The sequence below is a fragment of the Phycodurus eques genome, chromosome 4, assembly GCF_024500275.1.
Source record: "Phycodurus eques isolate BA_2022a chromosome 4, UOR_Pequ_1.1, whole genome shotgun sequence".
NCBI lineage: Eukaryota > Metazoa > Chordata > Actinopteri > Syngnathiformes > Syngnathidae > Phycodurus > Phycodurus eques.
The window spans coordinates 17,613,849-17,758,027 of NC_084528.1; the positions used below are offsets into that span (position 1 = coordinate 17,613,849).

At 41.8% G+C, this 144,179-nt stretch overlaps 3 protein-coding genes across 5 annotated transcripts; 1 reads left to right on the forward strand and 2 right to left on the reverse strand.

Annotated features, from left to right (window-relative positions):
* Positions 1 to 5,630: 5,630 nt before the first annotated feature.
* gsk3ab (glycogen synthase kinase 3 alpha b) lies at positions 5,631 to 32,869 on the reverse strand. Its single transcript, XM_061675632.1, has 11 exons — positions 32,788 to 32,869; positions 32,498 to 32,683; positions 23,722 to 23,909; positions 23,502 to 23,585; positions 13,628 to 13,738; positions 11,119 to 11,249; positions 10,500 to 10,704; positions 10,284 to 10,379; positions 8,580 to 8,766; positions 8,404 to 8,481; positions 5,631 to 7,251 (listed from the first exon to the last, which is right to left on the reverse strand). The coding sequence occupies exons 2-11, from the start codon at positions 32,670 to 32,672 to the stop codon at positions 7,184 to 7,186; spliced, it is 1,323 nt and encodes a 440-aa protein (XP_061531616.1). The 5' UTR covers positions 32,673 to 32,683; positions 32,788 to 32,869; the 3' UTR covers positions 5,631 to 7,183.
* A 4,287-nt stretch (positions 32,870 to 37,156) lies between these two features.
* znf526 (zinc finger protein 526) lies at positions 37,157 to 50,742 on the forward strand. Of its 2 annotated transcripts, none has more exons than XM_061674333.1 (8): positions 37,157 to 37,329; positions 42,279 to 42,622; positions 43,201 to 43,364; positions 43,448 to 43,549; positions 44,213 to 44,973; positions 45,052 to 45,190; positions 47,884 to 49,317; positions 50,161 to 50,742. In XM_061674333.1, exons 2-8 carry the CDS (start codon positions 42,334 to 42,336, stop codon positions 50,305 to 50,307), a joined length of 3,036 nt encoding a protein of 1,011 aa, XP_061530317.1. In that variant the 5' UTR covers positions 37,157 to 37,329; positions 42,279 to 42,333; the 3' UTR covers positions 50,308 to 50,742. The 2 variants fall into 2 exon arrangements, with proteins under 2 accessions (XP_061530317.1, XP_061530318.1); XM_061674334.1 differs by having other exon boundaries at positions 43,454 to 43,549.
* cicb (capicua transcriptional repressor b) lies at positions 50,470 to 119,021 on the reverse strand. 2 transcript variants are annotated; one of them, XM_061674332.1, is made up of 21 exons: positions 118,796 to 119,021; positions 103,307 to 107,103; positions 77,153 to 77,302; positions 76,892 to 77,060; positions 75,601 to 75,712; positions 73,114 to 73,296; positions 72,358 to 72,490; positions 72,098 to 72,282; positions 71,309 to 71,447; positions 70,590 to 70,687; positions 65,929 to 66,787; positions 63,054 to 63,193; positions 62,813 to 62,976; positions 60,041 to 60,240; positions 58,350 to 58,757; positions 56,108 to 56,400; positions 55,876 to 56,033; positions 55,636 to 55,787; positions 54,810 to 54,944; positions 53,665 to 53,799; positions 50,470 to 52,496 (listed from the first exon to the last, which is right to left on the reverse strand). In XM_061674332.1, exons 2-21 carry the CDS (start codon positions 107,010 to 107,012, stop codon positions 52,237 to 52,239), a joined length of 7,779 nt encoding a protein of 2,592 aa, XP_061530316.1. In that variant the 5' UTR covers positions 107,013 to 107,103; positions 118,796 to 119,021; the 3' UTR covers positions 50,470 to 52,236. The 2 variants fall into 2 exon arrangements, with proteins under 2 accessions (XP_061530316.1, XP_061530314.1); XM_061674330.1 differs by having other exon boundaries at positions 55,636 to 55,794; positions 55,874 to 56,033.
* Positions 119,022 to 144,179: the final 25,158 nt, after the last annotated feature.

Sequence of the window (144,179 nt, forward strand, 5' to 3'; positions counted from 1 at the left end):
TTCCTTGTGATTGGACAAGGGTGTACCCCACCTCTTGTCGAAAGTCAACCAGGTGAGGTCACCTTTGAGGCTAATGAGGACAAGCAGTATAGAAAATTTATATGGATTAAAGATAAGGTGGCATGGTGGTGTATTTGACGTCACGCGGCTGTGTGGACTTTTTTGGGGTTTTCTCCATGTTCCTCCCAGATTACAAAAACATGCATGTTAGGTTCACTGAAGACTAAATTGTCCATAGGTTTGAATGTAAGTGTAAATAGTTATGTGCCCTGCGATTGACTGGCAACCAGTCCAGGGGTGTATCCCTCCCCCCCCCCTCACCCCAGTCAACAAAACTTTCTTGTTCCCTCTCCAGGGCCAGTCAGGTCAGGTGTCTTCAAGAGTAGTTTCACTTTATTTTAGTTTCTTGATACAGTGGTTTGCTTTCAAATAGCCCAGAAGACTTTGCGCAAGGGGGTGTTTACAAAATGCGGGAGCTAACTCCACACTGAGATGTTTGAAATGGGTTCAAACCCAGGTCTACTAAGTGTGACGTAGAGATACCAACCAGTTGTACACTGTGCTGCTCTGCAAGAATGTGATTTTTGCCAAAATGTATGCACTTATCCAGATTAAAAAAACAAATAAACCTCAGTGCGTGCAGCTGAGGATCAGGAAAATGAAATGATTCATTGGCAGGTAATAAAAAAAAATGGTTCCACATCATTTCAAGACCTTCAGTGGTAGTCGTGAGCTTTCTGGGCACTGAATTCACACATTCCATTACTAATAGATAGTCTTGGGGAAAAAAAGAGCACAACAGATAGAAAAGAGGAAGTAGGAGCAAGACATGAAAATGGCCCCTCCTGGGGCTTCATCACGTTAATGTTTTTCATTCAAGGTTATTCCACTATAGGCTATTGCCTATGTATGGTGGCAGATCCAAAGAGTGGCTGTGGCCCATCTGGCCACGAGCCAGCTCTTTAATACCCATTTGTCGTCTGGTTCAGCAGTCTGGTAGGAGTTGCTCATCCTCCAGTAGATCAGCAGGGCATCTGGGGGCACGCTGCAATTGTAATATATAATAGTTAATGCAGCACAATGGAGGCTGGCCGTGCTCGCTCCCAGCACCAATTTGTTAAGTGTTGGGCTGGTTGATAAACAGTAGTGGGAGAGTGAATAAAACCACCGGGAATATATAAAGTGTTGGTAAAGTCACAAGGGACAGTCAATATTGTACTGTTGGGCAAAAAGAAAAATCACATCAGCAACTTGGAAGAAGTGCAACAAAAAAGTGTGAAGTCAGCACCTTTTCAAACATTTTTGCTGATCATAAAAGTAAATGTTTGACTGTGTACCTAATGGAGGGGTTGGTTTGCCTTTTTGTGTAGGTATCAGCCAAAGGTTTTCATCACATAATCCTTAATATTTGAATCCATCCATAAAACCAAATTTGACTACTTATCCTGTTCAGGACTGCAGACAACCTGGACTATATTCTGGCTGACCTTGGGCGAAAGGTAGTCTACCCTGGATTGATCGGCATTCAATCACAGGACACAGACTGACAATCATTCATACAGACTGTCACTGGGGCGGGAATCAATCTCACACTTAACGAACTGGAGGGATATTTTCTTTGTGTGACTTGAGCTGAGTAAATTTAAGTACAGGGTCCCCAGTCACCCCAAGACCCCGACCAGAGGAGAATTCCAACAGAAATCTGCCCTCAGGTGCATGCTCTTGGGGAATCAGTCCACTTTCCCTTAGGCGCAGGTCTCATTAAGCAGACCTAAACATCTTTCTTTAGGTGTAGACTCTGGAAGGATTCGATCATCCAGTCCAGTCTCCAGGTTTCCATTAGACTAGGTTACCCTTAGGTGCAGATCTAAGGAAGTATATCTAGACTGGGGCTATATCTCGAAGATTCAGTCCACTTCCCCTCAGGTGCTATTTTCCAGTGGCGATTCTACCAGTTCGACCTGAGGTGCAAGTCTCAAGAAGGATGGCCTTAGACTGCGTTCCTCAAGTGGGGTCTCAGGGAGGATTTGATTATTCCTCCTACCCCCCAGTGAAGTCTCTCCTGGAGGGATTCCATCAGACTACCTCCATTAAGTGAAGTTTCTGGGAGAAGCGGTCCGCTTCTCTCTCAGATGCAGGTCTTGGGAAGGATACCAAGATTACACTCCTCAGGTGTGTCCTTTTTTGATAATTTCATAATTATGCGTACACACAGGTGGGATAACATCAGATTACTGCTCTTAGGTGTACTTTCCAGGTGCGATTAATCGGACTGCCCCGCAGCTGCACTCTCCTGGAGTGAAATTCAACAGCCTACCCATCTAAGGGGCAGTCTCAATGGGAATCAGTCCGCTTGCCCCGAGGTGCAATCTCCCATGAGGGACTAGACCAATCTGTTCCCCCAAACACACTGTAAAATCTCCAGGAGGATTTCATCAGTGTTCCCACATCAAGTGTAGTCCTCAGGAGGGATACCATCATTCTACCTCTTCTCAGGCGCATTTCTAAGAGAATTCTATCACTTAGGGTATGGAGGCAGTCTATGTAGGTTGCGTCGCTCAGAGGATTCAAGCAGTCTGCACCGCTTGGGTACAGTCTCCAGGAGGGATTCCATAAATTGGCCTGGCCTCAGGTGCAGTTTTGGGCAGGATTCAGTCAGTCTCCCACGAGGAGGGATTTAATTTTTCCACTTCCCCTCAGGTGCAATCTCTAGACTGATTCCATCGGTCCAAATCCCATGCATAAACCTGACAGACTCCCCCACAAGTGCAATCTCCAGGAAGACTTGTCTACCCACCAGCATTCGGTCTCAGAGGATTCCCTCACTGTTTCGCGCTTCGGAAGGAATCTCACTCCGCCAGCCCGCATGTGAAATGTTGTGATCGATTCCATCCATTCTCAGTGATGACTAAGTTAGTTTCCCCCCATAAAGTGCAATCTCCAAGAGCATTCCATTTGTCAACCTGCCTGAGGTGCAGTCACTGTTGAATTGCAACCCTTAGGTAAAATCTCTCTGAGGATTACATTTCTCTTCACACTTTGGTTGTGGTTTGTATCAGGTGGTGTATTTTATTATTTGAGCTCGTGGTGTATTTTATTATTTCAGCTGTTCTCAGGTTTGCTGGTTGCTCACTTAAGTCATGAGCTGATATGAGTCAATGTGAGATTGCAGCTGCTCTTGCATCTCTTAAAATAAACTCCAAGCGCATTCATGCCCAACCTCTGTATCTCTTCACCTATGTGACTTCAATTGAATTTTAAGAATAAGACCCAAAGAATTAGCCAGGGCCTGGAGGGACAAAGTATAGTCAGCGCTGAAAAGTACTAAATAATTTTTTTTTAAAAAAAATAAATAAATAAAAAAAAAACTCAAGGACTGTGCCAATGCCTATAAATATTCTATAACAAGGATGTAAAATGTTCCTGCACACCCGCAGACTTCATTAAAACCTACTACACTTTTACAGAAGGGTCTTGTGTGAAGGAAAAATTATCGCCTTGAGACAGTGTGTAAGAAGGTTTGGGCCTAGTTAAATATCCATGTACCCTGAAGCCTCACTGTCCATGACTCAATTATTTAGGTGTACTTGCGCAAAGCACTGTGTGTCTAAAATTCGAAGACGCTGAGTTTTGATTGACAGGGAATTTCAGACAGCAGTGTAGATAGGTGGTTGTGTCCTCTCTTGTGCAGCTAATGAGATATAATTAACGTCACTAGCTTCAACCTCAAACACGCCGAAAGTGGTACAATTTGTAGTTTAAAGACTTCAGTTTAGGGAATATCTAAGTCCATTTTAGTGTGTTTGACTTTTTCTTGGGCGTTTTGGGGTTGATGAGCAGGACAATGTGATGATAACCATATACATTTTCAGCATGATATATTGAATAATAAGTGTTTAAATAGTGCATTTCAAGGGCTTCAAGGATGCTAAACAACATGGGGGAAATTAAAGTATATAGAGATGCAGGCCAATCAATTAGAATCCATCCATCCATTTTCTGAGCCGCTTCTCCTCACTAGGGTCGCGGGCGTGCTGGAGCCTATCCCATCTATCATCAGGCAGGAGGCGGGGTACACCCTGAACTGGTTGCCAGCCAATCGCAGGGCACACACACACATACACACACAAACACAAACAACCATTCGCACTCACATTCACACCGACGGGCAATTTAGAGACTTCAATTAACCTACCATGCATGTTTTTGGGATTTGGGAGGAAACCGGAGTGCCCGGAGAAAACCCACGTAGGCGGGGCCGGGGATTGAACCCGATACTCAGAACTGTGAGGCAGACGCTCTAACCAGTTCCCTCCGTGCCAAAATTAGAATATTATGGAAAACTATTTCAATTCCTCAACTCAACTCATACATTCCATAGATTAACTAAACAGTGAAATATTTAATTCATTTATTTTTTTCTAATTTTGATGATTCTAGCTAATGAAAACCCAAAATACTACATCAAAATTATTCTTAATGTAGAAATTAGGTAAGAATTGGGCATTTCATGAAATAGTATGAGTTTCACTTTTTGAATTGAACTACGAAAATACAACTTTTGTATGATACTAATTATTGACAACTATATAGATACGTTCTATTATCTATGTATATCAAAAGGTATGGTTGTTATAAAAGGTTGTACGATTTGACATTTTTTATCTTCGCTATCAAATACACATTAATTTTGCCAGTCAGATTGTAAAGTAAATACATTACATATCACCAGTGATTCCCAACAATAGTGTTTCAGCACATTGTGCCGTGGGAAATCATCCAATATCACTAAATGTATTAACTACAAATGTATCTTTGTTCAGTTGTGCAGTGACCTATATTGGCAGGCAGAACAAATTACTGAAACGCTCTTCCATTAGATGGCAGAAGGTACATAATAAAGCCATGTACCCACTTTTTGTGACATTTCTGTGTGTGGTGTTCGTATTTAAAAAGACGTGCATTGGCTCAATGAAGGTTGGGAAACACTGCTTACATCCAGCAATACCTAGAAAAGGCCACTGGGCGACAGTACCGCTATGTAAACTTTTCTCACCATTACGCGACCTTCTTCAACGACTAAGTAGTTTTATTGCATTTTTGTTTCATTACAAATGGGGGATAACTTTCAGAGGGTGACTAGTTTTACAGTTTCAGTTTCACGACACAGTGGTCAACTTTGAAGAGGTGAGTAGTTTTATAACATTTTAGTTTATACGGTGGTTAACGTATCATTGTACTGCACATGCAAGACATTTAAGGATATTAAATTGTCATCACTGTGTCATTTGAACCTTAATTCACTACAATAGTGCATGAGGATTAGGGTTGCGGCCGAGCTTGAGCATGCCCCAGCTAAATTTATAGCGAGGCAGGTTATGCTTTATACTTGTACGACTGCCAAGAATGTTAAAATGTTACTTTAAAATTGTCAGTACAGTTAATACAAGTTGAGCCTGAAACAAATTGACTTAACATATTTTGGGACATTCCCTTTGTCCCCGCCAGCGTGAAATGATTAACATACAGGCACCGATCACGTCACCCTGTTCCCAAGCCGATTGGGGAGACGTGGTGACAAGATCGGAGCCTCGATTAACGCGGCGCAATTAAAACATGTGGAGGCACCAACCTTTTCATCACTTTAATGAGTTTAATTATTTTAGCGACAAACAAAATACGGTCTCTCTCTCTCCATCCATCCCTCCTTCATCTCCTCTATCCGAACATTTCGCTGGTCTCTCCACAAACGACGAGGGCGGTAAAGAGCATGGGGGGTCCGAACGAATTTTTAAAAAACGAAAAGAAAAAAAACTTACATTAAAAGAGCACGGCGTACAACAGTGGAGTGGAATCAGGAGACAGTCGGACACAGGAGACGGTCAATGGAAGATTCTGTTTTCACCCCCTTTTACTACACACACTCACTCTCACACACACAAACGAGCAACAAATCCTTGTAACATTCTGTTCACATTGAATCTCAATGGAAACAACAAGCGTTCCACCAAACGGCTCGAGGTCCGAGTCGATGTACAGTATCTTGGATGTGACAGTTTTCTGCCCTACTACTACTACTACTACACATTTTTAAAAATAATATACAAAAAAAAACAATACAATAAATAAGACAGTTAAGACAACTACGGGCGGGAGGGAAGTCAAGACGGGAGAAATGGAAGGAGAGAGAATAAGAAGTGATACTTTTTAGTTTTTTTTTTTTTTTTTTTGCGCCCTCCGGTACCAGGGATCGGGAGAAAAAAAAAAAAGTAATACAGTATTTACAGACTGCGACACAGAATAAAACAGTCTTGTCGCTAGGACGCGCCATCTACTGGAGGAAGAAAAAAATAATTACAAGAACAAGAATAGAATAATGATTTTAAAAAAAATAAAAGCTAGTTGATATTTACAGATTAGCTGTGTTGTGGTGGAGGAGGAACGAGGGGGGGAGGATGAAAGTTCAAGATCTGCGACAGGAAGTTGAGGGCTCCTTCGGAGGAAGTAGCTCTTGGCCAAGATGATGATGATGGTGATGTTTTTGGACCCATCCATTTAGCCTCCTGAAACACTATCCAGCTTACATGACCAATCAAGACAGATTTCATACGCCAAATATTTGTACAGAAACTCCCCACTCGCACATTAAAAAGGCAAGTTAAAGGAGGAAAAAGAAAGGCTGCTGCAGTGTGCTTCATTTGTCACAAAACTTTTAAAATCACCTCTCATCTAAAAACGACAATTAGCTGATGCTCTACCCGTTTAAAAAAACTAAATGGAGTTGGGTTTTTTAGGGTACAAAGTGACACTCTGGAGGAGCAGAGAGGGTTTTTGTACCATTTTTTTTTAGGAGCGGTGTGTGTGATTGTCATTCTCCAAAAGCAAAATGGCTGCTGCACATAAAATGAGCTACATAAAAACAAACATAAAAAAAGGGGATAAAATGTCCATAAAACAGAGAATGCATGTACAACCCCAAACATCCCACATTACCTGGACTTATAAAGTCAGCTTATATATATATATGAAGCCTATCATGGGGGAAACAGCAATGCATGACGTGTGTGCACGTGTATATAGTCTTTCTAAGTGTTGAGAGGAAGAAGAGCAGAATGGGAAGATAAAAACAATAAAAGCATGGCAGGGTGGTGTTGGTAGGGGTGTGTATAATGGCGTTGGCTGCTCAGGTACTGTTGTTGATGGAGCCTGGCGCCGAGCCGGGCTGGGCGGTACTGTCTGACACACTGCCATCTGCAGAGCAACAAAGGTATTACATTTGTCAGTCAAATACACAAATGTAAAATAATACATGCATTTAATATTCCACATAAAGGCTTATGCACATAATAGCATTGCATGACCAATAACAAATCAAATACAATATCTCAAAAATGTGTATCCTAAAACCCGAAAAAAAAAAACCATTTAGCTGCGATGGGTTTCCTGCCATCCTACAAACTATTAAATTGTATTTTTTAGTTTGACAAGTCATTAAAATAATGTCCATAAATCCTTTGAATTTAAAATAAAGGAAAAAAAAGAAGAACATGTTGATTTACAATTTGTCAATGGAGAAAAAAAAACAATTCAGTATAATTTGTATTTTTTTACTTTGAATATTCATTGAAATGTCCTTTAAATTAAAAATTTAATTTAGAAAAAAAATCTCTGTTTAAGGAAAGTTGTTTTACAATAAATACAGAAATAAAAAACCCTCAAATTTACACTTGAGAAGCTATTTTTCAAATTCAAACGAATTAGATAAAAACAATTTGTTTTTAACAAATTTTATTTTTCATGCTATTCAAACAAATGTTTTTTTAAATGCATTTGTTTGAATTAAAGTTTAGAAAAACTGAAAAATATCTGAAAAAGTAACAAACAAAATGACATTTTTATAATCAAAATGAAGTAGAGAAAAATAAATTCAGATGTTTGAAAGAAAAAGGGTGAAAACAATGTAAATCCATTAAAAGATGAAAATTATTCCGGCTTAAAAAAAGCCTTGAGCCACATTTCGCCAGTTGTTGTCACTTGGTACTGTGCACATCTGCCTCACAGTTATGAGGACCCGTGTTTAAATCGGGCCTCATTTGTGGCGTTTGCATGTTCTCCCCTTGATGACTCTAAATTGCCCATAGGCGTGCATGCAAGTGTGAATGACTGTCTGTATGTGCCCTATGATTGGCTGGCGACCAATTCAGGGTGCACCCGGCCTCTCGCCCAGTCAGCTGAGCTAGGCGCCAGCACGCCCGTGACCCTAGTGAGGATAAGCAGTACGGAAAATGTATGACAAAATTGACTGCGTATATGTTCAATAGGGCTAGTGAAAAAAATGACTACAAACAAAACGTTTGCAATGTTATGCATAAGGGTGTGTGAGTGTTTGTGTCTTCTACATACCATGTGAGGCAGGTGTTGTCTGTGCACGAGCGTGAGGAGGAATGAGTGTTGAATTCAACTGGGGCTGGATAGACAGCTCTAAAGAGAAACAGCAGAAGGCACATAGAAAAAAACCAATCAGGTTTCACTCCCCATCAATTTTTTCACATAACTGATGAGTGTGTACGGAAACAGACCGACGGGACTGAAGTTGAAGAGGAGAGGCAGTTCCCGCCCGCTAGGCAGGCGGGTGTTGGGCTGGCGTAGCTCATCGAAGAAGGCATGTGCGCAGGCCTCTAGCGGAGACAGACGGGTGACTGGCGTGTATTCCAGCAGTCGAGAGCAGAGAGCGATGGCCTCCGCCGGCGTGCGGGGCTTAAACACCTGGTTGGGAAGGCATCACAGTTATTTTTTTTTATTTTTTATTTTTTTTACCTCCGCCAAGGAGATTTGTTTTATACTGCTGTTGGACAAAACTAGGGGGGGAAGGAGAAAAAAAAAAAAAAAAAAAAAAAAAAAAAAAAAAAAAACACCAGGAGCAAATTCCGTAAGAGGTAAATGGAAAAACCAAATTAATAAATAAATAGTTGCGAAAGCTACGGTCCAAATGAGGGTTTTAAAAGAATATTTGTTTTGAACACTAAAATAAAATAAATTAACAGATTCCAAATTCTAGCTTGTTTTTTCTAAATGAACAATAAAAATGAGAAAAAAAATAGAGCCTTTCAAAATAATTTGAAATTATTATTTTTAAATTTAAAATAAATTGGCAAAGTTTTTAAATTCAAGCTATTACTCTTTAATGGGAAAAAAATGGGGGTGGGGGGCCCTTTGGACCCCTAAGATAAATAAGAGTCCAAATTCTTAAAGAATGTATTTTTCATCAAAATATTAAAATGCACAACTGAGAAAAAAATAAGGCAAGAAAAGAAAACAGGGCTTTTAAAATGTATTTTTAAAATTAAAATGACAAAAAATTGAATTGCCAAAGATTTTAAAATCACACTATTACTTGTTTTTAATAATAATAATAATAATATTAGTGTTATTAATATTAAAGTGTTCCTGAGCCCATGTGGTGATATCCTTTGCACATTGATGTTGGTAATTGATGCAGTGCCACCTGAGGGATCGAAGGTCACGGGCATTCAATGTTGGTTTTCGGCCTTGCCGCTTACATGCAGAGATTTCTCCATATTCTCTGAACCTTTTGATGATATTATGGACCGTAGATGATGAAATCCCTAAATTCCTTTCAATTGTACGTTGAGGAACATTGTCCTTAAACTATTTTCTCACGCACTTGTTCACAAAGAGGTGAACCTCGCCCCATCTTTGCTTGTGAATGACTGAGCAATTCAGGGAAGCCCTTTTTATACCCAATTATGGCACCCACCTGTTCCCAATTAACCTGTTCACCTGTGGGATGCTCCAAACTGGTGTTTGATGAGCATTCCTCAACTTTCTCAGTCTTTTATGCCACCTGTCCCATCTTTTTTGGAACGTGTTGCAGCCATAAAATTCTTAGTTAATGATTATTTGCTAAAAACAATCAAGTTTATCAGTTTGAATATTAAATACCTTGTCTTTGTAGTGTATTCAATTAAATATAGGTTGAACATGATTTGCAAATCATTGCATTCTGTTTTTATTTATGTTTAACACAACGTCCCAACTTCATTGGAATTGGGGTTGTAAAATAAACCCCCCTACCTGCAATCAAGTAAATATATTACTACATGTGTTTGTAACGTTTGTAGGTGGTCCAAATTACAATGCCTCGTCTTGAAAACAGAAGTCTGTACTTTGTAGCAAGCAATCGTCATGTGGCATGAGATCAAACAGATTTGAAGAGAGATATTGATTTGACTCCTGTGAGTCATTCAAAATTAATTAATTACCTTTGTCCAAGGGTGAGCTTTAATCTGTGGGAATTTGAACTCTGTGTAGTTGGGGTTCATCTCTCTGATCTGTTCCCTTGTCGGAGTTCCAAGAACCTGACACAGGATGTTTAAAACACTGGTTAGAATGATGAATTATTATCTTTGTAAAAGGCAGAATTTCCAATACCCTTTTTGTATTGAATCTCATCAGATTCAACTCCCTGATGTATGTACCTTGATTATCTCGACTAACTGGTCCACACCGCTGTCCCCCGGGAAAATGGGCTGGCCCAGTAGGAGCTCGGCCAGCACGCAGCCTGCCGACCAGATGTCGATGTTGGACGTGTAGTCGGTGGCGCCGAAGATGAGTTCTGGGGCGCGGTAGTACCGCGAGCAGATATACGACACGTTGGGCTCGCCCCGGACTAACTGCTTCGCGCTGCGGGTTCAAGCGACAGTGGACAGAAACAATTAGGGAAGGACAGTTGACTAGCATTTTTATTTATATTATAAACTTAGCCCAATTAATCTTTAGGTACTATTGTACCTATTTTATGCCTTCAATGAGTACAATTTAACTGTCAATTCAAACATGATTCCATGTTACAATAAGTTTATCTTTATAAAGGCTATATTAAGTGTTATACCTTTTGTAAATCATTACCAGTAGTAAATGGTAACAGTTTTAAGAGCAAGTGCTGGCCCCTTATTCGGTGAGTTCAAGCTACTACCACACTTTTAATCAATCCATTTGGTTAAACATAAGTGAGCAAACCAAGACATGTAAGAGAGTTGACGCACAGGGCAATGGAAAGAATGTTGAAGACAAACGAGTGTAACGTGTGCTGCTAACCTGCCGAAGTCACAGAGCTTGAGGATGGCTGTCTCTGGGTCCACCAAGAGGTTTTGGGGCTTGATATCTCTATGACACACACCCTGGGAATGGATATAAGCCAGGCTCCTGAATAGCTGGTACATGTACACCTGGTGGGATGGACAAAATGGTTCAATGCATAAAAAGTCCACTGAGATAATTTTTATTCATAGTCTTGCAGTTTTACTATAATTGTAGCCATACGTGCAGTTTTAACTTGCACGTGACCTATACTAAGCTTGAGTCAACCAAGGCTGTGGCTTCCAAATGTGGGTGGTAGTGGCATTAATTGTGACTCACACTGTCTTATAGTTGTGCAACGGCTTTTCGACAGAAATATCAGTTAATCACTCCCTTTTCTCACCAAAGACAGTAATGTATGCGTGGGCTATTCTTCATGTCATAGCGTCATCAAGCATAGGAATGGTGCGTGGTGTCGCATGCAGACCGCAGTGCAATATAACCATTGTGTGATATTCTAAAATTTCAATGAAAAAAGCTAAATTGTACACATACATGCTTAACATTGGGAAGAAATCTTAACATCATGGGGGAAAACTCAAAATTTGGAGATGCATTCTTTTAATCTAGTCGTAAATCACATTTTCCAGAAATGAATGTATGTGTGAATGTACAAAAAGTGTACAATGAATGTACAAAAATGTAATGTGGTTTTTAAGAGATGGGGACTCAAAATTGGAGATAGATGATTTTCATTCGGAGAAAATGCAGTGGTATGAATAAATTTGCAGAACTTAAAGCGTTTCATTGGGGGAAAAAAGTAAAAATATGGCAATACATGGTTTTCATAAAGGGACAAAAAAAATAATAATTGGAGGTACAGTACATGCTTTTCATATTAAAAAAAATATATATTTGGAGATACAAGGTTTTCGTGAGTCAGGGGTTTCCAAAATGTGGAACTGCATGCTTTTCATTTGGGAAACATGTCAAATTTGGCATTCTTTACATTTGGGGGGGGGATCTTTTGAGGAGCCGATCAATGATGTCATTCATTGGCTCGAGGAATTACGAAAAAGCCGATTGGCATAAAATGCTAAATATCGGCTGATACCGATCAGCCCGATAAATATCGGTATAAAGTCTACTTTTCATAGGGGAAAACACCCCAGAAATGTAGAGTTTTTTCCTTCCCCTGGGGGAAGCAATATTTGTAGCTACTGTATGGTGTCTCCTTAGGCTAAAAATTTAGCGGTACAGTATGTTATTTTTTTTTATTTGGCACAACTCATAAAATGTGGCGAGACATGCTTTTCATTGGGGATTAAAGGTCCTGTATTTTGGCAAACCAACTATTTCTAGTGTTTGGGATGTAATATTGTTTCAATGGTGCCTCAATAAAAATCCATCCATCCATTTTCTGTACTCCTCCTCGCTAGGGTCGCGGGCGTGCTGGAGCCTATCCCAGCTATCTTCGGGCGAGTCTCAATAAACGTGAAATATAAATTAAAATCATCCACGCATTCCTAAGTGCCAGACGTTTTCCTGCCGAGAGGCCTGGAATCAGGTCATTCAAATGTCTCAACCTTATCTCCGTCAAAGATCTCCAACCTTCCCTTTCCGCTCCCGAGCCAGCGCTGCCAACATAAACGTGTGCGCTCATAAGTGGGTCTTCTATATGGAGGCAACAAATCAGCGGAAAGGGGCGGTCTTAGCCAAATATGGACAAAGCGGATACAAAACTGGGTCAAATTGAAGTAGCTGTCAGGAGTCTTTTCTGGACATTTGTATGACAAAACCAGTGTTTTTTTAAAAGAAATTGATACTTTTATAGTAAGTCCATTTTAGAGAGGCACTATGAAGGTCTAAATAGCCAAAATATGGGACCTTTAAAATTATATGCGCTTTTCATTAGGGATAAAAACATGAAAAAAGATTCCTGCTTTTCGTAGCGGGAAAATTCACAAAACTTGGGAGATACTGGTTGGTGGCAGAGGGTAGGCATCTCGGCATGACAAAACACCATCATCATTCATTGCAAGCCTCACGATGCATCACAGCGTGATAAAAGACAAAAAGACTAAAATCGGAGCGACATTGCTTGAACAGGCAGAGAAAGTGAGTGAGGAGCTTAAGACATGCTGTGACGGAAATGTAACCCTGGAGGCAGAAGGATGAGTAAGACGTGTCTGAAAGCTTTGAGGAAACTACAGGCTGAATGAAGCAGTGACGTGCCCCATGAGATAATCGGAATGTTCCCTCTGTGCTGCGACACACACAATAAAACACACCCTTTAAAAGCCTTTGAAAAGACTGGGAGCCAAGTGGCTTTCCCTCCTGCGGTGCTACTGTAATCCTTGAAGAGCCAAACAGGAAAACATCCGCTGGGTCATTTACCTTAAGCAAACAACCTTTACTTTCAGTCTATTCCAGAGTGAATTTTGTGTCATTCCACTAGATATTTTGTAAGGATCTCTGTTTAAACTGGCAAGTAGAAGCAAGGATGTGATGAGAATGTGGCGTTTACCTTTACATAAATGATGGGGATGGTTGTTTTGGCCTTATTGAAGTGCCGAGCCACCCTGTACACCGTCTCAGGGACGAAGTCAAGCACCAGATTCAGGTAGACTTCATCTTTCTGCACAAAACAGAGAGAGGGAAACATGGGAGTCGTATACAACTATATAGATGAGATCACTCTTCATACTCATGTCTATAACTACGCAGGTGCAACGTTGCAGATGTAACGGTCAATTCAAAAACACCGTGTGTCACATTTGCCCTTAAAACAAAAAATGCTTTCCCAGCGGTTATGAGGCGAAATCCAGCCGTCCGCCGCACCAAGACATCATACACAATATTGTGTTTTACAATAAAACTTAACTTTCCTCATAATTTAATATTTAAAAGGCAAAGTGTGGAGAATCCAGAATACACAAATGGCGCCAATGAATGTTCCCTCCTTTTGTACAGTGGGTTTAGATACCCTTAAACGTTTTACTCTTTGTTATGTTGCAGCCATTTGCTAAAATCATTTAAGTTCATTTTCCCCCTCAATGTACACACAGCACCCCATATTGACAGAAAAAAAACAGAATTGTTGAAATTTTTGCAGATTTATTAAAAGAAAAACTGAAATATCACACAGCCGTAAGTATTCAGACCCTTCGCTGTGACACTCATCTTGAACTCGGGTGCTGTCCATTTCTTCTGTTCATCCACGATATGGTTCTACACCTTCATTGAAGTCCAGCTGTGGTTGATTATACTGATTGGACATGATTAGGAAAGCCACGCACCTGTCTATATAAGACCTTACAGCTCACAGTGCATGTCAGAGCAAATGAGAATCATGAGGTCAAAGGAACTGCCTGCAGAGCTCAGAGACAGAATTGTGGCAAGGCACAGATCTGGCCAAGGTTACAAAAATATTTCTGCTGCCCTTCAGATTCCTCAGCGCATAGTGGCCGTCATAATCCTTAAATGGAAGACTTTTGGGATGACCAGAACCCTTCTTAGAGCTGGCTGTCCGGCCAAACTGAGCAACCGGTGGAGGTTTGGCGAGAGAGGTAAAGAAGAACCCAAAGATCACTGTGGCTGAGCTCCAGAGATGCAGTCGGAGATGAGAGAAAGTTCTAGAAAGTCAACCACCACTGCAGCCCTCCACCAGTCGGGGCTTTATGGCAGACAGAAGCCTCTCCTCATTGCAAGACACATGAAAGTCCGCTTGGACTTTGCTATATTAAAAAAAAAAAAAAAACATCTGGAGCTGGTTGTTCAAAACTTGGTTATTTTTTAACCACTGATTAAGTAGACTTAACCTTATCATTTCCCACGGCACACAAGAAGAGCTCTCGCGGTACACTAATGTGCCGGTTGGGGATCACTGCGTTAACCAACGACATGACTAACCATGTTTTGAAAAACGCATATTTAACGGTCGGTAAGCTAACGGCGGGTTAAGAATTTATCCGGTGTTTAGGGGTTAACCAGTGGTTAAAATAACCAAGTTTTGAACAACCGGGGCCTGAAGGACTATAAGATGGCGAGAAATAAGATTCTTTATTCTGACGAGACCAAGACAGAACTTTCTGGCCTTAATTCTAAACGGTATGTGTGGAGAAAACTAGGCACTGCTCATCACCGGTTCAAAACAGTCCCAACAGTGAAGCACGCTGGTGGCAGCATCATGCTGTGGGGGTGTTTTTCAGCTGCAGGGACAGGACGACTGGTTGCTATCGAAGGAAAGATGAATGCAGCCAAGTAAAGGGATATGCTGGACAAAAACCTTCTCCAGAGTGCTCAGGACCTCAGACTGGCCCAAAGGTTCACCTTCCAACAAGACCCTAAGCACACAGCTAAAATAATGGAGTGGCTTCAGAACAACGGCGTGACTGTTTTTGAATGGCCCAGCCAGAGCCCTGACTTAAACCCAATTGAGCCTCTCTGGAGAGACCTGAAAATGGCTGTCCACCAACGTTCACCATCCAACCTGACAGAAGTGGAGAGGATCTGCAAGGAGGAATGGCAGAGGATCTCCAAATACAGGTGGGAAAAATGTGTTGCATCATTCCCAAAAAGACTCATGGCCGTATTAGTTCAAAAGGGTGCTTCTACTAAGTACTGAGCAAAGGATCTGAATACTTATGGCTGTGTGATATTTCAGTTTTTCTTTTTTAATGAAGCTGCAAAAATTTCAACAATTCCGTTTTTTCTGTCAATATGGGGTGCTATGTGTACATTAATGAGGGAAAAAATGAACTTAAATTATTTTAGCAAATGGCTGCAATATAACAAAGAGTGAAAAAAGTAAACGGTTGGTTGCACTGATGGTTTTTAGCATTTATTTTAGTTTTAACAACTTAAATCAAAACAAATTTAAAATTAAATTTAACTTATTGTGCTGAAGTTTAGGGAACCACATATAGAAGTACGGATGTCCCGATCCCATTTTTCACTTCCGACGCGATATTGTAGCTTTGAATTTTGTCCGATAACGATATCGGTCTGATCCAATATCAGCAATAATCATACACACTTATTTTGTAGTATGGGATGTTAGAAAATGATTGATCAAGTAATATTACTCAAACAAAGCACAATGATCAGCAACAGTAGGTATGAGAAAAACTGACATCAACCAATGGGCTACATAAAGTAACAAAAAATAATGTACTACAATTGAATAAAATACATACAATTAACATAAGAAAATCCTGAAAAATAACTACAATAAAACCAATAACAAAAAATATACTTAAATTGCAACATAACCACTGCTTAGATTAAACAATCATATTCTACATTTGACTAGATTACATTAAAAAAAATAGAAAACCATTAAAAATAACTTCAATAAATAAATACAAATTATAATTTCAATGTGGAAAATCATTCAAAATAAAAGTTCAATTCAGTTATTCTTATACTGTCAGTACTTTCTCTACGTGCGCCAATACATTTTTTAACTTCTTGATGCCACTGGGTTTAGTTTTACTGACAATGTCGTTGTGGGTGGAATCATGCTAAGGCTCGAGGTGCTTAGCGGGCTGTGTGTGCCTTGTCGGGATCGCTGTTCCTGCTATGCACATCTTGACATCTGAGGGGCAGTGTGATGCAGGCAATGAGATACACGTAGTAACAAAGAAAGTAGATGCCACAATCTAAAATTGTTAATATTACTCATTTTTCAGAGTTTGAAGAATGGATCCCAGAGTGATGTTATATTGTCTGTTTATATGTGATTACACAGTGTTTGTGTACCAATATTCATTATTTAGAGAGATATGTGCCGCGAATTCAATGCGTATTTTCGTTAGCTTGTCAATGGAATTTTTCATTCATCGTGTGTTAGATTTGAGCTAGCAATTTTTGTGAACGAAAATGAACAGACAAACCAAGTTTGTGATGTATTTGAACATTGAATAGGTGTAATTATTTTGTTATGTGACTTTAGTCTTAGAGTGAACTTCAACTGGAGTGTCAAACAATTTTAAGCAAGCAACATGCACTCTTTAGTCCTTTCTACTATGTTAGCACTTGAGCATTCTGTTGTGTTCACGTGGGCTCTGCATGCCATCAGGGCACTGGTGGATACAAGTGCTGGAGCGGAGCATGGAATGGACTGCTTGTATAAGAGTGGTAAAATCGGAAATTGTACATCCAGTCCGACGTAATTCGTTACTTGTTTTTTTTTTGCTGACATCGGACCGATTTCGATTGGATCGGGACAACCTTATATAAAAGCACTCTTCAGATGATATGCACCATGCAAAAATGATCCATTAGAATAGTGCACAATGTCGGGTACTACGAACACACCAGTGAATTTTTTTTAATTTTTTTTAAATCAAGGGCATTGAAATTCAAAGGTCTGGTTGGCAGTGCTGGGAAAGATCACTTTCTACGCGAACTAGTTCAAAGTTCAGTTCACCGTCCCAAAAATGAACTAGTTCATAGTTAAATTTTTTTAAATAAGTTCACCGTTCCAAAAATTAACTAGTTCATAGTTATTTTTGTTTTTCCTCAATATGTTGCTGACGGGCTATTCCCCTTAACTCACTGCCATTGACTGCTATAACAGACAAATATCCATGTTACCTGGGATGGCTGGCAGTGAATGAGTTTGAAAATACTGGCTTTTCATTTTCCCATTGTTGCCACCCATTCATTCCACACTAGTAGCCAGCTGCAGTTTTCACCCTACAATCTCAAAAACATGTTGCTTGAATGGTCTTTTTAAAACGAGGAATTAAAACAACAGCAATTTTGTCCTGAATGTGCAAACAAAAACATGAAACACAGTTTGACAGGAACAATGGTGAAAGGACTTTGATAATTTTGCATTCTTCGCAGCTCTGGCTGACTATATTAAACATTTTTAGCTATTCTTCTATTACAAAACAAAATCCATATCATGACAGTGTACAGTGTTTTAACTAAAGCATTCTGAGACAAATAACTTTCCTAGTAATACATTTTTACAATTATGTTCTCATTCACTCTCATTTATGCAGTGTCCCTAAACCCACCTCACGGTCTCACGCAGCTGCGATGTGCCTGCCATGAATACCAGCCGTGGTCGCACTGAATCATATAAAGTCACGTAAATAGGGACTTGCAGGACAAACCTGTCCGAAAACTCTTAACAAAACTTGTCACTCTTGAATGAAAATGACATTTTGTTCGAAAATCGTGCTTTGATGCCAGAATGAGCACATTCTCAATTACGTTCATCAGGCAGAAATTAGTTCATGAACTTTCGTTATATTGAACTCATTCAGGTAAAACACTTCTGGTAGACTGTAAAAGAGCAGAAATTATGTATAAAGCAAGCCACAACTCCCCTCCAGGAAAAAAAATAAAAAAAAATTTTGAGGCTAGAGAGAGTGGGTACAACCTAAGAGGGAGAGGGAATTTTAAACAACCAAGTGTGCGTAGCACACTTAAAAGTGGGTGCATAACAGTCCATGGAGTGAAAATGTGGAATAATCTACACATAAATTAAGTTGTGTTAAATTGTAAGAAATTAAGGTGTGTGTAATAATGTCAAATGGCACAGGGAAAAAGTATTGAACACGCCAACTGGTATTTATTTAATACTTTGTACAAAATCCTTTGTTTGCAATGACAGCTTCAAGACGCCTCCTGTGTGGAGAAACTAGTCACAAGCATTGATCTGGCATGATTTTGGCTCATTCCTTCACACAAACAGTCTTCAAAGCTTGAATGTTCTGTGGGCTTCTTTTATGGATATGGACCTTGAGTTTCAGTTCTTTCCATAGATTATCAATTGGATTCAAGTCAGATGATTAGCTGGGCCATTCGAGCAGCTTTATTTTTTTTCTTTGAAATCAATTGAGAGTATGTTTTGGATCATTATCCTGCGGAAATGTCACCCTCATTTAATTTTCATCATCCTCATAGATGGCATCAGATTTTTGTCAAGAATGTCTTGGTACATTTGTCTCGGTACATCTTGGCTCCTTCCTTCAATAATGTGAAGTTTACCAGTACCATTTCCTGAAAAGCAGCTCCACCCCATCATGTTCCCACCTCCGAACTTCACTGTTGGTACGGTGTTTTTAGGGTGATGTGCAGTGCCATTTCTCCTCCAAACGTGGTGTGCATTATGGCATCTAAAGAGTTCAATTTTGCTCAAATCAGACCAGACAATATTTTCCCGGTATTTAACTGGCTTGTCCAAATGTTGTTCAGCAAACTTTAAACAAGCTTTGACATGCTTTTTTTTCTGCAATGGGGTCTTGCGTGGTGTGGGTGCATACAGGCCATGGCGGCGGAGTGCATTATGCACCGTTTTCCTTGTAACAACAGAACCTGCTAATTGGAGGTCTTTTTGAAGCTCTCCACAGGTGGTCCTTGGCATTTGGACAACTCTTCTGATTATCATTTGCACTCCTCTGTCACAAATCTTGCGAGGAGCACCTGATCGAGGCAAATTCATGGTGGGATGATTGGCTTTCCGCTTACGTATTATGGCCCCAACCGTGCTCACTGGAACATTCAGAAGCTTAAATATGCGCCTGTAACCAATGCCATCGTTATGTTTTGCAACAATTAGTTTGCGACGGTGTTGAGACAGCTCTCTGCTCTTACCCATCATGAGATGCGCCTTGACTCACACCTTGGCAATGAGACCTTTTTTGTAGGCCATCAATTAGGACTGAACCAGCTGATATTCATTTGCACTGACAAGGGGCTGGGTTGCTTATGATTATTAACAGATTGTCGGTGTTGTCTTGGCTTTCCATGCCATTTTGCACCTCCCTATATGATTCATCAGACAAATTGTGTATATATGTGCACGTATATGCATGTGTGTACGAATGTCTCAATATTTGCTCAATTTGAAGCCTGATTTCACATTTTTTTTTTTTTTATGCATTCAAATTTGGCAGGCTTGTTAAGAAGACATGTGACATCAAAATTACTTTCCTTCTGTGACGTCAAAATTACTTTCCTGAGCCTTTAAATATAAATGCAAACAGGACACAATTGGCTAAAAGCAAAACCTACATATGAAGTAGTTAACTCTTTACACTAATTTGCCAATTAATAATTTATAACAGTCACTATCTGGAGGATCGCGGTGCAGGATTGGACCTAGACCCAGAAGCAGTCCCATATGGACCTACACAATAGCCCAAAAAAGAGGTTATGATTCAAGACATGCATACAGGGTTCAACTTTAACACTGGCCCCGGGCCACTACACAACTGTGTCACGCCACCAAAATTCCTAAATCAGCAAATGTTTTCACCTGCCGAAAATGTCTGAAAACTGCATCTTCAGTGTCGATCTGATTTTTTTTTTTTTTTTTTTTTTTTTAAATCACCAAAACATCCCGTCCAAGGCAGGATGTTGTGATGACGCAAGGAGAAACGGCGACCAGTACCACCTGACTGGCTAAATGAGCACGCATTCAGGTTATCCTCAAGACGATAGCCAAACCGAAGCTAACGCCGCTAGCCTCATTCCGCAGCTCGTACTTTGCAGTCTGTAGAAAGTTATTTTGCAACCCGAGCGTGCTTTCAGCTGTTTACTGACACCCCAGTTGTAGTGTACTTTAAAACTCAGCACACAGCAAAAATAGTTACCCTAATTTTGTATTTAAATACAAGACATCGTTTTAGAAATCGCCAGTTTAATGCTGTCAAAGGAAAATCCTATAAACGGGCTAGCTAATATTAGCATTTGGTCACGGGAGGGATTACTTTCAAATAAAAACGTGTGTAAAATATTAACACACAAACACCGTAGTAACACTTACAGGTAACACAACAATACTCATGGGCATATATTCTTCCTAATCTGTGAAAAACTAGTTAACATATCGCGACTTTCTTCTTCTACTCTTTTTTATCTTACATTAAACGAGTAGCTCCATGCATGCATAGCACCACACTGCCCTTATGATGCACACAGCAGGAATTGCAGAAACAGTCATTGACTGTAAAAAAAGAAACGTTTTTTCTGACTGACATGATATCAGACTAAACTTTTCCTGTTTTAGGTCAATTAGGATTACCCAAATTATTTATTTGCCAAATGCTATAATAATGAGAGGATTATTTTAGACAACTATAATAGACAAATGCAATACAAGTCGAGGCTAAAAGCATTGACACGTTTGTATCCATGAATGTATTTTTTTTTTATTCCCTTATTTTAATATATTATTTTACTTTTGACTAATTTATTTTGTGGTTGTTCTTTTAAGTTATATTTAAGGTTGAGTTTTGCTAGTTTAATGAATAAAGTTTTAAACAAATAAAAACAGAATACAATGATTTGCAAATCATGTTCAACCTATATTTAATTGAATACACTACAAAGACAAGATATTTAATGTTCAAACTGATAAACCTGATTGTTTTTAGCAAATAATCATTAACTAAGAATTTTATGGCTGCAACACATTCCAAAAAAGATGGGACAGGTGGCAAAAAAAGACTGAGAAAGTTGAGGAATGCTCATCAAACACCTGTTTGGTCATCCCACAGGTGAACAGGTTAATTGGATCTGACTAGGATCGTAGGTATGCCAGAGCCTATCCCAGGTAACTGCGGGCAGAAGGCAGGGTACACCCTGAACTGGTTGCTAGCCAATTGCAGGGCACAGACAAACAAACAACCATTTGCACTCACATTCATACCGATGTACAATTTAGAGTCTGTACTTAACCTTCCATGCATGTTTTTGGGATGTGGGAAAAAAAAACCGCAGTACCCGGAGAAAACCCACACAGGCCAGGCGAGAACATGCAAACTCCACACAGGCGAGACCGGATTTGAACCCGGTTCCTCAGAACTGTGAGGCAGGTGTGCTAACCAGTCCTCCACTGTGACGCCGGAAGTTGAGTTAAAGACAGAAGTGCCATTATGAAACAAAAAGGTTTTGAACAAATGTAACCTCTTAAATGGCTCAGTTAAGATTTGTTAAATTGAAATATGTAAAATTGCTTGAGACTTAACTTTTGTGTCAATTATGATGCCTAACAAAAAAGGGGAAACTCAAACTTATTTTTCTGCAGTTAAGCACTTTATTTGAAAACATAACTTTTGCTTTTTATTTACTTGCTCTTATTTTTAAATGCGCAGCTCTACTTTTATTTAGTAAATGAGAGAACACACAATTGTGCTCATATATTTGATTACGCGGGCAGAATTTGTAAAATGTGTACAATTCTTGAAAGAAACCAGGTGACCAGGTGAAACATTTAATTATATTTTAAATAAGATTCAAATTAAACTGTCAGGCATTTCAGTAAAGCACAATCATTAACAAAAAAAAAAAAAAATAAATAAAAATATTTTGTAAAAACACCATGAAGACTATATATATATTTTTTTTCTTTTTTTCACAATTTCTGCAAGGGTGTGTAAATTTATGAGCACAACTGTACATATCAGCAGTCGTACTATTTTTTAGTTCTGTGTTACTTGACTTAATAAATGCCAAAAGGTTTTTGGATTTAACTAAGGTATTGATTACAACCAGGCTACTTAACAACCAGGCTACTTAAACATACATACATACTATATATATATATATATATATATATATATATATATATATATATATAATATATATATATATTATTGATATATATATATATATATATATATATATATATATATATATATATATAATATATATATATATTTATTGTGATATATATATATATATATATATATATATATATATATATATATATATATATATATATATATATATATATATATATATATATATATATATATATATATATATATATATATATATATATATATATATATATATATATATATATATATATCACAATAAATAGACACTAACTGAACTTCCGGACCTTTGCTTCAAGAAATTTTCTCAATCTGGACCTTTTAAAAGTTTAGTTCAGTTAACTTATATGTAGAGGTGCAACAATTAATTGACATCTAAATCGATTATCAAATTAATCGACAGCTATTTAGATAATCGATTAATTGTTTGGAGACATTGCTTAACTTAAAATTGCCCAAATCCTCGGCATTACAGCCTCTCAGTGGTAAATATTCTCTGATTTCTGTCGTCCACACTGATTTTCATTGCGTTTAATCAAAACAAGACATTTGTAAACATCTGCTTTTACTTTGGAAAACAATGATTAATATTTGTACCTATTTTTTGACATGCTATGTCCAGTTTTTGAATAAATAATGGTTTGATTTAAAAATGTTTTATTTTATCTGATTCATCGATTAATCAAAAACATAATCGACAGATTAATCAATTATTAAAATAATTGTTAGCTGCAGCCCTACTTGTATGACTGCTATCTCAAAATGTTACTGTGAACACAGCCTCAAGAAAAAGTTCAAATGATAGCATATACACACCTTTTCACCACTGGAGTAGAAGAAGTAACGTAGCCTCACAATGTTGCAGTGATCCAACTTGCGCATAATTTGCAGCTCTCTATTCTATAAACCGAAAAGAAGGGAAATATGTTCACAAGGATGAATTTCAAAGATGCATGCACTTGAGAGTGAATGTTTTTTGGACCAAGAGTCACACATCAATACAAAATGGAATCCCTACTGAATATGTTACATTTACCTTAAACCGTTTGTCTTGGAGCACTTTCTTGATGGCCACCATCTCTTGGCTGTCGATGAGCCGCGCCTGGTAGACCACACCAAAGGAGCCATTTCCTATGACCTTGATGTCCGTGTAGGACACTTCCTGCGGGCGGTCGGGGCCTTGGCCCGGTGTGGCCACCACGGTAGTCACTTTGCCACTGTCGCCTGTAAAATAAGGGCACATTAAAAACATCAGTGTGGTTAAAAACCTGAATATCCCAAACAGTGTTCAAATAGACCGATATGTTTTTTTCAGGGCCGATACCAATTCCAAATATTAGTAGTCAAGGAGGCCTCTAACCAATATTTGGAGCAAATATTCATTTGCTGTAAAAAGGGACCATAATGTAATAATAACTACAGCTGAGAGCAACTATTAAGGGCCCTCGCACCCCTAGCTGGGTTGGAGTACTGGCACATTGGGTTACAGGCACACTGCAGCTCCATTGAATACAAATGCACAACACTCTTCAGATTTATATTTGCGTAAAATGTAGAAAACTGTATAATTTTTCTTCGACATCACAATTATGTGCTACTTTGTGTTGGTGTGTCACAAAAATGCACCAAAAAAAAAAAAAAAAAAACTTTCGTGATTATAAGGTCATAAAACGTGAGCAGTTGAAACGGTATGAATACGAAGGCACTGTATATACAGCACTATCTTCAAGACGTTTTGATGTGTGTTGCACATTCACCAGTATGTGGCCCTTTTACTACAAATAAATAATTGTTTGTAGATGTCTTCCGGCCGGGACTCTAAGCAAGTGTGTGACATTTTTAAAAGATTTGGGCATTTGTAGTGAAGTGAATACAGCTTTTGTTGTCACGGCAAAACATCAACTTTGTTGTGTCACCATTGCAACAGCGTTTCACAAAATAAAAAGCTTGTAATAATAAGGTTGGTTCGAATCAGGGTATGTTTAGACCCTCAAAAATGCAATCGTTCATGGATAAGAAAAATAATAATGAAAAAGAATAATTCCTACGATTATAAAAGGACCCTTGCAGCGGTCGCTGCTCAGGCCCTAATAATATTTGAATTTTTAAACAAAGATGTCTGTCATTAACAAAAACTACAGAGAGCTCCCAGGCTCAACAGCATGTCTTGTAAAGTTAAATGAAAACTGCCTAAAGTATTCTCCAGTAAATAAAGTTTGCCAAAATTTCAATATAACTGAAACATTATTTCACTTATCTTTGCTTTAAGTTAAAAACTAAGTGGGTCAGCAGCATTTCTTGTTAAGTTTATATATATATATATATAAATCAATCAATACTTCTCTGAAGTTTACCCAGTTTTAAATTGATCTCATATACTGTCAGATTCAGACAAAAAAAAAAAAAAAAAGCTGATGCCGATATGCGTCAAAATGCCAAATATTGGCACCGATAATCTGTCTATCCCTACTCAAATCCCTGTATTGAAAATGTGTCTATTCAGATATGATGCAGTAATTAATGCCTTGTTTGTATAGTTACACATGGATCCCAACCGTACCCAAAGCCTGGACTTGACCATCTTGCTTTAAAACTGTTCTCACTTATTTTCACCGATAAACTCTTAAATAGACACGCAATGTATTTATAGTGCAACCTTGAAATTCAAGTTAACTGAGTTCAATAACAGCCGTTATTGAACTCAGTTAAGACACTGTGTTTTATTGTTTTTTAATATAACAGTGATTAACTTACTTTTAGCAGCACCGTCAACTAGTGGTTAGCAGATCTGCCTTATAGTTCTTAGGTGTGGGAGTTGGAGTCTCAGCTCCTTCTTGTGTGGAATTTGCTTGTTCCTGTGTGGGTAGAATTTCTACAGGTACTCCAGGTACGTCCCACTTTCCAAAAACAAGACTCTAAATTGCCCATAGGTGTGAAATATTTTTTGTCTATATGTGCGCTGGACGACAGGCAAACTCCACATGGGACGGCTGGCGCTGAGATTCGAACTCAGAACCTCAGAACTGTGAGGAAGATGTACTTAACCACTAGTTCACCATACTGCCATAAAACCTGTTTGGAAATCCAAATGAACTGGAGACATTCTCACTTTACAGGTTCCACTTTACAATGTTCGGCCGCTATATCACATTTCTTTAAGCGATAGAAGTATACCCATTGTAATGCTCTTGCATGTGGGAAAGGAGAGGCACAGCCGCCAATGCGCTTTTCAGTTCTTTTACTGAACACTGGGAGAACATTAACACACAGTTTAAGCCCTCGTGCAGAATATGCTCCCGACACAGCTCTTGTCCAGACACCCATGCACAGGTGTCCCGCTAGGGTAAAACTACATGAAACACTTTGGTCTCTCTGTAGCACAGATTTTCACCTACTGTCCACCCGCAATGGATCATATCCCCCAAAATAATTGGGGGATCACTCCATTGTAAAATGCCGATAATGTCCAGCTCAGAAACAGTTCAAATCACCTCAACGTGTCCCCGTTCCACTAAGTGACATGCGGTCCACAGGTTGACTTGGCATAATTCAGGATCAACTTATGCATAACGATGTACAACCCCAATTCCAATTAAGTTGGGACGTGGTGTTAAACATAAATAAAACCAGAACACAATGATTTGCAAATCATGTTTGACCTATATTTAATTGAATACACTACAAAGACAAGATATTTAATGTTCAAACTGATAAACTTTGTTTTTAGCAAATAATCATTAACTTGGAATTTTATGGCTGCAACATGTTCTAAAATAGCTGGGACAGGGTCATGTTTACCACTGTGTTACATCACCTTTTTCTTTTAACAACATTCAATAAACATTTGGGAACTGAGAACACTAATTGTTGAAGCTTTGTAGGTGGAATTCTTTCCCATTCTTGCTTGATGTAGATCTTCAGCTGTTCAACAGTCTGGGGTCTGCGTTGTCGTATTTTACGCTTCATAATGTGCCACACATTTTCAATGGGAGACAGGTCTGGACTGCAGGCAGGCCAGTCAAGTACCCGCACTCTTTTACCACGAAGCCACGCTGTTGTAACACGTGAAGCATGTGGTTTGGCATTGTCTTGCTGAAATAGGCAGGGGCTTGGATGGCAGCATATGTTACTCCAAAACCTGTATGTACCTTTCAGCATTAATGGTGTATGTTACCCATGCCATTGGCAATAACACAGCCCCATACCATCACAGATGCTGGCTTTTGAACTTTACATCCGTAATAGTCCGGATGGTTCTTTTCCTCTTTGGCCCGGAGGACCCGACGTCCCCATTTTCCAAAAACAATTTTGAAATGTGGACTCACCACAGAACACTTTTCCACTTTGCATCAGTACATCTTAGATGAGCTCGGGCCCAGAGAAGCCGGCGGTGTTTCTGGGTGTTGTTGATAAATGGCTTTTGCTTTGCATAGGAGATTTTCAAGTTGCACTTACGGCTGTAGCGCAAAACTGTATTTACTGACATTGGTTTTCTGAAGTGTTCCTGAGCCCATGTGGTGATATCCTTTACACATTGATGTCGGGTTTTGATGCAGTGCCGCCTGAGGGATCGAAGGTCACGGGCATTCAATGTTGGTTTTCGGCCTTGCCGCTTACATGCTTTGATTTCTCCAGATTCTATGAACCTTTTGATGATATTATGGCCCACAGATGAAGAAATCCTTAAATTCCTTGCAATTGTACGTTGAGGAACATTGTCTTTAAATTGTTCGACTATTTTCTCACGCACTTCTTCACAAAGAGGTGAACCTCGCCCCATCTTTGCTTGTGAATGACTGAGCAATTCGGGGAATCCAAATCATGGCACCCACCTGTTCCCAATTAACCTGTTCACCTGTGGGATGCTCCAAACTGGTGTTTGATGAGCATTCCTCAACTTTTTCAGTCTTTTTTGCCACCTGTCCCAGCTTTTTTAGAACGTGTTGCAGCCATAAAATTCTAAGTTAATGATTATTTGCTAAAAACAATAAAGTTTATCAGTTTGAACATTAAATATCTTGTCTTTGTAGTGTATTCAATTAAATATAGGTTGAACATGATTTGCAAATCATTGCATTCTGTTTTTATTTATGTTTAACACAACGTCCCAACTTCATTGGAATTGGGGTTGTATTCTCTCAGCGAGTACAAAGTGTACTTCCTGAAAGTAGTCAAATAGTATCACCGCCGGGCTTATGTTTGACAAAAAAACGGGCGCATGAAATCAAACAGTAACTGAAAGAGCTGGTTCGAGAAGGGCAGGGGGTGGTGGTCCAGTAATGGCGAAGCGGTTCAGGGCGAGAGCGATTTGATGAATCAACAATATGAGCGGTGACATTGGTGAAGGAGAGAGAGGGAACGTGGCAGAGGCCCATCCCCACATCGTTTTTGTCAGAGTACTGTGATTAAAATGGTGTGGACAGTACCACACCCACACGGTGCAACTCCATTTTCCCAGGGCTTGTTCACTTTGCAGGTCTCAGCACGACCCCCCCCCCCCACCCCCCCACCCCCCCAGGATCGCTGCCGTGCCTCTAAATGGAGAAAGACGACACATCATTCTGCACCCGAGAAGACAAACATACCAAAGACAGCGCCGCGTCATCATGCCACTCCTTGCTAAACACTAGAAATACAGAAGTGATTGTATTTATTGATACAGACATATACGGTTGCATCTGAATTCGGGATGCATTAGTACCACTTTTTTCAAAGTGAGCACAAGTACAAGTTGCAGTACTTACATTTAAGTACTCACCGATACCAAGTATCGATACTTGATAATGTCATTACATCTTGCAATCGTGAGGAAAATGTGTTTTATATTAAAATCAAATATTTTTCAGAAACATAATTCACAAACTTTGAGAAAGGCACAATTTCCATTCATGGGAGCATTTTTTTGAGTAAGCGTACAGAAATATACAATTTATACCAATAGTGTAGGTTTGTATTCTTATACCCTAAATTCAAAAAATTTGAATTTAGGAGACGAGGTGGCACGAGTTGTAAGACCAACTCGAGCAATGGATTAATGAGCAAAGAACAGCTGGGAGATGAGTCTCGACAGTCACCATTCAACTGAGTGCAATAACTCAGAGCATGCCATCATTCCGGGAGGCTTGACGAAGGAACTCCAACCGCTGGACATCGGTGTAAACAGGGCATTCAAAGTGAAGTTGCGAGCGGCGTGGGAGCGATGGATGACAGACAGATGGCGAACGCAGCTTTACTAAGACTAGGAGGCAGGGTCGGGCGAGTTACGCCACAATTTGTGAATGGATTGTGGATGCTTGGGCTAACGTGTCTGCTTGCACTGTTGTTCGAACTTTCGTAAAAGTCGGCATCATTTCTGAGACTGACTCCGACAAAGACTAGAGGGAACCTGGTGTGTTTGATGGAAAACTTGCCCAGCTGTTCATTTCGGATACAGAAGCTGAGAACTTTGATGGATTTGTGAATCCAACGGAGTAAAATATTTCCACACGTTTGTGTCGCAGTTGCTAGTTTGCTGTGCCGACCGAACACCTGATGATTTCAGCGAGGTGACCGTGATGTTAATGCCAGAACAAGTGATTGGCTTCAAACTATAATCATCACTCGGCAGTGGTAAAAACGACATGTCCACTCGTCGATTGAAGACCTACAATGTACACAACAACAGTGCACATTCCTTGAAAACTGATTGCATTACCAGATATTTTGAATGGTATTTTTCCACTGGATATTTGTCTGACTATTTTTTGTTTCCCTTATATTCATGTCTTTTGGTTTCTATACAAAATGTGTTTATAAATAAATGGAGACAAGACAAGAAAAAACTGCCATTGATTTCATGTAATTTTAAGGGAAAAAAATACTATATCGGGATATACATCGTCATCAGGAGATCAAATGTTGTCCATATTGCACAACACAAGTAACCATATAGCTGGAAGTGGAACTTTTTGCCATCTATGAAAGCAGTACACGTCTCTGTAAAGGCAGTTCAGTACAATATGGCTAAAGCAACAAGTCAACAATAATTATAGAAGGGGGTGCGGAAAGACTCCCCTCCAAGGCCACTGCACTACTACATCAGTTTTACTACTATAATTATTTCACACTTTTTCCTCCTTCAAAAACTACAAGGGTAAAACATCATCATGCTTGACATAACGAGACTTTAGCCAACCTCACGAGACATTAACTCCTTAACCATGTTTTACTTTTTCTCTGGATTTTTGGTTGTTTTTCTCCAGAAGGTTCGCGGGGACCGCAATGAGGAAAAGTTTGACGACAATCATAGAAACAAACTATCGTGGCTGCTCGGGCAAACTTGAATGTCACTCTACATGTTCCTGAAAGTTAAGGGTGACTAACTACTTTGTTTTTTTAAGTTTTACTATACCTCGGTTATTCTATTTGTACACTCACATGACACTCTGTCACGTTATCTTCAGAAATTATTGTGAAAGTGGAACCTCTAAAGTCGCACAATCCAGAATTTTTTTTGCAATAATAAAAGAACGTACAGATTATGGCAGCGAGAGAGAGTGAGAGAGGGAGAGAAACAGACAGACAGACAGACAGAGTGACGCTTAGTGACCATCTACAGTGAGCCCCGCCCAAAGCAAAATCAATACACAATATTGATTTTTTCAGCATTCCTATTTTATGGGTTTTTACAATATACAGGTAAACTCGAATTTAATGTTGCATGCTTTCAGTGTAGTACCACGTTTTGCCATAATATGCAGGGAGGCACTGAGGTCTACTAGAATAGATGCAGCGTAATTAACAAGTAGAAGAGGCAGAGAAGATCCCAACAGTAATAGATATTTTTTCCACAGAGTAAGCGAATATATGCCTGTTAGTTTGTTGTATTCTGCTTGTTTATAACAAATAAAACAGCTTGAAGAAAGCACACTTTGACTCTTATTTGGAGAACTGTGCAATCGATTGAGTCTTCTTTTCCTTTGTGATTTGATTGGGTCTTCTTTTCCTTCAGTTTCCAAAAAAGTGATGTCTCCCATTTTTTGGCAGCAAGAGAGCGTGAACAGTCACTACGGAATACTTTTAAAAGTGTGTTTTAACATGTTTAAGTGTTTTTTAATGAGTTTAAATGTGTTTTAAGTGTGTGGGAGCGGTACGATTATAGAAGAAAAGTATTTTTCTTATATGGCCTCTGCATTTTGTGGATTTTTAGCTATTCCAGGTTGGTCTGGGACGCTTGCCCTGCGATAAACGGGGGTTCGCTGAAATTTGTTCTTTGCTTGTATTTGTTTTAAAGTGATGCCAAGACAGAAGAGTAACGGTAATGATGGATTGCCATCCACCTTTAAAGTTCCCCAGCATCACTTTTGCTCAAAGTCAAAGAGAAAGGTCTTCCTAAATGGAGCAGCTGTGTCATAGTCAACACTTTCATAATAAATGTAACTAAATATGAGTGGATATGTTTTAGCTTCTGATGCAGCCATGATATTAAGAAACACTGAAGGCTGGGTTTACACTACATGCTTCAAGTAACAATTCTGATTTTTTGGGATGGCATATACATGGTGGTGAAGGAAATGTGGGGGGCACATAATCATATATTTCAGATCAGAACAAGGATTCTTCTAAATGTAAATAGATACATTTGACACAAGTCGGATATAAGACTATGTGAGTGCAGTGTATAGTAGATCATAAAGTCCTGTCAACGCACGCCTGACATTATCGAAATGCACATATCAGTGACAAACAACAGACAGACTATACAGGGGGAACACTGCATATGTATAAAAAATGAGAATAACCATGCAACACCAGGTCAAAAATGTAATAAAATGGCTGATAGGTAAGTATTAATTGGTATTAAGCGGCAGCAATTGCTTACACACCAGCGACCTCCGTGTTCCGGTGCATTTTTTCTAAATCAAATAATCTGTAAACCATTTATTTTAAAGGTAAATTTTGCAAGAGGACTTTGAAATGATATTCAATTGTTTTGGGGTATATTCTGAGATTAAACTGTTAATATAGCCAATTGTCAACATCTTGGGGGAAGTTTATTATTAATGAATTTTTGATGGGATTTTGGAGGGTTGGTTTTACAGACATATACTAAGGGATGTGAGGACATTTAAACTGGGTCACTTTCTACAGAGTGTAGGGGAGTCTTAACATTTTGTACCGTGCAAGATGGGCCATTTCCACTTACAATTAAGGCACCGTGTTGATGCCAACAGAGATACGCCTAGCATGACAACTCAACTCTATCTCAGTTGGTCGAATTGTATGACGAAAATGTTTTTGATAAATTTCAATTCCGTGCCCTGCGACTGACTGGCGACCAGTTCAGGGTGTAGTCCGCCTTTCGCCCGAAGTCAACCGGGATAGGCTCCAGCGCCCCGCGACCCTAACCAGGATAAGCGGTGTTGAAAATGGATGGATGGATGGATGAAGTTCCAATTTCATGACGCTAAAGGATCTGCCACAAATTACAAGCACGGATGCTAACGCTAACTCTTAACCTGGGTGACGTGAGGAGGACGAATTTGAAAATGTCAATGTTAACGTGATAAACAAGGTTTTCGCCCAAAAATAACGACAGTCAATACTGGTGTAAAGAGGTTAAAAGCTTCTCAATGAGGAGGTTTATTATTGGGAGAAAAGCACTGCAAAACCAAGTTAGCCAAGAGCCTGCTAGCTGAGATTAGCTCAGCGACTGTGATCGAGATTATTAAAACAAAATGTCGACAACGCCATCTAATATAACCCACAGGAGGGACGACATTTGTGACAAATGGTCTGGTACGGCGAATGGTCATTTGAAATAGGAGGCTTACGTGGTAGTTTTACGTTCCCAAAGCTCGTCGAGCTGCCTCCGCTGGCTTGAGAAGCCCCCGATTTTCCTGTCGCGCTTCCGCCGGCTATTGCTGATCCGGCGCCGGCTGCAGCGGCTCCGGGAGCTCCGGGAGGCTCGGCGAATGAGCTGGTCCTGGGCCGCCCGCTGCCGCTCATATTTGTGTGAACTAGAGCCAGGGTTAACGGCGAACGTTACTGACAGCCAACCAATTCACACAAGTCAAACGTATGAGCGAAAAAAAAAATCCCATTGAAAAATAACTACACTTACAGCGTTCTTATACAGCTTTTTGCCCCGTCTCCCCCTTTCTTCCTCTGTACTGTAGAACGATGAAGGTGGGGGAATGGGGAGGTGACGTAAAATGACGTCAGAGCCGCAATGCATTTTGGGAAAGATAGTTCTTCTTCTTCTTCTTCTTGTGTTGTTGAATGGCGGTTGACAACAAAAGCGAAGGTGCATTACCGCTAACTACTGTTATAAAGTCTATGTCTGATCTGCCTACTAATTTATTACCCCAAAGAAATTATAAAAACAAATAAACATAACATATTCAACATCTCCCACACCTCCCTCGCTGTCAAACCTCATGACTACATTCACAACTCACAATTCCCGTACTTCCCCCTTCTCATCCTCACGACTCATAGTCTCACTATATGTTCCTAATGAGTCTCTTTTCTTATTTTTCTCTCTCTTTACCAGCTCCCATTTAACCTTATCCTTCTTAAATCCACCCATCCATTTTCTGTACCGCTTATCTCAACCTTACACTTACACGTATAGCGCTTTTCTACGCACGCTTTACAATTTCATGCATTATCATATCACAGTCCTGTTTAACCAGGTCGACAATGCCAGAATCCACCAATAAAAGGTTCAGGATAATGCAACCCTAGGGTGGCACAAGCCGGTGCAAACTGAAGGCCGGTCCCAAGCCCAGATAAATGCATCGGGCTGCGTCAGGAAGGGCATCCGGCTTAAAACATTGCCAAATAAATATGAGCGTGCATCCAAAGAATTCCATACCAAATTAGTCGCTGCCCAGGTTAACAATGTCCACCACTGTTGCCGTTAACCTCGAGGGTGCTGGTGGAAATTCAGCTACTCTGGATCAAACACAAAGGAGAGGTGGAAAGGGGGTTCTTAGGCAGAAAGAGGAGAGGAAAGCACAAAGCCTAAAACTGAATGTGGGGACTATGACTGGAAAAGCTATGGAATTGGTTGACATGATGATTAGGAGAAAGTTAGTTATATAATGTTTCCAGGAGACCAGGTGGAAAGGCAGTACGTCTAGAAGCTTAGGGGCAGGGTTCAAATTATTTTACCACAGTTTAGATGGAAAGAGAAATGGAGTAGGGGTTATAATAAATGAAGAGTTAGCTCAGAATATCTTGGAAGTGAAAAGAGTGTCAGATCGAGGGATGAGACTGAAACTTGAAATTGACGGTGTTATATACAGTATAATGTAATTATTGGCTATGCCCCACAGGTAGGATGTGACCTAGAGGTGAAAAAGAAATTCTGGAAGGAGCTAGAATTGAAATGGACATGTTGCTTCCAGAAGAGGCAGGAACATAGGGTGACCGACAAGAGCGGAGGTAGAAGCATGCAGGTGGATTACATCTTGTGCAGATGTAATCTGAAGGTTACTGACTGTAAGGTAGGGGAGAGTGTGACTAGACAGCATAGGATGGTGGTGTAAAAGATGACTTTGCTGGTGGGGAGGAAGATTAAAAAGACAAAGTCAGAGCAGAGAAATGCGGTGGAAGCTAAAAAAGGAAGAGTGTTGTAAGGGTTTTTGAGAAGAGGTGAGACAGGCTCTTGGTGGACAGGAGGAGCTTCCAGAAGACTGGACCACTACAGCTAACGTGATCAGAGAAACAGGGGAAGTAGACTTGGTGGTGGAATCTCAAATTACAGGAAATCATACAAGGAAAAAGGTTAGCTAAGAAGAAGTGGGACACTGAGAGGACCGAGGAGAGGCAAAAGGAATACATTGAGATGCGACACAGGGCAAAGGTAGAGGTGGCAAAGCAAAGGCCAAACAAGAGGCATATGATGACATGTATGGCAGGTTGGACACTAAAGAAGGAGAAAAGGATCTATACAGGCTGGCCAGACAGAGGGATAGAGATGGGAAGGATGTGCAGCAGGTTAGGGTGATTAAGGATAGAGATGGAAATATGTTGACTGGTGCCAGTAGTGTGCTAGATAGATGGAAAGAATACTTGGAGGAGTTGATGAATGAGGAAAATGAGAGAGAAGGGAGAGGAGAAGAGGCAAGTGTGGTGGACCAGGAAGTGGCAATGATTAGTAAGGGGGAAGTTAGAAAGGCATTTAAGAGGATGAAAAATGGAAAGGCAGTTGGTCCTGATGACATTCCTGTGGAGGTATGGAAGCATCTAGGAGAGGTGGCTGTGGAGTTTTTGACCAGCTTTTTCAACAAAATTCTAGCGCGTGAGAAGATGCCTGAAGAATGGAGGAAAAGTGTGCTGGTGCCCATTTTTAAGAACAAGGGTGATGTGCAGAGCTGTGGGAACTATAGAGGAATAAAGTTGATGAGCCACACAATGAAGTTATGGGAAAGAGTAGTGGAGGCTAGACTCAGGACAGAAGTGAGTATTTGCGAGCAACAATATGGTTTCATGCCTAGAAAGAGTACCACAGATGCATTATTTGCCTTGAGGATGTTGATGGAAAATTACAGAGAAGGTCAGAAGGAGCTACATTGTGTCTTTGTAGATCTAGAGAAACCCTATGACAGAGTACCCAGAGAGGAACTGTGGTACTGCATGCGGAAGTCTGGAGTGGCAGAGAAGTATGTTAGAATAATACAGGACATGTACGAGGGCAGCAGAACAGCAGTGAGGTGTGCTGTAGGTGTGACAGACAAATTTAAGGTGGAGGTGGAACTGCATCAGGGATCAGCCCTGAGCCCCTTCCTTTTTGCAGTGGTGATGGATAGGCTGACAGATGAGGTTAGACTGGAGTCCCCATGGACCATGATGTTTGCAGATGACATTGTGATCTGCAGTGAAAGCAGGGAGCAGCTGGAGGATCAGTTAGAAAGATGGAGGCATGCACTGGAAAGAAGAGGAATGAAGATTAGCCGAAGTAAGAATATATGTGCCTGAATGAGAGGGGTGGTGGGGGAAGAGTGAGGCTACAGGGAGAAGAGATAGCAAGGGTGGAGGACTTTAAATACTTGGGGTCAACCGTCCAGAGCAATGGTGAGTGTGGTCAGGAAGTGAAGAAACGGGTCCAAGCAGGTTGGAACGGGTGGAGGAAGGTGTCAGGTGTGTTATGTGACAGAAGAGTCTCTACTAGGATGTAGCGCAAAGTTTATAAAACAGTGGTGAGGCCAGCCATGATGTACGGATTAGAGACAGTGGCACTTAAGAGACAACAGGAAGCAGAGTTGGAGGTGGCGGAAATTAAGATGTTGAGGTTCACTCTCGGAGTGACCAGGTTGGATAAAATTAGAAATGAGCTCATCAGAGGGACAGCCAAGGTCCGATGTTTTGGAGACAAAGTAAGAGAGAGCAGACTTCGATGGTTTGGACACGTCCAGAGGAGAAATAGTGAGGATATTGGTAGAAGGATGATGAGGATGGAGCTGCCAGGCAAGAGAGCTTGAGGAAGACCAAAGAGAAGGTTGATGGATGTCGTGAGGGAAGACATGATGGCAGTTGGTGTTCAAGAGGAGGATGCAGGAGATAGGCTTACATGGAAAAGATAGATGTTATTTTGTCATTCTGCGTTATTCGCATAACATCAGTATTACCACACTACTGGCCACTTACGTGCTTGACAACGCTGCATCATTTGCACAATTGTCACCGTATCAGTCACACTACAGGTACCCATACACTGCTCAATGTCCTAAATGTATATTTTGTCATAATGGTTTGTTTGCTGTATAGTGGCTCCTACTAGAGGAAACAAATTCCTTGTTTTTATAACATACTTGGCCGATAAAGGGGATTTTGATAAAGGTGATTCTGATTTAAAAAAAAAAAAAAAAAAAAAAGGCGGTTTGACATAGCTTTATGCTAGCTGGAGTACGCTTCACAAGGTCGACAATGCTAAATACCATTATAATAACACAAAAATATTAACAAAACAAACGAAAAGTTATTAAACAATATGAATTATTATTTGACACAATGAGGGATTCCAAAAAAGCAAGTTGTATTTTAAAACAAATGACTGCGAAAATTAGTATGAGATGGCAAAAACTGCAACACCCACCACACAAAGCAAGCCGGTGACTGACAATCAAACCGCCCATTCGCGCGTTCAAGGTTTGAACGACAACCCACTTTGGGCAGGGTTTAGTTTCACCCAAAAATGAAGGGAACGACAGATTATATCTATACAAAGAGGTCGACAAAGATGACAATGCTAGGATAAAATAACGGGAAAAAATATCCCGTAGCACACATAATTGACCAAATCACATACAAAAATCCGCAAAAAAAAAAAAAAGACTTGGTGAAAATCAGTATCGGATGGCTAAAACTACAATACCCACCACGCAAAGCGTGCCCTGTGATTGACAAGAAAGACCTCCAATCACGGTTCGAAGTTTTGAACCGCATATTGGGCGGGGCTCTTAGTTTAACAAAAATGGAGGCAAACGGTATGTTAACGTCTGCTTTCACGCCTTGAAACACAGTTCGTGGCGAGCAGCAATTGACGTTCTATATTTGGCGTTGCCTCGTCGGAGGAGCCTAAGCGGATCTTGTGGAACGTGTGAGTGGCGTGCGGTGATGTCTACGAATGGTGCCGTCTGACGACAGTAAATGAGAGGTAATTATAATAAAAAAAAGAAGGGCCCCTGCCGCCTTTTGCCTGGAGAGCTCCGGCGAAAAGTAGCTAGCGCCGCCTGACGGACCGCCCGGCGAACCGGGCAGCCGACGTCAGGAAATAGCGGTGCCGAGTAGAACAAAAACTGGTCCTCGCTAGCCGAGGGAGCGCCTCCAACCGCCCTCCACACGCTATCACACACTTAATACACAAGCGAAGCTAATAAGAAGCGTTATTGTGGTAGAACACGACCATGGTATCCAGTGGCTGGGACGAAGCTAGCAACTAGGGCCATATATCTTGTTTGCTAACTGCTAAATCGAGACGTCCTTTTTTGCGGCTTTTTGTCAGTGTTGTACTGTAAAATAATTTAGTTTGCGCTACATAATCAACACTTCCATTAGTGGTGCTTTCCACATCAAGATAATGTTGGAAATCTTCACCTTTTGAGGGTTAAACGCGCGTAAACCAACAATCCAATGCAGGTCAAAGCAGTTAAATCAGAATCAGAATCATCTTTATTTGCCAAGTATGTTCAAAACACACAAGGAATTTGTCTCCGGTAGTTGGAGCCGCTCTAGTACAACAGACAGTCACTTTACAGAACACTTTGGAGACATAAAGACATTGACAAAAAACAATTGTGCAAAAAGATGCAGAGTCCTCTAGCATTTAGAGCAGTTCGAACGACTAATATTGCAATAGTCCGGTGCAATGACCATTGTGCAAAGGGCGCTGAGACTTCAAGGAGTGTATGCGGTTTAAAGTGACGAGTAGTGCGATCATCTGGGACAATGTTGGTTGTGCAAATGTTACAGATACTCCTCGATCAGTGTGCACGGCGTGCTAAAAGTACAGTAGTTACACCTTTTAAATTAAATTAAAGAGTTTCAGGCTATAAGGTTGAAGGAAGGCAGAAAATCATGTTTAAATGATGGAAGAAAGCTGGATGAATAAAAAAACAGGTATGATGGAAGAGACAGGAAAGTAGATCTGGGGAAGGAAGGCATAATGTAAAGAATAAAGGAGGTCAGAAAGGAAAGGATGCCCGGAAATAAAGCTGTTCGTGTAATAAAATGGAAAAAAGTGTAAATTGTACTGTATACCTACCTTTGGCCCAACCTGTATGTAAATAATAAACGGTCTTTGTGTTATAGGTGACAAATAAATTAGTTGTTAGTCTGTTTTAATGTCATTACGCTTTGTATCATTTTATATATATATATATATATATATATATATATATATATATATATATTATAGAATATGGCACAATTTAACAAAAGACATACTCAAATGTCCCGTGGGTCAGATTATAAACACTCCTAAATTAGCAATGTAACAAGATTTCCCAAAATGCTTAGTCTGGTTGTTATGGCCACTTCAACCTTACATTTAAAAAAAAAAAAAATCGTTTTTGTTTTTTCTTTTTTTTTTGGCGGTAGGGGGTCTAATCTGCTGTGTATCCCCGCTTATTCAATAATTTTTGGAGTTAAAAAATAGTTGTTTATTTTTTTTCAATCAATTATCTGTGGATTTTCACTATAAGTCGTCCCAACAATGCACCAATAATTTAGAAAATCGAATAATGGGTTCCAGATGATGGATAGGAACGTTTGTGTGATATTGCTTATATGAAATCTGGTAAAAAAAAAAAAAAAGCCTTAAAATTCCAGTAAAACAGTATAACAACATAACTCATTGAACCCTTTCATATTGTCTGCTACTTGGGAAACTCCTTATCTGATTGGCTAAGAGGTTTCCAATAGAAATATCCACCAATAATGATAAGCAGTACGGAAAATGGATGGATGGAAATTGGTATGGGCCGCAATTCTCAGGGGCTCTCCAAGTTGATGCATCAAAATTACTGTGACAATGCAAACATCTTCACTTGCCCTAAAAACTCACCTTAAATTCCCCACCCATCAGAATAATTGTTTTTCTACTGTTTATGCATAACACAGCTCAAAATGAGTCTGTGACTTGGTTTAAGTTTGAAATCTATGCGGTTTGTCGATTAAATGCAAAAGGCAATAAACGGCATAGGGTTTCCAAAACGAGTGAATTTGAAGTCACCGACAGTGTGATGTCAAATAATTATTCAAGTACCTGCCCACTTCGTGGTTGGTACCCACTAGGGGTGCGCTGTATAAACACTATAATTGGTAGACGGTATAAATTTGGTCGAGGGCACAGATTTGGACTCAACCGACCAATCGCGATAACTCTTATTGATTACATGATCATATCTGTCTCAGTTTAAAACAAGGCTCATGCACGTGTGTTCACAGAGCTGCCACCACTGTATTTTTTTTTTTTAAACCAGATCCGAGCTGGTTAAAAGACCAGTGTGTCCACATATATTACTCCCTGCTTTACCAGCTGCTCAGAAAGGACTGTGGGAATGCTCGCTTGTGTTACACCAGCCAGGTAGAGTACGAGCTGCGGCTAGATAGCAGCTAAACACTGTCCTTTCACGGTGCCGAGCTGCTCCGCTGCCGTAACTGTGTGCACATTGCAAGGACGGACAACAGCGAGAGCGGGAAATTAAGAAAAGTTCAGAGGAATATGTTTTTAAAATCCATCCAAAGCACCGCTGTTTGGCACTAGAGGGACATGGGGCACAGTTGTCTGTTGCGAATGTGTACATGTAGCAGATAGAGACTAGATCCCTGCAGGGGCAACGTTGTGCTAGTAGGGTACATTAACATGAATCAAACTGATTTGCACATTTAATTTCCCTTGTTTTGGGTCGTACGCGACTTCATATTGGGGTACTAGGCGTCTTCGGCGGAGAGCAAGGTCCGTGTTACAACGATTACACGTCATGGTGCTCACCTTGCCTTTTAGAATGCTCCCTGAATCAGCACCTCCAAATCTGAAACAATGGTCCTCAGTCGGAAAAGGGTGGTGTGCCCTCTCCAGGTCGGGGATGAGATCCTGCCCCAAGTGGAGGAGTTCAAGTATCTTGGGGTCTTGTTCACGAATGAGGGAAGAATGGAACGGGAGATCGACAGGCGGATCGGTGCAGCGTCTGCAGTGATGCAGACTTTGTATCGATCCGTTGTGGTAAAGAAGGAGAGTAGAGCCGTTGCTCCTCCACAACGAGAGGAGCCAGATGAGGTGGCTGGGGCATCTGATTCAGATACCTCCCGGACGCCTCCCTGGTGTGGTGTGGCGACCCAGGACACGCTGGAGAGACTACCTCCTTCGGCTGGCCTGGGAACGCCTCGGGGTCCCCCCGGAAGAGCTGGATGAAGTGGCTGGGGAGAGGGAAGTCTGGGCATCTCTGCTAAAGCTACTGCCCCCGACATCGGATAAGCGGGAGAAAAGGGATGGATGGATAAATCCTCCCACACTTTCGCCATTTTCTCGTACTCGAAATACCAGAGTCGTTGTTGCAATCCTAAAAATATCCACCTCTCTTTTAATTTTCCGCATCCCCTTTTAGAGCAAGTTCCCTACTAGTGGGCCAACAATCCAACGCTTGGTGAATTGTGCTTTACAAGGATAGAAACGAGGGATGGGGTTTCAGAATACTCTTTATTTGCCAAGTACGTCAAAAACACACGAGGAATTTGTCTCCGGTAGTTGGAGCTGTTCTCGTACAAAAAAGACAGTCAATTGACAGAGAATACTTTTGAGACATAAAAACACAGTCACTAAGCAATAAAAGGTTACCAGTAATGTAGTTAATGCCGATACATTTCCATCCATGCATCCATCCATTTTCTGAGCCGCTTCTCCTCACTAGGGTCGCGGGCAAGCTGGAGCCCATCCCAGGCATCATCGGGCAGGAGGCATGGTACACCCTGAACTGGTTGCCAGCCAATCGCAGGGCACATACAAATAAACAACCATTCACACTCACATTCACACCTATAGGCAATATAGAGCCTCCAATTAATGCATGTTTTTGGGATGTGGGAGGAAAACGGAGTGCCGTGAAAAAACCCACGCAGGCACGGGGAGAACATGGCGCACACAGGCGGGGCCGGGGATTGAACCCCGGTGCTCAGAACTGTGAGGCTGACGCTCTAACCAGTCGTCCACCATGCCGCCGCCGATACATTTCATTTATTTTTTTTGACAATTTTGCAATTGGCTGGCAACCAGTTCAGGGTGTACCCCGCCTCCTGCCCGATGATAGCTGGGATAGGTTCCAGCACGCCCGCGACCCTAGTGAGGAGAAGCGGCTCAGAAAATGGATGGATGCATGGGTGGAAATGTATCGGCATTAACTACATTACTGGTGTAGTTAATGCCATCCATCCAAAATGGATGGATGGATTTTAGTTTCTTTATACGAAGTGTTAACCTTTCCTGCTATGTCACCTGACCGTGGTTGGGAAACGCAGGGGAGACGCCCTCTCCAGTGCCGAGGTTGTCCTCCTCAGGGTTAACTCCCTTCTCGTTGCACAACTGAGCTGGGTGGCGGCAACAATAAAGGCACGATGCACTGATTTGACGCTTTAATGGCTTTATTAGCTCCTCTGCACATTCAACGTCAACAGGTCCTCCGCTAATCGCTACTCTTCCCCAGTCGCCGTCACTACACTTGCCATTGTACACACGCACTCCTTCCTCCTTCACAGTCCGGTCTCACTCACACATCGACGCACAGGCCCACACACACTGAGTTTGCTGTCACAATCACGTGGGACAATACCTGTAACAAAAGTATTTCGACATACATTTTGACTTTAACGATGAAATGCGACTTACGCGGAAATTCGGGTTACGTCGCCAGTGTAGGAACAGAACTCGTTCGTAAATCGAGGATTTCCTGTATGTGGCATATGGACAGCAAAATATTTAGGTTAATTTTACGCTTGACGTTGGTCAGTAACTCTAGAGACATTTATTTTTATACAACACAAACGGTCAAATTAATAATTTTTCCAATTTTTTTTTTTAAGTGACAAATTCTATTTTTATGTTGCTCACAGTTGCAGTATTACCTTGCCCCTGAATCAATTCGATATAGCAAGACCTGTTGACATCATGGAGGCGCAGGGCATCTACATGGAGGTGGAGCAGCCTGAGGAGGACTGCGTGGAACACCAATACATGTGTAGCGAATGCTACCAGCTTTTCAACTCCCTGGAGGATGTGCTGATCCACCAGGAGATTCATACAGGCCAGGAGGGAGAGGAAGGCGAGGTGGGCCAGGTGGTCCACTGCGAGCAGTACCAGTGCCTGGAGTGTGGCTCGGTACTCGTGGACTCCGAGGAGCTGCTGCTGCACCAGGAGATGCACATGCGGGAGGCTGGGATGGAGGCTAAGCAACAAGGTCAGACATTTTGTAGGGTGGAGTCTTTGTTGGAATCATTCACTCATTCCCTAATTTCCTAGTTCGCTAAAAAATATATTAGAAATCTCTTTATAGCAGAGATGGGGGGCATTTGTCATTTAACTTGACTCGAGTTGCAAGTTTTATGACTCGCGACTTGCTTGCCAATACTTACGAAAGACTTGACTTTAAACTTGGTAGCCAAAAGACTTGACTAGACATCTCGCTTATAGTTGTAAATCTGCATTTTAATTAAGACAGTTTGCCTTATTTTATTTTTCATGGAGAAAAAAAAAAAAACGAGATCAACTTGACAAGAAAGTTTTTTAAATTTACGAAAGTTTTAAATGGTACAGAAAAACACCGAAATTTATTTTAGTGGGCAAAAAGTAAAAAAAAAAAAAAAAGTCATAATTTTAACGACGACAGATGTTTTTTCAAGGGGGTAAATTTGTAAAATAAAATAAATAAAGTAGTAATTTCACAACAGCATATTTTTTTCCATATTAATGTGTGTGTGTGTGTGGTGTGGTATGGTGTGGTGTGGTGTGTGGGTGTGTGTGTGATCTCTATTCCAGAGTTGTGTGAGGCTGAGGTTCCCCAAGATTGTGGTTCACAGCCACCCCAACCGGTCCAGTACCAGTGTCTCGACTGTCTTGCTTTGTTTGACTCGCCCAACACGTGGCTGGAACACCGCAAAAGCCACAACAGTAGCACCACAAGCACCTACGCGGAGATGACTGTAAGACAGAGAACGGATAAGAAATGTTGGGTTAATGGTCTCTTTAAAAAAGTCAAGTTAACGAATCAGCCTGTGATTCCCAGCCACAGGAGTACGAGGTCCAAGCGGACGGCACCGTGGCTCCTGTCACCAACATGCAGAACTTTGTGTTGAGTGAGCGGCAGGCCGGGGAGATTTTGGCACAGGTACTTCAATTTATACTTCTTTGACGGAAACGCACAGTATTATCATTGTTTCTCACAGGATTGGATTCTATATTTGCGGTGGTGGGTATCCGTCAGCGCGGCGGAGGAGGGGGGGTTTGAACATTGATGTTTACGACACACAAAATAGGAGTTTGATTTGGATTTTAAAATAATACTTTTTTTGTAATGTCGCGCCGGGAACCAATCACGCGCCTTGTATGAGTGCCGTACAGTACAGGCATGTACAAAGCCTCTGAGTCATCTCATCTCTTTGTTTGGCATGCAGTGAAACCTTCTCTCGCCCGCATCAACATGAAACAACGCAATATGGCTGGCAATATGGCTGTATTTTTAAATATTTTTTATTAATTTATTTTTTTATGAATATTTTGGAAAAACCCGCAAAGCACTGAAGCCGCAAAATGTGAAGCACGAAGTGGTGAGGTAACACTGTTTATGTGTGCGTGTGTATATATATATATATATGTGTATATATATATGTATGTATATATATTATATGTATATATAATTATATGTGCATATGTGTGTGTGTGTGTATAGAGAGAGAGAGAGAGAGAGAGTATGCAAAACTGTTCCAGCACAAAAGTTCCCCTATAAAGGCATCTGAGGATTTGCAACAGGTTTGCCTTGTGTCCGTTGCAGGTGTTTGCGCAGCAGCAGCAAAAGAAGAAAGGCCACCCCATCTCAAAGTCCGCCAGCTGCGCCTCCCTGCTTCCCACAGTGACGCCTACCCCCGGCTCAGCCACCATGCACCTTCAGATCCTGACAGCCCAAGCTCTGGCCGATAGCTCCGGGACGCGCGCTCAACCCAGCAAGATTGCGTCCGTGGCGGGCTGGCAAAAGCGTGGCGCCCTGGAGAACGGCACCGCCCGCCGAGTGGAGCTGATGTTGTCCCCCGTGGGCGTCGCCGACCCCCGGCGGCTGCCGACAGAGATGGTGGTCATCCAACCGTACGAATGCTCTGAATGCGCCCTTCTCTTCCAGACCCCGGAGGACCTCCTCCAACACCAGGGGGAGCACTTCCTGGGTCAGGACAAAGAGAGTTCGGAGGTGGGACTGATGTGCGGCTTCGAGGAAGCCCGGGGGCGCGAGGAAATGGTGGACAAGACGGACAACTCCGTAGGGCAACTGAACCAAGCCATAACAACGGAGAAGAAACCTGCGCTGTTGCCCAAGACCCAGCAGTGCTCACTGTGCAGTCGCAACTTCAGCTCCGTCAACCGGCTCAAAGCTCACCAGCGCGTACACGAGCAGGGCACGCATGAGTGCACTGAGTGCGGCAGGGTTTTCAAGAAAGAGAGCTCACTGCAGGCCCACCTGCGCACCCACTTGGGTGTGAGCAGGTATTTGTGCGTGGACTGCGGCCAAGGCTTCACCACCGAGATGACCCTCATCATGCACAGGTAAGGTAAGCCCTGCGAGGGCGGTGTCCTCTTTGGTCCCACGGTGCCTCATCTTTCACCTTTGTGTGCTTCTTGCAGAAAGTCGCACACGGCAAACCCCCTTCACAAGTGCCAGTTCTGCAACAAGACCTTCACCAACATGACCAAGTACCTTTACCACCGACGGTCACACCTCAGCCTCAACGCCTGTGGCATGCCTGCCTCCAACACCACCACGGTAGTTCAAACCCTCATTCTTACCAGATACAACTGGACAATCACAATTTTGAAAAAATGTTTTGCTTTGTCTTGCCAGCCAACATTTAAGTTGGGGGTATTGATGACAGGGAATACTGGATAGTGTCTGCTTCAACAATAATATGAGGACTTGTGGTGGTCGATTAACAACCTCTTTTGTGTTAAAAGGAATGGTTAGTGTGGTCATAATCACACAAAAAAAGCCCCGTCCATTTAGTGTTTCGCTGAACTGTCTGCTTTCACCCCACAGACACACAACCTTCTATTCTATTCCTCCTTCCACTCGCCTCCACCGCTGACCCACTCTTCCAATCACAAATCACTTTCAGACACCTTCATAGACAGTCGAAACGTATGGAAGTCTCGCAAAAATAGACATACAACTACAAGGTCGCTCCGATACATTATTGCAGAGCATTCGCTCCTCCTATTTAAAACAATGATTTGTAGTTATAGTACTCTCGCGAATGGCGACCCTGCTGTTGTGTTACATTAGTTGGTGTAAGTTCCGACTGTCTGAAAGGCTGTGAAGTTGTTTGAACGTGGTCTGGATGAGCAGGTTGCGGTTTGGGGCAAGTGCAACTGGGGACGGTAGGGAGAGTGAGCTTGTGTTTGGAGGCGGAAGACAAACTGTTGAGCAGACTGCTAGTTGACAACTGAAAAAATATCAATGACATTATCAATTAGTTGACTCGACTGTCATCACCGTAGCGTCGAGGGCCCAAAATATTTTAGCCGTTCCACACCTAGTGTCTACCCCACTTTACGATAGTCGGCCTTGACTGTTTTCCAAGCAGATCACTTTTAACTAGGGATGTAAAAATATTCACAATACTGCGATATCGTGAAATTAAAAGTGCCTTGATATCGTCGAGGCCTTGGTACAAAATAATGAGCTGTTGTGTTTAAAATTTAGTTTTGGGTCATTTATATGCAGCCACGCCGCTTAGCCAGGCTGCTACAGCCAGACTACAGCACTCCACTACCTCGATAAGAGTATAAACGCATCCGATTGGACAAGTAACCCATGTGACCAAGTGGGGTACGTCACAAAAAAATACACTGATTGGCTGCCTGACCCACGTGCGTTGGGAGAGATGCAGAAACAACTCGATGCTCCGAGTCCCTCCCAAGGCTACTGTGTAGCCCCTATGCCATCGCAGTCATTAGGCGAAAGGCGCCTTGTTGTTCGCACCGGCCTCCGTCCCAGCAAACGCAGACCCACAGGCTGGGATCGGCTGCTGATGGACCTCCACTTCACGAAGCCGCATCCTGGCTGCCACCGGGAAGCATTCCGAGCCGGCCCTTCACGGGCCACCACTCCCCGTCAAAGAGATGATTTGCTGAATTATTTAAGCATATTGTAACAGCAGCACTCTTCAGTGGTCTACTAGTGAGTGTTTATCTCAAGTCGAAAGTCGTGGGTGAAAGAACATCACACGGAGTGAGAATAATGATTCCGAAATTTCTCTCCTCCAATACATTACAGTAGTCACAGAAATGAAATAGTTCTATTCCGTCCAAATACAGATATCAGTGCAAAAATAAATTTGACATACTTCCCTCTCTTTAAATGAAATGCCTCCATTTCAAATAAAAACGTATTACCAAGGCTGCTCAGAAAAAAAAAAAAATCCTATAATATCACTAAGTGGAGGAAAAGAAAATATTCTTATGCCTTTAGGAGTGTTCCTGTGTTTATGACCTCACTTGAATTTTCCTAAAAAAATGGTCAAAAGTCAATAGTGCGCATAATGCATGGGTATAGGGGAAAATGGAAAAAAAAAAACTTTCACGTTTTATAAATGTATGCCGCCATCTAGTGGTTATGAAAAAGGTGTACACTTTCATTCCAATATGCCACCGCCACCTGTAGGTTATGAAAAAGATGTAGCCTACACTTTCATTCCAATATAACAGGGGTATATGCATATATGACTGCATACATGGACAGTTGTGCTCATAACGTTACATACACAGGCAGAATTTGTGAAATCTTGTTTTTTTGTTCTAAATACGACTGATGGCTGAACAACAACGATCATTAATTTCTTTGTGGTTATGTTTTGTTTAATGATAATGCTTTTCTGAAATGCTTGACAGTTTAATTTGAATCCCATTAAAATAAAATTAAATGTGTTTTGACTGGTCCTTCATATTTTCTTCAGAGAATTGTATACATCTTACAAATGCTGTTTGGGTAATCAAACATATGAGGACCACTGTGTGTTTTCTCATTTACTAAATAAAAGTAGGACTGTGAATTTCAAAATAAGAGCAAGTAAATAAAAAAAAGTATTATGTGTTCAAATGAAGTGCTGAACTTCAGAATAATTATTTGAAAAACTAACAAATATACTTTGTTTTGATTATATGGGTATAAGCAAAATCATGCATTGTAAAAATGCATTCTACAAGGTTAGAAAAAAGGGTTTTCCAGAATTTTGTGGTAAACTGGGGGTGTGTATTATACATAGGTGCGCATTATACACGAGAAATTATGGTAGATATCGCTACATCCCTACCTTTAACACACACCTCCATCTTTGAGACCTCTGACAACACTGATTAGGCAGTGGTACCAAAAAAAACGACAAACTGATTTGGCAACCATATTATTGGTTACATCACTGACTATGTTAATCTCAATTTGTGGTTTCTGTACCTCTCCAGGTCAACACTGCTCCACAACGAGCCTCTCTCTCCATTCTGGCCATCCTACAGCGAGCCAGGGAGAAGAACACGCGGATGATGGCCCCCCTCTCTGAGGAGGAAATGGAAAACATGGACCAGGACCCTGCGGATCTGAACAAGGTGGACAGGAGTGAGGGTCAAGGAACGGAGAGTGAAGAGCGTCCTGACGACAAATCTGCCGAAGATTTCGCGTCCAGCTCTGCAGGAAGCGCTCCGCCCGCGTCTTCGGAAAAAGGCGGGTTCACTTGTCGCTCTTGTCCGAAGACGTTCCCCTCCCAGCTGCAGCTCCTCCAGCACCGGCGTGCGGCACACGGGCCCGAGCGCAGCTTCCTGTGCGGCGTCTGTGGCAAGGCCTTCAAGAAGCAGATCCACGTACGCAACCACATCCGCACGCACACGGGCGAGCGGCCTTTCCAGTGCGCCGACTGCGGCAAAACATTTTCATCCCTCGCCAACCTCACCCGCCACACGCTGATCCACACTGGCGTGCGGCCGTACCGCTGCGACGTGTGCCAGCGCTCCTTCTCGCAGTCATCCAACCTGCGCCAGCACAGCCTTCTGCACGCGGGGGGCGGAAGCGGGGGCCTGAAGTGTCCCGACTGCCCCGCCGCCTTCCGCTGGTGCACCAAGCTGGCCGCCCATCGCTTCACGCACCACCAGGGATCTCCCGCACCCTTCCCTTGTCCCCACTGCGAGGCTGGCTTCCTCACCAGGAGGCACCTAGATGCCCACTCTTCGGAGCAACATCCCCTCATTCCTCCAGAGTCAGGGGGCAACCCCACCAGCCAATCGGAGCGGTCCCCCTCTACCGCAGAAGATTCCGGCACTCTGGTTCAAGGCGGCTTGGATTGTGACATCTGCGGTAAGAAGCTCAACTCCCCCGCCAATCTGCGGCTACACAAGCTGAGCCACCCCGGTTCCGTGCGGCTGCGCGGCGCACCCGGCAAGCGGGCTAAATCCCACCAGTGCCCCGTGTGCGGCAAACTGTTCGTGTCCAGCTCGGGCGTAGCGCTGCACCAGCGGGTGCACACGGGCGAGCGGCCTTTCCCGTGTCAGATCTGCAGCAAGCGCTTCCGCCAGAGGACGCACCTGCGCGAGCACCTGCGCACGCACTCAGGCTTGCGTCCCTTCTGCTGCGAGATGTGCGGCAAGGGCTTTGTCCAAAGCATGCACCTGGTCGAACACCGCCGCACACACACGGGGGAGCGGCCGCACGTCTGCCCGCACTGCGGAAAGGCCTTCAAGACCTTTTCCAACCTTAGGAACCACAAGAAGACACACAGTTGCCAGCAGAAGAGGGACCGGGACCGTGAGGCTAACGCCAAAGCTGTCTCGGGTGTTGAGGTTTCTGCGGTGGAACTCCCCAATGGGCAGCCTCACTTCATCCAGATCCAATCGTCAGACGTTCAGCAGGTCCGTATATGTCTTGAGCAGGGGTGGGCATAACCGATTATAGCTGATTATTTAATAAAATACAAAATATTTAACATTTGTATTTATTAAAATAAAAAATTTTAATAGATACAAAATTTTAACATTTTATTAATTGGTTATTTTAACTTAATCTATGAAAAACATTTTTGTAAAGTGAACAATTTGCGTGTAAAATGTGTAGGTAGATGGCATAGCTAATTATAATTGTTTAATAAGAAATGTGTAAAATTCATTTTACTAATCTATTTTATTTTCAATACATTTACGATAGCTCAATTTGAATTAAAAATGGTTTAAAATTTGTACGTAAAACATTCAAGTTTGTCTATTTCAATAATAATTATGAAGCAGATTTGTCGGCCACTGGTTTCTAACTATATCATTTATTGTAATTAAACTGTCTAATGAAATATGCACAATTGTTTATATTATTTTATAGTTTATGCAACAAATACAAAGTAAATTAGTACATCAGTTTAGATTAATTTTGGAAAGAACAGTTTTATTTTTGTTTCGATTGTCTATTTCAAACATGTAAGTAACAATAAAATAAAAGCAACAAACAAATCACTAACAAACAAAAGGAAACAATACAAAACTAGAAGGTTAAATAAGAACAAGGTCAGAGCAGAAAAACTTTCAAATGCGCGAAAGGTATTGTGGCAAATATCACAGAACTCTGATCATCTAAATGCTCGGTTGGCCGGATTAAATAATTCAGTGTGCCACACGTGGCCCGCAGGCCGTACTTTGCCCACCCGTGATCTACACTCATCATCCGAAGCATACCGCATCACGTGTCAAATTTTTGTCCCGTCACAGGGCACCAATACCATCATGTGCAACGAGTTCGGGGAGACCATTGCCATCATCGAGAGCAGCGAGGGTGGGGCGCTGCCTCTGGAGCAGGCCTTGGAGATCTTTCAGACGGCCCTGGAGAGCGGCATGGATGGACTGCAGATGCTCTGAACCACAAGAATTACTCACTTTGAAACACGTGTTCTGAAAACCACTCACATATATAATACGTACTGTTCAAAAGTTGGGGGTAATTTAGAAATGTCGTTATTTTAGAAAGAAAAGGTCCCCCCCCCCCCCCCCCAATGAAGTTCAGATGTAATTGATCTGAAATATATTCTAGACTTTGTCTATTTAAAAAAGAAAAAAGAAAAAAATACTCTTTGTTTGAAAACGTGTATAAATGATCAATGTGTTTTAATGGAAAACATGAAATTGTTGAACTGTTAATGAGGAGTCTTAAAATGAACTTTAAAGGGGTTTGAGTGTCCATGTGAATACATGTACCTTATGTGACTTTTTAAATAATTTTTACTATAATTTGTATTTTGATGTGATAGCTGGAGAGCTTGACAAAAAAGGGGTGTAAATAAATCAATAAATGTAGTTTGCTTCCTTTAGAATTCATTCACCACAATATTACTTTTTTTAAATTGACCACCTAGCTTTATTGGCATACTGATACAAATTCTTTACAGATACAAACTTAAAATTATTCATAGAAATGTGTCTCTTGGATACTGGAACAGCCAAACATGAACACAAAAACAAGCCATATAATTGCTTTTTTTTCCCTTCTCCATGTTGTCCATTTTTTGTTCTTTCATATGTCTGTATATGGTAGATGCTTACTGTATATAACCAACCAATTTTGTACAAAGCTCAATTATTCTGTCCCAACAGTTTTGGATTGTGACTGTGTGGAGGGAGGAGAGGCATAAAGTGATAAAAGGCGGCAAAAGGAAAGGATAAAAGGAGAGTGATTGTTGAGGCGGGTCTAGAAATCCATCCATCCATTTTCTGAGCCGCTTCTCCTCACTAGGGTCGCGGGCGCGCTGGAGCCTATCCCAGCTATCATCGGGCAGGAGGCGGGGTACACCCTGAACTGGTTGCCAGCCAATCGCAGGGCACATACAAACAAACAACCATTCGCACTCACAGTCACACCTACGGGCAATTTAGAGTCGTCAATTAACCTACCCTGCATGTTTTTGGGATGTGGGAGGAAACAGGAGTACCCGGAGAAAACCCATGCAGGCACGGGGAGAACATGCAAACTCCACACAGGCGGGGCCGGGGATTGAACCCCGGTCCTCAGAACTGTGAGGCAGACGCTCTAACCAGTCGCCCGCCGGGTCTAGAAATGTGTTAAAAGAAAAAAAAGGAAAGGGAACAGTACATGCCTCCAAAGGAAGAGCATCGAGAGCACTGAGGAATAACAAAAGTCACAGGAGGAGCCAACACAATATTGAAATTTAAAATGCTTAAAAGTCCATAAAACTAAACTGTTGGCAAAAACATAAGTAGTAGAGTAAAATGGCCACCATGGACCAACCTACTTCCTTCATGCGTAACCAATTAGAGGCACGGGAATGTTTGCTTCCTTCTGACTACGATGCAGGGACCAGCGAGAAAGATGGCACAGCCAGAAGTCCACTCACTTTCTGTCAATTCTGCAATCGCTTTTTTAAGAGCGCTCCTGAAGTGGTCTGTTGGTCACAAAACGGTGGAAAAATGCCCACTCGGGTCAGTGGGATGGACAAAAAAAAAAAAAAAAACAATCTTTGAGGGTCCCAGCCCCCCAGAATGTCAGCTAACTGGAAGTGATTCCACATCCAGGGAAAAAATGATGATGCATTTGCCTCTCTAACATTATTCAAAACAAATCAAGAAGAAAGGTTTTCGTCTTTTTAAAGCCGATGGACACATTTGGCCTTTCCGAACATCCGTGGGAGAGTTCCGGAGAATCTAATATTCTGAAATCTTAATACAGTTACCACGGTTTCTCGAACTTTCTTTTTTTTCTCATTTTGGTACTCTTGTTCTAAACAGACATCTCAAAGAGATGGGAATACGAGTCCACGTTGTGGCAAAAAGTCCTCATCTGGAAGAGTCCTGCGAGTCGCCAGGATCCTCCTCGGTCCCGGGTTCGGCGTCCTCGTCTTCTCTTCCCGGCCCGTCCGCTGACTGGGCGCCAGACGGTCCGGGCAACGAGTCAGCGGGGACGGGGAGATAGGCGGCGTCGGCCGGGGTGGCCGTCTGCATGATTTTCTGCCGGACCTCCCTGATCTTAAGCTGCAGACACACCTTGGTGGGGAATATGTCCGAGTACCGAGTCTGGAAGGCAGCCGTGGCTTGAGCTGCAAGCGGAGAACAACGTCAAAATTGCAGCGGCTCAATTCCTGGCTGTGTGTGATGTTCAAATGAAAAAATAAACGCCTTGCTTGTTCTTGTCAGAAATAAGAGGGGAAGTAATCCACCCCGTTCACAGATGCTATTGTTTACACGGAAACGTTAAAAGGATTGAACTTGGTTGCTAACCAAAACAGCAGCACCTACTCTGTATACTGTACTCTCAGATGAATTAAAGTACTGAGTATTTTGTACAGTACAATGAGCCCCCTATTTTTATCCTGTGGGGGATACATTAGAGAGGGCTTCAGCTATTGAATATTTTCAATTGCTATGCCATGGATTAATCGAGTAATCAGATAAAAAACTGATTTTGCATTATTGCCCACCTGGGGTCGCCATCATGGTCTACTGTAGTGTCTGTGACTTTGAGTGTGTATGGCTTTAAAAGGCGGTGCCTGGCCTGCTGAGTGATGTGGGCGACAGTGAATGAGAGTGTAGAGTTGGCTGGCTGTTGAGTTTCTTTGTGTTAAATGACTCGACGTTGCATCGCTGGAGGTGGGGTGGGGGGCGGGGGGTTAGATTGTAATTTATGTAAAGCACTTTGGGTTGCATTGTACAAAATGAAGTTTCGATTGCTTGATTGGCTTACTTTTACACGGAGTGGTGTGCGCGACAGCAGTAACATTAGTCCGTGTAGAAAAATGATCCCTGCGAAGCTTCAAGGCAGCGATTTTGCTTCTACCTTTTATATATCAAAATAGAATCTTTACTGACATCGCACAGTGTAATTTGAGTGATTCAATTAATCGCTGCGTACTTTTTTGTTGATTAAACAGTGTGGGTCTCATTGACCCACGTTCGTAATAAACTAACACAAAGGGAGGGTTCATATTATTATTATTATTATTCCTCGTGTGTGTACTAGGGGTGTAACCCTATATGTATTCCTATTCAGATTATTTTGAAAAGGAACATTTGGAATGGTACAGAGTTGTACGAAACATATTCGGTAAGGGACAGTGAGGACAACTGCCTTGCATTCTGGCTTATCCCTTTTTACGATTGAGTGTGGAATCAATACGACAGCTGAAATATGTCTATGTTGCGAGCGCTGAGATATATTTTGGGGGCCATATTGTCAAGGATGCGGGTAATAAAGTATGTTATGTAAACCTGATGGAAAGAAGCCCTGCTGCTCCTGGAACAGCTGCATCACCAGCGCCCTCCTCTGGTCCAGCGTCCGACGCAGCGACGAGTACGGCACTTTGTCGAACTCCAGTTCAGCCAGGATGTCCTCGCCATCTGTGCCTATGGAAAGAAATACACACACACAAAAAAAAAAAATTATAATTAAAAATAAATAAATAATAAGATCTCTACGGGAAAAAAAAGTTGCGTAGAAAAGAACCTAACTAACAACTACTTGACTTGACTTATTAGTTCAATTTGTTCCATGACCATGCTGAAATGAATGGCAATGGCATTAAAGCCAGCCCCCCAAAAAACACCTCCAAAGTTTTGCAGTTTTTTTACTAAAAAAAAAAAAAAAAATACAAAATAGCACTCTACACCGTTGTACTTTATAAAAATATACATAAATAACAAAATGAAATAGAATGCAAACAATTTCACAGTATGCCTCATGGTTTAATGTATCCATTTTGCAGTAATAGAGACGTACGGATATAGATAGCGAAGAGTTTTGCAACTTACTGACTCAGTAAGGTGCAGTAATAATTTGAGCCCGAACGATTAATTATCATCTGGCTGATACATATTAACACATTACAACATAAGACAATGACATTCAAACAAACATTCCTCCCGCCCAAAACAAATTCTCTCTGTCGTAAAGTTAAACTAATACTAAAGGACAATGACTTGCAAAACAGTCAAATGTTCTGCCTGTAATTCGTATCTTTATTATTGTAAGCGTTAAGAGACAAAAAAAAAAAAAATCTATATCGGTCGGGCCCGAGTAATAATAGTCGTTTTTCAAAGAGGATAAAGATTCTGCCTGTGAGTGTGGGTACATTGTCTGTCGACATGTGTTGCTGCACGGTTTGTGTTCCAATAGCCATCGCTTAAAGGGTTATAACAACCGAAACATCGATGCTAGTTTCATGAGCCTGTCTATGGTTTTGCATTGTGTGTTAACGTTAAGCTAGCTTGTGGCATCTTAAGAGTTATAAAAAGAGCACAAAAAACATGACTAGGTGAGCATAAGTTTCACAGAAAGAAACACGAAGAGGTGAATTTGCAAATATGCGGGGGTTCACTGCGCTGTGCGGAGGTTGGTGTGCGTGTGCAGTAAGTACCTGGTCGGTCGAAAGTGAAGATGTCGCCCTCGCACTTGGCGGCGCTTTTGGGCGTGTTGGGCTCAGAGCTGCAGCTGGAGCGCCGCCGACTCTTCCTCTTTGGAGAGACTTGATCGTCAGTGGCCGAGTCCAAGTCTACAAAACAAGACATGGAAGAGAACAAGATTACAATTGCGTTCTGTATTACTGGTATACAGTGGTACCTTCACTTGGGAGTTGAATTTGGTCAGTGACCAAGCTCGTAACTCAATTTACTTGTATATTATGTGAATTTTCCCAATTAAAAGTAACTGAAAGGCCAATAATCTGTTCCAGCACCCAAAAAAACAGCACCATTTTTTTCCCCCTGTTAAACTAATTCATAAAGTGTAATTGCTATACTTACTGCAGAAAATGAATGTTGGATGTGCCTTGAAGGGGTGTCGCAAGTCGAACAACTTTATGCACCGCACACTCAAGAGCATGGATATGGGCCATTTTCATATAATTTGATCAATAACAGTATAGACATACTCCACTGAATTTCATTATGAAAAGCACTTCATTTTACTTTGAGTGTCCTTATCTCTTGATCGTATTTACTATTATGGCCTAAAATCTTCCATCATCAATATCTTCAAACATGGCTGTTTCAACAGGCGAGACATTTACACATAAAATCAAGACGGTATGAAAAAATTGTTCAATTAGAATTTTGTATTATTTTTTTTCGAACAAGTGTCTTTACCATCATTAATTGAATTACCGTATATGGAAAATGACCCATATATAACACAGTACGTGTATAAAAGCGCTATAGAAAATGAATGAATTGATGAATAGCGACCTGTGGAGTTCTTCCTCTTGCGTCGATAGCTGCCCAGAATGGCGCGGGGCGACGTGGCGAGGCTCTGCAGCGTGGGCGACGGCAGCACCTCCTCGGGCCGAAACTCGGGCAGCTCGGCAAAGCGCTCCTCGAAGTAGACCTCCGACAGCACCCTTCCCGACCAGCACGCACAAAAAACACGCACACGGTATATAGCGCGCCGTCCTGTTGCCCTGAAGGGGTCACGTTGCGAGCACTCACTTGTCCACAGAGTCAAACGTCTTCTTCAGAGGCGGCGGGCGGACTTTGATCTTCTTTGGCACCGGCTCGTCTTTGTCGGTGTGGGGGGGCGGCAGGGTGGGCTCGGTGGCTAATGGAGGCGGTAGAGGAGAGGAAGGGAGGGATTCCTTCCATCCAGCCTAAACAAAACACAACCATCCAAAAAAAATTCACGCGTTTCATTGACGTCCAAGCTGAGTTGTAAGCAAATTACCTCTCTGGTTGTTTCTGCAGTGCCGTCACAGGACGCAGGGTCCTCTGCCGAATGCGAAGCGGGAGATGCCGTTGTGGGTCCTGGCGGTTCCGGGTCGAAGGAGAAGTGACTGTTGGATGCGGCAGTGGCTGCGGTGGCCTCTCTTTCCCTTTCTTTCTCCCGCTCCTTTTCACGGTCCTTACCGCGACCCCCTCCCTCGTAGCTGCCCACCGGGATGCTGGCCAGCGTGGCTTTCACCTTCTGGGGCGGTCTGGTTGGGAGCTGGCTGAGCTTGAGTGTGTTGGGTGTGCTTACTGAAAGAGAGAATATTCAAATCATAATCATTCATAAATATGTAGTTTTGAAACCAAAATAAAAGTACAGTCAAAACACTTTTAGAGACAAAAACCTACATTTAAGAGTATAAAATGATTACCAAATTATTTACCAAATCTATATGACTCAATAGAATACAAATACCATTACGTGGAAAATACTGAGATGGATTATAATTTCATATATGCGGAACAGAAGATGAATGAATGAAAGAATTACATAAAAAGAAAGAAACATTCTGAACCATGCTAATTTGTAATTGGTTTCAAGATATTATAACGAATAATAATGCACCCTTGACAATGCGCATAGAAATGTGTATTTTACTAAGGGTTTTGAAGAATCTTTTACGTTCCCTGAAGTAAACTAGAAAAAACTTCGTTTGCGCATAAGTCAAACAAAACGAATGCGGAACACTTTATTGAAAAGAGGAAACTTTTTGCCCTGCTCTGTGTGTGCATGCCCTGACATGCTATCAAACGGACATGATAGCAACAAATATGATACTGCATCGTAGCAAACTGGTTATGTGTAGGTCTTGTTGCCTGTTGCAGTTGAGGGATTGTGTGAACATGATGTTTCTGTTGCTTAGTGCTGTTATTTTTTTTTTTTTTGAGTGGTTTTGAACGCATCGCACTGCTCAGTGTGCAGGAACAGGGGAGGGAGAAAAGAAGGGAGACGAGGGAGGGAGAGAGAGAGCGAGAGAGAGAGAGAGACTGGCTAACAGTTGTGTTCGGGATGTTTTTGTTTTCTGTTGTTTCTGGCGTCTGCTACATCTCACTTTAGCTTTGTTTGACAATAAGCCACAAGAACGGACTAGCATCTCCCATGGTCATTGAAGACGCTACAATATAATATGGCGGCCCCCTCGAGGATGTCATGAGCAGCGAAATTTATGCTACAGTGTTATATATAAATTAGTAACATTAGACATTACGTGCGGCATGGTGGACGACTGGTTAGAGCGTCTGCCTCACAGTTCTGAGGACCGGGGTTCAATACCCAGCCCCACCTGTGTGGAGTTTGCATGTTCTCCCCCGTGCCTGCGTGGGTTTTCTCCGGGCACTCCGGTTTCCTCCCACATCCCAGAAACATGCATGGTAGGTTAATTGAAGACTCTAAATTTCCCGTAGGCGTGAATGTGAGGGCCAATGGTTATTTCTTTCTATGTGCCCTGCGATTGGCTGGCGACCAGTTCAGGCTGTACCCCGCCTCCTGCCCGATGATAGCTGGCATTGCCTCCAGCGCTCCCGCGACCCTTGTGAGGATAAGCGGCTAAGATAATGGGCGGATGAATGGATGAACATTACGTATTATATTGGAATAAAAGCACACCTTTTAGATAGATACCGGTACACATCTATGTGACAAAAATTGTTCATTACCCTTATACCTATGTATAATACGCATGATCAATTTTGGACGATTTTTAGGGGACTGGGGGGGGGGGGGGGGGGGGTGTATTATACATGACAAATTACAGTGTTATTATATAAATAAAAATTGCAATTTGCAGAAATTGTGTGTAAATGCATTGACATTGACATTGGCAGCACAATATTTTAGATTTAGATTTAAGGAATTGGCCAAATTAGCATTATTTTGTTAGTTAGTTCACAATGTTAGCAAAGCTATGAGATAGCTATGATAGCATAAAAACCTGAATTGATAAAAGGGATGTTTTTTTTTTCGTCGCGCCAAATTATCAAAATGGATATTCTATATAATTTAAAGTAAAAGTTTATTTTGACATTTGTAATGAAGTACATTTTAGCAACTATACTTTCTTACTTTTATTTAAGTTACGGAATTAAACGAGTACATTCTAAGTAAGTTCTACGATACTTCCCCCCCACCCCACTTGTATTTGTACTTTTACTTAAGTACAAACAGTGTGAGTATTTTGTCATAATGTGAACAAGCATACCCGGTGTTTGGATTTGAAGTGCAGGACTGCATGGCCTTGCAGTAACAGTGGGCCCACTGGCACGCGCTGCTGAGCTGCTACTTATGGAGCTCTGCACCTGGCGCTCAGGCTGCATCAACACTTCCATCTGCCTCTCTGCCTGCCTGTCAGCAGCTCTGTCCCCAGGCAGGTGGCGCTCTGGATGTGGCTGCGCGACCGCAATGGCGGTGGGCGCCGTGTGTTTGGCCACGATGTGGCCGGAAGCGCTGGAGGGGCAGGAGACGGCCGCCATGGAGACCACCCCGGCTGCCATAGTGATGCTCTGCGAAGGAGGGTAGATGGCGGTGACGACCTGGCCGCCGGAACCGCAGACGGGGATGGAGCTGGGGGGCTGTGGAGATGGAGCTGTGGCCAGGATAGGCGGTTGACCTGAATGTGGTTTGAAAAGAGGGTTCAAATAGGAGTCTGACAGCCATACAAGTAGACCTAAAATAAAACAACTTCTTAGTTTAAGTGATTCTCATACCACGTGTGGGACCCGTACCACACGTGGTATGTGGGCTCCGTCCACTGCTATGCCAAAGATAACCTGCCAAAGTATGGTTCAGTTATATTTAACTTGTAAATACATTACATCTGCATTTACTGTAATCATTCAGAACTGTTTGTTTTTAAATATTTATTTAGGCACAACTCTTATTTAACTATGTGCCGTACATTTTAATTGAATCATGAAGTCGTTTTTTTTTTTTCTATATTGAAGTGCAGTGTTAAAAGGGGAGTTTACCACCATGCCCGAGGAAGAACAACCTATCAGCGACAGAAGACGGGACCGAAGAGTTGTCAATCATTTGCTGTGGACCGTCACAGCCTCATGCATCTTGCATGAAATTAAAGGCAGACTTTTAGGAATTGTACAACTTCTGGGGCGTTCCAAATTAGTTTGTCCCATAGTTGCTAACTTACTTAACAGTGTTACCTTGACTTATGAGTGCCCCAACATCTGTTTTTTTTTCTTTCTCTCTACTCCCGCACTCGTGCGGGCGACAACGCCCGCATTGCATCACGTGAACGACGCGCACACAGCAAAAATCGTTGCTGCGCGTAGAACGCCGTGGAGATCATCTCTCGTGATTGGTCTGTTGTAGTCACATGCCGTGATGAATTACTCAGAGTGCCCCTTGGTTCTACATATCATCTACGCTGCCGCCTTCTTGATCGATTTTGCAGCATCATTAATCGTATCATCTGGTCATCTGGGTCCATTTGTTCTAGCAGACACTGTTGTTGCTTTGTTCACTGTTACTGAAAGGAAAGTAAAAGCGGCTACCGGAAACGGCCCAAAAAAATGCAGAGGAAACTCCACCCCGTGGTGTCCTAGCCAATACCAGCGAGTATAAAGAAGCCTTTACACTACACTTGCTAAGGCCACACCATTTAAAGGCACAACACACCAACGTACTCCAGTGTGTGCGTGTGAATTTCAGCTTAATTACGTTTCATAAAACCAGTTTAACTTTTTAAATTCCTTTTCATTATGTTTTTATATTTATATTTTACACTATGATACTGTTTGTTTTCATTGAGAGGATGGACTGGAGCGGTACAATGGATTTTTCATTCATTTCAATAGGGAGATTTGACCATCATTGTTTTTAAAATCTTGTTTTTAATACAATAAATGAGGTGATACAAATCTCTGCTGCACTAACCGGCGATTAGTGGCTGAACCAGCGTCTGGCCAGGCGGCGGGATGGTCGTGAAGCCGAGGGTGGCGAGGGAAGGTGGCACGTATGCGGAGCCGGGCAGAGGCAGCGCTTGCTGAGAGGGGCAGGAGGACGAGGGCGCCGCTGCAGTGGACACCATTGGCAGAGAGCATGGCACCCCTGGAGTGGACTGCATGTAGGTGATCCTGCAGAGAGGTGATAGGACTGTTTTAGTGGAAAACGTTACAGAGGTGACTGGGTTTAACAATGTGACAAATACAGGAAGGAAGTATGGTCAGAAGGGGAGAGGAGAAGAAACAGAGAAGTTCTGCAGAGGACGAGTAGTGTTATATGTGTGGGTGTGTAGCTGTGGAGGTGGACGGCAGAGGCAGCGCAGGGGCCACCAGCAGCATGACTAACGCATCCAGAATAGAGCTGCTCTGCCACAGGAGCACCCCTGCTGTACTTCTCCTTTTTTCCCCCCTACACATGCACCGGTTCCAGACACTCCATCATTAAAGCACTCCACAAAGAAGTCACTTATTGGGCTCAACTTGGGAGATACAGTAAACATCAAAATTATACCACTGACAGGCAAACTATGGACCACTTTGACAGCCTTTTTATTGTGCTTAAATAAACACTTCGCCTGCCGGTTGTGTGAACACGTCGTGATTTTGATTGCTTGCTATTGTTGCGAAAAATGCACAGAGTACAGAGGGTCCCTAAAGTTTAGACCACGGGTGTCAAACTGGTGGTCTGGGGACCAGATCCGGCCCACAGCATCATTTTATGTGCCCCGCGAAAGCAAATCCTGTGTGTGTCGACTTCATGTTTCTTGTGAAAATACCAAAATTGGTGTCTTTACTTGTATAATGTTGAGATCAATGTTGAGAAAGCATTTTATGTTACAATGACCTTTTTGGAAAAAAAATTATAATAGATGAACATTTTGTATTGGCTTCTGATTTTAAAACTAGTTATCCATCAATTTGTTGTGTATATGTCATTATATGAGACAATATTTTATATGGGTTCACATTCATAACGGCCCTCCGAGCGAAGCCATAACTACAATGTGGCCCACTACAAAAATGAGTTTGACACCACTGGTTTACACACATCGGTAAAAACGGCATATTTTCAAGAAATTACATTTTCAACAACATTTTATTCAATTTGATTAAAAACATAACATCTTAGATATGACTTCCAACATTTGTAATAATAATATTGATGCAATTTGCAAAATTCACATGAACTAACACCACACTGCCATCAATTTCCATTTGTCCAGACTTTAAGGGACACTGAATTTATTAAAGCACTGTTGCATTATTTTTTAAATTATTTTGATGATTAAAGCTGACAGCTAACAAAAACTCAAATTTCACCAGAGAAGTTGCAATATTACATAAGAAACAACTAAAATGATTTTCAAGATAGAAATTATGTAGGATTTCTAAAAAAGTATATTCCTCTGTGTTTAATTAATCCCTATGATTTATATTACTGAAATTAACTTTTCTACACTATTCAAATCTATTTAGATGCATCGATAATTGTAGGAATATTAATTAATATGTAAGAGTATCTACTAGCCTTTCAGTTCACTTGTTAGCTATTAAAATGTTTCAATAGAATTAAATCAACGACAGTGTTTTTCCAATTTAATTTAATAAGACCTACACTGATGGATAAGATTGTTGGTACCCCTATGTGAATGAAAGAAAAATGCACAATGGTCACAGAAGTAACTTGAATTTGACCAAAGTAATAATAAATAAATATAATAATAAAAATAATAAATAAATGAAATTAAACATCAGACTACTTTTGAATTTTGGTTAAACAGAAAGTTTTGTCTCATCTGTCCATAGGACCTTCTCCCAGAAGCTCTGACAAGCCACAAAGTTTGAAGTCGCGACAAAACATGCCGTCTAGAGAAGCACCCTTCACACCTGAGACAGCTGGAGCAGTTTGCTCATGAAGAGTGGGCCAAAATACCCGCTGAGAGGTGCAAAGTCTCATTGAAGTTACAAAAATCATTTGATTGCAGTGATTATCTCAGAAGGTTCTGCAACAAAATATTAAGGGTACCATCATTTTTGTTTCAGGCCCGTTTCATAGGTTTGTTGAACCTTAGCACAAAAGCAATGTCTGAGGTTCATTGGTTAATTTTTATAATATTCTTTATTTATTATTACTTTTGTCAGATTTAAGTTATTTCTGTGACCACTGTGGGGTTTTCTTTCATTAACAGAGGGGTACCAACAATTGAATCCACGTTTGTAAGTTGAAATAAAAAGGTTAATAAAAAATATAATCAAAAAATATAGTGTAGCAAATCAGTGGAAGAAAAAAGTGGATGGAAAGCATATTTTAATATTTATATATGTGAGGAATGTGATGTGATATGAATGTGAGGCGGTGTGGGCACTGTGATGGTGTAGATAAAGCGCTATATACGTGCAGTCCATTTACCATTTAAACGTAGTTGAATAGACACACAAAAATTCCAACCATAAAATGTTGAGAAAATTCTGAACATATGTTCATGTGTGTGTACATGCATGTGCCTTCAAGAGGCGGGGCCTGATGGGGTATTGTGTGACATCGGAAAATCTGCATATGTATGGACGTGAGCTGTGGCTAACAGCAGCACCTGCAGGAGTATGCTCCGAGTGTGTTTAGAATTCTCCAGCATGAGAAGTGGAAATGTGTTGTAAATATGTCCAAATGGAAACTGTTTGATATTTCTTTATGTCATGGTCATACCTGGTGGTTGGGGGTGGCAACAGAACAGCCTGTGAGGGGGGCGTGGGTCCTGGAGCCACGACGGCAGCCGTGGCCATTGTCACGGGAAAGGGGCTGACGGGATTGACCGCCCCTCCTTGAGGCAGCTGCGACTGGACCACAGGCATGGGTGCAATCTGGATGATCTGGATATATTTTTTTAATGCAATGAGTGCTATGCATAATGAGCTAATTTTCTTAATTATAGTGTGAGGCTGTGAACCTTGCTTCCTGCCTGAGTGCCATTCTGGACAGGAAGAGGCGGGGCCACGATGGGAAACTGCTGGGTGGGAGCCGGCGCAGTGCGTACCATTGCCATGGGGACCACCATTTTACCCTGGAGCACCGGAGACTGTGTTTGCACTGAGTAGAGTAAGAATAAACATTTATTTGATTGTTGCATCATATAACTGACTAGCCATATTAGTCTCAACAGCTAGGAAGTGCGTACCACTTTTCATTGCTAAAGTAGGATACATGCATACCAATTTTTAAAATGTGAGACCCCCCACACATGATAAGGGAAAAAAAACTGATCTGAGTGTGCTTACAGCTCTTATATTGTGTGGTGGACTGTACACCAGAGGCAGTTTCTGATATGGGTGATACGGGCAGCCGCTGGGGTTGGGCATCGTTTGAATTTGAGAGATTCCGGTCCCAATTCCAGCTCCTCATTTCGATTTCGGCTCCAAACGATTCTCGATTCCGATTCTTTTAGGGGGCTGGGTCAAAAAAGTTTAAATAAAGGTTGTCCAAATTATGAACATCCATTTTCTTAGCAGACTGCAGCATAAACTAAAATGAACATTTGATTTGGGGTTCTTTATAACCAGTATCAATAACAAACCTATGAAATAAAAGGCAACGTGTGTGGAACTAACCCAATTGTCTTAATATTCATAAATTATTATTTCCGCTAAAAGTTAAATATAGCATTGTTAAAATAGTGATTTGCGACTGTTTTATCACCTCAAATGGTTTATACAGTATGTGCAAGTTTTAACTTGATTTCCTGTTTTAAGCATGTTCCCTTTTATTTTGAAGGGTTCTCAGCATTTTGGCACGAAAAATCACTTCACACGACACCGATAAAAACAAAAATAAAACAAAAAAGAGTAAAGGCTTCTTTATACTCGCGCGGGCGGGACCAATCACGAGAGATGATCTCCGTTCTACACGCAACAACAATTTTTGCCGTGTGCGCGTCAAGCTGCGTACAGGGCCCGCGCGGGCCAATTCGTCGGTCACGTGATGCAATGGGGGCGTTGTCGGCTGATCAATTTTGGCCTGATCACCTATGTACCCCGCTTAATCGAACTAATTCTTTTATTCCATAACTTCCATTTATATGGAAGGCAACACTTTTATCTTCAATCGTTTTGTGGCGGAGTTACAGTAGGTACGGAAAGTATTCAGAATTCAATTTTTCACTCTTTGTTATATTGCAGCCATTTGTTAAAATCATTTAAGTTCATTTTTTCCTCATTAATTTACACACAGCACCCCATATTGACAGAAAAAAAACTGAATTGTTGACATTTTTGCAGATTTATTAAAACAGAAAAACTGAAATATCACACAGCCATAAGTATTCAGACCCTTTGCTGTGGCACTCATATTTTTAACTTAGGTGCTGTCCATTTCTTCTGATCATCCTTGAGATGGTTGTACACCTTCATTGGAGTCCAGCTGTGTTTGTTTATACTGATTGGACCTGATTAGGAAAGCCACACACTTGTCTATTAGACCTCACAGCTCACAGTGCATTTTAGAGCCAATGAGAATCATGAGGTCAAAGGAACTGCCTGAAGAGTTCAGAGACAGAATTGTGGCAAGGCACAGATCTGGCCGAGGTTACAAAAACAATTCTGCTGAAATTAAGGTTCCTAAGAGCACAGTGGCCTCCATAATCTTTAAATGGAAGACATTTGGGACGACCAGAACCCTTCCTCGAGCTGGCCGTCCGGCCAAACTGAGTAATCAGGGGTGAAGAGCCTTGGTGAGAGAGGTAAAGACGAACCCAAAGATCACTGTGGCTGACCTCCAGAGATGTAGTCGGGAGATGGGAGAAAATTCTAGAAAGTCAACCATCACTCCAGCCCTCTACCAGTCGGGGCTTTATGGCAGAGTAGCTCGACGGAAGCCTCTCCTCAGTTCAAGACACATGAAAGCCCGTATTGCGTTTGCTAAAAAACACCTGAAGGACTCCAAGAAGGTGACAAATAAGATTCTCTGGTCTGATGAGACCAAGATAGAACTTTTTGGCCTTAGTTCTAAGCGGTATGTGTGGAGAAAACCAGGCACTGCTCATCACCTATCCAATACACTCCCAACAGTGAAGCATGGTGGTGGCAGCATCATGCTGTGGGGGTGTTTTTCAGCTGCAGGGACAGGACGACTGGTTGCAATCGAAGGAAAGATGAATGTGGCCAAGTACAGAGATATCCTGGACGGAAACCTTCTCCAGAGTGCTCAGGACCTCAGACTGGGTCGAAGGTCCAACAAGACAATGACCCTAAGCACACAGCTAAAATAACGAAGGAGTGACTTCAGAACAACTCCGTGACTGTTCTTGAATGGCCCAGCCTGACTGAAACCCAATTGAGCATCTCTGGAAAGACCTGAAATTGGCTGTCCACCAACGTTCACCATCCAACCTGACAGAACTGGAGAAGATCTGCAAGGAGGGATGGCACAGGATCCCCAAATCCAGGTGTGAAAAACTTGTTGCATAATTCCCAAAAAGACTCATGGCTGTATTAACTCTAAAGGGTGCTTCTACTAAATACTGACCAAAGGGTCTGAATACTTATGGCTGTGTGATATTTCAGTTTTTCTTTTTGAATAAATCTGCCAAAAACATTTCTGTCAATATGGGGTGCTGTGTGTACATTAATGAGGAAAAAAGATTAACTTAAATTATTTTAGCAAATGGCTGCAATATAAAAAAAGAGTGACAAAAGGGGGTCTGAATAATTTCCGTACCCACTGTACAAAAAATGTTTAAGCAAAATGAAGACAGTGATGCATAATTTTAGAGGTGTATTTTTCCACAAAAAGTCCCACCCCAATTTCCATAAATCCCACTTTGCGCTCACCTCTTGTTCCTGGGCTGGGCGAATAACACACGAGCGAACTATGACCCTGCTGCTTCCCATTGGCCAATGGCGTGTGCGTGGGCGGAGCTGCAGGCAGGTTGAAGATACTGGTCGGCTGACAGAGCTGCTGCGGCGGACTCTTGGGGTTGGCGGGGAGGGTGGGTAGTATGTACTGGACCTGTGCCTTACCCCCCGGAGGCACTAGGGAGGAAGTGGGAAGGAATTGGGGTTGGAGGAGGGGCAGGGGGCCGTTGGAGTGGCTGTTGGAGGACGGGGGCTGAGACTGGGGGGACGGGGTAATGAGCTGCACGGCAGGCTTCCCTGACAGCGCGCCGCCTAGCACTAAATTAGTCACCACCCCGGCACCTACGGGGCTGGGCGACGGAGAGGAGGAGTAGCCACTGGGTGTGGCTGGGGCGCTGCATGCTGGTCCCGAGCCAATCAAAAGTTGTGGCTGCTGAAGGGTCATGGGTTTCCTCTCGGGCGGGTGAGGACTGGAGGAGGCGCCACCATCTCTGGGTTTGCTGACGATGGGGAGCGGCGTGCTGATGACAGGGCGCATCACGTTGGTCAATACAGTGGACGCCACTCGCACGGTGCCAATGCCGAGGTGCGAAGGCGATGAAGAGATAACTGACTGGCCAGAGGAGAGGGAGAGAGGGGAGGCGTGCACCGCTCCAACCTCACCCCCAAAAGACTCCTTGACATCTGCCTCTCCCCTCTTCCTGGGGTCTGAAAAAACCCCTGATCTCCCTTCGTCGTAGCGCTTGCTGGCCGGATAAGAGGACAAGTACACGCTCCTGCTGTGATGCGAGGATGATAAGGATGCCGTGGAGCAGATGACAGGACCGAAGACTCGCTGCGAAGCAAAGCAGACCGACATTGATCGCATCTGTCATCTGCGTGTTGTACAGCAGTACCTTGGTTTATGAACTTCATTCTTTCCAAGACAGAAATGTTCCTGAACCGAAGCAATGTTTTCCGTTGAAATGAATAGAAATACAAGTAACTTTTTCCAGTTTCAGAACGATGTTTACCTTATTTTTAGTAGTGTAGTTAAAAATATAGTACTGTACAACATAAAAATAAGTGAAAACACAATTGTGAATATTCTCATTCATCCCAGTGAATATTCTCATTCATCCAGGTCATTTTTTTCTCAGGGCATTGAATCAATCACAACTGGACTGTTCTGTTTGTCTTAGAAGACGTTTCATCTCTCATCCAAGCAGGCTTCATCAGTTCATGCAACAAGGCCTTTTTAGGATGCACTAACCAGTGCTTGTGTGGAAAACGCAACTATTTATGCTCTAATTTAGTGGCATGCCCCACACCACGTATAGAATCCTTCTTTTTCAATGCAAAAAAGGCGGAGAGCCATTAAGGCATCTGGCCAAGAAGCCATTATCCGTCAGAATTAGGCAGAATCAGTGAGTTTCTTTGGAATGGACGAAAGGACGGCATTGTAAGTAGGAGAACTTTCCGAGCCATCTTTTCAGGTGAAAACACACTTGCAATGTCTTAAACAGACATGCCCAAAGTCCGGCCCCCGGGCCAAATCCGGCCCGTGTTCATATTTCCACTGGCCTGAAGCCTCTGTCATAAAACCAATAATATGTGGCCCGGCAGTACAAAATACACGCACAATTTTATATTTAACCACAGGATGGCAGTAAACTTGTGGCTGAACTCTCGCGGGGCCGTTTTGCGCATGATCTGTTTTTTGCCCATTTCTAAAATGGCAACTGGGAGTAAGAAAAGGAAAGTTGATAGCGAGGGCCGACGTTTCCAGGACAAATGGAAGTCTGAATATTTTTTCACTGAGTTTAGAAACAACTGCGTCTGCCTAATTTGCTGTGTTCAAGGAGCTAAATATAAAGAGGCAACTGGAAGCTGGTTTAACGGCACAGCAACACTTTTTCACAAGAGCCAGTGAGTCGAATGAAAATACAACAAAGGCAAGCTATGAGGTGGCAACGCTGATTGCCAAGCACTGCAAACCTTTTACTGAGGGTGAATTTATTCAAGACTGCGTGATGACAATGGTGGAGAACATTTGTCCTGAGAAAAAGCAACAGTTCGCCAATGTTTTCCTGGCTCGTAGCACTGTGTCACGAAGGATCGAAGAAGTTTCTTCTGATATTAAGAGACAGTTGGACGCAAAAGGAGTGGAGTTTGAATTTTTTTCGTGAGCCTGTGACGAAAGCACGGATGCATTCGACAGCGCTCAGTTACTGATTTTTTTTTTTTTAGAGGATTGGACAGTGAAATGAACGTGCGTGAAGAGCTACTTGACCTCCAGAGCCTTAAGGACCAAACAAGAGGGAAAGATTTATTTGCTTCTGTTTGTTCCGCCGTACATGACATAAAATTACAGTGGAATGAAATCACGGGGATTATTACGGATGGCGAGCACAGTGGATTATCAACCCTAGTGTGTAACAAAGTGAGCGAAGAAGGAGGTAAAGCTATAAAACTCCATTGTATTATTCACCAACAAGTTCTATGTGCCAAACATCTGAAATATGATCACGTTATGAAACCGGTGATGAAGGCTATTAATTATATTCGCTCCAAAGCCCTGTGCCACCGCCAGTTTCAACAATTTCTACTGGATATCCACGCTGAATACGGACCCAACACCACACATTTCCAATCTCTGCAAGAAATAATGACCTGTTTGACCAGCGCACAATATCAGTGCGCAAATGAGGAGGTATGCCGCAAACATCTCATCTCAGACTGAGGAGTTTCAACAGCGTTTCAGGGATTTTGCAACTATTGAAAAGGAGATCACGCTCTTTTCTTCTCCCGTTTCCGTGGATCTCAGTGACGTTCCAGCCCACCTGCAGTTGGAGCTCATTGAGCTGCAGTGTGACACGGAGTGTCGCAGCCGGTACCAACAACTCCCTCTTGTCAACTTTTACCAGCAGCTGGATAAAGACAGGTTCCGAGAGATTCGTACATTTGCTAAAAAAATGTTGCGCTTGTTTGGCTCGACATACTTGTGTGAGAAGACATTCTCAGTCATGAACATGAATAAGAACCGCGTGAGGACAAGACGAAGTGACTCCCACCTGCGTGACATCTTGCGCATTAAAACCACCGCTTTTGAGCCAGACCTGCCCCATTTACTGCAGTCGAGATCTAAGTGTCACCTTTCACATTAATGCAAACATGTTGTTTGTTGACTCTGATGAATAAAGTTTGAGTTTGAGTCAAATTTCATAAAAATACTTTATTTTGCATTTCATTAATTTTTATTTTAACCTTCATTTATCCAGGTCAGGCAGTTATCAGATCTACCTAGCAGCAGACAGCATAGTAAAACAAAGTAAAATAAAAATAAATACAAAAAAGTATTCCCCTCGTCGGTAGCATGTAAAATTAATGCTGGCCCGCATGACAATTTTTTTACGTCAATGTGGCCCCTGAGCCAAAAGGTTTGGGCACCCCTGGTCTTAAAGCTTCTTTATATTCGCATGGGTGGCGACCACGCTGACGTCACTGCGGCTATCCCGCGCGCAGTTTGCCTTTATACTCGAGCACAACCCACACGCGCTGTTTTGAAAATGTGCTGCAGTTCTCCTCCAAGTCAGGGGTGTCACTACGGCTGGTATTGGCTAGGACACCACAGGGTGGAGTTTCCTTTGCATTTTATGGCCAATTCCGGTAGTAGTTTCCACCTTCGCTGGCCCACCAACACCTCTAAACCTACCGCCATGGAAATTTCATGCCAGGAGTTCGCTGACATTTGTGAATCTTTGTAATTTTTAGTCCTAGCATCATAAAGATGCACATATTTGTGCATCTCCTCGCACAGCCTCTCGTCAATCTGTTCCATGTTTTGTATTTTAAAGATGGCGCTATTGAGGAACCAAGGGAAAAGCTGAGTACGTCATCACAGCATGTGACTAAAACGGAACAATTACGAGAGATGATCTCTGTGGCATTCTGCGCGCTGCGACAATTTGTGCCGTGTGTGTGTCAAGTGTTGCATCGGGGCCACACGGCCCAATGCGTCGGTCACGTGATGCAATGTGGGCGCTGTCGCTCGCGTGGGTGTATAAAGAGGCCTTTACTGTTTTCACATACTGTATTACAGCCGCGCTAACACCATCACCAGCGAAGTTTTTCAATTACTCGCGCGAACGAGCATTTTTCTGTCTATTTTATAAGGTCTTAGCTTTGTCAAAACAGGCACTCCTTTCGTCACTTGAGCTACCTTTATTGCCTAATTCATGCCTTAACAAAAGTACAGATACTACCTTTCGCCAAACCAAACTGGACAGCGAGATCACTGACATAAACACCATTATCATGTTGAACTATTAATTTTTTTTTTCAAGAATAATACAATTACAATTACACAATTTTCAGTTTCTTTGGAGACATACAAAGGCTAATTTAGACACCCCCCCCACCCCAAAAAAATACATACAGTAACTGCAATGCGTTATGCTTGGAGCCAATGATGTTTAAGCAGCGCAAGAAAAAACACAACAACGCCTTCTGAGTTGATGCTGTGACTGTACCTGAACTGACAGCACAGTGCCTGAACAGAGGCAATATTTCTTTGAAAATTGTACTCATAAAATAAACTCTTCGTGAACCGAGGTTCCACTGTATTGAGAATCAACAGCCGGGAGATGACCGCTTACCTTTTGAGCGCTCTCGTCGCCAGAACCTCTCTCGCTGTCGCTGTCGGTCACTCGTTCCTTGCACTTAAGGTCAATAGAGCTGCTCGGATAAGGGTCCTCTGGAGAAGAACATACACTACAGCTACACTTGACATTCAATGCCATAATTCCAGAACACATTTAGTACAAGGTAGGGCTGGTCAAATAATACATGTTATTGATTAATGGCTCTGAACAAAGAGGAGCTCATTTACAAAACCCTCGTCAGTGTTGCCAACTTTGCAACTTTCCCGACTCCTCTAGTGACTATTGTTCAAGAAAGTGACTAGCGACTTTAATTCCCACTAAGAAACAAATGAGCAGAAACATTTTCCCACTGTTTTACGTATTACAAGAAAGGAGTGCAGTTGAAGCCAATTATGGAGTCAGTTGCTCTCAAGATTGCCAAATACATAGTGCCCATTTATAGGTTACAAAATAGGGATTTATCGACATGAAAAAAGCAATAAAAATCGGAAATCAGATTTTTGTGGAGAAAAAAAAAAGAGATTTAATTTTTGGGGCATATCGCCCAGGCCAAGTACAATAGATTGGCAGACACGGAGTAACCCAAATTTCTAGGTCAAAATGCGCCATAGCCACATAACTACGCTAGGGCTGTAGTTTTGGGGATTACTCTACATTAGCTCCAGGAAGTACTGTTGACGGCCTCAAGTAAAACTTTAGTTGCCGTTTCTTACCGATTACATCATCGTCTCCCTCCTCCTCACAGATGACCATGCGCTCCTCGTCGCTGGTCATGTCCTCGCTGACGCCCCGTTGGGACTGTGACAGGGGTGGAGCGTGGCTGGAAAACTGGCTGCCTCCGTCCCCACACATCTAAAAAAATAAAATAAAAATAAAAATGAAAAATTGGTAAAAAGGTAAATCAATCACAAATTATCACTGGCTTTGCACAATGTCTGAAATGCAATAAATTGTACAGCTAGACAAATTTGAGATGCCTTACCTCAACGGTTCTCAAACTTGGGTCTATGAGCCATAGCTTCGGGGTCCGCAAAATAATTACCAATAACTTATGTCGCATAATTACAAATGGGGACCAGCATGCCAATAAAGCAAAGAAAATAAACCAATTAATCCTCCATACCTTAGTTTTGGACAAGTTATTAGTGCTGATTTGATTGTGACAAAAATCTAATAAATCTGACTTCCCTGAATGAATAATACAGTTTTAAGAAATTTTTTTATTATTATTATGTGTATGTAAGAATAAATTCTTATTTGTAGAGGATACCATTTTGTTTTTCGAGAATACAGTTCTATTTTATTTATTTTTTGAAAGAATCAAAGGCGTAATTTTACATGACTAAAGTTATATTTTGAAAATTCACTTGTTAAAATATCCCTTTCTTCCCTAAACTTAGACTTTTATGGCTTTCAGTCACTTACACACGTGAACTGCATTTTCCAAGAACAACTGTGACTAAAGGCTCAAAATGGGAATTTGTGTGTTCCTTCATCTTTACCTGTGCCAATTCTGCCAGGGCTTGTGTATTGCCCCTGTCGCCCCTCTCCATGCTGTGCACGGCACTTTGGGAGAAGGCTCTGGGACGTGTCAGCTGGCTCAGATGTCCCTCTGCCGTCTGACTCCTCTCAGACATGGCAGCCAGACCCGGACCCACCACTCCCTTCATTTCCACAGAATGTGGTTCTACCAGATGGAAAAAAAAAGGGATGTTAAGGAAAATCTACAAGAGTCATGTCTTTGGAGGGTTGAGAGACCAACCTGTGGACTCAGACATGCTCCTCTCACGGATATCTTTTCCCCCAGGGACGCCACGTCCTTCAGAGCTCGACTTCTTCCTGTCTTTGTTGCACCACTTCCAGTCAGGGTGGGCCTTAAAGTGGGCCTCTTTTACCTGGGAAAAGAACGACTCTCAGAATAAGTACATGGACATATATGTAATGAAAATTTTACTTTTTAAATGTCCTGTATAAAACAAATGGGGTCTCTGGAGTGCCTGCCCGCCAAAGAATGAAATTAAATAATCAAGAAACTCTTTTGTCATCTTTCTATTTCAGAAAATGTGTCTGTGAGTGAACCGTTCTGCACTCTACTATTACATAGTAACCGTCCCACACAACAAATTTGTCCGCACCTGACATTTCAGCTAGGCTTGGTGAAGATCCGGAGTCATATTCAAGCAGCCGCCGGACTACACCGTATAAAATACTGTAGTGCAGTAACACCCATGCCGCACATCATGTCAAAGCCAAAGGGTAAACAGAGCTGCACTGAATTTTGTTCGTTGTACAGATTAATGTTAGATTGGTGACAAAATGCTGCCTTCATGAGTGAAAATGCAATTAAACCTCTATCGTACTTGCTTTAAGTGTCATAAATCCGTGGGGCATTTGGACGAAAGCATGTTCAATCATGTTATTATGGCACCTGGAAACTGTTTTAATTTGTGAAAAAAAGCAATTATCTCTTAAATCCTTTTTTTCTTTTTAAACACCCTATTAAAAAGCATTAGTGTACCTGGAAGGCCAAGTCATGGTACTTCTGTTTCTCTTTAGGTCCGAGGGCATACCACCATTCGCCCAGGATCTTGCTGACGGTCCTGTTGTCCTGGTTGGGGTGTCGCTGGTGCACCAACGCTCGATGGCGCTTGCTGAAAATCATGAAGGCGTTCATCGGTCGCCGGATGTGGTCCTTTTCCCGCTAAGAAAGACAGACAGAAACATCATGTATGGAAGATGGACAACTCCAGTATTATACACTGGACCCTCAAAGGTTCAAGTTAAGTCATACAATTTGTAATTTGAACAAAAATACACTTGTAAAAGACTGACATGCATACAATCAGTGTTTCATCTTTTCTTTGGCTTTTTTGTTCTTTATGATACCGCCACATGACAGAAGGGTACCAGTAATGGCAATGTGGACACTCCTTGAGCCATAGAACAGGAAATTGAACTTATTGATGTGTAGCAGCAAAAGTAATGCACATCTCTGTCCTGGCTTACATGTACAAAATCTCGCCATCTAAATAATAATAATAAAATAATGGAATGTAATACGCAGAGTCAGCTCTGATCTGAAAAGACTCACCTCTCAAGTCTATTACTAGTCATGAGAGTTAACCCTCCTGTTACATTTTTTCCAAGGAACAACAATAATGTTCCTGGGTCAATTTGACCTGGTGCACGTTTAATTATCCTAAAGTGTTGAGCTGGTGCTGGCCCTGTCAGAACTTGCACTGGCCCCGTATATTCATGATATAATACGTTAACCTTTCGTGATTATTTCGTATATGGCGTCTTTATACTGTATTATTTAAGCCACTTTAAGAAATTAATGACTCTGTACTAACTGACTAAAATCAAGGCACTGCAATTGCACAAATAAATAATGATGCTTAAAAGAATAAATTAATAACAATTACATCCATCCATCCATTTTCTGAGCCACTTCTCCTCACTATGGTCGCGGGCGTGCTGGAGCCTATTCCAGGTATCATTGGGCAGGAGGCAGGGTACACCCTGAAGTGGTTGCCAGCCAATCGCAGGGCACATACAAACAAACAACCATTCCCACTCACAGTCACACCTACTGGCAATTTAGAGTCTCCAATTAATGCATGTTTTTGGGAAGTGGGAGGAAACAGGAGTGCTCGTAGAAAACCCACGCAGGCACGGGGAGAACATGCAAACTCCACACAGAACTGTGAGGCAGACGCTCTAACCAGTCGCCCACCGTGCCGCCTAACAATTACATATTTACAATTAAACATTAAATTATTAAAATATTTACCTTGTACTGGCATCCCAACAATGCATTATCTTTTGTCTTGATGTTGTGCACACGATGTATATTATATATTTATAGATACAGTATTTACATGCATATTGTAAAATATTGGCTGCTTGGTGCTTGCTTTGGAGTTTGTGCTCCACTATTTGACCAGAGTCTGCCTATCTCAGAGCCCTACTAGGTTCATAATTCATTAGCATTTCTTTCATGTATTCAGGACCTAAACCATTTGGTGATTTATAGACCAGTAGCACAACTTTAAAATCTATTCTAAAGCTGACTGGGAGCCAGTGCAAAGACTTCAGAATTGGAGTAATATGGGGGAGTAATATTTTTAATGTCAAAATGTTTGGCAATTTAACAACAAATGAACAAAAATATCTCCTTTGGGATTAAAATGTAGTAACAACAACTACTGAACAACTGAACGTAACACGATTAAAGGATGTTACGTCCATACAAAATTAACTTTTGTCCTTCAAAATGTAAACGAAATCCTGCGTACAGTATTATTATTAGAGTAGTTTCTTAATACACCATTTAGTTTAGTTTTAACTTAAAAAATTGGGGAATATAAATAAGCCTGGGCGGCACGGTGAGCGACTGGTTAGCACAGCTGCTTCACAGTTCTGAGGACTGGGGTTCAAATCCCGGCCTCGCCTGTGTGGCGTTTGGATGTTCTCTCCGTGCCTGAGTGGGTTTTCTCCGGGCACTCCGGCGGTTTCCTCCCACATCCCAAAAACATGCGTGGTAGGTTGACTGAAGACTCTAAATTGCCCATAGGTGTGAATGTGAGTGTGAATGGTTGTTTGTTTCTATGGGCCCTGCGATTCTTGCAGACACTGTTCCACGGTCGCCATTGTTGTTGCTATGTTCCTTGTTACAGAAAGGAAAGTAAAAATGGCTACCGGAAATGGCCAAAAAATGCAGCGGAAATTCCACCCTGTGGTGTCCTAGCCAATACCAGCTGTAGCGACACCCCCGGGAACACCTTGGAGGGGAACTGCAGTACATTTTCAAAACTGTGCGCGTGGGTTGTGCTTGAGTATAAAGGCAAACTGCACGCGGGATAGCCGCAGTGATGTCAGTGCGGTTGCCGCCCGCGCAAGTATAAAGGAGCCTTTGCACTGAAAAAAAAAACTAAATCCTCTCTCATGGTGCACAAAATGTCGTCGAGTTTTCAACTGTATTGATAACGGAGAAAAAAACTACCTTTCCGGGGCTGCTCTTGTCCCCATCTTTGGGCAGCGCGCTGAGGGACTGGGTACGTCGCTTAACAGGTGACGAAGAGATGGGCTGCTCTGGCACAACGCCAGGGAGGAAGCTACAAGAGACAAAAATTCAAGTTAATTGAAGTGGACAGTTAAGTAGGAACCTGAAAATGCCCTTCTATTAGCACTGGTTTAATATCTTTAAATCTCAAATCTTTGAATATTTAAAGACTAAGGGTTTATTTCCTATTAGACACGATTCACTTCACACGCTCATCTCCAATGAGGCCACTGCCTTTCATGTGCTAATAGAGCGCAGTGAAGGAAGAAAAGCTTTTGTTCCTTTCTGCTTTGTTCTTGCATTGAGCTCTTCCGATGACCAAATTAAGAGCAAAAACTACACTCACTCCCTGCATGTGTGGGTACACAACGCACTACAGTACGAACATTCACAAATGCTAAAGAGGGGTACACACAAATTTAGGCATTTTCCACCTTTCCAATCAAAAATAGGCAAGGCCCATTTGTCATATGATTATCCTGAGCAATTATCCTGGGGTGTGGAATGTGTTAAGAGTGTTTGTTTCTCTCTCCTTGATCTTGGAAAACGGTACGGCCCCCTAGTGATCAGTAAAGGCTTACATTAATTATCAGATGTCTCGAAAAGATTTTCCTGTGGTGTAGGGTGTCTTAATTATTTTTCCACCCCTATCTGCTCCGACTACAGTCAGGACCGACAATCATAAATCTGTTCAATTTTCACAATGGCAAAGGCCAGGTCTTATGCCGAATTGGGCAAAGTCATGGACTCTGTGATTATGACATGAAACGGAGCAATAGCCAATTAGGAAGCGACTTAAATCTGTTATTGAACACAAATAGAGGACCACCTGGTTTCTTCGTAGTTATTCACCACACTCGAAATGACAAAAAGAAGAACCATAATATAGTTACAAGGTATGGTAACAGCTAGCTTAGTGGCTTACATTTCTTCTTAAATTAATACTATTTCTTCATTTTATATTACGGTATTCTGGATGTCCTGTGGCACCGTGCTCCCTCTCACAGGTCAGTCTTGGTACTACGACAGACATCTGGACTCACGATTGTGCTGTTGGTCATTCAGAGTACACCACATAGTAAAAAAGCAAGAAGTACACTCGCAATGTTTTCCTCGTCATGCGGGGTCTCTCACATTTTATCGGTTAAGTTGTTAAAAATCGCTGTGTGTACCCCACTTTACTCAGAGAAATGCGTATGCGAGGTGGCCAAAAGAAGACACGTGAACATACGGGTCGTCCACATCGCTCTCCGTCTCGCTGTCAGGCCTGTCCCTCTCCCCGTCCACTTTCTCCTTCTCCGGCTCCTCGGGTGCAGCGGCATGCCGAGCCAGGGGACCCCTCTCCAAAATCTGAGGGGCCTCGGCAGGTTCAGGTGGTGGCCCCACACCCATCTGACAGTCTGAGGAAAACAACATAGGTGACACATTAAGAGCAAAATAGGCATTTAACATGACATAGGGAACAAACCTTGCCCGATTTGATCAGTCATACCTGTCTTTAAGGTGGCTGCGTGGGTGTGATTGAGAGGGTGCTGGCCCTCCCCTGGCTGCGAGGTGGGGTCTGATTGAGTGGGTGCCAGGAAGGGCACTAAAGAATGCCAGGGGAAAACTGGAACGGAACGAGGCTCCACGTTGGTCCAAACTGTGGGGAGAAGACACTATTTGTGCAAACTGAGGGTCAGAATCCACAAATGGATCCTTTTCGGTGGGGGGACGTCAACTGTTTCAGGCACAATGTTTTGCTTTTTTTTTTATCCATGCTTATTGCAACGAGGTCACTATTTTATGTGCAGTATACAGTGGTACATGACTCATGAGTGACCTTAACAAATGTTATGAGATATGAGCTATTGCTCTGACGATTTTTTTTTGTCTTTAAATTTTGAGTTACGAATACTAGATGGTGACACCAAATGTCACAACATGAAGCAGATAGCGTAAAATAAAAAAAAGGGCTGATGTTTGCTCAAGCTGTTTATTGCCACTCCCTGTTGAAGTTTACTTTAAAACTAAGCATGAAACAAAGAGAATTACATGTTGTGTATTTAACCAAACCACATACCTTTGCCCAAATAAAGTCTGCTAGCTTAATGATAACATACAATGCAAAACGCCATAGACTGGTTAACAAAAGTAGCATCGATGTCTCGGTAGTTGTAACCCTTTAAGCAATGTAATATAATGTCCTCGTATGTGGTTGAAGGATGAGACAGTTGCTTTATTACTACGAACGACAACAGAATGCACATACAAGAGCTGCTATCGGCTACCACTCACATCCAAGCACACCACGCACAGACTCCCTGACTTGAGCCAACATTCCATTTTATGCCTCAATCAGACTACAGGATTTTAGCCCCAATATTGGCCCAATTTTCTATTGCGGGCATTTTCAACACATTTTATTCACGCGCACAAACCCATGTTTACCAAAGCTTTAGCGCATGCATCGACAGAATGCCAGCATATTTACGTACAAACGTTATTGCTAGCACTAGCTTGCTAGGCTACGCAACATTTTGTTGCCTGCTTGCGAGCCATTTTGTATTACAAAGTCATGAACATACCTCAACCCCTCCTTGAATGGACAGCCCAAAACATCCTCTCCTGATTTCTTTTTCTCTTTTTTTCCCCAACATTGCCATGGCAACCTATTGTTTGACAACTTGTTGTCACCATGGTAACAGTTGTATCCGGTTGCGGTGAAAGGTGACACGTTTTCTGGTCATGCCTCCCGACAGTGTTTGATTTGACAAGATAAAGTCCAGTGATGGTAAAAGATGGGATATGGTGGTATCCGAAAACGTCGTGTAGTGTTGCCACTGTTTGATCGAGATATGGCAAGATTTTAATGGCAGTAGTCTGACATAGTGAAATCGTGAAAGACCAAATTTGTCTTATAGTCTGATCCAGGCATATGTCTCTTTGCTTTTTCATATTATGTAATGTTCCTTGGTTCCATTGCTCTTTAATGTCACAACCGCCAATCAAAAGGCCTGCCCGTAACAACCCACATTCAGAGTTGAGATATTACAGTATGGCTGAACCAAACCAGTGCAGCACACATGAAGATGGACAATATAACAAAACTCACAGGCATATATTATTTATCCTCTGTGAAAAACAACTGTTACTGCAGCTTACCGATCTTTAAAAGACCATCTGCTTCATCTATCTATTTGTATTATACTACCTCTGGTCATCAAGGCATGCACACCAGAAGATGCAGCACAATGTCAATGTGCAGTAAAGCATGAAATCCATGATGCACAAATTGAAACAGATGAATTGCATTTCCATTCATTTCAATGTAAAAACACAATTTGACAGTGTTTTGAGTCACATGTGCGGTCACAGAGCAAATTAAAAACTCATAAGTTGAGACACCACTGTATGTCAATTTTAAGGGCGCTGGGGAGGAAGTCTGCTTTATTTCCTTGATAGGGGAAAATTGAATGAGGCAAATGATCTATTGTTGGAGCCATAAATATAAACAGGTAAAGTAAGGCAAAGGCTTGAAAGGAGAGAATTTTTTTTTTTTTTTTTTTTAAACAGGTCTACAGCAGGATGTCCTAAATTTGTACATAAATACATTATGTATTGCCAAAACATGGGTATTAAACAATATTTTCCAAGAAATTGTGTTTGGCTGGGGTTGTGGGCATGTAGCAAATTTCTCATTGATAAGAAAGATACAGGGAAATTTTAGATTGATACAGCTGACACACTAAATAAATGGCAATTTAACAATGGGTGAATTGAACATGAACTAACCAAACATGCTTAATCCTTGGCGAAGATACTGAGGATTCTCTGATGAGAACATGGTGGAGTTAAAATCTGTGACACTTCTCCTGAATAAAAATGTGAAACTCAATTGGTAATGTGTCCTTTTTATACAGTGCTCTCTTCGACGAGAGATAGGGAAATGCTCAAAAATGTTGATCTGCTATCGACAGGAGGTTTCTGTTTGTATCCGTGTCATCCTTCACAGTAGGCTCAGGAAAAATGGAGAGGTATGGTTTGGGTTCCAAGGTGAACAAAACGCAGTAGAAAATGTTCAATGTGACAAAAACAGAGTCGATTGTGGTCCAAAGACTTGGTTCCCTTGTTGGCTTTGGTCCAATTACCCCTGATGCCCTGCCCCGGTTGTTTGTTTACATTAGTGATGCGGTCGTGGGGCTGAATGAGTTAACGAGGCCTCCAATGCATCCACGACCTGGATTACAACATCAGGCCGGCTACTACGCAGTCTCCCAGGGTCATGTCACGACCCTCTCTGCGCATAACTGGAGCCCCTCAGACACAGCGGAGCCGCTTACAGTTGATTAGGGGGAAAAAACAAAAAACAAAAACAAAACAAAACAAACAAAAAAAGAGACAAGCCGTGCGTCCAATAGGGCTTGACTATTTTTATGTATTTTTGTTTTGTTTTGTTACGCATACATGCCCGAGGCGAGCACCGGAGCCCGAACCGCCGCGGCGCCCAATTCCGGAGCGAGTCCTCGGGCACGCCCCTGATCGCGCACACGCCGCACAGATAAACGCCAAAACGACGCGGGTGTTCTCATGTCTTAGTTGCAAAGACGCATTCAAACCACTCACTGTCCACAATTCGACTGTCCGTTTGCTAACTACTATCCGCTGGGGACGTCGCAGCCCATCGAGGCGACCGAATGAAACGCTCCTATTCCACGGAATTAAAGCGAAGAATGAGCGCGCCCATTACAGTCTCGTGAGTATACCTGTTTGCTAGGTACAGGCAGATGACGCTGACTGGCGCATTCATCCATCACAACCTGACCAATGTAAGCCACCACCGCCCCCGATATAAGACGACAACCCTGGCGACTACTCCGGTGAGCGGACGCACAAAAAACGACACGAACCGCCCGTTTCTCTCTTCTTCCTCCTCCTCCTTGGATTTAAAGCGTTTCGGCCGCGGAAGCCCAAGAGGCGAGTGTCGTGGAGAGCGCCGCCGTCCACACGCAAGGTTTAGCTAGGCGCTTCTCGCGGACGACACCACAGGCGCACGTCGTCCACTTCGTTTTTTTTTTTTAATTATTATTTTTTTAATCCGGTCCACGAAAGTGCCCCCCTCGGCCGAGGTAATTCTCTTTTTTTTCCTCCCCTCCTCTTCCTCTTGTTGTAAACTCGGCTGCTTTGCTTTGCCCTCCCCTTCTTGCTCCTGTCAACCTCGCCCAGCCTTTGTCCCGCCCACCTCCGCCAATCCCGATTCGGCTATTGGCTGGAACGGCCCCCTATCATGTGCCCGCCGTCCACTCTGATTGGTCAGAACGTGCACTGGAATGCCAGTCATATGCAAATATCATCGGCGCATTGTCTATGGTCCAATCTACAGCTTGTTTAAAAATACGACCCACCGTCGGTAACACAACATATATACTTTAAATTTATTACAGTAACACTAACTATTGTTCGAATTAAACTCTCCAGAAAACGGAGAACAGTTTATTTCGTTTACACCCCCACACCGGCTCGTACTATTGGTGCAGGCTGTAGTAGTAAGTGTAGACAGACGTGGAAGGCGACCAATAGCACACCGATACTCAGAAGTACGCCAACCAATGCGCTCGCGGGTGCTCTATAAGACCCTGCCCAATTCTACAAACACTCCAATTTGTTTCAGATGGGAGGTTCTAGTCAGCTCTGTACCGTAAGATTTTGCAATATGATTTATGTTAATGAGGACGTTGAAGTCAGTTTGACTATTTTTAAGCTGTTTTATCAAAGTTCTTGATCACAAATCACCCACAAAATATGTATTTCAAAAGGCAGCAAATTGCTCTATAAAACACAGTCAAGGCAAGGGAGGTGATGATGTCATTTTGCACAATTAATATCTTTCAAATCACTGTAGACAAATCGACATTTTCAAAGCAGAGAGTGAAGCGTTCTGATGCAACACGCTCACATAAGGGGTGGGAGAGGGCCAACGGGAAAGAGGAGGTCGCTTGAAAGAGAAGGAAACGGCTGAAACGGTCCATGAGTGGTGGGTAAAAATAGAGAGTAATTTTCACCAGGGGAAGCATGGATGGGGGAGGAGGAGGAGTGAAAAGAATTTGTGAAAACACAAGTTCTCTCAAACAGAGGAAGGGTAGGCCACAGACAAAGGGAACGAGACGAAAAAGTGTTGTGAGAACAGAACTTGAACAGTGCGAGCAATCGCTTTGTTTGTCAAGCAAGAAGCATGAGTCATGCTGAGCTAGCACATCCAGACAAATACAATACTGGGAGGGGTCTCCACTACGGTCAGCCCATCAAGAGCTTGAGATGTGACCAGAGATGCTCGGAGAGACTCTGGCAGGCTGCCATCTGTTGTAAAAACGCTTAACCCCCTCAGCACCAAGCTGTACACCTGCACTCTCTCATTAAGATTCATGCATTATTAACTAAGACATGAAGTAGAATGTTTAAAAAGCACCGTCTCACAATAATGGCTCGGTTAACAGATGCTTCCTTGACCCATTTCCCCACCCCAGCTGTTTTGTGGGAATCAGTTAAAGCTGTGTACACTTGTGAAAAGGATTGGGTCAAATTTGAGCATTTTCCCACTCTTGCGATCAAAGTGAGCAAAGGCCCGATTATCAGATGTCTCTAAAAGATTATTCTGAGCAATTATCCTGTGGTGTGGAGTGTGTTAAGAGTGACTTTTCCTCGCCCTCTTTGGGGGAAGGAGACTGGCAATTGTCCGCGATATCATTTATGTGTGTGGTGTACTGTGCTGTCATCTCAAGCACAAAACACACTGTAAGTAAGAACAGTAAGAACACACTTGGCGATTTTTTTCTTCTTGTGTCATGGGGTCTTTCGCATTTGTAAAACAATAAGTTAAGATGTTAAAAAAATTGTTTGTGTGTCATTTTTGAGTAAAGAAGTTAATTCAATGAATGGTAATGAAAACAACCTGCTTGGCAGAGGAAATAAAGTGATATCTGAACATAGGAAAGAAAAAAAAAATGACTCAAACACAATCCATTTTGCAATGCTGGGCAACTATTTTTCGCATAGGAAATAATGGAAATGGAAGTAATCTGTTCCAGGTTCACGGCACGGTGGACGACTGGTTAGAGCGTCTGCCTCACAGTTCTGAGGGCTGGTGTTCAATTCCCGGCCCCGCCTGTGTGGAGTTTGAATGTTCTCCCCAGCCTGCATGGGTTTTCTCCGGGCACTCCGGTTTCCTCCCACATCCCAAAAACATGCATGGTAGGTTAATTGAAGACTCAAAATTGCCCGTAGGTGTGAATGTGAGTGTGGATGGTTTGTTTGTTTGTATGTGCCCTGCGATTGGCTGGCGACCAGTTCAGGGTGTACCCCGCCTCCTGCCCGATGATAGCTGGGATAGGCTCCAGCACTCCCGCGACCCTTGTGAGGACAAGCGGCTCAGAAAATGGATGGATGTACCAGGTTCAGACTGTCAACATAATAAAACTTAACGTTCAAGTTAAAAAATTACAAACAAAGCAGTCCTCATTTTAATGAATGTCTAATGTGACAGTGACACATACACTTCGTAACACAAGTGTAAAAACAAGTTAACTACTGTAAAACATAAAAACAACAAAATAACTTTGATAACAAGCAACAGCATGCATGGTGACTTCACAGGTATAACCCTCTTTAAACATTCTTCTTTTAACACCCCAGGCCACTTCTTTTCTTTTTTTCTTTTTTTTTTCTTCGTTTTTACAGTACAGAGAAGTTCGAATTTTGAGTTGCACTTGTTCACTGTAGTACTGCAACATGCCAGGCATCAGAGTTTAGACATTCAGACAGATTTTGAGATAGCCTGGATTTTTCTCACTGAATATTGTGAAACCACATATTGCCTTTTTGAACACTTGATTTTTCTTACTGCATATTGGGAACATGTTTTGGAAACATTTTCTGAAAGCTTTAAAACAGTTTACAACGGTCCCGTCATACGAAGTTTCGAGGTTACCTTAGCGTTTGTGATGGATTACGGTGCATTCCGAGTTATGTACAAATTGAGGTTACGTCGCCACCATAGGAACGGAACTCCTTTGTAAACTGAGGGCCTCCAGCAGTACAAGCTTGGAGGTATACAGCACAAACAGTCAATCACACAAATACAAAATGAAAACACTCACAAGGAGCATCGAACCGACAGAACACTGAACTTCAGTAATGGTGTGACTGAAGTTAATGATGTCACTCTCTAGGCCACGTCCCCTATGCATCTGTGTGACTTTCGGTTAAATTACACTTTATAAAAACAGTTTAATCCTTTACATCGTCTTTTATTATGTCTTTGTATTTATATTTTGCAATATAGAGCTATTTGCAAATAAGTAAATTGAGTTATGAGCTTGGATACGGGATGAATTCAACTCGTAAGTCAAGGTACTACTGTGCAAGTAAATTAAGTTTTAAGATCAGTCCTAATTACACTCATAAATCACTGTACCACTGTATTTTGGTGTGCTGATGTTGGATTTGAATAGCAAAATTATTAAATAAAAATAAATAAAAACAGGTTACATTGACACCAAATGGAAATAAAAAGCTGTGGCACTTAGTCGCAGCCTGGAGCAATGACTTTTTACACAAAGTATACTATCTAAAAAAAATACTTTTGCTCTCCAAGTACCACAATCATGACGGACTTTAAAATACAGTAACATATTAGGCCTAAGTGTTCACGAAACCAAGAAACAGATTTTATTGCTATAAAGTATATTATACAACAGTTAGTTCCGACCAAGCAGTTTGACTGGACAAAAGTCATTCCATGAGTGATAATATATACTTCAACAACATTGGGAGTCTGTCTTTGCATATCACCTCACAGGTGTTCTAAACCGTTTATTTGGCCCACAACAACGGTCCATGTCTAGCCGACATTACTGTAGGTTGTTAAAAACGGAGTCACAAAGATGGACATAGTTCCAGAAATACCATTTGATTTAAAGTATGGTTATCCGTCACATGAGGACGAAGGCAAGGAGAGAAGCCCAAAGATGTCATCGAAAACCTCATGCTGCACTCATGTGATGTACCGACACATTAACGACACATCGTCCAAGCCGCTCAGTAAAAGTGAAACAATAAAACAAGTTTTATTCATTTATTTTTTTGGGTCAATGTTGAAGCTGACGTCTCAGCTAGTCAGCATGTTGCACTAACGACTAATTCCACAGCTAACGCCACTGATTGCTGCTATTTGTGTAAGAGGAGCCAAAAAACAATAATCCAAACAAATCATAATTTGTTGTTGCTTCCTACTGTTAACTAATGAATGGCGCTTGTAGAACTGTTGTATAAAAGCGATATTACATACGAACCCGTGATGATATACATTACAACATCACAACCTTTTGTATGATATTGCTTATTTATTGTAAGCCACCGTAACATTATTCAAAGTCCGAACATTAACGCTGCAATTAAATATAGGACAATACAAAAGTATTTAAATTATTATTAAAGATCCCATGCCACAACTTTACTTTTTTGTTTTTTTTGTTTTAATAATCTTTGATGTCATTTTATCGGGTTTGCAAGATCATTTTGGTTGGAAATGCCAAGAATACCCTTTTTAAAACTATTCTAGTTGGTCAAAAACACCTGGCAGATAAGACGGCTGGATTTCTCATTAGTATTTGATATGTAAATAAGCTTTGCTCTGATTGGATCGCTGTTCTCCATAATTTGAATATGGGAAACAGCTTTGCTCTGATTGGTAGTATAGGCGATATCTCAGCGTCTATCCTCAATTGACCGATCGATTCAATGCTCGTTCACACCGGACATAAAGTGAACATTCGCCTCGCATTACTTGCGCGAGTTTGACTGCAGGAATTTGCTTCATTTGCTTATGTGTGAGTGTGTGCGTGTGTGTGTGTGTGTGTGTGTGTGTGAGAGAGCGAGAGCTAACGCTATTGCTAGCTTGGGTCACAGTAAAGTACAATTGACAGATGTAAACCAATACTTACCGGATACGCCAAATTCCTTGCTCACAATCCTCCAGGCTTGCTCTTTTATTTGTACAGTCCTGGTATTAGTAGCAGGAGTTAATAAAAAAAACTCTGGGTGCCCACAACCAGCGAAGATTATTTTATTTTCCATTGTTATGATCAACAACTCCAGGATGTTGTGTACGTTCTCAATGTCGATTGGCTATCGCGACGCAGCGTCATGCAAATTTGGGGCTCCTGAGTTGAGTTGGTGGGTACCAAGAGCAAAGTGGGCAGGTACCTGAATAATGAGTAGCGTAACTATCACAACAACTGAAAATGATCGGAATACTTGCCTGCCTTTTACCTTTCATCGGCTCTTACAACCCCAATTCCAATGAAGTTGGGACGTTGTGTTAAACATAAATGAAAAAAAATAGAATGATTTGCAAATCATGTTCAACCTATATTTAATTGAATACACTACAAAGACAAGATATTTAATGTTCAAACTGATCAACTTGATTGTTTTTAGCAAATAATCATTAACTTTGAATTTTATGGCTGCAACATGTTCCAAAAAAGCTGGGACAGGTGGCAAAAAAGACTGAGAAAGTTGAGGAATGCTCATCAAACACCTGTTTGGTACATCCCACGGGTGAACAGGCTAATTGGGAACAGGTGGGTGCCATAATTGGGTATAAAAGGAGCTTCCCTGAATTGCTCAGTCATTCACAAGCAAAGTTGGGGTGAGGTTCACCTCTTTGTGAACAAGTGCTTAAGAAAATAGTCAGTGTAAGGACAATCTTCCTCAACATACAATTGCAAGAAATTTAGGGATTTCATCATCTACGGTCCATAATATCATCAAAAGGTTCAGAGAACCTGGAGAAATCACTGAATGTAAGCGGCAAGGCTGAAAACCAACATTGAATGCACGTGACCTTTGATCCCTCAGGCACCACTGAATCAAAAACCGACATCAATGCATAAAGGATATCACCACATGGGCTCAGGAACACTTCAGAAAACCAATGTCAGTAAAAACAGTTCGGCGTTACATCCGTAAGAGCAACTTGAAACTATGCAAAGCAAAAGCCATTTATCAACAACAGACTTCTCTGGGCCGGAGCTCATCTAAGATGGACTGATGCAAAGTGGAAAAGTCCACATTTCAAATCGTTTTTTGAAATTGTGGACGTCGTGTCGTCCGGGCCAAAGAGGAAAAGTTCAAAAGCCAGCATCTGTGATGGTATGGGGCTGTGTTAGTGCCAGTGGCATGGGTAACTTACACATCTGTGAAGGCACCATTCATGCTGAAAGGTACATAAAGGTTTTAGAGAAACATATGCTGCCATCCAAGCAATGTCTTTTTCATGGACGCCCCTGCTTATTTCAGCAAGACAATGCCAAACCACATTCTGCACATGTTACAACAGCGTGGCTTTGTAGAAAAAGAGTGAGGGTAATAGACTGGCCTGCCTGCAGTCCAGACCTGTCTCTCATTGAATATGTGTGGCACATTATGAAGCGTAAAATACGAGAACGCAGACCCGGGACTGTTGAACAGCTGAAGCTGTACATCAAGCAAGAATGTGAAAGAATTCCACCTACAAAGCTTCAACAATTAGTGTCCTCAGTTCCCAAACATTTATTGAATGTTGTTAAAACAAAAGGTGACGTAGAACAGAAGTAAACATGACCCTCTCCCAGCTTTTTTGGAATGTGTTGCAGCCATAAAATTCTAAGTTAATGATTATTTGCTAAAAACAATCAAGTTTATCAGTTGGAACATTAAATATCTTGGATAAATGGATTTTGATGGCATGGGAAATGGAAAATGCATTGCACACAAAAGTTAAATAATAAAGAAAACGTTCTATCCATCCATTAATTTTCTTTACTGCTTATCCTCACTAGGGTCGCGGGCTGCTGGAGCCTATCCCAGCTATCTTTGGGCAGGAGGCGGAGTACACCCTGAACCGGTATTCAGCCAATCGCAGGGCACATAGAAACAAACAACCATTCGGACTCACATTCACACCAAGGGGCAATTTAGAGTCTTCAATCAACCTACCGCGCATATTTTTTGGGATGTGGGAGGAAACCGGAGTGCCTGGAGAAAACCCACGCAGGCATGGTGAGAACATGCAAACTCCACACAGGCGGGGCCGGGATTTTAACCGCGGTCCTCAGAACTGTGAGGCAGATGTGCTAAGCAGTCGTTAACCATGCCGCCAAAAACGTTGTTTAAAATTAATTTCAAATGTATTGAACATAACAGTTATATCCTACAGAACTGTACAGTGATTCTTTTGCGTCCCACTCGATGGAGCTCATATACCATTAGTGGTACACTTAGTCACACTAGTTATCACTGGCTTCGAGTGAAAAAAATAGAACCCCTAGCTCAGATATGCCCAAAGTCCGGCCCCCGGGCCAAATCCGGCCCGTGTTCATATTTCCACTGGCCCGAAGCCTCTGTCATAAAACCAATAATATGTGGCCCGGCAGTGCAAAATACACGCGCAATTTTATATTTCACCACAGGATGGCAGTAAACTTGTGGCTGAACTCTCGCGTGGCCGTTTTGTTCATGATCTGTTTTTTGCCCATTTCTAAAATGGCAACTGGAAGTAAGAAAAGGAAAGTTGATAGCGAGGGCCGACGTTTCCAGGACAAATGGAAGTCTGAATATTTTTTCACTGAGTTTAGAAACAACTGCGTCTGCCTAATTTGCCAAGAGACTGTGGCTGTGTTCAAGGAGTTCAATATAAAGAGGCACGACCAGACGGAACATGCTAATTACGACAAGCTAACTGGGAACGAACGCAGTGAAAAATTGAAGCAACTGGAAGCTGGTTTAACGGCACAGCAACACTTTTTCACAAGAGCCAGTGAGTCGAATGAAAATACAACAAAGGCAAGCTATGAGGTGGCAACGCTGATTGCCAAGCACTGCAAACCTTTTACTGAGGGTGAATTTATTCAAGACTGTGTGATGACAATGGTGGAGAACATTTGTCCTGAGAAAAAGCAACAGTTCGCCAATGTTTTCCTGGCTCGTAGCACTGTGTCACGAAGAGGCGAAGAAGTTTCTTCTGATATTAAGAGACAGTTGGACGCAAAAGGAGTGGAGTTTGAATTTTTTTCGTGAGCCTGTGACGAAAGCACGGATGCATTCGACAGCGCTCAGTTACTGATTTTTTTTAGAGTGGACAGTGAAATGAACATGCGTGAAGAGCTACTTGACCTCCAGAGCCTTCACGACCAAACAAGAGGGAAAGATTTATTTGCTTCTGTTTGTTCCGCCGTACATGACATAAAATTAAAGTGGAATAAAATCACGGGGATTATTACGGATGGCGCACCTGCCATGGTTGGCGAGCACAGTGGATTATCAACCCGAGTGTGTCACAAAGAAAGCGAAGAAGGAGGTAAAGCTACAAAACTCCATTGTATTATTCGCCAAAAAGTTCTATGTGCCAAACCGTTTCCGTGGATCTCAGTGACGTTCCAGCCCACCTGCAGCTGGAGTTCATTGAGCTGCAGTGTGACACAGAGTGTCGCAGCCGGTACCAACAACTCCCTCTTGTCAACTTTTACCAGCAGCTGGATAAAGACAGGTTCCAAGAGATTCGTACATTTGCTAAGAAAATGTTGAGCTTGTTTGGCTCGACATACTTGTGAGAAGACATTCTCAGTCATGAACATGAATAAGAACCGCGTGAGGACAAGACGAAGTGACTCCCACCTGCGTGACATCTTGCGCATTAAAACCACCGCTTTTGAGCCAGACCTGCCCCATTTACTGCAGTCGAGATCTCAGTATCACCTTTCACATTAATGCAAACATGTTGTTTGTTGATTCTGATAAATAAAGTTTGAGTTTGAGTCAAATTTCATAAAAATACTTTATTTTGCATTTCATTAATTTTTATTTTAACCTTCATGTATCCACAATTTTTTTACGGCAATGTGGCCCCTGAGCCAAAAAGTTTGGGCACCCCTGGCCTAGCCCCTTTCAACTAAGCCTAACAAAATCTCGCTGTTACTGTGGAGGTGTTTAACCATTGCACACACATCATAAGCCTAGTGTGTGTGTGTGTGTGTGTGTGTGTGTGTGCGCCACATGACTGAGAAACTTTTACTCCCACTCGTTGCTTCAGATGGCCATGGTTTAGGCGAGCTGCCACCTTCCGTCACCCTCCCGTCCAATCTCGTTCTCGCCTGGATTCGTCTTCCGCCCTCCCCCGGCGCCCGCCATTTACTCGGTCCAATTATAACTCGTATGCGGCAGTCCTTCGCAGTTACCGTGGCAACAGTGATCCGGCAAGTCACCTGAGGTCTCGTCGCCGGGGCCCGTTGCCACCTATCGTATCGAATTGGACCTCGCCTGTCCGTCAACTGACTCAGAACCACACGTCCCGATTTGTGGACACCCCCCGAAAGAGACAATTTGACCTACTGTCAGGAGAAGTTAAAGGAGGCGTCCTATTGCAATATAATGTTCTGTAGTGAACAAATGAGAGATATCAGACACTGATGGAGGGACGTTAAAGTGTCCTGAGACCACCCCACCTCAAAAGAAAAAGTATCCCTGCTGCACATGCAATGCTCCAGTTTGGCCATATGGGGGCACTACTTGCATGCAAATACATGCCCAAGAAGCTCTGAGCAGCAGAAACATTGGACAGACATACAGTGTGGCACAAAAAAAAACAAAAAAAAAGGTTCAAGGATAGAGGGATGAAGAATTTGTCATTTTTGGGATGTCAGGGCCTGATAATGATTTTTTTTTAAACTTTGAAAATCCATCCCACTGAGAGTATTCCTAGCAGTTAATCTTCCAAATGACTTTTTGCGGGAAAAGTCTTTTAGAGGGCAGGAGGCGGCCGTGCAATATCCAGATGTGCTTGTTGCTATGGCCAGTGAGGATATGCAAGGGCTTTAAAGCGTTATGTAAAAAGTGTGGGGCACGGGTGGGAGGGGGGGAGCGGGGATGTTATTCCCGGGTATTCGTATCCGGGTAGACCAGGATGAGGAGAGCAAGTGAGGAGAAGAAAGGGGGAGGCGACACCACTGCAGTGCGATGGAGTAAAGAGTTAAAAATGAAAACGTGGAGCATTATTTTTCCGAAGATGGTGGTGAAAAGTGTGTGTGAGACATGTCGTGTGTGTGTAAGTGACACGGAAAAGAGTATGTTGCAATTTGCGCACAATTTTGGAAGAACGTCAGTGTATTAGTTGTGAAGAGGCCATTTTGAACGTTGCTCTGAGGAAAAGAAGGCGACATTTAAGATGCGATAAAAATGTCCCTCCAAACAGTATAATTATTGGTTAAAAAAAAATTATGGTGAGCATAAATTATGCGGCGCAGTTTGCAGAAAATGCTCTTTTTAAAAATTAATTCATGCTCTATTACACACATATCTGTTTTCAACAACTTCATTGATTTTTAAAATGTAAGGCCACATACACAACTGGGGAAAAATGGGTAAGTGTGTTCTAATTGCTCTTTTAGTGTGTGGTTTACTCAAGATAACAAAGACAGCATACCACACACGTAACAATATTTGCACAGACAATCAAGAATCTCCTACCCGAAACTAGCTGTCTTGTCGTAGTATCAAGACTGACCTGTGAGGGGCAGCATAGTGCCATGGGGCATCCAGACTACCTAAAAATGTGAAGAAGAAAAGGTAGTAGTAGTAGTAGTAATAGTAGTAGTAGTAGTAGTAGTAATAGTAGTAGTAGTAGTAGTAGTAGTAGTAATAGTAGTAGTAGTAGTAGTAGTACTACTACTAGTAGTAGTTGTAGTAGTAGTAGTAGTAGTAGTAGTAGTAATAGTAGTAGTAGTAGTAGTAGTACTACTACTAGTAGTAGTTGTAGTAGTAGTAGTAGTAGTAGTAGTAGTAGTAGTACTAGTTGTTGTTGTAGTAGTAGTAGTAGTAGTAGCACTACTACTAGTAGTAGTAGTAGTAGTACTACTACTAGTTGTAGTTGTAGTAGTACTACTACTAGTTGTAGTTGTAGTAGTTGTTGTAGTAGTAGTAGTAGTAGTACTACTAGTAGTAGTTGTAGTAGTAGTAGTACTACTACTACTAGTAGTAGTAGTAGTAGTTGTGGTAGTCAGATAGTAGAAGAAACTTATCTGGTAACTACAGCATTCCATTTCATGTCACAATCATGAAGTTGGTGGCTCCGCCCAACTCTTTGGTGACCAAAAATAAAAGGGTTTGCAAGTGTTGAACAGGTTTAACATTTACAATTGTCAGCCCGACCGTTTTGCGAGCAAATTAGGGAGGAAAATCAGTCTTAACACACCCACACCGCAATACAATCACTAAGTACAGTCTTTCAGAGACATCTGACAATTGGCCCTTTGCTGACTTTGATCGGAAGTGGGGAAAGTGCTCAAATTTGACGACAATTATCAGTAAGTGTGTACACCATTTTTACGATTGTTGGCACGACCATTGTCCAAGCAGATCAAGGAGGGAAAAAAATACAATTAACACACCCCACATCACAAGATAATCACTCTTTGGCCCGATTGTCAGTATGTGTGTTCCCTGCTTCAGCCGTTTTCTAGATTGGAAACACATCACACACCATAGGATAATTGCTCAGGATAGTCTTTATGAGACATCCAACTACTGGGGATTTACAGTGGGTACGGAAAGTATTCAGACCCCCTTAAAATTTTCACTCTTTGTTATATTGCAGCCATTTGCTAAAATCATTTAAGTTCATTTTTTTCCTCATTAACGTACACACAGCACCCCATATTGACAGAAGAAAAAATGGGATTGTTGAAATTTTTGCAGATTTATTCAAAAAGGAAAAACTTTTTCTTTTTAACATCACACAGCCATAAGTATTCAGACCCTTTGTTCAGTGTTTAGTAGAAGCACCCTTTTGAGCTAATACAGCCATTAGTCTTTTTGGGAATGATGCAACAAGATTTTCACACCTGGATTTGTGGATCCTCTGCCATTCCTCCTTGCAGATCCTCTCTAGTTCTGTCAGGTTGGATGGTGAACGTTGTCGGGCAGCCATTTTCAGGTCTTTCCAGAGATGCTCAATTGGGTTTAAGTCAGGGCTCTGGCTGGGCCATTCAAAAACAGTCACGGAGTTGTTCTGAAGCCACTGCTTCGGTATTTTACCTGTGTGCTTAGGGTCATTGTCTTTTCTGAAGGTGAACCTTTGGCTCAGTCTGAGGTTCTGAGCACTTTGGAGAAAGTTTTTGTCCAGGATATCGCTGTACTTGGCCGCATTCATCTTTTCTTCGATTGCAACCAGTCTCCCTGTCCCTGCAGCTGAAAACACCCCCACAGCATGATGCTGCCACCACCATGCTTCACTGTTTGGACTGTATTGGACAAGTGTTAAGCAGTGCCTGGTTTTCTCCACACATACCACTTAGAAATAAGGCCAAAAAGTTCTATCTTGGTCTCATCAGACCAGAGAATCTTATTTCTCACCATCTTGGAGTCCTTCAGGTGTTTTTTTTTTTTTTTTTTTTTTAATCAAACTGGGGGCTTTCATGTGTCTTGCACTGAGGATAGGCTTCCGTCAGGCCACTCTGCCATAAAGCCCCGACTGGTGGAGGGCTGCAGTGAACTAGAACTTTCTCCCATCTCCCGACTGCATCTCTGGAGCTCAGCCACAGCGATCCTTGGGTTCTTCTTTACCTCTTTCTCCAAGGGTCTTCTCCCCAGATTACTCAGTTTGGCCGGACCACCAGCCCGAGGAAGGGTTCCGGTCGTCCCAAACGTCTTCCATTTGAGGATTATGGAAGCCACTGTGCTCTTAGGAACCTTAAGTGCAGCAGAAATCTTTTTGTAACCTTGGCCAGTTCTGTGCCTTGCCACAATTCTGTCTCTGAGCTCTTCAGGCAGTTCCTTTGACCTCATGATTCTCATTTGCTCTGACATGCACTGTGAGCTGTAAGGTCTTATATAGACAGGGGTGTGGCTTTCCTAATCAAGTTCAATCAGCATAATGGAACACAGCTGGACTCCAATGAAGGTGTAGAAGCATCTTAAGGATGATCAGAAGAAACGGACAGCACCCGAGTTAAATATGAGTGTCACAGCAAAGGGTCTGAATACTTATGGCTGTGTGATATTTCAGTTTTTCTTTTTTAGTAAATCTGCAAACCTTCCAACAATTCTGTTTTTTTTCTGTCAATATGGGGTGCTGTGTGTACATTAATGAGGAAAAAAAAGAACTTAAATGATTTTAGCAAATGGCTGCAATATAACAAAAGAGTGAAAAATTTAAGGGGGTCTGAATACTTTCTGTACCCACTGTACTTACTTTGATCGGAAGGGTGGAAAATGCTCAAATTCTGCCTGATTGTTGGTATGTGGTTACCCCTCTTTTACGGCTGTCAGTTGTCCAAGCAGATTCAAGGAGGACAAATCACTCTTAAAACACCCCACACCACAGTACAATCACTTAGGATAATCTTTCAGAGCTAAGCAACGATCGGGCCTTTGCTGACTTTGATCATAAGCGCAAAAAAAAAAGCTCAAATTATGTGGACTTGTCGGGATGTGTATACCCTACTTTAGCCATAATCAAGATCAGGGAGAAAAAAAGTTACTCTGAACACACACCAAACCGCAGTATAATCACTCAGGATAATCTTTTAGAGCCCACCGGTAATCCGGCCTTGCTGAATTTTATCGGAAGGGTGAAAAAAATGTTGAAGTTAAGCCTGATTGTCGGTATGTGTACAATTGTCTCTAGCCACTTTCAAGATCAGGGAGGGAAAAAAAATCACTCGTAACACACCCTACACCACAAGATAATCGCTTTGGATAATATTTCAGAGACATCCAATAATCAGGCCTTTGCTGCCTAGTCAAGTGATGGAAAATGCTCAGATCCAGCTCAATTATAAGTATATGTGTACCCCGATAAAGTCCGGCAAACACACTCTCCGAACTTGCTACACGATGAGACTTGTATTAATAACATAAAATGTCACATGAAAAATTCTGCGTACATTAATGACTGTGGGAGAAAAAAATCATCTACACCACGGGTGGGGAACCTTTCTCCCATCAGTGGCCATTTCAGTTTCTAAAAAATTCTCTGAGGTCCAGATCACATTTAAGAAAAAAAATTATATATGGACCCTAAGGGTGCCAACCCCTAAAATCCCCCTCACGTGTTGTTGAGTTAGACCTGCACATGTGAGCCCGTGTCATCAGATTACCCACACACACACCATTGTATTTATTGCCTCCATGTTATGTCACTGTTTCATTAGGAGGATGTTTGCTTTGTTGCCATGGAAACAGACGTTTTGGTGCTCACAGACACACTATAGCCAGCACTCTATGATTGACGCCTGGTTACCCTCACTCGCTCTCTCCCACACACGCACGCACAAACACACACACACGCACGCACACGCACGCACACACACGCACACACACACACACACACACACACACACACCGTAAAATAGGGTCTCACTCATTCCTCACCTTGTCGCTAACTGTATTTCTGCCAGATTCTGTGCGTTTTTTTTTACGGCGAGTTGGGAGAAGACATTTACTGACTCATTAGCGTAGTCTTTTATGGGCCAGCACATACACGTATGACAGATGCCGCGTAAATTGTACGACCGTGCAACGGCTTATTTGACACACATAAAAAGAAGGTTTTGAGTATTAAAGAAATGATTTTCTGGCTAAACATTTGATTATAAAGAATGAAATGAGTTGGATTATGTTGTAATGTCCGGACTTAGACACCTTTTTACATGGACCAAGAGCTGCTATTAGATTATTTTGACAAATGCCTGTAAATTAGCCAGGATTTAGAGTAGTTATGCACTGACCAATTACGTACATTTTAGCTACTCCAGCGTGACACGACTCTCTAAAAATCGTTTGTTCAGGGAAGCTTTGCGAGTGGGTGTGTGCGAGATAAGCAAGCAATGAGGAGAGAAGTCCAAGGAACCAAGTTTCAGTGTAATCAGATCATGTCGTGTTTTGAAAGGAGAAAACGTCAAAGACCTGTTAGATAACAGAGTAATTAAGATTTTGTTTATATCCATAATATTTTACCTTCTTTTCCGCAAGGTCTTTAATATTTACTCTATTTATTTTTCTATTTTCAAGCACTATGTAAGAAGTATATTTTCAGTTCAGTTCAGTGGGCATGTACGGTGTTTTTAATTGAAACCAAATTGTGCGCAATGTAAATCCTCCCATTTGACACGACTCAGCCAATTTACAAACTGAGCAAATTGAGTTAAATTCAGATTATTTATACTCTGCATAAGGCTCCGTAAAGTGCCTGAATATCCATCCATCCATTTTCTGAGTCGCTTCTCCTCACTCGGGTCGCGGACGTGCTGGAGCCTATCCCAGCTATCATCGGGCAGGAGGCGGGGTACACCCTGAACTGGTGGCCAGCCAATCGCAGGGCACATAGAAACAAACAACCATTTGCACTCACATTCACACCTATGGGTAATTTAGAGTTGTCAATTAACCTAACATGCATGTTGTTGGGATGTGGGAGGAAACCGGAGTGCCTGGAGAAAACCCACACAGGCATGGGGAGAACATGCAAACTCCACACAGAAGTATAGAAAAAAAATATTAAAGGAGCAAAGAAAAATATTATAATTATTATTATAATATTATGTATTTAACTTGAAGTATGCGTGTGTGTGTATATATGCTGTTCCCTCACCATTTCGCGCTTCACGTTTTGCGGCTTCAGTGCTTCGCGGGTTTTTCCAAAATATTCATAAAATATATATTTTTTTAAAAAGACGCGTTGTTTCATGTTGATGCGGGCCCTGCATGCCAAACAAAGAGATGAGTTGACTCAGAGGCTTTGTACATGCCTGTACATGCCTGTACTGTACGGGCACTCATACAAGGCGCGTGATTGGTTCCCGGCACGACATCGACCAATGAGAGCACGAGTGGATTTATCCCGTGAGCTGATTGGCTGCGCATCATCGCAGCCTCACCCAGCATCTTCCCTTGTTGTGTCTCGCCAGTCTAATCCACGCTGTTGTGTTCGCAATAACGTTTTTGTTTAAGTGATAATTTTTCAAATCCTACTTCGCAGTTTTTCACCGTTCCCGGGGGGTTCTGTTCCCCATTAACCATGAAAAACGAGGGAACACTGTATATGTAGAAATGTGTGGGTGTGTGTATATATATATATATATATTCATGTAATAAGCGGCACGGTGGATGACTGGTTAGAGCGTCTGCCTCACAGTTCTGAGGACCGGGGTACAATCCCCGGCTCCGCCTGTGTGGAGTTTGCATCTTCTCCCCGTGCCTGCGTGGGTTTTCTCCGGGCACTCCGGTTTCCTCCCACATCCCAAAAAAACATGTGTGGTAGGTTAATTGAAGTCTCTAAATTGCCCCTAGGTGTGAATGTGAGTGCGAATGGTTGTGTGCCCTGTGATTGGCTGACAACCAGTTCAGGGTGTACCCTGCGTCCTGCCCGATGGTAGCTGAGATAGGGTCCAGCACTCCCGCGACCCCTGTGAGGATAAGCGTCTCAGTAAATGGATGGATGGATAGTCATGTAATATATATTTGTTGTTAAAACATGACCAGAATATTTCTATAGTTATTCTATTAATTTCTTGACAAATTACAAAGCAAGTGTCAAGAAATAAATCAAATATTTATATTATTATGGAACAATTATTGTTTAGTACTATTAAAAATACATTTATAATAAAGAAATAAAAAATTTAATCCATCTGTCTATCTATCAGCAATAACAGCAATAAATATATCAAATATTTTTCTTTACGGTTTTCATTCGTCAACTACTAAAACACTAGCATATATTCAAATTTTTAAATGTTTTAAATAACTTTTTTATTTTATGTTTCATTAATATTTATTGTTCTATTTTCAGGCAATTAAGGAACATCTATAATCTACTCTATATCTATATGTGTAAATAAAGTGTTTTTGAACAAGGCTTCCTTAAGTTTTTATTACATTTTTCAACTCAGTTTAGTGTGACAAATCTACAATAAATATTTATGGGAATACTATAGAATTGTTTGAGATAATTTTATTTGACAGTGATGAAAAAAATATTTGGGACAGAATTAAAATGCATGCTGTTTTTCTGTTAACCTCTGACCCCTGCTATAGTTGGCGTGAGTTGGTTGGCGTACACTGTAACAGTATATGACAAACACCTACACAACACACACTCTCACAAGTACTGCTTCTTTCCCTCGGCTTTCCATACGTACACAGAGGCTTCACGCTACATTTCTCAGTCTATACCTCAAGAAAAAAACGCCCACGTATGTGACGCCCACTCAAAGCCCGTCAAAATAAAGGCACATGCACACGGGCAACCATGCGTGATCCGGCACAAAGGGATGCTATTTATCCATTCGGCGTCCTTTCAGCCGTATAAAAGGGGCTGTGAGGCGGGAGCATACACTCAAAATGACAGCGCTCCCCTTCCTGTCCACTTCTCTGTCACAGTCGCGCGCCTCGATACGGCAAGACGTGCGTTCACACGGGAGGCCGAAGGGGCCCGGTTGAAGTGAATTGTACAGGCGGCTGTGATCATACATATGTGGATTGAATTTAGTAGAATTTTATACGAAAAGTCATTCATTGTAAGTAGAACAAGACTGGATGTGGTGTGTTTCCTCAAATAGTGACCTCCCTTCAAATAGATGTCATGCCCCAATTAATCTGCATTGTACACCAGCAAAAAAAAAAAAAAAAAAAAAAACACCACACCTAAAAAAAAATAAAAAAAATAAAAAATAAAAATAAAAAAGGCTCCTTCTGCTCTCTCACTATCTGATTTTTTTAATGAAAAGTAATGCACTAATGCAATAGAAAAATATTGGGATTTCATATTTCCTCAAATAGGGGCCATTGGCCTCTACTTAACTATGTGCCATACCCTAATTAATTAACGTCATTCATCTTGAAAGAATAAACATCACACTTCCATGAGCCACCTCTTTTTCCTTTTTTAGGTGAAGATTGAATGATTGACACCACAAGGTGTAACGGTAGACGTCATTATTACAACACACATAAAGCACGCATGGCATCTGTAAAGCTGAAGTTTAAGGTGGAGTTTAACGACAGAAGTGCATCGCAGAATGTTTCAGACAAAATGGAAGATGTCTCAAGAGAATTTTGTCTTTTCTACCAAAAGTAAAACACTGTAATTACTAGAAAACAGATAAATTGGGTGTCGTATTTCCTCAAATAGTGGCCTCAGTCTGAATTGCTGCATTGGCCCAATTAATTGTATATCGTGAAAGCATAAATATCACATTTTTTCCCATCCATCCATACATTTTCTGTACCGCTTATCCTCACTAGGGTCGCGGGCGTGCTGGGGCCCATCCCAGCTATCTTCGGGCAAAAGGCGGGCTACACCCTCAACTGGTCGCCAGTCAATCGCAGAGCACATATGAACAAACAACCATTCGCACTCACATTCACACCTACAGGCTATTTAGAGTCTTCAATCAACCTACCACGCATGTTTTTGGGATGTGGGAGGAAACCAGAGTACCCGGAGAAACGCCACGCAGGCACGGGGAGAACATGCACACACCACACAGGGAGGTCGGATTTGAACTCAGGTCCTCAGAACTGTGAGGCAGATGTGGTAACCAGTCGTCCACCATTCCTCCACTGAGCTGTGTCAAACATGCCAATATGCACGTTAACTGGGAGGGCTGCCATAAATGAGTTAAAGAGAAAGTGTATCTTATAAACTCTGCATCTTTACTATCCAGTGAAAAGACTCTACAGAGAGATACGTGTTTAATTTCTTCCGTGACCATACTCGGCTCTTAAAACGCTCGTATCTCAAATCAACTTTCCCCACTGAACTGAATGGAAATGCAATTAATCTGTTCCAGCCCCCTAAAAACACCCAACTTTTTTTAACATGTTTTTTTTTTAATAGGAAGAACTGCACTGAACAGCATTGTGGTGTATAAAAACACTAACATTTGCTCTCCATATAACCTGGAAACATGAAAAATGCATGCATAAAACACAACTGTATCTAATGTATTCTTTCCGTGTTCCTCCTCACCTGTGGGGTCTATTGGCGGTAGACAACCCAACTTAATGGTGCATTACTGCCCCAAACTGATACTGCCCTTCCACTGCAAGGAAACTAATGTGAATTGATGGTGGCCGGATGTTGTGAAGTTTGCTGCTGCCAGACAGCACACACTCGTATCTTAAATTATACTGGTATCTTGAGAGAAAAAAAATCGGCCAAGCAACAGCTTGTATCTAAAGGCACGACACTCAGTAGTCGAACTCCAATTAGAATTTTTTGGGGGTAAAAAAACAAGGAAGGAAAATCATTTTTGAGTATTTACGGAAAAATATAATTAAAAAAAAAAAAAAAAAATCTGGTGATACAATCTTTTCATTGGCCAGTGACAAAATATTGTTTGTTTATTAATTGCATTTAATTATTACTTTAAATAATTGTCAGGGATTATTTGAAAAAATATTTATTATTTAGTTTTTTTAAAGTAAAATAAGCAATATTATTTGATATTATGATAAAAATATGTTAGTGTAAATAAAAGCCTCTGTGCAGTAGAAGCACCTTACCCCCAATGGATGCCTGGTTCTCTCTGCAGATACAGTAAGTAAACTCCCGTAGCTAATATACGAAGAAATAATTTAAAATGATATGCCCTCACCCTTTAACATGCACTGCGTTCATCATGTTTGTGGAGTGGGTTACTGCAAGGGACCAACATTTCTTTTTTAGAGCACGTCAGTGCAGACTTTGAAGCAATGACACTTAAAATACACTTCACTACGTCGTGGCATGAGTCACTAATAAAACAAATATACACATTGAAGAGGTCAGAGGATTTGCACGCTAAATAAACCTGTCGGTCATGTTCAGGCAAAATATTGACACACATGCTTTATTTTTATTTCTCTGAGCCGTCACCTTCTCTCTATTTTTTTTCTCTTACAAATTTAAACCTCATTTTGTCTGGCAGCTATCAAAACAGCAAATCAACACCAACAAGCTGCTCCTTAACTGGCCTACATACAGCACCTTCCATAGCCACTCATGCTATTGTCATGAAATGTTCATTTCTAATCCGGCGCTTACTTGTGTTTTGGATTCGAGTCTCTAACACTGATTTCTAACTTTCTATTTTTTAAACTGATCATTACCATCTTTCCACACCCACATCCGTCCGTCTATAATGACTTCGAATATATAACGTCGTCAAAGCACATCCTGGGGAACACGTCTCATTCCCACAAAAACACTGTCTACTTTCTTCCCTCAATCTCAGTTCAAAATGCACAGATAAAAAAAAAAAAAAAAGTAAGAGTAGTTTAGTAAATCTACTATGATGCTTTAAGGCACATGTCGAACTCAACTCGGGCACATAATTTTTTTGTGACCCACTGAAGCAAATCAACAGTGTCTACTTCATGCTTCCTGCTAAATTGATTTGTACTCTTCATTTTGGCAGAAAATCTGTACCAAAATTGCAAAACAAAGTCACTTTTTCCATAAATTACAAGCCATTTTTTTTCCCAATAAATCCCTTCTTAACATATATTGGACACTAGTATTTAGATTTAATTGATCGTCACTATTTTCCATGACTTCTGATTTCAAATTGTTGTTAAATAATTGTGTATATAAAATAATATGATGAAATGATTATACATTTATATGATTCTCATGGACAACGGCCGTGTGAGAGAAACCATAACTACTGAATTAGTGCCGTTTTAGCGAGCATGTTCAATTTTGGGACATCAGCTGTGCATTATTAGGTCCGTGTGACGAATTGCAGGTGATTGCACAGGCCACATGCAAATCAGCTTCGGCGTGACACACAAGAACGACGACCGTATGGGACGACAGCATGTCGGCTTACGTGACAGTTATTCGGCAGGCATCGGTGCCACTAGCGTATCATCCCACATTTGTGGTTCAATACTGTGGACATGATCTGATATGAGATGAGTGAAGCGGATGTGACACTGCAATGACGATTAAGTTCTACTTGTAAATGAATGTTTATCCAAATTATGAATTTCTGTTGATGGTGATAGTAGCATATTTATAATTGCCTGGTATTTTAGGATAAAATATATGGAGATTAAAAATAAATTTCTCACTTTCAGAATGCAATCTTTTAAATTCAGTGCATTAAAAACTATGGCGGAGTATTAGGACCATAATGAAAAGAAAACAAAAAAACAGTAAAAGTGCAACAACAACGAAATCATACAGCGACAAGAATACGTTGTAATGGTACAAGGAAAACATTTTAATCTTATGAGAATAAAATTGGAAATTACGACAATAAAGTAGTAATGTTACATGAGAAAAGTAGTAACGCTACAAGAAAAGTAATTTGCAGTTTTATGAAAATGAAGTTACAATGCTACCAGAATAAAGTCGGAATGTTACTAGAGTAAAGAAGACTAAAGTTGTGACATTGCAAAAATAAAGTCATAATATTTACGTGATTTTTTTTGGGGGGGACGTTTTCAAGTTACGGGAAGAAAATAGTAATGTTACGAGAAAAGAATTGTAATGTTGTCAGAATATGATCAGATGATTACAAGAATGAAGTTAAAATATTATGAGAAAAAGTCACAATCTTACAAGAATAGTCTTAATGTTATAAAAATACAATTGTAATGTTACAAGAATAAAGTTGGAAGTTTACAAGAATAAAGATATGGTTACAAGAGTAAAGTTATGAATAACATCATAATATTACAAGAAAGTAATCGTAATGTTACAATGTTAATATTACGTGACAGTTTTTCAAGAAAGTAACGAAGTAACGAGAACAAAGACATCATGCAAGCAACTCACTGAGATAGTGGGAGAAGTCAAAAGTCAATGGTTATGAGAAATTAGTCATATCATTAATTACATTGAAAAAAGTTATGTTATTAGGAAGGTAACATAATTCTACAAAAAAGAAGTTTTAATATTAAGAAAGAAAAAGTCGTATTTTTCATACAGAGTCAAATAAAGTCATAATAATAACATAATAATAAAAAAATTACAATAATGATGAGTGAAAATTCCCACAAACCGAAATGCAGGAGTCTGACTTTTTCCCCATAGTGACATTATTTATTTTCTTTTTAGTGTGGCCTTGATGCTCAGTTTCTGACCATTTTGGTGAACACAATTCAGTGCTTTCATGTAATGTTCTCTTTGGTTTGTATGCCAATGAATTCTAAAGGAAAATGAGAGCTGTTAATAAAGCAACTAATAAGTAACGTGCCAGACTGTCATAAAATGCCGCATCGACAAAAAGATTAACTCTTGGAAAAAGAGGAATATTTTTGCAACACATAAATTTGTCCTGTGCCAAAACAGTTTGGCTAATTGTCCCTGATGATATTCCTTTGTAATTATTTAGTAGTTTGTATTATTCAAAATTACTTAGTTGTAACAATTCTAATTGATGGGGAACATTTGCAACGAATGATAGTCCATTAATGTCGCTATGTTCCTTTTTACCTTTTTTCATGTCATTTGTTTTCCACCATCATTTTTTTTGTATTTTATTGTGTACGTAATCCATTACAGACCATGTGTGTATTGTGACTGCATGTTTACAAAAGTCCCTGACCTCACACAAACCAACACAAATGCAAGCGTTCTCACCTGTGCCAGGTCGTCCCATGATGATGTCCTTTCGCGGTGCGGGGTGAAGGCTCTCCACAGGTAGGATCAGGGGCAGCAGCGCCGTGGGGGAAGGGTGGCAGGGGACCGGCTGCTGCACCCCGCCCTCAAAGCCCCGGTTCTGCCCTCTTCCCCCAGAGCTGTCCACGCTGCATGGAACGGGGGTGGCGACGGTTGTGCTGACGGTGACTGAGAGGGCCTGCAGGTGGGCGCTGGTGGGGGTGTCCGAGGTGGGTAGAGAGGACGGCGAAGGTGACACGAGCAGCAAAGTTTGTGGTGGATTTCGCAAAAGGACGGTGCCATTGGGGATTGTGGCTGCTGCAGCGTTGATGGGTACGGGAACCTGGAGGCCAGAAATCGGTTGGGGTGTGAAGGGGGTTATGCCGTTGTCTTTAGTTAAAGGAGGTTCGACCCCTCCTTCTTTTTCACCTGCTTTTCCTAAGGGACACTCTATGAATTTTGTCAGCGGAACGTCAGGATTCCTCACAATGACGGGGGAGTCACGCAAGCTCTGCTGGGACACAGGGACCACGCGACGAGGTCCTCCGTCAGGGGTCAGAGGGGACGGAGGTGCCGCGGACACTAGCAGAGGAGGAGGGGATGTGGCTGTGAGGGACGGGGGCCTGCTCAAGGAGGGGGTGGTGGCTACCCTCAGCCGCGAGAGGGTGGGTGTGTGGGAAAGTGACGCTGGTGTTTGCGGGGACAGGACCCTGAAAGAGTTGTTGAGGTCACCCTGCTCCAGCTCTGTCTTAGGCGTGTAATTGTGGTGGTGCAGGGGCAGGTGCGGTGGAGGGGGTGCGTCTGGTTTTCTTTTACTGGGGCTCATCGGGACCGTAAACGTCAGGTTGCTGTGGAACTGGATGCCTGAAGTGTGTCTCTCCCGCTCTCCTCCCCCGGCTGGGGTCGTCGCCTTGCTGCCCCCTCCCCCCCCTGTGCCGCTTGGCTGCCTGTGCCGCCGGTGTTGAAGAACCGGGGAGGCGGTAATTGGGGAGAAGTTCGCCGGCCTGAAGCCAAACAGCGGGGAGGGGGAGGGAGAGGGGGCAGGGGAGAAGGGGGACTGATTGGATACGGGAGAAAAGGACGGTGTACCAGAGCGGGAGCTTCCTAGCGACACCAGCATAGTAGCCGCCTCACACTCGTCGAAGTCGAAGCGTGCCGACAGGTCATGGGGGAGGACGGAAGGGAGGAGCAAGCGGGGTCTGGAGTCTCCCCTGCTACTGGTCTCGCTACTCTCCCTCGACGTGTCATCCCATTCGAACTCACTGCTCACTCTGCCCCGCAGGTCAGACGGTGTCACCGTCCCTGAGCTGCTGCCCCCTCCGGCCCTCTCCCCTCCTCCAGCGGCCTCCATCTCCTTGGTCCTCATCGACAGGTGTCTGGAGCAATAGCCGCGACGCTGAGACTCCTTCATGCAGCCCTCCTTGGAGCACAGCCTCCTCCACTGCTTGCCGTTGAACTTTTTACGGATACCGTTCTGGGTGCACACAACGTCGCCCTTCTTGTACTTCTGCTGAGCCAACGAGAGGGGTGTCCTGGAGCGAGAAGAGGTAGAGGAAGTTCCCCCCATGGACAATTGTGTCTGGGTCTGAGTGGGAGTGATCTTGGTTGGAGGTAGATTTGGTGGAGTGCTGTTCATTTCGGAACTGAGTAAGGCAGGTGAAGGAGGAGGCTGGGGGCTTGCTAGGGTGGCGAAATGAGGGGGTCCCAAACCTCTCACTACAGAGAGGTGAGGTGAGGACGGGTGGTAGCTACTGGACTTTGAAATTATATTTCTATGCTGTGACATGGTAGAGTTTGTTTTGGGTGGTCCTGACATGTTAAAACGAGATACCTCAACATCTTCCTCTGGGATGTTGACTTGTTTCTGTTTCTGTCTGTCCGAGTAGACCGTGGTGGCCCCCCCGCTAGTAGTAACAGTGGAGGGATGAGGAGGCGGATGTATGTTTCCATAGGGATGCCCCGTGGCAACCCCTTGATGAGACAAGCCGTGGTTCAGCCTTGCTCCCCCTCCCAGTACACCCATTCCACTACTCAACTGGCAAACCTCTCTCTCCACCTCCATCTCCTCCCTCCACTCTCTTTCTTCCCTTTCTCTGTCCCGCTGTCTCTCCCGCGCACCCCCACCCTCAAATTGTGGGACATCCCAGGGAGGGGTGAGCAGTCTCAGATTCTGTCGGGAAACCCACACGGTCTGAGCTTTACTTTTTTCTCCCTCCTGACGGCCAGTGCCACCATCCAAGGTCTCTCCATCTTCAATCAGGACCACCTGGTAGGGGAACGAGACACCGGGGTGGGGGTCCACCTGAGAGACAACCCCCTCTCTGTACAGCAAAGGACCCCCCTCCTCTCCACCGAAGGGTACACACACTTTGGTACTAACCGCTACAGGCGACATGCCGGGTGGGGGGGCATCCAAAACTAACTCGACAATGGCCCCAGATCCTGATGCTGTCATCATAGTTCCGCCATTAAAAGGATATTTAACAATTGTGTCCTTTCCTTGGAGTTGAACTTCAACAGTACCCCCACTGACCCCCCTTACCACACCAGGTCTGAACACTGGGGACAGGGGGTATGAGTCTCTTGTCCTGAACCCCCCTTGAACTGTAGTGCAGACACTGCTCTCCATGGAGCTCCTTATCTGGCGACCCAACACTCTCTGGTTTTTCAAACCTTTAGCAAGTGCTTCAGCAAGCCCGCCAGTATCACTAACTCCCTTGGGCAGCAAGTTCAGCGAGGGGACGGGGGTCTTTCGATTGCTTGGTCCGTTTGCATCTGTCACGTTTAGATCAGCGGAGTGCTCACTGGCTGTGTCAGTGGAGGAAGAGTGCACTGAGTTGGGGGCCCCCTCTGATTCATTCTCCCCCACCTGGGACTCTTTTTCTTGGGTGGCTACTGTCCTGAGAGCCCCATTATGTTCTGTGGCTTTACTGGTCACATGTTGTAATGATGACTGATTACCTGAGTACACATTATTTCTGCTATTTACACTGCTATTGGCCATGCTAGTGTTATTTTTTGTAGTGTTTATAGTAGCATCTGTTTTTTTGTTAATTATATGACCAACGTTGTTGCAGTTCCTCAGATTATTCAGAGTCAGATTTACACTGTCACCGGTTTTGCTGTTGCTATTGCAGGAAGTGTTGCCTGTGGGTGCAGGGCTGGAGGTAGGAAGGATGGTGGGAGGAGTGGCGTTGCTGGCAAAGTGCTCATACGTGTATTTCTTTTTGGGAACGCGAGCCTTAAAAGTGGCTGTTTTTCTGCTAGACACCGAGGCTGGGCTGGGATTGTGGTTGGCGGCCAGGGGCGGTGTGGCCATGCTGTGTGGCGTGGCGGGAGAGGTAGGGGATGCTACAGAGTCGATGGACGTGCTTTGGCACGCCGTCACATCTTTTGCTGTCTTTACCGCATCCTTATCGGCGGACTCGACCGGTTTCCTCAGCCCGGTCAACTCTCCCCTCCTGGAGGCATCGTTGTCTGCGGTCAGATCCTTGTGAAGGTCGGCTGCTGTGGGTGGGCTCTGCTTGGAGAAAGTGCTGGGTGTGCTCTGTGGTGTTTTGCCGGGTGACTCCCGCTTTATTCTTTTTGGGTCTTTCTCTTGAGGAGCCTTAGCGCCCGCTCGCCTTCGCCCCCCTCGGCCTCGGGACGACAAAGGAGATCGCCCCCGTTGTTTCTTTAACGGACTCATTTCTACTTCGATGCAGATTTGCGTGACGTTACTCTTCTCTCTCACTCTCTCCTTTAAGGCACTTCTGTCTTTGCTTCTCTGTATTACAGAGCTAGAAGGGAAGATAGAAAGACACGGTCATTTAATTCTTCAATAATAAATAAATTAATTAATTCTTAATGCATGCATCCATTTTCTACTGTGTATCCTATTCAGGTTAGCAAACTGGGTGAGATGTGAGGTATACTCTAGACTGGTCGCCAGTTAATCACAGGTTAAATATAGAAAAACAAGCATTCACACTTGACATGTACACCAACGCCATTGGATTTACTGTAGTCTTCCATTAACCATATACAGTATGCATGCTTTTGACAAAATGGGAGGAAAACGGGTAACCCACACAAACTCCACCCAACCAAGATTTATATCCAAACAACACCTTCACACTCACATTTACACTTATGGACAATTTCAACTCTTTAATTATCCATTCATGGAACGAAGGAGGAAGACAGAATAAAAAAAACCCACATGGCCAAGATTTGAACTCAGAACCTTTGACTTTGAGACTAACCACATGCATCACCATGCCGCTCTATCTTCAATCCAAATTGTAACAATTGGCATGGTTGGGCATTTGACATTTACTGTGTTGCAGTGTGTCGCCTAGTACTGAGGATTTATAAACTTCACTCATAAATGCTTCCGTCTGCCATATGCAACCATGGCTTCCCTCTCCCATATCCACCCATTTTGGAAAAAAGATAAAGGACATCCAAGGTCGCTCCATTGCCTTTACTTAAGTATCCCATTGACTGCCTTTACCTAGGATGTCAAATTCATTTTTGTTGGGCGCCACAATGTAGTTATGATTTCCCCTCAGTGGGCTGTTATGACTATGAAACCACAAGTGTATAATCGCTTAGTCATATTATTACATATACAAAACACATTTATGATGACTGATTTTTAAGTAAGAAATCAAGGAAAATCTTTCGTTAAAATATTGTTCCATTTATTTTAAAAAGGGGTTTGCTAACAAAAAATGCTCGCAGTATCGCAACTGTTATTCATTCATTTATTGGCAGCCGTTTTCAAAGCTTCCAAATATTGGAATTATAATATAATTATGAACAACATATATTATATAATATATAATTATAAACTCAAGATCCATAGAATATTGTGTTCAGTTACAACATAGGCACAGAACCTACCAAAAGAAAGAGTAGACAGACTCTCTTCTTTCACGAGTAAAAAAAGTTTTTTTCTCGCTTTTCCATTCTTTTGCAATCAACAGGAGAACATGGGTTGGTTTCACCAAAAGCAACAGTTTCTGACCAAAAAGCTGAGAAAATGAGCTTTCCGTGACGAGAAACTTTGATGCAAACATTTTTGCTTTTGTGACACCTCAAAGCATAAAACAACAAAAACATGACTGGTAAATAATAATTTATTAAGAGATATACAGTACAACTAAGAGACGCGCCGTGAGTGATGCTGACTCACCGCACTGCTCGAGTTGAGCGCCTGTAGCTTTTTTACATGCCGTTTCGCATTCACTTGATGAACTAGCAACACTACCACAACTCTGTTTATACCATACATACATACTCCGTTTGAGTGTGAGGTGCCTAAACCTTTCCGAAATCCAACATGTTGGCATTTCTCTCCCTCATCATCGACATGACAAGCCAAGATTCACCCCAATCTTCATCTTCTACTATAAAAGCTATGCTGATCTCAAATCCAAAGCGATGCAACTGTACAGGGATCTGTTAGTCATTACAGGGATTTATAACGTGAAAAAACGGACTTGACGAATATGTACGTCAGTGGCAGTAAATGGTGGGATTTCAGTTGAATATAGAAGTCCATGGTACTGAATGAGTTAAAAGTGAAGACAATTAGGAATTTTGGTACAGAGTAGCAAGAAACATGAATTAGACACATGATTTGCTTTAGCGGGACACATAAAATGAAGTGCACATAAAAAGCGAAAAATGTCATACTACGCTTGACTTCCCCGAAGTACCTCAAGCTACTTTGACATACGACGGAGTAGCTTTTCTCACGCTACGGTTCACGCCGCGTCTTTATACTCAACATCACAACAACAAACCGTTTATTTAGCCTTCCATCAGGGAGGGAAAGGGGCTGGCGGCGGCCCTGAGTGAGGTCACCCTACAACATGAGTGTTTGAGAGGGAGGTAGAGGTGGTGGTGTGCGGATGTTTGTTAAGAGCGTTCTGGAGTAGTCGCTGGGAATTTCCACAGCCTCTCTCTCGCTCTCTCACTCCCCCCCCCCCCCCCCCCCCCCCCCCCACACACACACACTTTTTTTGAGCATTCCCCGTCATCTTCCGACACAAACATTTGGGCTTGGAGGAAGCCTAACTGGAATAATGCTGAGAAAAATGGGTGAAATGTTTTTAAAAAAGGTTACCACGAGATGCCAGGAAATAAGACAGACTGCTCAAACATGCCAGCATGTGCTGTCCTTAAGTGTATTCATGTACAAACGTAGAAATACGTTTGCCTCGTTATAATTACCACATGCGTAAAACTATAGACTGAGTGCATACACACATTTGCATAAGGTGACCTTGTTGTCAAAGACGACGTAATTCGCAACACACGGCGAGAACTAATCCCGTGTTTATCCTAAGACTTTCAAAATGACTTATCTCTTTGACCCTATTAATCAGAAACAAAGATTGTAATTTTCACATTATTCAGTGATTGTAATCACAACTGTGGCATTTACTAATTTTCAGAGCTCAGTAGGAAAATATAAACATTCTCTTAAGACTTCATTTCTGTGATAAAATGGTTGAGCCATGAACAGTGGATATAGAATATGAACACAAATTAAAATAGCATTTGTTTTCCCATGGTAAAATGTTTTAAACTTTCATTTTTAAACATGTACATGTGAATATATAAAGAAATAATTATACTGAGGGGAACATTATATTTTTCAATGTACAATAAGCTTGCTGCATAAGCATGAAGAAGTATTAGGGCCACAATTGAAACGCTAAAAAAAGCGACGAGATTGAAACACTAAAAAATGAGACAAGATCAATTTTGTCGAGTGAGGAGAAAAATGTCTCAGTATTACAATAATAAAGATGCAGAGTGACGAGAATAAAGTTATAACTTTACAAGAAAAAAAAAGGCATAATGTTACAAGAAAAACATTTTGCAATGACTAAAATAAAGTCATACTATAAGGGGGAAAACACAATGTTACATAAAAAATACATACGGTGATGACAATAAAGTTTGACTATTACGAGAAAAGTCATAAAGTGATGACAATAAAGTCAGTATATTACTAGCAATACATTGTGATGTTACAAGAAAAGTCATAGTGACAAAAACAAAGTCATAATATTGCAAGAAAAATGTAATGTGCCGAAATAAATGTTGCAGGGTGATGAGACAAAAAGTTGTACTATTACGAGAATAAATTCGTAACATTAAGAAAAAGTCATGTTCACAGAAAAATGTATTGTCACAAGAAAAAAGTTGTGCAGTTATGAAAATAACATCATAATCCTACAAAAAGTCATAATAGGATGAGAGAAAAGTTGCAGAGGGATGAGAAATAAGTATTTTGATGAGAATAAAGTTGTACTATTAAGCGAAAAATGGCGTAATATTACTAGAAAAATGTAATGTCACAAGAAAAAAAGTTGCAAAGTTATGCGAATAACATCAAAATATTACAGTGCAGTTGCAAAATGATGATAGAAAAAAGTTGTACAATTACGAGAATAAAATTGTAATATTAACAGAAAAATATAATATAGCAAGAACAAAGTTGTGCAGTTACAAAAATGAAGTCCTAACATTAGGAGGAAATCGCAATGTTGCATGAAAAATGTCACAGAATGACGAGAATAAAGTAAAAATATACGAGATAAAAGTCATGGCGTGACGAAAATGAAGTCGTAATGTAACGAGACAATACTCGTAAAAGCTTTGACCAAAAAAAGTCTGAGTGACAAGAATAAGGTCATATAATTCCAAGAAAACAGTTGTAGAGTGATAACAATAAAGTCAGATTGTTATGAGAAAAAAAGTCATGGGTTGATGGGAGTGAAGGTATGAAATTGCAAGAATAAAGTTGTTACGTTATGAAAATAAAGTCGTAGGGCTTTATTTTCGTAGACTGCGTCGGAGTGCCAATGGCGGTGTACCTTGATTTTCATACGAAGCGTAAGGCTTGCTGGCGTGTTTGCCAAATTGGCAAGATGGGCCTACCGATGCAACGAGGAAGTGTCCTTTGACATCCGCCCAGCGTATTTGACAATTTGGTGACTAAAAGTTGGTCTAAACATACACTGGGTCAGACCACATCTAACTTTTGGCGAAAGGTAGACAGCTGGTCAAACGCGATTTTGGTGAATTTGATCAAGGTGCAGGTCAGGACAGATACGCGAGCTTCCCAGACATGTAGGCGATCAGGTATTTCATTCATAAATATGTGAACAGGTACCGAACCCTCTGAATCACTGTAGAAATAATTTCATATAATGCATTATTATTATTATCCTAATTATTGTATTGTATTATTGTATATATTTGAAATCATCCCACGTACTCCTCGGCACGCAGCATTGGGGGTCGGGGGTTGGAAACAAACAACCGTTGGAGGGGATATACATAGATTAATGAGTTCTGTGGACATATTTAAGTCATCATCGATTTTTCACCAGCTCATTCTGTATTTAATAAGGGTACCCGCTAACGTTCATTGGTCAAGTCGCACACAGATCGCTGTGTCCTCTTCTGCATTTAGAGATGTCAACATGCGCTTTTAAAGAAAATGAAGGAAGCGACTTCAATTGGACAGGATTGAAGTTGGCCGTGGTGACGCCCACACCAGCGCAGACGTCCCATTGTAAATGTGCTGGGGGTATGCCGGTCCATGAAATCACCAAAACCGGGTCTATCCCACCTCCCCTCAGAGTTACGTCAAGCACAGCGCTGGATTTGTGCTAGTCACGAAAATAGAACCCTAATGTTACATCATTTACGAGAATATTTAGTTTATAGTAATAAGTTGCTGTCAACACAACATGCCGGAAGAAGTGCTTGTCGGGTGTTACACAAGTTAAACTGTTACATCACTGTTCCAACTTTCATCTCAAACACTACCTCCAAAGCCGGGAAATTGTATTGTCACCTTCACCCGGCCCCGTCCCCCCTTCCGTATTGGTACCTCTCATACAGAACCGCAACGCACTAAAAAGGCACAAAATTGCTGACTTTTACAAGCAGTGTGAAAGGGGCTATTATTATATCCAGATTCAGAAAACTTGTTTTTATATTTTCTGAACTGCCGTCTGTCCATTTTCTATACCGTTTATCCTGTTCAGGGTCATAGGAGCTGGCTGAAAATTTGAGGTAACCGCAAGATACAGATACACTGCCACTCGAGTCAAGTGGGGAAAAAAATGGAGCAATTAAAGTACTGTGATGCCCTGGCATGTGGGCAAGGAAAGCCACAGTTGCCGACGCACTCTCAGCCATTTATTGAACGGGACAAATACTCAAACACACAAATACAAAATGAGAACACTCGCAAGGAGCTGCTGTATGACACGACTCACACCCAGACACTCACGCTGACGAACCGGCCAACCCGACCGACTCCAGCTCCTGACATTACTCACGAGGCTACGCCCCTTAAAGGCACACATCTAACACACGAATACTACAGTGCGTACAGTTATACACTGTATAAAACCAGTTTGCTTCTTTATATTCTTTTGTTAAAATGTTTTTATACAATACAGTGCTGTATTTATTGAACAACACATTGTTTTGAGGGGCTCGAACAGATTAGTAGCATTTCAATTCATTTCAATGGGGTAAATTGATTTGAAATACAAGTAAATTGAGTTATGCACTTGGTCATGTCAAACAAATGTACTTGTAAGTCAAGGTACCACTGTGTTTCAACTTTATTTATGTAAAATATCCCTCCCCTCGTAATATTTCAACCTTTCGCTACCCTAATACTTCTTAGTAAAGGCACACATTTCCTTTCCTCCTATTTGTTTCTTTAAATTGCATTGTACAATTTAATATATAAAATGTTCTTATCATGGTCTTATTTATTTACATCAGAGCTATTCAGTTTGCTCAAGGTGAAAACACTCACATTATCATTTTCAATTCATTTCCATACCCCAATGTGACTTGAAGCAAATATGTGTTATTACGCAAGTAAGCAGCGCTACCGTTTTTGCTATTTAATAACTAATGTTCGTAATGTGTCACAAAGAGATAAGCAGGAAGGAGTCGACAACTCCCGGCTGACCGACCGCTCCACGGAATCGCTGGATGATCTTCGCTCGGAAAAAATGTGTTCGGTCATGCTTGCGGTGCCGTGAGTGTGTGCAGTTGCGTGTGTGTGTGTGTGTGTGTGCGTGTTCGCATTCTGTTATAACACAGAAGAGTTTGGGCCATTCTGGCATCTTGACCCATCTCTTTCTTTTCACTGGAAAGTATTTGGGGATAGCTTTTCCTTCAGTGTCAATCGAGTTATGAGCACGGTGGCTTCTTTTTTCATCTCTGCCTAAAAAAAGAACAGAGCGCATCATTCTTGTTCGCTCGAGCGAGAGATGTGAAATTCCCGGCGTAAATGGCGAGGCTGCCAAGCCCACTCTCGGAAGAAATATAGTATAATGAATACATAAAAGGCTCGTTTCTACATTTAAATATATGTTTAACTGTATGCAGTGGAACCCCCAAAGTTAGCTGAGTGAGATTTACTCCAAGGGTGTGTTTTGCTTTTTCTTTGCTGTTTTTTGGTGATGCTAAAACAGAGGGCTACCATAATGGCAAATGACCAAGTGTCATGATTACCACAGAATAGGAAATGGGACTTATTGTGACACAGGCTGCTCAGTACAATTAATTCCCATACACATTTGGTCAATTATAATTTACTCACAAATTTCGACCAGTCTTCAGTTTCTTATTATTGAATAATATGACATACTTTTAAAAAGGACACTTTTTCCCTCAGAACATGAACGCTTTCTGATAAAGCTATAACTTTTCTGGCAAAATAAAGTCTCATGACAACGTACTTTTCTTAAAATAAATAAAGCTTTTCTTGGAAAAAGTTTTGCAAAATTGTAAAGATCTGTTACAACTTTATTTTTCATAATACTTATTATCAGATTTAATCCAACATTATTAAATTCTTCTGGAAAAATTACTTTTTTCTCGTAACATTACTCGTAAAAATTGGGACTTTATTGTTAAAATGTTAAAACATTGTGTGTACAGTAATAGAGGTGTTATGATGGTGTTATGAAGGTGTTATGACAAGTGTGAGCCTGGTAACGATTCATTCAATTGAAGGATCCAAAGAATACGACATCATGCATTAAACAATATATATTTAGATCACTGATGGTCAACTGGAGGTCAACTCTCCGGCACTTGATTTTAGTGTATTCAATAAATGTAATCTTTGTCCAATACGTATCCTCCCTTTGTATGTAATCTAAGGGAGGAGTGATCAAGGCATTCGATCGAGAGCGAGCACGTTACTGTGACGAGACGGACAAACGGCGGGCTTGTTGTTTCCATGGCGTTAGACCGGACAAACACAGTCAGGATAAAGCAATGTAACCTCGGTGTCCTCTCATTACATTAAACATCTTTGATGCTTTCTTTGCAGAATTTGCAGAGCAGTCATGCACACGTTGTTACAATCTCTCTTGTGTCTCTCTCTCTCTCTCACACACACACACACACACACACACTCACGTTACTGAAACGCATTAAAAAGGACATTTCTGTTCAACACATACATGAAATGACACCATTTCTTAAATATACAAGAACACAAATGCAGATTGTATGGGGTCTGTGCAATATTTATAACTCCACTACTTTGATGCCCTAACACAATCTTCATATGAAAGGTCATGGGTTGGCAATCTATGGCACTTAGATGATTTGCACATTTAATGCGGCCTTCCATGCAATTTCTAAAAACTCAAAAGTTTCTTATTTATTAAGAGCATCCATCCATTTTCAACACCGCTTATCCTGGTTAGGGTCGCGGGGCGCTGGAGCCTATCCTCGCTGACTTCGGGCGAAAGGCGGACTACACCCTGAACTGGTCGCCAGTCAGTCGCAGGGCACATATAGACACGGACAACCATTCGCACTCACTTTCACACCGTCACTGAGTGGGAACTGAACCCACACTGCCTGCACCAAAGTCAGGCGAGTGTACCACTACACCATCAGTGACTCTTCTTAAGAGCATTTATCGGTTAAATCTAAAAGGGGGTTATAAGAGCCCCCTTGGAATCGTTGTGTTTATTATTCTTCCATAGAATAAGTCACCTTTTGGGGGACTCAACATGCAATTACTGTGTGTATCCTGGGAAACCTTTATGTATTTTCAAGGTCCTGAACACCACCCCGAAAATGTCACTCAGCATCGTGTGGAAGGTCAGAAAAAAATTACCCCCCGACACCAGTTTCACCAATTGACATCAAAATGGGTGGACAAAAAAGTCTCAGGGACCGAAATTGAACAGGAAGTCGGCCATTTTGATTTGAAGCAGACATTTTGGGAATTTGCCCAAACGAGCCCCAATTGGAAGCAGGTATCCTGGACAAAAGGGCGACACTAAATTGCATGGCTTTTTTGTCTCTGTCATCTAATGTATTCGGAGCATGACGTCAAAGTTTGACAATAAATTTGAGGCTTCGCTATGAAAAGGGGGGCGTGAGGGCCCCTTCATCACTTTTAATTAGCATCATTCCAACTAATTATTTGCATTTTTAAGAGCATCAGCATGCAGTAAAACTCACCAATTTTAGCCAACGCACGTATCGAGTCGAACAGTTATGTCTTTTAGGGTCGTGTTAGTGCCGTGGGAAAAGTTCGACAAAATCGGCACAATCAACACAAAATTGAACGGGCATGTCTATCATACCAGGATGCACAAAAAAGTGTCAACAACCTATGCCCAGAAAGGAACAGGAAGTTGGGCATTTTGGTTTGAAGCAGCGATTTTGGGCAAATTCCAGGGTTTGGACTTTCAACTCTTAAAATATATTTTTCCCTGTGACCGACCACACGCCTAAAGATAAAACATCAGGCATTTAACAGTTGTGGTCATATTGTGTCTGGTGTCCTCCAATAATCTCGACACAGGACACCACACATAAAGATTGTTCCGCGGCCGAACTCGAAGTCTCACGTGATCACATGGAATCTCACAAAAACGAAGACGAACAGACACTTTCGGGTATGCGCTGATGTTACCCCAGTGTTTTTGAGGGAACTTGAGGCGGGACCGTTGTCGTCAAAAAAAAGACTTGCTTTGGAAAATACTTCTTGCCGTCTTGGTAACCCACTTTTATGTAAAATATCGCATCGGGTAGGACTTGTAGGACGTGTTTGATGTGCTTGGCCGGTACGGGGCAGATTCTGGGCAAAAACAGCCCTATTGTCTTTATGTGCGTACCGCGGTGGCTTTACTCTTATAAGGGAATTCACCCAAATGAGCTCCAATCTGTAGCAGTTCCCAATTCCAATTGTTCCCAAAGACTGAGCTGTGGGAAATAACAACTTAATTGGTCCGAAAACGTATATTTAATTGTTCATGTATCAATGCCAGCGATCACTGAATTGAATGTTCAAACTGTGCATAATGTTACAGCATCTTAAACCTTTTTAATCCACTACTGCACATTTGTTGAGTACAGTTCTAATTAACAGTTATAATTAACTTTAAAACACAATACATTTGCACTTGATATGATAGCGGTTTGTTTTCATACATATATTTTGGTATTTCTTAATTTCAGTTTTATGTGCAATTCATTTTAATTGAATCATTATTTAAGTACAATGTTTTTTTTATATTCCCATATCTAAGCACAGTGTTCATGTTTGAAAGGCTGACAATAATCTTTAATAATTTTTTATATGTACTGGTTCGGACATCTGCTTCACGGTTCTGAGGTCGTGGGTTCAAATCTGGTCTCTGGCCTTTCTGTGTGGAGTTTGCACGTTATCTCTGTGCCTACGTGGGTTTTCTCCGGGTACTCCTGCTTCCTCCCATATTTCAAAAACATGCATGGTAGGTTAATTAAAGACTCTAAATTGTCCATAGGTGTGAATGTGAGTGCGAATGGTTGTTTGTCTATATGTGCCCTGCGACTGGCTGGCAACCTCTTCAGAGTGTACCCTGCCTCTTGCCCAAAGTCAGCTGGAATACGCTCCAGCTAACCCGCTACCCTCGTGAGAATGAGTGATACAGCGAATGGATGGATGGAGGGATTGATATTTTTAAGGGATAAAACCTCTGCCTCTACCTCTGCCCCTAATTTTTGATGAACACTTAGGCCTACTACGTTGTATTTTAATAATGGTCATTCGGGTGATACTTGGAGAGCCAAGTATTACTTGGTGTGAAAAGTTTGAGAACCACTAATGTGGACGATTTGCCTTGAAAAAGGGGGTACGCGGGTGCATTCGTCACTTCTCGCAGCTTTGATTGTGTTAAGAATTTCATTCTGGTGGATGTGGGGACAGCGTTTGCCTTTAAGTGGGTCACGCAAGCAAGGAGCAAGATGCGCTTACACACACTTTGGCGTGACGAAATATGAAACGGCAAATATTCGTTGTGATGCATTACTAGCTTTTCGGGGCATGACAGGCCATATTTAAATGCTCTCGGGGTCCGTAAAAGGACCACGGGCCGTAGGTTGCTCCCTGGAGCTATTGTATTCTGGTTCCTACTGAGCCCAGGTCCTTGATCGGGAATGGCCGAACTTGTCATCATGGACACCGAGGTCCCTCCAAGGATATATTTTATATATTAAAAAAAAAAGGCAAAAAGCTGCATCATGCAGATGATACTGGCTGTGACTGACGGTGGTGATGAAGTGTAGGAAAAGCTCATAGCCAGAGTACAACTATCATGTCTATGACTCAAAGGCCATCCGGTAAACAACACCTTAAAAAAAAGAAAGAAAAAGAAAGAAAGAAAGAAAGAAAAAAAAAAAAAAAACAAGTTTAATCAAGTGACGTTGTTTTTTTAATGGGATGGCAATAGGACAGGTCGGATTCCTGCCTCTTCATTCGCTAAACAGTTATTAAATCGTTTGACGTTTGGACAAATAAATAAATAAATGTTAGCTCGCTAAACGAAAGCTGCCCGGTTGTAAAAGCCTTCGTAGTACGCGACGCACGACTTACTACTACTACACAACAACAACCACGACGACAGGCGCGGTAAACCGGGCGAATTGGCCTTTAATTTACCACGTTACGGCTCACAATCATCGTTTATATATATATATATATATTTATTTATTTATTTTTAAATGAAGAAAATGTCACGTCGTGGCTGTTTTTAATTCGGACCACAGTGTTGCGAAAAGAGGTCGACGTGTGTTTTTCGACACGACGCCAACACGGAAAACGTGTCGATAAAAGTAGCGAAAATCCACCATAATGTTATAATATAGCTATATTAGTGTTATAATTTGTGCTGGTTGTCATGTTTATTCGCGGTATGATATTTTGATAAAGTTTTAAAGCTTGTTATGTAGTGTGTGTGTGTGTGTATTCGTGTATGATACCCCCCCCCCACCCTGCCTGCCGAGCGGTTCGTTTTTCCGGGCAGAACAAGAACAACAGCCCGGTAGTGTGGCAGCATATCCCCACACCCGTAAAGGAAGGTTTTAAATCAGTTGAGCATCACAACCTCCCCCTTCGCTAACTTAGTTTGAACTCACCCGAGCGGAGCTTTTTCCTCTTCAGCGGGGAAGGGGAAAAAAAAGATTTATGGTCTTATTTTGCGGATGAGGCAACCCGTGCGGCACCCGCGAACATCCCCTCGGTTGTCGTCTCGGAGGACTCCGGAGTCCCTTGGGGCGAGTTACTTTTCCCAACCGTCCAACATCACCAAGCTCCCCCCACTGTAACTCCGAGGAGGATACGGCAAAGTATCCCTCGTCTCTTTTCCACTACAGTCACAAAATGGTGAATGAACCACTAACAGCTGGGCGCAGCGGCCAATCGGACATCGCTGATATGTACAGTAGCCAATCGGCGGCGGTGTCCCGAGACGAGGGGGATGAGCGAGCTGTCAAGGTCCACTTGACGGACGGGGCCAGCCGACCAATAGCGGCGGCCATGCTCAGGCAAACCTGCATCCCATCCAAACTTTACAGTAGCCAATGAGAGCTATGGGAACCATAGGAACAGCACGAAGCGGGCTGAGGGGCAGGACTACGCCGACGAGAGCCAATAGGACGGCACAAATGCTCCCTCCCCTTTGACAGAACCAATCTGTTTACCATAATTGACAGTAGCATGTGGGGACATGGCGATAATGCATCAAATCCCATTTGTTAAACTTACAGGTATTCAGGAGAGTTTAAACTATCCCCAGTTGAATATATTGTAAGTTGAAGCTAAACGCAGCAATACTGCTTCAGGACGTGACTTCCTACTCTTCCTTCTCTTTTTACTCTCTCTCAGCAACAGAGCCCCACTTTCACCGCCACTCCAGCCAATCACAACGCGGCAAAAGGCCTCGCCCCGCCTACTCCGCTCATCGTGAACCAAGCCGGAGCCCGGCGACGTCACTGCAGCGGTAGGCGATAGGCCAGCTGCACGATGTTCTCCTGGCCAATGGCGGCGCGCAATGGTGACGTCACTGAGAGTGTTGCCACCAGCTGGTCGGAGGGGGCGTGGTCTAGCGTAAACTCGGCTAACCTCGTTTGTAAATTGTATGAAGATGATTGACATATTTGGACACGACGCCTCTTTATTGATGAATATTGTTTTAGTAGTAAAGGAAACCTAAGACCACGAATCACCGAAATACGAGTGAGTACCATATACGCAGACATTACATAATCGCCTTTTGTTTGTAGTAAGGGTACCCGGAGTGGGACAGACGGTAGCGCCCCCTGTCGATGTGATTTGGTGGGGAAGTGACAATTAAAAAAGCAAAATATTTTTATTTTTAAAATTTTTTTTTTTTTTACTGTCACTCATTTACAATACCCGCTTGATAACTTTGGACAGCAAAAAAAAAAAAAAAAAAGTTTAATTTTTTGTTTGTTTGTTTGTTTACACCAAAAGCTAGCTAGTGTTAGCTGATGTTTTCTGCTGTCAAAACAACATACAGTATTCCTACAGCTATGCTGACATTGTGAACTGACTAACAAACAAAAAATATGGAAGTTAGCTAATGGTAACATTCAGAAAGAATCATCTTTATTAGCCAAGTATGTTAAAATACAACAAATTTGTCTCCAGCAACTGAAGAAAATGCATTATATGTTCCCCCCCCAATTAAACAGAGGATTTTTGAATGCCAGAATCTGGTGTTTAGACAAGCGCAAGACACAAATACTTCTTTGAGCTGACAACATCAAACAATGATCTTAAATAAGGCCATGGATGGGGAATATCTTGCTTCTCCAAATCTGTTGCGTCATCACTGTTATTGCTTCCTGGGCCATGGTCCTCTATATCCCTGTTTTTGTTTTGTTTTGTTTTTTACTTTATGAGTCCCCAAGATCTGAATCAATAAATCAAGATCTCAAACTTTGACTTCACCTCTCTCTATTAGATTTTTTATTTTTTTACATCGTGACGTCATACACTGAAGTTGAAAAAAATAACGCGACTGTTATGACAAAGTAAGGAGTAGAAAGTTGCAAATATCCGTGTTAAAATGTAGGGAGTAAAATTAAGTTGTCAGAAAAAGAAATACTCAAGGGAAGTACAGATATGAAAAATCTAATGAAGTACAGTAACCAAGTATTTTTTTTACTTTAAATGTGTGTTTTGTTACTACATGTCAGAGGTGGGGGACTCGAGTCACATGACTTGACTTGAGTCAGATTTAAGTTGCCAATTTTAGGACTTGTGACTTGCTAGGCTAAATTGTATGAAATACTTTGACTTTAACCTGAACTACATGACTTGACAATTCTTACCTGCATTCCATTTCCAAGGACTAAGGTTGTTTGCCATCGATTTTGTTTTTGAAAGAATGGTATTTTTTTTTGTGCAGCAACACAACAGTATGCTATAACACGGACAGCGGCGGCCACTTAATGAAGCAAGTATCGTAGATGACACTCCGAAGATTATTACATTTGGATTTTAGGATTATGTTTATGATTAAATTAAGAAAAAGAGAATGGCAATGTCAAAGGTTCGCAACTCAAAGATAAAACCCAACTACAACATCTAACTTCATCCATTACTACGAAGACAGTTAAGCTATGCTAACTTCACAGTTTAGCTAGCTAATATCTTGTCAAACATGGACAGAGCTTCACATTGGTTAGGAGTTTAATTGCGAAGACAATAAAGAAATGCACAATCTGGACACTGGTTTTACACCAGTAATAATCAAAAAAGATTGCAAATGTGTTAGTACAGCTAACTAACACAAGTACAGTTCACAGTGGCTTATGTGCGTTTATATTGTATTTGCAACTTAGCAAGATTGCACAACTTGTTGTATGACTTGCTTCACCCGAGCAATGACTTGAAATTTAGTGGGGACTCGACTTCATCTGCTTACATTTTTGCCACAGTAACTTGAGTGCAGAGACAGCGCAACAGGGCAAGCAACCCAGGGCAGTTGCCTAGAGCCCCGAGCTGAATGGGGCCCAGAGAATCGGCTGACATTGGTCCATATCAATGTCAAAACAATGCTTAAGGTACTCTGCATATGGCCCACTTACTAGATGTTGATGACTGGTGGTCACGGGGCCCCGAGAACTTGAAACCCGTGCGGACACTACAATAACATGTCAGGATTCAGGAATCTCCCTTATGTTGACCCCATTAGCGTACATATCTGCTCTGCTTTGGACTTGCTTGAAACTTGAAGTTTTAGACTTAAAACTTAGGTGACTCCCACTGTGCTCGTTCACAACTTGGGGGTTGCCAAAAAGGCAAGGCTGCATTCGTCTGAATGCTGATAGAGACTGACATCAAGTGGAAATTTGAAAACACTGCACATGTACCGATGCACTGTCACAAAATGGAAACATTGGTCCTCTGAAATCACTTCAGTAATTATCTGAGCCGCTGTTGAATTTTTAAGTTTGCTCACGGACAAAAAAAAATAAGCGTGTCTAATTTTAATGGTGGGCAGTACGGTGACATAGTGGTTGGCACGTCTACCTCACAGTTCTGAGGTTCTGGGTTTGAATCTTCTTCTGGCCCCTCCTATGTGGAGTTTGCATATTCTCCCCGTGTTTCTGTGGTTTCTTCCAGGTGTTCCAGCTTCCTCCCACATTACAAAAAACATGCATGTTAGGTTAAAGGCTCTCTATTTTATTTGTATTTTTTTTGCTCAAAGGTCACATTTGAATTGTACAAATATTACCCAGGAGGCACAGTGGATGACTGGTTGGCACAACAGCCCGTAGGTGTGGATGTGAGTGCAAAAGGTTGTTTGTTTCTATGTGCCCTGTGATTGCCTGGTGACCAGTTCTGGGTGTGTACCCCGCCCCTCGCCCAAAGTCAGCTGGCACCATCGTGAGGACAAGCAGTATGGAAAATGAATGGATGGTTATATTACCCATCCATCCATTCTCAATACAGCTTATCGTGTTCGGGGTCGCTGGGTGCTGCAGCCTATCCCAGATGACTTCGGGCAAAAGGCGGATTACACCTTGAACTGGTCGCCAGTTAGTAGCAGGGCACATATGGACAACCATTTGCATTCACATTCAAATTCAGGCTCGCCTTCTGTGCGGGTGAGAGGTGGGGTACACCCTGAACTGGTCACCACCCGATCACACATAGAAACAGGCAACCATTCGCACTGACATTCACACCTACGAGTCATTTAGAATCTTCAATTAACCTACACTGCATGTTTTTGGGATGCGGGAGGAAACCGGAGAACCCGGAGAAAACCCACGCAGGCAGGGGGAGAAAATGCAAATTCCACACAGGCGAGGCCAGATTGGAACCCGGGTCCTCAGACCCGTGAGGCAGATGTGCTAACCAGTCGTCCAACGTGCCACCTGGGTACCTGGGTACCAGACAATTCAGTAAATGTCGTCTCTTAATTATTACAGCAACACTTATGAAACGCCACTAGGTGGCAGTATCGCCCTGAATAACCTTTGTGTTCCCTCTCACTTGACAATAGTTTGACTCGACCACTACTTTTTTTTTTTTTACACAGTAAATTAGTTCAGTTCTCTGTATATTTGTACCTTTAAAATGCAACTAAAAGACAACGTTGCTCCGAAAAAAATATTGGATTTTAATTGTGACATTGCGACTTCATTAGATTTCTCTAAGAACATTACCTTGTCATAATATAACAGAGGAGTGGGCAAACTTGTGCTCTTGGGTAACATTTGATTTTGGAAATGTACAGATGGGGTAGGTCACTGGTAAATGAGGTCGAAAAAAAGGCAAATAGTCAAGAAAATAATAATCATTTTTAAATTGTGTTATTTACTACAATTACATTACAATTAAATAACCAAATATTTAATTAAGTAAATTGTGATGTTGCTGTAAATATATATTTAATTTTTCATTTTACTTTTTTATCATGTACTATAAATACATTTACTAATTATTTCATGAAATTAATGCTATTTAAAAAATATTATTTACAATAAATTAACCAATTACTTACTAAAAAATGAGTTTTAAAAATGTTAAATGCTTTTGCAAAATTCAAAGAATTTCTCGTAATTTGAAAAATTTCTCGAATTTCCTCGGAAAATTAAGACTTGAGGCTGAATAAACACAAAAGGAATGAAGACGTTGGTCATTTTACTCATGAGGAGGGCGCATGGGAGATTGTTCAGGTTACAGCCTCTCAACACGCTCTAAACAATCTCCCCCGTCGCTCCTACATTTATTTGAAAATAGGAGGGTTCTACAAGACATAATATTCTAAGCATTAAGACCCAACACAAACATAGGACCAGACGACACCTGTCCCGTCCCCGACCACATCCGATCACGTCCTTGGTCAAGGCGCCCTTCCATCAAATGTTGCTGAGTCATCTTCTTGAAGGCGAGACATCTTTCTATCTAAATATTGTCCATAATACTAATGCAAGCTACTAATGCAAAATACTAATGCAAGCTACTAATGCAAAATACTAATGCAAGCTACTAATGCAAAATACTAATGCAAGCTAAGCAAATAAATGATAACTACTAAAATATATCTAACACACGCCAACTTTTCTCATAGAATTTTGACTTCCTTTTTTTTCTTTGAACATTTTCATTTCATTTTGGTACTAATACCTTTTCCAGTAATATTAAACTTTCCCCCCATATACTGTATATGACATTTCTCCAGTAATATTACCACTTGCAAAATTAAAAATTGTTTCTCATAATAACGTGATATTTTTCTTCAGAACAGCTTTTTTCTCATGACATTAGGACCTTTCTCAGTTAACCATTAAGAATGTTAATAAAGACATACTATGATTTCACTGTATAATACAGTTACCAGGTAACTAACATTTCTTGTCTTGCCTTCATGGGCCCGTCCTGTCTCCTGCAAGCGAATCACTGGAGACCCCGCCCCATATACAGCTGGGCCAATGGCCAGTATGGATTTTGTTATTATAAAAATATGGAGCAATTAACGTACTGTAATGTCCTCGCATGTGGGCGAGGAGAGCCACAGTCGCCGATGCACTTTCGGGTGTTTTCTGAACGGGACAAAACAGACAAACGCACAAATACAAAATGAGAACACTCACAAGGAGCTGCTATAGGCCATAACTCACACCTAGATGCTCACGTGCAGACTAAGTGGTAAACACGATTCCAGCTCCTGATGTCACTGTCTTGGCCATGCTCCTGAAGGCACACATCCAACACAAGAATACTGCAGTACATACAGTAATTAGACTTTTTAAAAGTACTTTATTTCGTTACATTCTCTTTTATTACGTTTTAGTATGTTTTTATACAATGCAGTGATATTTTTCTTGAGCAAAAACAAAAATGTGTTCTTTTTTTTAGGTGGCAGAAACGGATTAATGGCATTTCATTTCCTGTTGACGTGCGGCAGCGACGACGTGGGCCTTTGGGTCAGACACAGCCTGCGGGCGCAATGCCAGGCACACTGGGGGCGCTGTGTGACAGCCTCAGCGTCGCCTGTACCCATAACGACACCGGTACCACTGCCACTGCGCCAACCACAGCCGGACAACTGACCCCTGGTGATTTCACCACCTCTGAGGTTTTGCTACATCAATAAGACTTTTTTTCTTTTTGGTCTTTGTTGGGAAAATCTATCTCATCTAATCATACCCACACTACTCAAAATGTGTCATATCGGGCTTTGAAGCGAAATTTCAAGATTTTGAAATTTGACCTCTCAACTTTTGTCCAACAATCGAATGTTTCGCTGCTTTTTGCTCAACTTTCAGAGAGCTGGGGAGCGGGGTTCACAGCGGGCGTTTGTTCCACAACAATTTCCAGTCTCTTCCGATGAAAGTTCTGCTTCACTTAGGATTAGTGTTGATGTACACCACGAGACTAAGACGACACGTAACGATTGATCAACAGTACGAGACTTTTTGCTGTCTCCAGCTGGCTTGGCATTGCAAATGAGAATCTGTTCTCAATTACCTTACCTGGATAAATAAAGGTTAAATCAAAAATCAAAAAAATCCAAGGGGGGACATTTATTTGATTTAGGAGTTTGAATAATTGTATTGAATAGTTGTCTGAACAATTATTCAATATCCTTGACATCCAACTTAAAGTCTATGTACTAGGAAGTCTCTGCACACTACTAGAACAAATGTGCCTTACCAATAATGACTTTTCCATGACTAGTGCCGCTTTTGGCCAACTAGTATCCAATTAAACCTTATTAGTAAACTACTGTACTGTACTAGTAACACTAATAGTCCCAACTAGTAGGCATGTGTTACATACTAGTAGCCTCCTGGACCCTAATGTTTTCACCAAACTGCCAACTAGTAGTTTTGCCTCACTAGTAACATGTAGTTGCCTGACTAGTGGACAAAAGATGTCTCACTGGTGTGCTGAAATGTCATACGGCAGTAGAAAAAATACCTCTACCAATAAGACACAGTCATTCTACTGGTGAGTTGAATTGTCTTACGTGAGGACAAAGAGCGCACTAGTACATTGACCTCAAACTGGTTATCAAGGATATTGAATAAATGATCAGATGCTTTCCATAGTATGTAATTACACATTAGTAGTGGGAGACTACACGCAAATAGTGGGACATTTCTGCACACCAGTAGGACAACTTTGACATACTAATAGGACAACAACTGTAAATGTTATTAGAGAGCCAAAACTGTGCACTAGTTGACATATACGTGCTACTACTGAATCACTAGATGTTAACTCATAGAATATTGTAATGTCACTAATAGCATGTATTTGTCAACTAGTGCATTTTGCCTTAATAGTAAGATGTACTTGCTTTACTTGTACTGTATGCTAAAGTTGTCCTACTTGTGTGCAGAAATGTCATACAGTAGTGGAAGCCGGTAGTAGAAATAAAGTAAAAGAGGCATTCTACTAGTGTACCCTAGTTGTTCTACGAGTGCATAATGTCATACAGCAATAGAAAAAAAACCTAAACTAATAAGACAGAGTCATTCTACTACTGCGCTGAATTGTCTAACCAATGAGAGCAAAGAGCGCACAAGTACATGGACCTAAGCTATGATATCGAATAAATGATCCGACGCTTTCCATAGTATGTAATTAATTTCACACGACTAGCGCATAAATACATACATCTAGTAGGGCATTTGTAACATGTATGACATTTCTGCACACTAGTAGGACAACACAGGCATGCTAGTCGGACAACTACATCCTACTAGTGAGGCAAAACCGTACTAGTTGACAATTACGTGCTACTAGTACTGCATGTGATGTTATAAAATTCTACAAGAAAGCATCTAAGAGCAGTACTAGTAAAACACAGATGTCAACTACTGCTTTTTTTTTTTTTTTTTTTTTACTAGTAACTTTTCCGACTAGTATGCCAAAGTTGTCCTACTTGTGTGCAGAAAAGTCATACAGTAGTGGAAAAAAACATCACTAGTGCTCCCTAGTCATTTTACTAGTACGCTCAATTGTCTTATTAGTGAGGTCAAAGAGCGTCTTAGTTCAGACCTTAAGCTGTTATCAAGGATATCTAATGAATGCACAATCAATGGATCCAACCTACGGGTCGTGGGCCATCTACGGTCCCAAAGACCATTTGATGCAACCCGACCAGAGATTCGTCAACTAAAAAGTTCAAGAGGAAGAGAGGGGACGTCAGAGTTTAATTAAAGCGTAATAAAGTGGGTGCAGAAAAGGCACCGCAAGCCGCGCCAAGCGGAACAGTTGCTCCTTGTGTACTCGCCGCATTCTTGTAACGTTAGACCGCTCAGCTGTTCCTCGCACTAGTTCCATCTTCATGTGCAAGACAGGACTCTCACTTCACCACCTTCTCACATGCCTCTAGTGTACCAGCATGCACATTAAGTTGACTCAGTGATAACTTGACTTCACTACAGTAATTGTGAACACACAGGTCAACAGTGTCGGGTTACTTCAAGTGTCAATGTAGCTTTAAATGATCTAGAATCCATCCATCCATCCATTTTCTGAGCCATTCAGATCAGTATAGAATTGGAATTAAAACCTAAATATACAGTATAGAAATAAATAAAATAACTTATGTAAAAAAAAAAAAAAAACACCCATAACCTAAATCATGTAAAATACACAGTATAATTCATATAACTGTAGAATCGGAACTAAAAGCTAAGTATGTGTATAAATAAACACATAATAACATATACAATATCAACTCAAATATAATGACCTCTTTTGTGCTCCATCCAAAATCTACAAAAACTCTAAATGTCAAAAACTTTATGTAAATATATAATTACATGATCTCAAAGTTAATCAAAATACATCTGTGCTAAAAAAGTTGTCATGAGCTGTGCCCCGCAGTCTTTTGTTGGAGCTTGGGTAGGGCTCCCTCCCCCCCCTCTCTCTCTCTCTCTCTCTGTCTCTCTCTCTCTCTCTCTCTCTCTCTCTCTCTCGCTCTCGCTCTGATCAGCTCCATCTCGGCCATCAATCAGCCCTCATCATCACCTACATTAAAGCCTGCCAGATCCCAGAAACTCTCGCCAGAGTATTATTGTTCTCCTGGCTCTCAAACCTGCACGTAAGCTACGCCGGTCTTGCCATACCGCTGACCTCCGTGTTCGTCCTTGTCCTCACTGCTCCTTCCGCGTTCCTCGCCGTGCTGACCTCCTCCACCATGCAGCCAAGCCATCCACCTGCTCACGCCACCGCCTGCCGCACTTTCCCTGTCCCGACGACCTGCCAATACGCCCCAGGAATCCACCTTGATCATTCTCCTCCAATAAACCTTTCACCACAACCCTCTTAGCTTCCGCTTGCTTCTGGGTCCAGAGTTAAAATTATACCATTGTAACGTGACAAAAGTAATGTAAATATATGAATCATCTAAAATGTTATTTAAGTATATAATAATGGAGCTCAATTTGATTTAAATATATCAATAAAAATGTTCTTTAATTTAGCAAAATATTCTCAAATCTAAGATACATCAACTATATGAAATTTGGCATGATAATCTAAAACTGTATGTAAATACAGAAGTAAATTTTTCATACATATTGAGATCATTTACAGTCTTCAATGCAAATGGATACATTTCCGCATAAAATGTCAATTTACAAATATGTATATAGAATGTCACCTTTGAATGGTGGCCCGGTGCTTAGTACATCAGACTCACAGTTCTGAGGACCGGGGTTCAAATCACGGCCCCGCCTGTGTGGAGTTTGCATGTTCTCTATGGTGGCAGAAAACTCAACTTACTTCACGACAAGCAGAGTTCAGCAGAGTGAACAATTCTTCAAAAAATCGGCTTTATGCTCTTTATTGCCACTTCCAGTTGAAGTCGACTGTCAAATTAAACATAAAGCAAAGAGAATTGCATATTGTGTATTTAAAACAACCACATAACTTTGCCTTAGGGTCTGCTCGTTTAATGCTAAAACATAATGGGAAACGCCATACACGGGCTAACAATAGCATCGTTTTCACAGTGTTATAATCCTTTAAGCTATGAATCTTTGAACACAAAGGTTGGAGAAATACATGTAGATAGATGATACAACAATATTCACAGACATATGATTTATCCTCTATGAAGAACAACTAATATTACTGAGGCTTACTGAGTAGTTTTGGCCGGCTCCATTTATATCTGTATGTCTGTATTATACCACCCCTATGTGGCCAAGTTGCATACACCAGAAGGAGCACCACAATGTCCATTGAATTGAAGCAAAAAAAATACGATTGAAACTGTTGAATTCTTTACTGTTTAATTATGCCATGACTATTTGTTTTCATAAAGTACAACATTAGAGAGTGCTTTTTTTGCTTATTAAAAAAACACATGACAAATTATTTTTTGGGGGAGGAGGCTGAAATAGATGAATGGCATTTGCATTGATTTCAATAGGGATAGATGATCAAGGAAGCACAGTATCACTTTTATTGAATTTGGCAGGCAATTTAGCTCTCAAGTACTTAATGTAGTTGTTTGTACTGTCTTTGCGCACTGACTTTGTTGTATTTTTTTTTTCAGGATAGGGTGGGTTCCTTGATAGGGTAAATATATCCTTTATGCCTTATTTTTTTATGTTGATATAATTTTGGTATATTGAATACATGTAGTATACATTTTAAAACTGAATATAAAAATAAAAAAAAATGTATGCTGCTTAGTGGTACACATAGAAGAAAACGGAAATGCTAGTACCAGATTGTCAAAGAAAACCACAATGTCGTGGTGGCACTAAAGCTTGTCGCCGGGTTGCAAGTGTGCACAGACGCTGCTTTTCTGCGTAGGCCGCAGGAAGTGGGGACAAACAAAGCTTTTGTACTACATAGTATCATCCTACATACAGTGCTGCGAAAAAGTATTTGGCCCCTTATCAAGTTCTTATATTTTTGCATAGTTTCCCCACTTTAATGGTTAAGCTCATCAAACAAATGTAAATATAAGACAAATATAGCCCAAGTAAACTTAAATGCTGTTTTTAAATGGTGATTTCATTTATTAAGGAACAAAAACTATTACAAGTTACCTGGGCCTGTGTGAAAAAATAATTACCCCCCCCCCCCCCTTGTTAAATAATGAATTACAGTAGTTGTGGCTAATCACAACCTTTGGTTACTTTTCACTGATCACACCCAAACATTATTACCTCCAGACCTGATCTATCAAGAAATCACTTCAACGGAACCTGTCTGACAAAATCGGACAAAAGATCTAAAAAAGCTGCAACAAAATGACACGATCCGCACAAGTTCAAGAACCGTCAAGAAATAAAATAATTAGGATCTATCCGTCTGGAAAGGGTTACAAAAGCCATTGCAAAAGCGTTAGCATTCCTTACAAAGATTACCCCAAGAGAACAGCAATGACTCATCCAGGAGGCCACAAAGGAACTGCACAACTGAACAAATCCTAAAGAACTGCAGGTCTTGGGCTGCTGTTCTCCTTCAGGACCTGGATAATTTTCTGTGATTGATGGAACCAGGAATTCTGCTCTTTAACAGAAAATCCTGAAGGAAAATGTTCAGCCATCAGTTTGTGACTTCAAGCTGAAGCGCGCTTGGGCTCTGCAGCAGGATAACGATTCAAAACACACAAGCAAGTCAGAAGTTGGCTTAAAAAAAACAAAAATGCTTGAAAACCCTCAATTTTTGCTGAAATCAAACAATTCTGCAAAGAAGAGTGGGCCAAAATATCTTCACAGAAGTGTGAAAGACTTAATGCCAGTTATAGAAAATGCTTGATTTCAGTTGATGCTGCTGAGGATGACCCAACCAGTTATTAGGTTTTGGGGCCAATTACTTTTTCCACACAGAGCCAGGTAACTGAATGTTTTTTTTCCCCCTTAATAGATGAAATCCCCATTTGAAAACAGCATTTTAAGTTCAGTCGTCTGATAATTACATTTGTTTGATGATCTTAAACATTAAAGTAGGGAAACTATACAAAACTCTAAGAATTTTAGAAGGGGGACAATACTTTTTCACAGCACAGTATATCTTACAACAAAATTTACCTGCTTGCAGTGTGTGTATAGAACTTAGTATTTAGCAGAGGTGGCAAAAGTACTTACACTCTGCATTTAAGTAGAAGTAACAAAATATTTGTACTTCGTTACTTCCCACCACTGACATTTAGTAATTACAAGCGCTGTTGAAGCGTAGATTTCCATGAAATGACCCAAGGGTATAAATTCTAGCATATAATGTAGCTTTTTTTTTGTTTAGTTTGTTAATTACAATGTATTATTCATTTGTATTTAGAATTTATTCATTTATCCCATGTTAATGAAAATATTTAAATGAAATGAAAATAAACAATTTTATATATTCAGTGCATTTACCTTCATTTATCTAATGAAATAATTGGTGAATTCATTATGTGAAATAAATTACAAATAAAATGAAAAAAAGATTATTATTTCATTATTTACAAATACATATACGTACACTATTTTACAAATCTTATGTTCACACTTTACGTTTTTATTTGATAAATCATATCCTCGCTACAAATGACGTGACCCATCTGACTGTTTTAAAAATAAAAATTAAGCACAAAATCTTTAACCACAAATGTTTGAAGTAAATAAATAGTGTTATTTCTGAGACATGAATGAATATGTATGAATTAGTGAACGTGTTGGAACTATTGCATGAATTTACCATTGTTACGGTTGTATAAAGACAAGAGTGTAATGGGTTTAATGAGAAATTAGGATTATTTATAAAGTTTCAAGGGCAACATATGTTAAAAAAAAAAAAGACTAACGAAGCTGTTTATGTCTTTACCACCACCATTTGTTCTGTCAATAAGGATGGCCTTCACTATGAATGCCTACAACTTTAAATCATAAATAACGTTTTGAAAATTGGACTTTAAGAATGGCTGTTTCAGCTTTGGAGACGTAGCCATATACAACCAAGGCGGCATAAAAAAAACAATTGCTACATTTCTTTGCTACATTACATATATATATATATATATATATATATATATATATATATATATATATATATAGTACCCTCTGGAGAAAAACTCCACCAGTAGCCAATGGTATATAGTAGACCATACTAGCTTGCATAGTGCTTTGTATATAACTAAACCATAGGAATCAATGTTTCTTAACGCCTTCCTTTTTTAATCCTTCCCCAACTCATCCCCTCGCTTGTTAACTATCTTTCCTCCTCTTCTTCCACCTCTTCCTCCTCCTCTTTGCCTCCACGTGTCACAGTAGGTGGATGATTAGGTAGGATGTTGCTGGAGTGTGTGCGTGTGTGTGTGCGTGTGCGTGTGTTCTGGTGTGACAGCGTGCACACGCACGCACACAGCCACCTCCACGTTGAGTCACGCACCAACCAATGGCCATCATGTGATCCTATCACCACGGTGACTCGGGTAGATCTGGCTTTGTCCTCTCTAAAATTAAAAATTAAAACATATGTTTAATGTTTAGACTGATAACGTCAAGATGTGTTTGTGTTACTGTGTATGGGCATGAGGGTAGAATTGGCAACAAGTGGCCACGTATTTTTTTTCCAAGAAAAATGTCATGAAAAAAAAGTAATTTTACAAATAAATAAATAATAATAATTATTATTATTATTATAATATATGTATATATATATATATTATTATTATTATTATTTTTTTTTTTAAGGTTCTGTAGACCTGGCCAAAATTGACTGGATACAGTATTTGAACACCTCCGGTGGTTACACACATTCAACACGAGGGTTGCGGCTTGATTTGAATCCATAAACACGTCTTCTCTGTGCCACTTTGTGAGGAAGGCAAGAGGTCAAAGGGTGAGTCAGTGGCAAACACACACAGCTTTTGAAACATGCATGCACACACACACATATGCACGGACGCACATACGCACACGCACACACACACACACACACGCGTGTTCAGGGGGAGGGAAACCAGATCTGTCTAGTGGCACTTCATCACTGTCTCTCACTGGCACGAATATAACACACACACACACACACACAGACACACACACACACACACACACACACACACTGGCAGCCATCCTGGTTAAAGCGACAGCTGGCACACTGACGTCTGCTACCACTGACACAGTGAAGCTTTATTCTCAGCCATTTGCACCTTTCCTCTAATCATTCAAATATATTCATCCATGTTTTATAGCGCATGTCCTCATTAGGGTCGAGGTTGAGCCTATCCCAGCTGACTTTGGTCGAGCGGCGGGGTACACCCTTGGAGTGGTCACCAGCCAATCGCGGGTCACATATAGACAAACAAGCATTCACGGTCACATTCACACCGAGGGACAATTTAGAGTCTTCAGTGAATTTAACATGCACATTTTTGGAATGTGGAAGGAAGGCCGCAGAAAACCCACGCAAGCACAGGCAGAACATCCAAACTCCACACATGAAGGCCGGAGCCAAGATTTGAACCATGAACTTCAGAACTGTGGGGCAGAATATGCCAACTGCTAATCCTGCAGCCAGGAATAAAGTCTTGAAAGTCTTTCAATTTAAAAATAAATGCTTTTATTAGTTCGGTGGGTTAGAAGTAAGGGTTGGCGGTGTGGGGGACTAAAAGCCTTTTCACACTGCACTCGTTTTTTTTTGGTATTTGCCGCAAAGCAGCGCGCAAGAACGACATCGCCTCGGTGCAAGCTTTCCCATATTTGGAAGTGCTTGTGTAGCAGCCAATTAGGAAGTAACGGGGAGTATTTTCCCGCCGGTTGGTCTATTGCAGTCAGCACTCTGAAATAATTCCGCCAGCCCCTCTTCTATTGGATTGGATTGTATTGGTCACTGCGTCGTCGCAGTGACCTCAGAAGGCGACCTCAAATAGAATTTTTTTTTTCAATTCGAGGGCATGTCGTGGCAAAAACCCAACCTGCACTTTGCTCCTTTGGGTTGGGACGGTGAGGGGTTGGGATGTTTAAGAGTTGAGGTTGGGGATTAGGGTTTTTGGGGGGTAGGGTAAAGGGGTGAGGATTAGGAGGTTAAAGTAATTAGGGGTTAGGTCTGGCACTTAAGTTACTAGGGGGGTTAAGGTTAGACATTAGGGTTACAGGGTTAGGCGTTAGTTGGCGGTTTGGTTGAGGCAGTACTGTTGTGGTTAAGGTGAGTTAGGGTGTTTGGGATGTTAACTCCTGAACATCCTTAACTCCAAACCAAAACAGCCAGCCTTGACTCCTAAACCTCTAACCATAACCCCAAACCTCAAACACTCTACTTCCTTAATTTAACACTTATCCCCTAACCCTAATCATTTAACCCCCTAAACCCCTAACCCTTATCCCGTAACCCTAACTCCTAAACCTGATCATACCTCCTAAACACCATAAATCCTCACTTTAACCATAACCCACCCAACCAAAGTGCCAATTTACTCCTCGCCCTGTAACCTTAACTCGAACCCCCTGACATCTACCCCTAATCCCCCTAGTCTCCCAAAGTGCCAACCCTAACTCCTAACCCCCACCACGTACCTTCCTAATCTCCAGATCTAAATTTTAGGGTCAGACGATAGGAGTTAAGGTTGCATCTCATGAATGTAACCTCTTAAGGTTCCCATGCTATTAAAAATTATTTAAAATATATAAATAATAGATGTTTTTGTATAATCTTTGATGTCCTTTAATCGGGTTTATAGATAATTTGTGTTGAAAACGCGCAGGATGCCCTTTTTCAAGCTATTCTAGTTGATCTTTTACGCCTGGCAAGTGAAACGGCCGGAGTTCTCATTAATATTCGATTTATTAATCAAATTTAATTTAATAATGAAAAACAGCTTAGCTCTGATTGGTCCTTGGCAACATTTTGGCGTCCAATCATTCATAGAGACCTCACAGGATGCCCTTGAGGGAGAATCCTCGATAGGCTGCACATACAGTACACAGTGTATTACACTTTATCACTTTTATTAAACCATAAAGATAGATAGAGGGAGAGAGAGAGAGAAAGAGAGACAGACAGACAGAGACATGGGTGGAAATAAAATGATCAGGGCATTGTACTGTAGCACTCATTCACTATCATGTCCCCCACTCGAGACTTTCATCGCTTACGCACATTTTGGAGGCAAATTAATCCACGGATACATTACAACTTATAAGTAAGTTAAGTATTGTTGTAAAACACAACACGTGTAGGCTTTATTCACTGTATGTGTATGACTTGGTGACAGATGCCCGGCTGGATCGCTCACTTGAAACCCAGAAATGCACTTGCAGCGTATCGTGTGTGAAAGCTTACCATATTTTCACGACCATAGGGCGTACTTAAAAGTCTTACATTTTCTCCAAAATGGACTGGGCGCCTAATAATGTGGCACACCTTATGTGTACACCGAGTTCCAAAATCTGTAAATGTTGTTGTGTGACTTTGATGAGCGCTCCGCTTGACTGACTGGGAGCATTTCCTGCCGACACGCTGCTTATATAGAGGAAAGGCGGACGTGACTGAGGACGGCATGCGGACGTAAAGGGGGAAGGGTGCGCGTGACGGAGGACGCTAAAGACACGGCCCCAGTAGGTATATAGCGCCGGTATGTGCATTGTGCAAAACAACGTCGGTTTGGCTAAGGACCCCCGAAAATGGCACCTACGAAGAGACATGCTTACTAAGCACAGTTTAAACTGCAAGCAATCAGTTATGCGGAGGAACATGGGAATCGAGCAGCCGCGAGAGAATTCAAGATCAACGAATCCATGGTTCGCAAGTGGAGGAAGCAGGAAAACGGGCTTCGCCAAGTCAAGAAGACGAAGCGAGTTACGCCACCATATGTGAATGGATTGTGGATGCCCGGGCTAAGGTATCTTTGACTGTTGTCCGAGCTTTCGCGAAAGCCGGCATCATTGCTGAACAGCCCCCCGGCAACGGGACTGACTCCGACAATGACGAGAGGGAACCCGGCATGTTTGATGGAGAACTTGCCCAGCTGTTCATTTCGGATACAGAAGATCAGGCCTTTGATGGATTTGTGGATGAGGATTGATAAAGTTTTAAGATAGCGTATGTTTTACCATGCCTGCGCCCAATAATACAATGCGCCTTATGTATGTGTTAAATACAGAAATAGACACCGTAACTAATACGGTGCGCCTTATGGTCGTGAAAATACGGTATGTTTACGAAGTCATCCTCCACAAAATGGGCCTGACCACAGCACAATTCTGGTTACGAAATGCTGAGGAATTTCTCCCAAAATAAATTGAAACCATTTATTTCTCAACTCCTCCAAGGTTGGCAAAGCTTTGCACAAGACGTGGCCGCTTTGTCGTTCAGCCATTTTTACCGAGATGATGAGTGGGCGTGTAGCAACCACGAAGTGGGCAGACAAAATAGTATCTGCCCACTATTGACAAAACTACGTCACAATGACGGTGAATTCAAATCCACCCGTTTTGCAAGCAGTTTGGTTCAAATGCCATTACATTAAATGAACAAAGCACATACGTAGATGTCAAACTTAAACGGTCACAGATGTATAGACTAAAAAGGTCACAGACTCATTTTGACCTACGTCATGCATAAAACAGTGGAAAATTTGGGATTTTGATGGAATGGGACCTTAAATATAATGAGGTCAGTATGTTACTGATAGAGTTAAAATGACTTCAAACATATCTAGGAGAGGTGCATTGGTGGACGACTGGTTAGCACATCTGCCTCACAGTTGTGAGGACCGGGGTTCAAATCCCGGCCCCGCCTGTGTGGAGTTTGCATGTTCTCCCCGTGCCTGCGTGGGTTTTCTCCGGGCACGCCGGTGTCCTCCTACATCCCCAAAACATGCATGCTAGGTTGACTGAAGACTCTAAATTGCCCATAGGTGTGAATGCGAGTGCAAATGGTTGCTTATTTATATGTGCCCTGCGATTGCCTGGCGACCAGTTCTGGGTGTAGCCCGCCACTTGCCCGAAGATAGCCGGGATAGGCTCCAGCACGCCCGCGACCCTACTGAGGATAAGTGGTACAGAAAATGGATGGATGGATATCTAGGAGAGCTTGATGAGCTTCAAGACAATTTCATATTGTTGCAAGAAGGAACAATAAACCATACAGCACAGACAATGTACACAGAGGTTGAATACCATTCATAATACTGTAAGAAAATATTTTTCAAATATGACATCATTTTTCCTCAAATGATATGACTTTTTTTGTTATGTCTTCATTTTCCAAACATTCATTCATTCACTAGCTGGCATGGTCGATATGAACTGCCGAAGGGTGGCACCCACACTGGACGAACTCCTCCACCGCGCCAGGGTGACGGCGTACGTGCTGGAACAAAGCCAGGGATGATGGTGATTATGACACATATCTATGCCACCCACAGCGCCTGTGCCTGTGCCTGCGCCTGTGCCTGTGTACGAGTGTAGCGCACATCAGACGTGGCGGTGTAACACATGCTCTGTGTCCGCCCAGCCCGGCCTCCGCTACACTGGCATGTGAAGCATGACACATAGCTGAGACACCTACAGGCCGGCTGTCCATGAGGATGAGGATGATAAGGATGAGGATGAGGGTGCAGGCAAAGGACAAAGTTGGATTATTATGAAAATCACAAAGGGAGTTGAGAAGAAAAGTCTTATTTTTGAGTAAAAACTATTAGGGGTATTGGGTTAGGGTTAAGAGCTAGAGTTGGGGTTTAGGTCAGGAGTTAAGTTTTTTTTGGTTGGGGTTTAGGATTAGAAGTTACAGTTAAGGAGTTAGAGTTGGGGAACTAGGGTTTGGGTTTTGGATTAGGAGTTTGCGTTACGGGGTTTGGGTTAGGGAGTTAGGGTTATGAGATAGAGGGCCTCTTCGTATTCTCGTTTTTTGTTTAGGAACTTTCCTTTTTGAGTGAGATGACCCGGAAGTACATGGAGGATTGGTGGTTCGAATTCTAAAAATGTTTAGGAAAGGTGCCTCGATGAAAACCTTTACCCACCTTTAGCAAAGGTTACTCCTGACAAACCTTTATGAAAGAAAAGGAGATATATTACCCACAATCCTCGACGGCAGCAATATGTAAAGCAACAAGCCACCAATGAAGTTTACAGACTATACGAAGACACTTCGTATAGTCACACTATAGACTTCAAAAATAATAAAAAAATGTATATATTTAAATTTATAAAATAGTACAGAACAGTATATATAAATAAACATGCATCAAGAATACATTCGCACAGAACAGAAGCAATCTGTTCAATTTTAATTTAATTTTAAAATTTTAATCAATAATTCTAAGACTAACATTACTATCCATACAGAAAAAAACAGCTACTGACATAAAATATTATAAAATACAGAAACGTGCAAGGGATATAACTTCAAGTGAGAGAGTAAAAAGACAGCTAGGAAAGCTAGAGACCTACGTCAGCAATACTCGCCATCCTGCGATGACAGCAGTTAAGAAAAGTGGATTTGAATTCGTTTGGAACAGTGCTTTACTATCCTATGCTCGAAAGGAAGGACCGTTTCAATTCTCCTTGACCTGATGACGTGTTCCAACAAAGCTTAAGGAAAGGTGGCATAAAAGAGTTACAGTCAGGGGGTTAGGGGTAGGAGTTCGGGTTATCTTTATGGGTGAGGAGTTAGGATGATTTTGGAAGTTAGGATTAGGCCTTAAGGGTTGGGGTTTAGGGTGTTCAGGAGGTAGGGTTAAGGTTAGGCTTGTTGATTTGGGTTAAAAGTTAGGGTCTTCTGGAGCTCGGGCCAAATTTGTGGTTATGGTTGGGTTGGGAGTTAGGGTCATGTTGTTTGGTTGTTAGGATTACGTTGTTCAGGTTAACATTATTGTGTGGGTTAGAGTTTACGGGTAGTAAGGTTAAAAGTGCTAGATTAGTGCTAGAGTGTTCTGAATGTAAGGTTAGGGTTAAAGGGTTCGAAGTTTGTATTGGCCGTTTGGGTGGTGAGTTAGAGTTAGGGGGTTAGGGTAGGATTAATGTGTTCAGGAGTTAGGGTCAAGGTTAGGAGTTCGGGTTTTTCGTAGGTAGAGTTAAGGGGTTAGGGTGATGGTTTTCTGCCGACTAATCAACTGAAAATGGTCACTTCGTGTGATAGAGAGTTAGGATGTACCGGGGTAGTACCATGTGCCACGGCGCGCTAAACTGTACCAGAGCGTTGCGGTTGGTTCCAGTTACGGTGTTAAGGAGTTGTACCATGAATTGTACCAGGCCACTTGGTGCGAGCATGACTGCACACTTCTAGTTGAACAAGTGCACATCTGCTGTGTCCCCGTCATGCATGTGACTTCATGTTTGACACTGGTGTTAGGTGGCTGCAGTGACATGTGTCTCACACTCCACGGCTGTTCACATTCTCATATACGCTGTCGCAGCTTTGAGGTGCCTCGGATGTAACTCAGTCATTTATTGACGGGTAGCCTGTTACTGGATAGGTCAAGGATATCTTCTGACATACAGTGGGTATATATGGGAGTCTAGGCTAGGATTGCTGCTGCAGTAAAAGGCAAGGAAAGTGACATGAAGCACAGTTGTTTCCGTATATTAATATCACCTTCTATGATCTGTGTAACAGTTCTGTCTGTTACCACGGAATTGGAATTATACAGTTGATCCGTGTTTATCACGAGGGGATATGTTCTCGAGCCACCCACAATTGGTTAAAATCTGCAATATAGAGAGACCATATAAAATAACATTTTAGTCTAACCCTAACTCTTGGTGGTCTTCTAATGTCTACGTCTTCCAAGTACTACACACCACAGAGACAAATTTGAATGATAAAATAAAATCGGCAGGTTTACAAATCATGAAAAACTAGACGTTCTCTCCGCTCTCAAACACTGTGGGTGTGTTTACTGAATGTGCTGAATCCACGTGCCACTAAACCTGTCAATCAAATACCACACATCCTTCCTATGTCAACACATCCCTACATGTTTGAGCCACAAAAATATGTCCGGTTAAAGCCTCTGGTGGCTGGAATATATCCCACCAGGTCATCACGGGGCTTCCCATGCCACAACAAGAGGTTCTAGCCACCAGCTACCTCACAACCTAACCAGGGCTCCTCTTGGCCCACGGATGGGCAGCGGGTTCATCTCGCTTGGTGTTGCGTCCGTGTGTGGGTCCTCATACGTAATTGAGCCTGTGGTTCACACTACATGACAGACATTTTGAGCACATACTTCCTGCTAGTTATATACCCGCAATGCTTTGTGTTCCAACATATTACAGTAGCCCGAATACCACAAAATACATACCAGAAATTTAAATAACGAGCTGTTCTGTAAATTGCGGCATCCAGGCACGATGCAATTTTGTCTTGTTAAGCATAGCTTAACTATGCCCTCTAATGGTAGAAATGGACCAAGTAATTATAACTAGTAACTATTAACTCCCAACTGCGCCGTATAACCGCTAATGCGAACAAAGGCGCTCAAGTTCTAATATAGTGGTGGAGGGACGACTCATGCCAGGGACCTAAGTGTGTCACAGGGCCACATTTTAGCCATGCCCAAAAAATGAGGAAAACCCAAATGGTGTAAAACTGTTTGATGTAGGGTTGTCACTATCGAATCTTTTTAGAATCGATTCTCCTATTGTTTACTCATTGAATAATCGAATAATAATCGCAGCCCCCCCCCCCCTAGTGGCAGTTCTAGGGGCGACAGGGGGGGTCCAGCGCCTCCGCAGCACTGGGCTTGGACCCGACTGTCCCCCCCAAATTGACCAGTCAGGGTTAGGTGTATAACTGTTAGGGGGTTTGGAGTTAAGGTTGGCTGGGTTTAGTGTTTGAACTTGAGGTTAAGGACATGATGTGAATGCGTTCCTGATCTTGCATTATGTGGGTTATAAACTTCATAATGTTATATATGACAGCACACGTATCTTTTTGGGACCAATTATCCTTAAGCGGTGCATTAGTGAAGACAGACATGGACCATCCCATGCTCCTATTTCTGTTCAGTTCCTGGTATGATATGGGATGTATCGAAACAAGGGCTCGGAAACCAGTGGAAGAGGAAGCTGTGCTCTGTGCCAGCAAGTGAGGAAAACTTTGTTCCTGGGTACGATGTGGCAGATAGTGTCAACACTCACGCTGAGCTCAATATAGCAACTGTCACCCGGCCAGGCATTCCGCTCTCTCCTTTTCCATGCCGACACTTCCTTATTCACCTTCCCCGACACAGTTCCCTCAACCGAGCCTCTCCGTCATGGCTCCGTCCATCAATGTCACGTCCCCCGGGGGTTTTAAGAACTGATCCCCTCCCTGTTTCCCTCACCTCCCCCCTTGTCAGCGGGCCAAGATGTTTAATATAATGCGTCCGCCCGCTCTCACATTACCACTTACTTTTGCCGCCGTTCAAAGCAGCTTTTTTTTTTGTCCATGTACATTCTTGAATAGCTCTCTCATCGCCATGGTGATCTAACAGAAGGAGAGTGCGGTTTGTCTGTCTGTCTGGAAATAATAAGTCACGATGGATTTTCTTTGTATGGCCCTGAATCTGACAAACTCAACTACTGTTAATTTGCACTTATTGTGTAAGAAGCTGCAAAGTTTACCACACTATCCTCACCATCTGTCTTCAACCAGGTGGCCCTCCTCCTACAGCCACCCTCACTTGTCTTTTAGGATCACCTCCTCCACCACCACCACCACTTCCACCCTTGTGTTCGGGATGTAGGGTTAAGGTTAGCGTGTCAATGTTAGGGTGTTAGGAGCTCAGGTTAGCAGTGAGTGTTATGGTGTTACAGTATTTCAAGTTAGGATGTTCTGATGTGATGGTTAGGGTTTGTTGTTTGGGAGATAGGATTAGAAGTGTAGGGTATTTTGTTTAGAAGTTAGGGTTTAAGTTGCGGTTAGTTTGTGGTGGCGGTAGGGATAAGGATGAGGTTTATAGTTGCGGTGTTAATGTTATGGTGTCAGAGTTCGGGGGTTAGGATTGGGTGATAAGGTGTCAGGGTAGTAGGGTTAAGGGCGAGTAAGTAAGAGTTAGGGATTCAAGAGTTAGTTTTTTTTTGTGCCTGTGCGTTCTTGAATAGTTCCTTCATCGCCATGGTGATTCGACAGAGCGCGATGTCTGTCTCACTGAAAATAGTAAGACGTGACGGGTACTGAATCCGACAAAATCAACCACTGCTCATTTCCAGTTATCATGTAAGAAGGTACGAAGTTTACCACGCTTTCCCCACTGACATCTGCCCTCCACCAGCCAGGTGGACATCTTGATACCGACGACCTCGCTTGTCCTCCAGCGTCACCCCCTCCACCTCCACCTCCACCACTGCCACACGGCTCTCTCTGCGGTAATCCTATTACTCATGTGTGAATACCAGCTGGGGAAGAGCGGGAAGTGGGTTGGGGAAGGAGGGAGGGCAGCAGGGAGAATGCGGACAGAGGATGACTGTGTGGAGGCCTCCAGGTCTCGGCTAGACAGTTGGACAGTGAAAATTCAAACAGGCAGGAAGAATAACGGCGATGGGAATAACCTGCCAAGGAGATCTATTTGTTTATTAGTTTGCCGTATTAACCAAAAAACTAACACAGATTTTATACAAAATTTTGGAGTGACCTGAGGCATTGGCCAAGGAGCAAAGCTAAAGGGATGAATTCAAATTTAATGCAGATATTTAAAAAGTGTGTTAATGTATTGGATTATTTTTGCATTTTCTTAAATAATAAAAAATAACGCATAATAATAATAATATATAATAATTTATTTTTCTCATCAAAATTCACAGTTCTGAGGACCCGTGTTCTAATCTGGCCTCACCTGTGTGGAGTTTGCATGTTCTCCCCGTGCCTGCGTGGGTTTTCTCCGGTTACTCCGGTTTCCTCCCACATCCCAAAAACATCCATGGTAGGTTAATTGAAGTCTCTAAATTGCCCCTAGGTGTGAATGTGAGTACGAATGGTTGTTTGTTTATATGTGCGCCCTGCGATTGGCTGGCGACCAGTTTGGGGTGTCTCCCACCTCTCGCCCAAAGATAGCTGGGATAGGCTCCAGCACGCCCGTGACCCTAGTGACTATAAGCGGTATGGAAAATGGATGGATGAATGGAAATTGACATTACACGGTGGTCTGGTTAAAATATCTGGAACCTTAGACAAGGTGGGATGAATTATGAACAGCCACTGTCAGGCTTCTTTATGCGGAGTGGAACATTTTCGATTTTTTTTTTCTTTTCTTCATAAATTTTTCTTTGATTGTTTACAAGTATTCATACACCAGTTTTCATACCTCTTGAAATGTTTCCCAACCTCCATTGAGCCAAGGCACATATTTTACATGAGAAAAATCTCACGGTGCAACACCAAACAATACGTGTCACAAAAGCTACAGTATATTTAGTGAACTAATGAGGATCTTGTCTCATTTTATTCACAAATGTGAAATCTGAGCCTGAACACAGCTATTTTTCTGTTGCATGAATGACAACGGGTGGATACACAGGTTAACTGTACCTTATGCCATCTAGTGTAAGAGCATTTAATTGTTCTGCCTGTCACTATACGTCACTGGCAAAGATAAATGAACAAAGATACACTAGAAAATTCCCACAGAAGTTTTGAATGGGTCTGCAGACCCCTGCAAGTCCGAAAACTGCATTTGTGAAGGCTTTATTGCGAGTTGGGCTTGCCCTGTAGAACTATTTTATACTATTTTAACCTTTTGTTCACAACAAAAAGGAAAGTCTTTCAATGGTCCAATTTCAAATGTGTGTGAAATTCTTAAATCTTAATTTCACACTTTTGTTTCGAAGATTTTGCGAATGGGAATCGTTCACAAGATGGTTTGGATAAGCTGAACATATTGAAGTTGGAATGGTTTGAATCTGTCAATACATTTGGAAAAAGGAAGAAAATATGTAAATGTCTTGATTTGGGACTTTTATAATGAAATATTGGAAATTTTGGAAATGGAAAGATTGGAGATATTCATTTTTGGCTTATACTTGTGAAGAATTTTTGCTATAGCAATCAGCTGAACAGATTGACTTTAGAATGGTTTGCATCAGTCAAGAAATGTGGTCA

What these genes read in the sequence shown, in the direction of transcription:
- znf526 (XM_061674333.1), top strand. Translation starts at nt 42,334, where the DNA reads ATGGAGGCGCAGGGCATCTACATGGAGGTGGAGCAGCCTGAGGAGGAC. An exon ending in GCACCTACGCGGAGATGACT is followed by an intron (nt 43,365 to 43,447) that starts GTAAGACAGAGA and finishes TGTGATTCCCAG; the next exon opens with CCACAGGAGTACGAGGTCCA. An exon ending in ATGACCCTCATCATGCACAG is followed by an intron (nt 44,974 to 45,051) that starts GTAAGGTAAGCC and finishes TGCTTCTTGCAG; the next exon opens with AAAGTCGCACACGGCAAACC.
- cicb (XM_061674330.1), bottom strand. Translation starts at nt 107,012, where the DNA reads ATGAGTCCGTTAAAGAAACAACGGGGGCGATCTCCTTTGTCGTCCCGA. An exon ending in GAGAGCGATGTGGACGACCC is followed by an intron (nt 75,713 to 76,891) that starts GTATGTTCACGT and finishes TGTCTCTTGTAG; the next exon opens with CTTCCTCCCTGGCGTTGTGC. An exon ending in GGGAGACGATGATGTAATCG is followed by an intron (nt 70,688 to 71,308) that starts GTAAGAAACGGC and finishes GTTCTTCTCCAG; the next exon opens with AGGACCCTTATCCGAGCAGC.
- gsk3ab (XM_061675632.1), bottom strand. Translation starts at nt 32,672, where the DNA reads ATGAGCGGCAGCGGGCGGCCCAGGACCAGCTCATTCGCCGAGCCTCCC. An exon ending in TCTACTCCAGTGGTGAAAAG is followed by an intron (nt 13,739 to 23,501) that starts GTGTGTATATGC and finishes TGTTTTGTGCAG; the next exon opens with AAAGATGAAGTCTACCTGAA. An exon ending in GACAACACCTGCCTCACATG is followed by an intron (nt 7,252 to 8,403) that starts GTATGTAGAAGA and finishes GTTGCTCTGCAG; the next exon opens with ATGGCAGTGTGTCAGACAGT.